Source organism: Aythya marila, assembly GCF_965140915.1.
Source record: "Aythya marila genome assembly, chromosome: 1".
NCBI classification, from domain to species: domain Eukaryota; kingdom Metazoa; phylum Chordata; class Aves; order Anseriformes; family Anatidae; genus Aythya; species Aythya marila.
Genome location: NC_139042.1, coordinates 193,000,081 through 193,103,628, shown reverse-complemented (window position 1 = coordinate 193,103,628; position 103,548 = coordinate 193,000,081). Strand labels below are relative to the sequence as shown.

The following is a 103,548-nucleotide window of genomic DNA, read 5'->3' as shown; positions in this document are numbered from 1 at the left end:
CAATCTCCAAATGCAAGCTTTCCACTAAGCAAGCAAGAGATAAAAATCATATGTTCCTATGTACACTTAGTAGAATTAAAGACTTGGGCTTCGTAAAATCACAGGGAAAGTTACAGCGTTTAGAAGAAATCCGAAGTTGTGTCCTGGCCTTTGGTTTGTATGGAGATCAATTCAACATTTCTGTAATTTTCAGGATCTAAATGCTGAGAGATAACAAAACGAAACAGCAGTTCCCACATGTGGCTGTCAGGAACATCACATGTAATCACCGCGTACAAATAAATAATGACATGCTTGCGTTTCAGCTCCGCTGTCGTATACTGAGAAAATACCATGAGGTCGCTGAAGCTGCATGTGCAGTCACAACAACAACAACAACAATTCGTGAACCTCTGTTTTAAATCATGTATACCTGACAACAAGTGCACCAGATGGCTTTAAACTGGCTGCAAAAGTATTACAAAAAACAGCTGGATAAGGTTTCAATATCATAACGAGATTATAAACATATGATGTTCTTGTGACAAAATCATTATGATTTAAGCAGCTTGGCAAGATTCATTAGTACTTTTCAGAATCCTGTTTTACAATGGATTTTCCACAATCGTGGTTTTATCTTATAGAACAGAAATTATTACAGAGCAGACAGTTTTATGAACCCAGGTATCCACTTTGGTGGGAATGAAACAGTAAATGAATCACAAGACTTTCTTAAAGACAGTCAGCGATGGAGTTTGCATAAGAAAAGCCCCAGCAAACTAGCTGGCTGTTTTAACCTGTTGGCCATCTATTTGTAGTTAGTCTCTCTTTCCACTGTGGATAAATGAAATTTCTTATTGCGAAATCTGCATCTCAGGGGAAACGATACCAGAGAGGCTGGGACTGAGAAAGTGTGAAACCCACAAATAGTCCTGCCTTTCTGTGGTGAAACTGATTTTGAAACTTTTTCTTTTCTACAGCGTAGCATCCCAGTCTGCTGTGTGATAATTGCAGATTAGTGAAGCGAAATGGATACCTAAAAAATCCTACATTGAGGTTTCTGCAAGCGTTGCATACAGGATTGCCATTAAAACAACTCAACACCTAGCAAGCCAAATGTAAAAACCACTTTGACCCACTCCCTACAGCCACGTTTCTGACGGAAGTTCACTCCCTGTACTGTTTCTGATCACTTTGTGATCTCAGAAGGCGTCTCAAACACTATGCAAATGCCATCATAAAAGCCTTTTGCTAGAAAACTGGATAAAATAGACACTTATAGCAGAGAAATCTATTTTAATGTCCCCTGAAATAGCACAAGAGAAAAAAAAAGTCTAAATTAAGCTTTTGGTTCCATCTTAGCCAAAGAAGCCAGCAAGCCAGCACTTAAAAAAAGAAACAGTCAGAGAAATGGAGAACTGAAAAAGAAATTCTAAGTGACAGTATAATTTTTCGTACATACCACTGCTCTTGTATCTCAACAAAACATATTTCTCAAACAAGCGTTTCAAATTGCTTCACCCCAAACAAAAAACAGTGCTTGAAACACTACAGCAGCACTAATCAGATGAAACAGAAAATCTAAAGAAAGGTATGTTGCACAGAACTATGCCCAGAAAACGCACAGTACATTATCTTATTAGGGTGAACTCTCAAAAGTTTAAAGAAAAATACTACCAAAAAATGGCCATGAGCTAGAGGTGGAAATCAACACTTAACTACGCATTTCAAACCCAAGAGAGTTACGCAAGCAGTGTGAAAAAATAAATCGCACATCCTTCTGTTCCAGTGTCTAAAAGCCTGTTCTAAACAGTTTTGCTCACATATTGGTTGTAGTCTTAAGTACATTAACACAGCACTGTACTGCAGCTAATTTCTCCTGCTCTTCAAGAGGATAATTTATCTTACCTACTGTATTAGCAGAGCTGGCGTGCCTCTGCTATCAAAGCTAGTAACACTAATTATCATTGTATTTCTAGAGAGGAGTTTTTTGTACAGTGCAGACATGCATCTTCACTGGACACAGGAACTTACCAATTGCTTGTAGGAAGCAAAGCAAAGTGTTTCATTTTTCTCTGTAAGGGTTTCAGGTTTCAGCCGGGAGCCTCGAAGTTCATTCAGACCCGTCTTCCTTACCAATACTTCAGCTCCCCCAAGACTGTTCCCCATGTCCAGGCCTCCACCAGACACGTGAACATCTGGTCTCAGTGATACGGTACAACCCGTATCAAACAGGGATCTCAAAGTCACTTCTTAAAACACACTACCCAGGGTCCCTCACCTAACACTCCATCAGACAAAATTATGACAAGAAACTTTGGGTTAGCCCAGATCCAGGGAGTGCACTGGTAGCAGAAGATTGAGTGCTAGATACTTAAGTGTGACTGTTTGGGAAGATGGGAGACACGAATGACAGGTCAAAGAGTACTTCACAGGCTGAAATTGAATTTCCCTGTATTGAGAGACACCCAGAAAAGATCACAGTTGGATTGTTTCAAAATAACAGTGCATGTTTCATAGTGCTTCTTAAAATTATTAAGCATATCTAGTATTGGTGCAGCAAAAATCGTTTGTATTTTACCTATTAAATATTTATCTGGTTTGTTTTATTCAGAACAGTTTCTTGGTAAGTAACGGCAATACAAATATTTTTATGGCCATTTCCAAAATAGGCTCTTAACCATCCAGTCAGGACAGAAAACATGAAGCTTGTAGGAGTTCCCTGCATTTTTGAAAAACATGACAAAGTTGTTTAGATTTTGCATGATACTTGGGGATGGAGAAAGTTACCTCGCCTCAGTATTGAGTCTGCATTCAGACAGCTCGGTCCTCTCCTCGACTTGGCTCCCTCAAAATGCTCGCGTGAATAACAAAAGCCACAAAATGCAGGTCCCCGAAGATTTTCACACATTTCCCATGGTGTAGGTGTAGAAATATACTTGCATTAAAAATTAAGCTCGCCCTGTTGAATAATGCATGTTATCCCTTTCCATTCACCCCCCACACTGCGCGTGCTACCTGAGCACTGCGTAGGCAGCACACACCACCACAGCAACTTGCTGCATCTCTCTCAATGGGTCATAATCAATTTTCTTTTGTTCCTTCTCAGCATAGAGGCCGTATTGCTCCTGTTTGTATCCCTCTTTCTCTCCGACTTACATTTGCTGAATTCTGTACCTTTTTCTCTGTCACTTTTAGCCAAAGCACTGCAGGGTGGGTTTTCATCTCCCACCAGGTCACTCTTGTGAAGCGCTGTCCTGGGGTTTGTTTCTTGCCCCCAGGCTCTCACTGATCGCCTCCCACATGGGCCCAGCTGCCTCGCCAAACACCACCACGTCTGTTAATACTTCCTGCCCTGCTTTTTATCCCTTCCTTGCAGTTCAGAGCCTGCCTTCCTCCTGCCTCCCTCACCAGAAGGCTGGTCTCTCCCGTATGTCTCTCCCAGCCATGATGACTCTCTCCACCTCCTGCCAGTAAGCTGCCTCTTTCTTCAGAAAACTGTTTGGAGTTTCTTCTATTGAAATGCTTCCTCACCTGTGGAGAAACCACCTTTTCTTCTTCCTTCCTTTCAGCAGGCAGCTCTGAAAGCCAGCTCTGCCTCTCCTTGGGAAGCTAGAAGCCCTCCACGGCCTTGTGCTGCCTCTGGCCAGAGGCCTCTGTCCCCTGGTGCAGGGGCCTTCTCCCCCATCTACTATTTTCCACAAATTCTGGGCTGTCCCACCCTCCAGCAGCTTGCTGATGTCCACTGCAAATGGGGGCTCATCCTCAGCCCTCCCAGGCAGAACGGAGCCCCAGCCACCCCAGGGCAGCGGCCAGCAGGGTGGGGAGGCCAACAGGGCCAGGCAGGGGGCTTAAGGTACAGGCACCCAAATTGTAGCCTGTGCAGGCTGTCCCTTGGCATTCAGAAGCCGTTTGAGTTTCCTTCAGCCCAGCTCTGAAAGTTTGAGGCCAGCCAGATGAGAGGTTTCAGTGGGGGCCAAGTGGTGAGGCCTTTGGTGGTGGTCACGTTTGGGCCCTAAATCAGTTGATAGCAGAGGAGGCCAAACCTGCTCACATTGGCTCCCTGGTCCCTTGCTCAAAGGGAGCCAGCTCAAATCAGACCTTGCTTGAGGTTCTGAAATGTTTTGGCAGTTGTTATGGTATGTCCTATTTCCAGCTTGTACAGGAAGCAGACGTTGAAATCACAGAAGAACGCAAGCCTGTTCTTCTTGTATTTCTGGCTGAGGCTGGAAGTGGAGTGCCAGAAATCAATTGTATCTGATCTATTGTACAGGAAAAGTCTCCCGTAGCTCCTTGCGTTGACACGCTGACTGTTCAAGGATCTTTGTCCTTACGAGATTCCAGCCATGAGCTAGCAGAGTCAAAGATAGCATCTTCACGTACAGCATCTGGAAATTCGTTACAGTCCAAATGGATCCCAAAGGCCGTAGCAGGAATTTGGGTACAGTGAGTGACATGCCTGGCAACTAAAGGCAACAGAAGTAAAAAATATATTTTATATTTAAAGAGCAGCTTACATGCATTTTTTTTTACACTTTTTTTTTTTTTTTTTTTTTTATAGTCTCATTCTTCAAAATGTCTCACAGGCCAGCCCGCACTTCTGTGAAGTTCTTCAGCAGACATTGTGCACAGACACTGAGGTTGCTGAGACCAGATTTGGATGGACCTCCGTTACGGTCTCACAGATCTAATGAATGTTGTAATTAAATCCTCCTCATAATGATAAAAATAGGTCATCCGTTGATGGTCTGTTTATTGGAAAACCATGGTCTGATGAGTAGCCACTATTTCCTTCAAGCAGACAAAGTGTAAGCAAACAGATCTAATGATACGTGGAGTTAAATACAACATAGGCAGTCAAGAAGGCAAAAGCAAATACATTAATAAAAATATTCAGCCTTGCCTCTGAAGGTTGCACAGTTCTGAAACACATAGGGGCCAAGATTGTTAGCCAAATTTCCAGGCTCAGATTAAGAAAATCGTTGTAGATCTATAGCTATCAAATATTTAACTAGCTAATAACCTCCAGTGGTGCAGTTCTGGGCATTGAATTATGTCTTGATTTCTAGGTACTTTAGCATGAGGCATCTCATACATACAAAAGTTACAAGACTAATAAAAAGTGAGCAATACTATTCTAGGGAAAAAAAAAAAGTTAATTAAAAATCATTATAAAATTCGTATTTGGATATTTTGTAGCTTAGATACCCATTTATTTGACGTGAGATTGTAGCTAGAACTGGCTTTTGTTTTCTGAACATTTTCATTGACAGATTAAAAAAAATGCTTTTCCTTTAAGGGACAGTGGACATCTGTAGATTCCCTCTGTACTTAATTCTGCTGAATTATTATTATATAAGATCAATTAAAAATATTCAAATTCAAAGCAGTTCTTAAACACAAACTCCTCTTCCTTATGGGGAATTGAAGTCTTATTCTGTATATACCAAATTTGAGCTCTTACATTTTTACTTGCATTCATATTTACATTCAAGGGCCCTGTAATAAGCTGATAATAGAATGCCAGTTTTTCCTGCTGCATTAAGAACATTATTTTTCTCTTGGCATCGGGGCAGCTAATGCATTTGAAATACTATTGGAATTGTAGCCTGTGATATAGGAAAGGCTACCAAAATTAGAAGGCTTGATGTATACTGGGCTGAAAACTCGTGCAGAATATTATCTGTCTAAGCATAAATGGACTGTCAGCCCTCTGTGGCAAGAGGTGTCTACTCTTCTGGTTAGGAGAACAATGGAGCCTTTCTTTCTGTGCCCTCACACATCATCAAAATTAGCACAATTGCTACAACTCTGTCAAATCTGTTAGTAGCATAAGCAGTGGAATTTTACTGAATTCTGTGTTCCTGTCATAGTATAGCTGGGCACTTTTAAATATTTCTTGAGCTGTTCTTAACCAGTGAAGCAAAACTTGTGTCATGCTGTTATAAACAAATACAAATAGGATGTTGGAGGTTGTATGTAAACAGAGTGAATTATGGTGGTGAACAGACCTCACAACAGTCCCTTGATTAACACAACATTTAATAGGAATACAATACGAATTCCTAGAAATGGATAAATAAGTTTGGAGGGGTTAGAAGTGGTCTTTTTGGAGGACTTAACAGATGTGCTGTGCCACGACTACATGTCCCCTGGATTTGCAGAGGGAAAACTTGAAAGGCATCTCTAGGTTGTGAAGGGGCTCATATGTGGATGAATTCCTCCATTTATTCGGGGTTTAGTAATTTTGCCTATGGAAATTTATACATCAGTTGACAAAAAAACCTCAGTCTGTCCTTGTCAATCTGAATCTTAACATAGCCAACTGTTCTGTGCAGTTCTTATGCTGCATTTGTGGTGTAAGAGCCTAAGAGCATGCTGTGTTGGCCACAGGATTATTGGTCCTAGATTTTGTAAAATTTCCCAAGCACACTTCTAAAACAACAGCAGAAGATTATGAGAGTTGGCAGATACCACAGACATAATTGTTTTCAGCAGTTAGAACAGATGTTTTAAAAACATTTCCTTATTCAAACCTTCAATTAGTTCAGGGCTGGTGAAATGCAGTCCCTCCTATTGTCTCCAGCCCTCGGTGTATCCATTAAAACTGGACCGCTTCTTGCAAGATGGTTGAACTCACCAGCATTTTATTTCAAAAGGGCACATGGGTAAGAAGTTCCATCAATATCAAACCCTCATGATGTCACTGTTGTTTTACTTTCCTTTTCTCTTGTCCTTTCAAACTTGAGCTGACCTGGGATTAAACATTGTCCTCATAACTTACTTCTCTTGCACTAATAGGCTGACCTCAGCGAACACAAGAAATGGTTGGAGTAGCAAGAGGTGAACAACAGTACACGTGATCTTGACTGATTCATTTGTACCCGTATCCTGCCTGCAGCACAATTGGCCACACGTCAATGAGAGAAGTTTTCCTTTCTTTTCTATCCATTCACTTCCCTGCTCTGTTTACCTAAGCAGCAGGAGTCATCTTAACAGTTGGTAGTGAGATAAGATACAGAATCGAATATATCTTCTTGTCCCTCAGAAAAGACCATTGGTAATTTCTGAATAAATGTCTCATTCTCTCCAGGATACTCTGAATGTAAAGAATTTCTCCAAATAATTACAGTTTAAATGCTGAATCTCAAATATATATATATATATAATTATTTTTTTTTTCTGGTGTACATTGAATACATGCTTTAAGAAATTTCCTTTTTCGTGGTTGCTATGGTAAAAAGCAGGCCCCAGTCCTTTTACTTCAAACCCATGAACTGCAATTAACTGTTTAATGTTGTAACATACAACAGCTCTAGTAACACCTTAACAGCTTTGAGCATGATACTCCATCATCTCAGCAGATGGTGATTTTTGGCATTCTGCGTTTTCAGTTTATTCTTCTCCTTTATAATCCTTGCCATTATATCTTTTGGAAAACGCTCCTGGACTAACTTAATTGCGATTTGATTATACCGAGCGATTTCTTGGATCTTTTCTATTTCCATTAAAGATGACCGATAAATGAGAAAAAATATGTTTGTACATGTATCCTTGGCAGCAATTATAAAAGCAGATTTTAAAGAACTTTAAGAATCTGTTTCTTCTTATCTGTAACCTTAAAAAATACAGTATTGAAATACCCCATGTATTCTATCAGAGCTCTACACATCAACAGACAAGGAGACGTAATTGATTCTTTTGTGAAGAAAGAGCCACCCTGAATGTTTGTCAAGTCTGAATTGAATGAGAGTTACCAAATTGAACTTGTTTTACTAAAGGGAATTGCCCTTTACTATTATTTCTATAGAGCTGAAGACTCAATTCCCCATGAATTTTGTTCATTGTTTTATAGATTTATGGCTCATATAAATCTGTGTCATGTGGAGATTTAGCCATATTTAGAAAAAAAGTTGACTTTGTCCAGACATTATTAGGAGCAAGATTGTCTGGTGAAATTGCTTTTCAATGGCTCTCCGTCTTTCTCCTATATAGTATATTTATATTTCACTTGTAATATTATTTTTTTTTTTTTCTGAAGTTAGAAACGTATTCTTTGGATAAAAACAGAAGCGTTCTTCATTTTGCTCCTTGAAGGGATTTTATGTATTATGCAGGCAAGACACTTCAGATGTAGATGTTGTCTTAAATTATGTAATACAGGACCAAATAAAGGCGTGTTTTTTTTTGGTATCATCATCATCATCATCATCATCATCATCATCATCATCATCGCTTCTTATTTAGAAAAAGAAAACAATGGAGAAAAAGGAAAAGAACAGTTTTCCCAGAATCATGAGAAGATAATTTTGCAGTTTCAGGTTTTAAAATATGAATGTCTCATTCACAGCTATTTCCTGGCTGACTCCAGGTTTCTCTGATTATTATTTATTCAGTGCTGATAGTGTGTTTGACATTGTGCAAATATAGAAAGAGATATTCCTGTGGACTATCTGCCAGGATTTCCTAGTTGTTAGTGGCAGTGTTAGCCTCTTTAAGCAAAAGCTTGAGGCTGTCTTTAAAATGGAGATGCTTATCCGTCCTGCCAACGTGCAGCTTCATACATAAGACTGTGGGAAACACTGCTCACATGCACCCAGCAAGGCTTTGGAAGGATGGCCCCAGCAGAATTTAATTTAATTAGGACAGCAGCAGCATGTGGTAGCTCTAACTGATCAAACCTTTAAGAAGAGACAGTCTTGATAGTTTCAAAAGCTGGACTTTTTTTTTTTTTTTTTTTTGGAAAGGTAACTGGGAAGAATCAGTCCTCCGTCCTGATTTGACACCTGAAGAATCAAAGAAAGACTATGTGCCTGAATGCATCATGCTTCATTTTCAAACCTGTGTCTTCTGTGAAGTCACACAGGAACTTTTTGGTAAGTTATCTATAAGGCCTGCTGACAGCAGGTATGGTTAGTTTACCTGGACAGTGATGTTGGTGTCCCTCAGGTTGTTGCTGATGTTGGCAGACAGTCAGTTGCCAGACTGATGTCTACTACTGGCTTTGCCAGAAACAGTGTCTTCTGAATGGTAGCAGTGGAAGATTTCTGTCAAGGATTAATATCTCAGGTTAGTGACATTTGACACAAACAGACAAAAAAACAAAACAAACAAACAAAAAAACTTGCTTGTCTGTTTATTAGAAAAGAGTTATCCTCTCCAAGGAACTATGGAGCTGTAACAAAATCATTCTCACAGACTGGATAATTAGTGACTCTTGCTTGACTTTATACATGAAAGGACAGGTTTGCTGTTTCACAAATGAAGCACATTTTCCTATTGATCACTTAAACAAAACAAACAACAACAACAAAAACAAATCAAGCAAAAACCAACTTGCAGCGAAGGAAAAGGCGGAATGCGAATGCTTATCCTTGTTTGCTCCCTCCCTAGAATGAGCATTTCACCATCTGATCCTTTCAGATATCCCAGCAGAATGAAAGGATGATGCCAATATGCTTATCTCTTTGTCTGAGGTGGTGACACCACCCATCGAAACTAACACTCAAAAGCCTTCAGTAGAGCAACACGTCATATACAGAAGTCAGTATTTAAAAGCCCTACTTCCAGAAATGAATATACTGCCATATATTGCACAGAAGCAACCAAAACAAAAAGACTCATTTAAAAAATGCACAAACCTCTGAGGGATTGGAAAGCTGAAGTCAAATGTGTTGAGCTCATTTCATAATTACAAAGAAACTTAGAGGGATATATCAAGTCTAATGAATAAATTGCAATTCTTGAATTAGTAATAGTCACTAGACCCTGATTTTTATTTGGAAGGGAAAAGTAAGCACTCAGATTTCTTTGCACCTCCACACACCCCAAAAAAGGCTTCTCTTTGCTTAAGAGAGAATTTTAAGCAAAGACTTCTCTTTGCTTAAAAGCAATTTTTTTTTTTTTACATGGAGTGAAAAACCTGATTTACACTCACAGGAAAAATTTAATTAATTCTTATTTTACAAATCTTCCACAATATTTATTCAAAAGATTGGCAAATTCCAGGAAGTTCACCCATCCCTGAAAGAGAAGTTTTGTAAACAAATCTGGCAACAAATTTGTTTTAACAGCAGCAACCCTGCTAATCTGTCAAGATGTAGTTCGTTTCTGACACTTGATTAAATTCTTTTTTGCTTAGGAATTGAAAGTAATTTGCTAAAAACAAGCCATTTAGCTGGGACATGGTGGCTGCCCCTCTGATACTTCACAGAGCATTTAATTCATTTCAACAGAAAACAAGTAAAACTATAATGTTTAGCACTTTTTTTTTTTTTTTTTTTTTTTTTTTTTTTTTTTAACAGAAGCAAGGCTAAATTTCTGTATTCACAAATCAGCAACAATGTTAGGGGTTTCAAGGTCTGGTGAAACCCATTTATAGTGTTATCCCACAAATTGGACCAGCATTAATTCGCATCCTCTGGACGCGAATGAAGAGTTTTAGGCTGTGATTCCACAGGCATTTTCTTGCCCAGGCACCCTATGTCCTGCCATTCATTCCTGGCCATGTCGTTCTCAGTTCTTTTCCAGAATTAAGTCATAAATCCAGCTCCCTGGACAATAGCTGAATGGATAAAAAAAGTCTACCATTAGTGACCTACCTAATACCAAGAGTATTAGGCCAACTGGACTGACTGGTATATGAACATTTTGGGGTATCAATTTCTTGATTCTAACAGAGATTTGGCATTTCATCTCGCTGCTACCCCTTTGGATGGGAAAATATGTTGTGATTTTATTTTCTGTCATAGATTTCATAAAGCTGTGCATATCCCAGGGCAAAGGCTCAGCTGGTGTAAATGTCAGTAAAGCCACGACAGCAGCAAGGAAGATGTCCAATCTTCCTGCCACTTTCCCAGCTCCTTCAAAGCTAAAAGGTTGATCCAGGTCCCAAAGAAGTCAGTGAGAACTTTCTCACTGTGCTGTAGCCAGCTCTGGGCATGTTCACAGCCACTTAAGTAGAGCAATTAAGATATTGGGCTAATATTAGTAGTCCTTCCCTGCCTACTTACAACACCCAAGTTGTTTGAGCTAGCTTTCATCTCACACAAAAGCCAAAGGAAATCAGCTGGTTTTGTGTTGCATCTGAAAGGTTGCTCTGTGTCCCCATGGACCAAGAGGTATGGGGGAATTCCAGAATCTGTGGCCAGCTTCTTGGTATTTATTTCTGGAAGCTGTTAGCTTAGATATTTTAGCTAATCTTGGTCATGGAGAAGTGAGATGATAAGAGTGAGGGTTTTTAGAACATCACATTTATATGTGTTTTAAAATATATTTATAAATCTGCCATTCTTGCTTTTTAAGTTCTTTTTTAGATGGAATTTTAACTCAACAGTTTTTATGGACACTCAGGGCAGGCCTGATATTCTACTTCTCTAATACCACATGTAAGGACTCTACTGAATGGCCTTCTCTCTAAAGCAAAGAAGATACTCCTAAAAATCCTGGCAGGGTTTGACATCAGTAACTCCATATGGTAGTATTATTGGGAGGCATTTTAGTACCTAAATAATACTTCATTTGGGGCAATCTGTGATACACATTTTTTTTCAGCATATAAAACATCAGAATGTAAGAGGAAAAAATCCCCCATAAGGATTTTTACTTTACAGTGGGAAATAATGAATTTATGAAATATAAGCAAATGAAGTTAGCAGCCTCTTCCTTAATTGTGATTTGTGCTACTTAAAAGAAAATGGAGTTGCGGCTGTCTCAAATTTCTAGCTCTTCTCAGGCTGAAAAGTATTATTCTTTTACACTATTGACTCTGATTACCTCTGTGATTTAATCCTTTTCTTTACATGCTTAGTGGGTAGACATAGTGGGAAAGTCACAGCTACAAGCAATAACATACCAATTAACTCCGAGGTACTGATGGGACATTTAAGTAATTTTAAGTCAACACACATAAACATTACATCGCTGGCTTGAAAATCTGGACATTGTTTGCAGCTGGAAGATTTGATTGCTTAATTGATTTTGATTTTCGAATTGCTTTTGAAAATCAACCACTGGTTTGAATCTGCTCCAGATGGGCAATGACTGGAAATTGTTATAATCTGGCATGTATTTGGTAGCATAGATAAGTGAGTTGACGGCCTCATTAAAAGTACCTCAGACATATGCACTGATTAAAAAACTCTCATCACTGGCTCAGCAGGAGCTTGGCTGAGGGGAGCTGCACTGCCCTTTCACCCCTCAGGGCTCTTTCTGGCATGACAATGGGAGGAAGTTTCTATTACTGCTGCCCACAGTGGTGTTTGCAAAATATACACTAGTCCAGCATGTCTGCCTGTCAGGGAATGCAATATGGGACAGGCCAGTGCTTGTTTTCACTGCAGTCAATGGGGAAATAGAGCACATCCCATCCTAAAGGAGAGAGCTAGAGATGGTCACATAGTTGTGCCCTGGTAGTGCCTCTGTTTCCAAAAGAAGCCTAGGGTGACTATATAGCATTAACATATACAAGCCTATGGTTTAGTTAGCTCAAGGTAGGTGAGGTAACGCCCATCCTAAATGGCATCTCACCATTCTGACTGCTAGTTTCTAAAACATTGTGTGAGAACTTTTGCAGTTTTTCACAACCTCTGAACTGCAGATCCTAGTCTCTCCTCCAAAGCATTATGAGTCAGTTCCCACAACACACTCATTTGTTTAAAGGAGGGAATGTACCATTTTCAATAAGAAGCTTGGCAAAGGCACTGACCAAGATGATGTCCCTGGAATGTTTTTAATATGCTTTGTAACCATTGCCCACACAAACTAAATGACTTTCTGTTTAGACAGCTGGATTTCTGTGTGGCACTAGATGGCAATATTCCCTCAGCTCCAGCAACGGTCAGGGTAGCAGTGCACAGCAAAGGGACATATTCTGACCTTGTTTCCTTGTTATCACCCACGTAGCTTATAAGAGCTCAGTTTTACATGACTGAGGACAGTCTGAGCTGCAGACATATTTTTCTCTCTCTACATTCACCCACCTACCTTTACAGCTTCACGGTTCTCTGTCAAAACATTTGTTGGACAAGTATGTTTACTGCATGCGGTCTTCTGTTTCATTAAGAAAGGTTTTGTGGTCTCAGGCTGTTCCATGATGTTTGTGCTCAAATCCACAGGCAAGAAGTGTCTACATCCAGAGTAGTGCACTGCTTTCCTGCTGCCTTTCGCCTATTGATGTGGTGGTAGACTGAGTCAAGTCATTACTCAGATGCAGCGTTGCCTCATGTCACTCACAGGTGGCTCATTTTTTTACTCACATTTACTGTCAGATAAAATAAGTGTAATCTACACTCATAACTGTAAAAAAGTGCTCCTGTATCTGTACCCAGATGAATTTGGATCTATCTCTGTGTGATATTTCTTAAGTTTTTTTTTCTGATCACTGAAACTACAGGTAGCAAGGAACAGAGCCAGTTAAGAATACTGCATCTATCTCCTTTGTGTCGTTAAGATTGTGTTTGCCTTCAGGGTATTTTATTCAGACCCAGATCTATTGAAATGGCTTTTCACGTCCCAACCACCATACAACCTTTTTCTCACCTCATAAACCCACTGTCATGCTGCCACAGCTGTTCTGCTACATACTTTTTAGAGCCAAGTTCCTCAAACCATGTTCACTGCCTCCCTTGTCCTCTTATGGCACATCCCCATGCCCTCAGATCAGGACACAGCTTCACACATCCAATCTTCTTCTTTCTTCCACTCCTCAACTTCCCCAGCAGAGACTGAATTTTCTCCACCATTTCCCTTCACCATCACGTCAGTGAGAAACCCAGCTTCAAACTCTGCCTCATAAGTTTCTGTCCTCATGTCACATAGCTGAGAAAATAATGGTGCTACTGTGTTGGTATTGCCGAGCAAGAGAATGGAGCAGAAACAAAAGTGTATACCAGATCCTCAGGTGGTATGATGCTGCTGCATGTCTTCTGACCATGGCAATGACTCTGCAGTGACTTTTGGCCAGCTGATGTGCAGTAGTCTGAGGGGGAGAGAAGCTGGCAGGAGCACCAGAAGCACAGAGCCCTGAATAAGTCACCCTGTAGTTGCTTCAAGGCCCCTCATAAAAGAGAACTATCCTCTTCCAGATACTTCTGCCCAAAAGCCAGTCTGCAGTCTGTCGAAACAGCCACTGAGAGTGGCAGGAAGTGAACAAAGATGGCCAGTTCCCTGTGGTACCTCAGGGCCCTGGCACAGGCCCATCCCCACCGCGGCCATGGCAGCCCAAGCGAAACCGGGATGTCTCCAGGGCTGCATGCCCTTCTCTCATCACACGTTCCTCCGCTGCTCCCCCGGAGAGCTGCAGAGCCCAGCTGAAGATCTCAAAGTTCCCGAAACAATAAACAAACAAAGTTTGTTATGAAGCAGTGAATTGTTCTCAGTCCTCCTGTTAAAGGGTTGGAGGAACTTAAGTGTAAAAACCTGTCCAACTCCGAGTGAAACTCCACCACCTGAGCCCCAGCCCTGTGCCAAGCCATATTTCTATTCATTCCCTACTCTTTTTTAAAATAGGGATCATAAAAATGTTTTATTTGTGCTAAAATGTAAAGTCACTTTTGCTAAATATCATCCAATCCCTTTTGTTGAATAAAATAGACAATATACAGCGTGTTTTGTGATGCAAAGGCCTGTTTAAGGAATTCTCGGTGGTATATTGAAGTATATGACTAAGCGAAGTGCATCACATTGTGTACATAGAAACCCCAGAGTTTCTGTACCCATATTTGCCCAGAGCATTCTTTCTTGTTGCATTTGCATTATTTGCTACTTCAAGTCCTTGCTCATTTATTTACTGATCAGCTTAGGTGGCCAGGCAATTACAGTAACAGACAAACTTGTAATGTGCAGTAAATACTGTATTATGAGGTACGAGGTATTGCCACATGGACTCAGGCCCTGATCCAATATCCAGTGCTCAGGAGACTTCATCGGCCTCAACACATTTTTCACCGATTCTTTACTTTCACTGGAATTTAAAGACAAATCACTCAATTAAAATTCAAGTGATGTACATGGCTGGCATGGACAAAAGACAGCAATTCTTGCAGGTATTGAATGCTCTACACCACCACACATTTTTGATCTTGAAGTTCATGACACAAAGTTGTTGCTGGTAACATCTACTTTTGCTCAGGTGAATGAATAATGTGTTTTACCAACTTTAATGTTACGTTGATGCAGAAATAATAGTATTTTTAAGCAGTGCAAGAACTTAAAGGGAAAAACATATGGCAATAATACACTATTTAAAGTCATGGTACTTTTCAATTGGCACCACTGAGCTTCAGTGGAAGAACTTCAGCTCTTTGGGTCTTCCTGTGTGGCCCTGCAGAAGTCACTTGACCTTTCTGTAAGGAAGACTCAAGTATGTCTAGGGCTTTCCTAAACTGTCCTTGTAATTGTCTGTCCACATTTGTCATTACAGCAACACAAAGGAAGACAGAGGCTGATCGGGCAAGATGGAGCAGAGGGAATGGGAAGGATCAGAACAATCTTAATGCCTTAGTGCCCCCGGTCCTCCTAAAGTGAGTGCTCAAATTCTCAAGTTACGAAATAAGTGGCAAAAGCCAGACTCCTGGGATTCATTTTTCTTTTGTGAATGCTCTCATCCGTAGGGTGTATACATGTAACTGCTGGAGCAATGGGAGAACTTGTTTTCACTCTTGAAAACAGCTACGTTTTCAGGTTTTGGTGTGTACTTGCCCAGATTTTAGGCTTTCTTTTACTTAAATCTGGATCCCCAAAAAGCTCTTGACATGATGGAAGTACTTGCAGACACTTCAAGTTAATTATGACTAGCAAGTTTATGTGTTGACAAGTAAATGCTAGAAAATAGATGGCCTGGATATCTGTCTGGGATGTTTTTACATAATTGTGTGGGGTTAGTTACTAAATTTACTAAGCTGGGATCGCTTTAGGTGAGATTAAGGTAGCCTGGATACTACTCATGGCTTTTAGTTTGCTCTTGTTACTCACAAATGGTACAGAGGAAGCTTTTAGCTGAGAAATCAAATGAAATGGTGCATAAGTTTTTGGTGTAGGATGCCGAGGTACTGTTTTAATATTTTAGGAAAGGTTACCAAGGCAGCAGATGGAGTAGCTGTACTGTTTAAAGAGAAAGGAGATGAAAATAAAACTGACAGTCTGGGCAATTTAATTGGGGAAATAACAATAAATACTCTTGAACTGAAGTTGGATCAGGTGTGGGAAAATTCTCGTCAGGCTGCTCCATTTTTGGTGGGTATTTATCACAGTAAGAGCAAAATGTCTCTTCCTGTGAGTTGGCTAAGCAAAAGAGAGCCACTACTCTGGCTGAAGTAGCCATTAATGAGAAAATTATGTCTTGAACCTCTGATGCATTTGAAAAGCGAGAGAACTTTTCCTTCCCGTTGACAGACTGGAAGTCAGTTGAGAATTAAATGTGCAGGAAAAACGATTAATGTCCTGAACCTGCACATGTTGTTATGCAAGTAGACTATGTCTCTGATGATGACCTCTGTTAAAATCCCCAGCTTTCCTAAGGACAAGCAATTGAAATTTTGCACATCTAATTCTGTTCTTTTCCCCTTGATATCCCTCACTTTCAATATGCTTTATTTCTACATCCCAGCCTAACACTGGAACAGTCTCTCACACTCCAGTCTGTTGGTCTTTCCCCTGGAATTTCTTGAAATTTCTTGAAATTTCTTGAATCTTTCCCCCTTAATTTCTTGAAAGGTGTAGCACCTTCCTCTTGCACTCTCTATCTTACCTGACCCCCTAGAAGACATTTTTTTCAGAAATTCATTTATTTTAACAACGTTCTAAATTGCCCAGGTTTCAAATCATCTTGAAAAACAAGGAATGATTAAAAACCCAGCTTGTTCCTTGACCTTTTCACATTCTCCAATTAATATTTTCCTCCCTCTGTTTTGCCTACAAACTCCCTGGTTATATTCTTGCTTGCACTGCCTTGACCTCTTTTTGTCTAACTGCTTTACATCCCCAGAAATCTCATTCCTGCCATTCCTGCAGTGGCAGAGGTGTTGCCAGCATCACCAGCGAACTCCTTCTACCTTGCTCACCTTTTCCTAACCAGCTCTGTATTTACCGATCTGAATATACTTATTACTACTTGATTTTCTCCCTTTTCAGGGCTCTCTTTTGACTTTGGTGTCTTTCTCACCTAATTCCTCAGAACCTGGCAGGACGGACCAGACAACCACAGAAATCTTCTCAGCAGAAGAGTATAAAAAAAGAGGGATCAAGGAAGGTACTGAGAGATATTGGCAGTGACTGCAAGACGAAAAAGCCAGACCCCTTTCTGCTCATAGGCGCTCCTCCTGTGTGAGCTGCCCTTTATCTGCTCTCTCCTCCCTCGCTGTGTGCTGCACTGGGCTGGGCTCTCCCCCCGTCTCCCTGGTCACCTTTACAGTCTATTCTCACAACATGCTTGAACCATGAGGCTTATCAGTGACTACTTGAAAGCCCTGGAGACATATTTAGAGAGAAAACAGATATTAACTGCTCCATAGGTCTTCACATAGCACCTGAAAACCATTGCACTTCCAGGGAAAGCTGGTGAAAGGCTGGCATTTTAAGCACATATGTTTTCCAAATGCCTTCACTATCCATGTCTCCCATATCCCTCTGTGGTGTCTTTAGCACAAGATGTACAGAGGAAAGTCTGATTTATGTATATGGACACTGAACTCCTGCTGAAAGTAGGTCTGTGTGGGTTCTCATATGAAGGAAGGACAAAACAAGGATGTATTTATAGGGGAAAAACAAACAAACAAACAAACAACACAATAAAATAAAATAAAATAAAATAAAATAAAATAAAATAAAATAAAATAAAATAAAATAAAATAAAATAAAATAAAATAAAATAAAATAAAATAAAATAAAATAAAAACAGCCTAAGAAATAAGAAAATAAAATAAAGGATAAAAAATGGTGACCTCTGAGTTCTGGGAAAAGCTTGGCTATTCAGAGCATCAGATGGGAACAGTCCATCAAGCTAGATATTAAACAAGTGTAAACATGTATCTGAAATACTTTAAAATTTAGCCCCGATATTTCTCTAGTTTCTTCAAGAGTACAAGAAACAGCAGTAGAATGGGATAGATTAGACACTGCGACTGAAAGGAGGTAAAAAAGCTACCAACAGGTTTACACTGTGCTGGTAATTATTAAAAGATCACGAGCTTATTGTCCAGGCCTGGTTCATGTCAGCGCACACAGGCCTCATCTTTGTGAGGTATCCGTTCAGATCATAAGCTTCTTTGTGGATCCAGAAAATGCATGTGAAGGGATGGGCAATGACCTGATATGTAAAGGGACAGGCTAGATTTTTTTCCAATATAAAGACATTTACATTAATATCATATCATCATAACTAAGTCATCTGAGGGTAAAGTTTTCCATATATTTTTTTCCTAACATAATACCTAGGCACACATTCCCTGGGGCAATGGAAGATTAGTTTCCTCAGTACTACAGACCAATGCAGTGTGTGCTCACAGGATGATACAGTGTGGCCACATTTACTTGTAGACCAAGGCTGCATCTGGACTTGGCAAGAACTAGAAGCAGTTTAAAACAGATGCAGATCAACCATCAAATGAACATTTCTTGTAATTCCCCAAAGCAGTATCAGATACGTGGGTATGGGTCAGCTCCGATCAGTAGTTTTACTGATGCATCTTTTCCAGGGTCATAGCAGCAGATTCCTCCCAGCTACAACCATCCTGTAGCTTAAGGTGTGCATGCAAGCACAGCCAATGCCCCTCGCAGTGTTATGCTAGCTGTTCGTGTTCAGCATGTCCAATTAATATTCTTATACTATACAAAACACAGGAACACAGGATAGAGCTACCTGATCTAGTGTCAGCTTTCACTGGGACAGCCACAGAGTGTCATGCAGAACCATCTAGAGATACTAGCTTAGCTCACAACTCAGTGTGGTTTCTCCAGAGTGGTGTTAAACATGAATCACTAAGTCCTGCCTCATGGCAGAGCTGATAAGTTTGTATGGAGGTGTTTAAGAATTAACTGGACAAATCCCTAAGTAACCTGATCTAATTAGGCCTCCTTTGAGCTGGGCATTTGACCAGGTGACCTCCAGAGGTCCCTTCCAACCTAAATTATTGGATGAGTTGATGCCAATGCACATATATTGCATCCAGTCCCAGTAATAGTGCCACCTCTATAATACACTCCTCCAAAAAGCGCTAGGACTGCCCTTAGATCAAAGAGAAAAAATTGCATGGGTGTATTGTGGGCTAGCTCTCTAAATCCAAGGGAGTCAGTGGTGGTTTATGCTGTTCCTGAAACAGCTACAGCAAAACTGACTTTGTCATGTACATATGCTACAATTTTTCCTACAGGTATGCAGTGTGCATGGTCTGAGTAATTCTCTGATACTCAGAGAAACGAGAAAAATTCAGGTTCTTGGTGTAAGTAAGAGAGCATGAGTATTTGATCCTGGTCTGTGAAAAGAGCACCTCATTTGCCAGAGATACAAAAGCAGCACAGTACTTCCACGTTTAGAACTTACTAGTTTCTTTACATAATGCTTCAATAAACAAGATGATTGCAGTGAAAGGATTATTCATGTCTGTTTTCTCAAGTGTGGCCCAGGTCTGTGGATGGAGTGTCAGCAAGGAGCAGTTCTACGACAAGCAAACATGCTGGCGGTGTTTAGAAACTCCCTTAGAGACACGGGTCCTTTGTTTAATTTCTCACTCCACAACATGACAAAGAGGAAGAATTTAGGTGGAGCTGATTATAAAGGAGGGAAAACATATCATAATCTTCCTTCAGTTGGCATCCTGGGGACATGAAGGACAGGGTCATAAAGACGATGAAGAGCACAGTACTTCTCTTCATTTTGCTGGGAGTAGTATCTGGTAAGAACATGATTTCATTACGCTGCTAAAATTAGAACACTGTTGGCTGTTGTACTTTCTCTTGGGAGCTTTATAATACATATTTAAGGATCAGACACGGATGGAAAAAATCAAGTAACAATTATTTTTCTACTGAAATAGATTGAGCTCTGTGGTTACAGCAGTATAATGAAGAGAATATGACCTCTCAGTAAGACACTTGGCTGGAAGAGGCACTTCAGTGTGTAATAGCCACTGCTCAGTAAGAAAGTGTTGGAACAGGAAAGGAGATCAGTTCTGCAAGAGACAGTATCTATTAACAATACTGCAGTATCCTCCTTTCAAATATTGATAACATTTCTATCTGATGAAGTAAAATAAGCAACCAAACAGAGAAAACACTGGTAGAGGTTATTAGGAGCGTGTCAGTATTTTTGCCCAGGATAAAAACATGGAAGTTTTGCCAATATGAATACGTACGTGTTAGCAACTTAAAGTAGATCTTCAAACATCAATCTGTGTGGCTGATGGAGTTGCTTGTAGCAAGCTATCTACCCAGGTAGGATCACTTTGCTTTCAAGGAAATGAATTCTTCCAGTCCTCAGAAACGTGTCAGTATTTGGTGTTTTACCTTTATGACCCCCAAACTGTAATCAGGACGCTGCATGTGAATCTCAATGTTTCTTGAAGAATGGTGTTTTTTTGATGTGCATGGTTGCAGAGAAAAAAAGCTTGATGACATGACTCAGGCTAACAAATCACACATAAATAAGACTTGAACATACATATACATCTCAAAGCCAACTTCATGATCGCTTTGTTTTGGGCTCAGAAATTGTTAACGTTTGGGGCTGGTAATTCAGATATATAATTTATTAAATTTCTTCAGGCATAGTTCATCCTCTGAAGTAAAGTGGTAACCAAGGACTTGTGAATACAAAAGGAAGGCTTTTGTAAAATCAATTGGAAGAAGAAGACGCCATTTAGACACAGGGTGGAAAATTTCAGTTAAAAAAAAAAAAAAAAAAAAGAACAAAAAGTGAGAGCTTATGATTTAGAAAGACAAATCCTGAATAAACTGCCAAGAAAATCTTCAGAGATAATATGAAAATAGCAACTCTTTTCTTTCTTCATTTCTAAATGTTGTAAATGATTTCATTGATTTTATAAATGGTTTCCATTAATGAACTCTGGCTTGCTGTCAGTAGCAAGTTCAATGTTCAGCTCCACTTGTGGAAATGTATCCCCAGAAGGCCCTCTCAGCTCAGTCTCATTTGCATGGTCGATTTCTGTTGATGATGTTTTCCAGAATCTTTAAGAACATTGATAAACGCTTAGTCCTTCTCTGGGACTTGTAAAGAAGGGGAAATAGGACTCCATGCTTTGTCTCAGGGACTCATCTACTGTTATTACTTTTGCTTCTTATTAAGCAAAGACACTAATATCCTGTCTTTGATCCCATGGGGAACATTATTTGAGTGTCCAGTAAGAGGAGCAATGGCTGACACACAAAACAGATCATATGTGATCTGTCCCTAAAATGCTCCAAAATGTTGCTAGCGAATCAAAGAAACAAGATTTGGGATGGTTTGGGGCAAAAATCACCAAGGCTTCTTCTAAAGTCATTGAAAGCACTGGAGCTGAACTCTCCCCTTCCAGATTAAAGATCCTGATGATCTTGGAGCAGTGGCAATTTTAATGCCTCTTTGGGAACTGGTGTGAACTATCCTTCCCTAGCCATAGGGGAAAGAGGGAAGTGGTTCCATCCTACCAGTTTAGGAGGCAAGTAGTGTAGTGCACAGGAGCCCATTTCCCTTTGGCGTCCTCGAGCTCCAAACTGAACCTGAGCATCCAAGTGTGGCTATGCTGCAGCCCTAATGGCCTCAGAATAGTTCCTCTGCAGCGCTTTACCTCGTAGCTGCCCAACAAAAATACAGGCTTTGTGAAGCTTTGCTACAGTAAATGCTGTGGTATGAACAGCCTGGCCCTCAAGTGAAGAGTATCTCCCGCTGTCTTGGCACAGGCTGTGTGGAAAGTTTTACCGAAGGCAGCTAGCTCCCTTGGCATGTGGTTTGGACAAGCCAGCAAAGCCCCCCAAGCAACATCCAGTCCAGCCGTGGTCTCCTGTTGAGGCCAGTTTAGGGATATGAGGGTACTAAGATGTTGTTTCAGGGCATGCCCTAAAAGCTGACCTCATTTATATTTCCTACACACTCTTCAGGAGATAAAGCACCACAGGCCCCTGTTAAAATAACACAAAAATACCCTTGATAAACATCAGAGCGAGCACAGATTTTGTCTCGGGGAGTGGGGAGGCCTGACGGAGTAGCAGGGAGTTCACACGAGGCCACGGGATGCCACAGCCTGGCTGCAGCCCGGAGGCTGTGAACCACGGGGTGCCTTTGTGGGCCCTGGGGAATGGACGGCTGCCCGTCCGTGCTCGGAGCAGAAGAGAAACCAGCACAGCCCCCAGAGATGCTGCTTACACAACTTGTCAGCCGGCCCTGCACACAGCATGCCAGAGAGATTAAGGAAAGGGAAAACGGAGGAAGTGGGCGCTGCAGGCAGCGTGGCTCATGGTGAAGATTGCTTCTTTAACATCCCGGCCTGTGTGGTTCAAGGTGGCAAACAACACAGCAACAATACTACTTAAACATCAGCACCCTAAGTGACAGTAGTATAGTGCTGAATTAGAGATTCCTTCTTCTGCCATTAGTGCTGGATTTACTACAGTGCAATGCCACCATTCATACGCAAAAAGAGAATCAGGCCGTTTTGTGCTCATTAATGGCATCTCCTGGCACCAGCTGTGCGCTCCTGCTAGCCTAAAACTCCCCGAAGTAATTTCTCATTCATTTTCATCTTGCAGGAAGAAGAATCCAGTTGCTTAGGGGCTTACCTGCAACAGGCACTGTTGAAGAAAATTCTCCAGCTGGTGTTTCCGTTCACACCTTTAATGTCACCCTTTCTCCACTGTCTTCTGAAGGTGTTGCAATACATCCTACCATACTAAATTCAAATCCACTTACAGAAGCATTTGATATTGAATCCACAGGAGATCTTGTATACAGGGTGAGTTTTACATTTAGCTTGAGCAATGCTCCGTCCTGGAGGCTGATGGTTCCTGGATTACTGAGAACTGACAGAGCACAGTGACTCATCTTTTAATCAGAGAAGAGTTGCAAATGCAGACCGCCGTACTATTTGGACATGCTGTAATAGATATGACAAATGAGTAGCAATAGTGATTATGATTTTAATTGCATCTAGGCAAAAACTGCTTATCACAATAATTCTGTTTATTCTGGGATAGAAAACATGATTTTCTAGAAAATCTGAGGTAAAGAAGGACATGTAGGAGCCGATTCTGTTTTGAGGTTTTATCCATAGTTTTTCAACTTAATTAATATGAAGTCACTGTGAATTTAAAGTGGATTATTTAAACCACATGCAGCTCTTACTTGGACACTCTCACCTCGAATTAAAATGAATTTGACTCACTTCCAAAACAAAGTAAGCTGAGTCAGATCAAAGCCAAGTTTAACTCGGAATGAGGGCTGTGACATATGAGGAAGTTACCTTGAGGTATAAAGTTATCACACTTCCACACATCTGTGATCTATTTCCATCTATTGCGTACTCTTGTCCTGTGGAAAATGCAAAGTAATTTTGGTTGTTTCAGGCTAGTTTTTCTTGCTGGATAAATTAGCAAGTATTACCTCACATTTGTCACTGGCAGTGAGTGTTCAGATGCATGATAACTTGTCATCCCGTTGCAACTCACTTGTATGCCTGCGCCTGAACGACACTCAAGAGCACCTTTGAATCCATTTTTCTGGAAGTTTCCAAGGAAATTCAGGTTTTCACAGAATTGATACAACGGCCCTTTTCTATTTCTCTTTGCTGATGTTTCTGGGAGAAAATGTAGGGGGAGTAAGACCATGAACCCGGGTGTCTGCAGCTCATGGATTGACGCAAGGCAGGGTAGCTCCTTCCAGGCTTTCTCCGCCCCAAACTGTCCCTTATACAAGAGGTCCTTGAGTTGCTCTGGGAGGCCACAACATTTTGGTCTTTCCATTTTCTTTTTACTCACATTTCAGCCAGTGGCAAGGGTTGTGACAGCAATCAGCATATAATCTAAAATACTCACTGCTTACTGATGGAAAATGTCCTGTTACTGGTATTCTCTCCTATAGATTATAAATTACATCTCTTTCATAATGTGCTAATCATATTTTTTTTTTCTCTTTTCAGGTTGTTACCAGTGGAAACCCTGTCCTAGATTATGAAACAATGCCAAAGCGCTTTGATTTACAGATTTTTGTTGAAGATACAACTGGGAGAACTGACCTTAGTACACTGACTGTCCAAGTAGTAGATAAAAATGAACCTCCTGTGTTTCGAGGAAATATGGCAATTCAAAGTAAGGTGGTAGAGGCATTTGAAAAGAACAATACTGAAAAAGCTGACATCACTTACAAAACAGAACTGCATACAGTGACAGTGGTTAAAGTGGTCTAAGAGTTTTCCTTTAGAAAAACGGGAGGAACAGGGTGATGTTTTTATCAAAGCTTTATTTTATACAAATATTTGGTATAGTTAATCTCTGGAGATGCCCTTCTGTTTTCTTAAAGTTTTGACTAAAAGTGATGGAACCACTTAAAAATGTTTGAAGAATATATATATATATATAAACATACATACACACACACATATATAAAAACAGACTTATTTATATCGGTAGATATATATACTATTTTTGATGTGAAGTGACATCAAGGTATATATTGGAAACATGAAGTTTGGTGGGGATGTAACCAGTATACTGTGGGCCCATGTTTCAGTAGTTTGTTGAAACTGGACTGATTTGGAGAAGCAAGATAAATTTAAATAAATGTATATTGTGTGTATGCAAGAGTTTCTTGGGGAGAAGAACAAAGACAGCAATCTGCCAGTGTTTGATACCTGTGTATCACATTTGCACCTGCATGTGAAAATTAAGTGGAAAATCATTCTGAAGAATGAGATCTCCTAGATTGTGATTTATGGTGGTGTAAATGGAAAAAGGCAAAGAAATGTCTCCTGCCTGTGGCAGATGGCAGTAAACCTGGCTACCTTTCAGGCTTACCTGAAACCAGGTTTTCTTTCAGACCACATGCAAGGTGCAACAGAGAAGTCTGCAATAGCATTAGCAACGAGGCTGGGGTGTCTGAACTCATAACAGCACCTAGGCAAGAACATTCAGTAATTCAACACCCAACATTTTTTTTTTCTTTCATCTGAGAATAGCAAGCTGTGGTCTGTTCGTGGTAGGTATTTGTAAGCGGCTGCTGAACCCTGTAGATCTGGAAAGCAGTGCTATTTTTTAGGCTGGTGGCTTGCAGCTCCTGGAATGGTCAGCAGAGCAGTGTGGCTGCAGCCTGGCCATCCAGTGCTGCAGAGGGCAGGGCTTGCTGTAGGGATGGATTTAGCGCAGCCGTGCTCAAATCAGCCCGCTCACTAATGCCTCCTGAGCACGTTGACGTTCCCACTTCCATACAATACTTAGTTTGTAAAGCAAATTAGCTTCCCTGAGGGAAAAGGCCACGTCATCTTCTCGGTGTCAAGGGTGTCTTGCATATCATGGGTGCTGCTGGAATCTAATAATAATTAAACGTGACACTTCAGGGATCGGCACAGCATGAAGCACACTCTACGTGGGAGCTTGTTACAAATCAGTGCATCAGCTTAACTCTCAGCTAGAGCTGCCATAAATTGGTGAGCACAGATGTCTGATCTGTCTAACTGCGTGGCTTTAGTTAACAGTACCAGCCACAATTAGACGCTAATTGCACATTCGTTGGTTATTAAAAAGCATCTCCCTCTCATTAAACTTTATATTCATATTGTTGTCCTCTGGGAACAACTCATTACACTGCTCTGGGATTCCCACTGCTCTGATGAGAAGCAGCAGTCAGCAGGGGTCACAGTGGAAATTAATAGTCCAGAAACGCCAGGTCCAGCAGACACAAAAGGGCAGAAAGCAAATAATGGGATCTAAAGATCTGTTGTTTTGCTAATCACTCTGGCCAAGGAGAGCTAAGCCTGTTGCCTGTGGCCCAGTATGGGATAGCCCAGTTGGGAGAGCTCCTGATACAGAAAGGAGCTATCACAACACTCCTTGCACAGAATTAACACCCATAATAAGGCAAAAGTTCAAGCGCAGACCATCCACGATTTATTTACCTCACAGATGTAAAAAAAAAAAAAGCATAAAAGATGAAGAAAAGCTCTGAGGTCTCCTGGCAGGGGACAAGGGTGGTTGTAGAGGGGATGGGAACCTAGCATGGAGCTATGTTCTCCCTATCTGCATGGTAAAGGCAGACACATGTGTACTCCATACCCCACTGAGCAGCTCAAGGGAGACCTGATGTATAGATCAGCCTCCCTAAGGCATAATTCAGATTGCATCTATCAGTGATGGTTTTCTGTTTACAGATAAGCACTTTTCCTTTTAATCTTTTGAGTGTTTCTTTCCTGTGATGATTTTGGAATTACACTGGTGAACTGAGAACACATATCAGTCAGTAATATGCCTGGACAGCTTTAATTTATCAGTATGTTTGCTGTTGTGTCCTTTATTCTTATCCAATTAACACTTAGTACACTTATATCTGTGCAGCTGTAACTATCTACATCTTGGAAGGTACACGGCCTGAACGCATTTACCAAGTTGATGCAGCTGATCCTGAAAATGGTGGACTCAAAGTAAGCTGAAAAAAAACAACCAGAGACGATATTATTGACTGTTTCTGAAATGCTTATTGCTAGCATCTTTCAACAATGCACTTCATCGTCAGGAACACAGGAAAAGGTTTTGTCAGGAAAAAAGAACCATTTTCAATAATAAATTGAGAAAACCCAGCCTCAAAACTTGGGCTCAAATTGTATTTTGATTTCTCAGCACTCCAAAATTAAGGGGTATTGAAGGCAGACTTTGATATAGTTAATCAGAGATACAGTAGAAATCATGTCTCTTTAAAAAAAAAAATAGCTTGCAAAACATTTTTAGTAGATGAGAGTGATTAAATGTAAGTAAAGTTTTTAATATTGTGTCACGGTGTAAATTCTTTCAAATGAGACGGTAAGGAAACTGCTTGCAAGGCAACTGAATCTCATTTTTGTGACAATCTTAGGGCAAACTGTGACCCCCAGTTAAGAAAATGGATTAGCAGATCTGAAAATACTCTTGATATCAGCAACATTCCTGGAAAGTGATAACTTTGTTTGCAGAAAGGAGAAAAGTAACTGCACTAACCTAAGAACCATTTTGTAGCTTTGCTTTGTTGACTTTTGTGTTATAACAGACAGCATGTACAAGAACAGAACCTGAAGATGTTAATTCCACGTGTAGCATTATTCAGGAGAGCAATTACCCTGACATCCGTCCTCAGGCTTTACCCAGCCAAACCACCAAGCCCCGGTGGGCTGGTGAGGAGGGAAGCAGAGGCGAGGGGATGTATCTCGTGCACTGGTACGGTTACGGTACCCATTTGTGTTGTGCAATGCACAAAGCATCTGCAGCTACGTGCAGGTGCTGACCACTGTGTGAACACTGAGCTTCCACTCCCTCAGGCACCTCATGAAAGTCCACTCATCCCACCCCAGCCTCTCTCTTTGCCTGGTCCTCCAGACTTCATTGCCTCCTGCACAGCTCTTCTTTAGTCTCCCAAATCCAGCCCCAGCCCTTCTTCTCTCTCCTCTTGCATGGAGGTACTCTGCTGCTACCCCAAAAATGATTTTGCCAGCTGTGTTGTGGCTCTGACCTCTATGTTAAATTCCCATTGCAGGTCTGGGATAGTAGGAGATACTGTACCTTGGCCCCTTCTACAAGGCAAGGCAAGAACAGAGAGATGCTTTAACAAAAGGATACAAAAACTAATGCATTGTGCTCTTCATTTCAGTATTCCTCGCTTCCTGCATCAGTGCCATTCCTGGTCTTGGAAAGTGGAAGCATTTTTTCCAAAAAAGTATTTGATTATGAGAAAGATCCACATTGGTGAGAATTTATTTAATTCATGTGCTCTTTTTATTAGCTTACAGTAGGCAATGTTTTCCTATGTAGCCATGGAGTGATTCTTGTTTTGTTTTCTTATTTAACAGGTACTTTTTAAATATAACAGTGACAGATCCAGAAGGACTCAACTCTACTAAAACAGTGAATATAAATATAATTAACATCGATGATGAAAGACCTTACTTTACCACGTGAGTGAAAAACTTCCATTGTAATGAAAATGTAGATGTTTTCCCAGCTTTACTGCCTTGGCACCAATGGGAGGGCGTAACACAGGGCAAGCTAATGTAACAACACAGTACTACTGAAAACTGTATTTTCATTTTGTCATGAATCCTGTTGTTTTTCTGAGAAGATTTGCTCTCGTTTCCCTTTTTTATTCTTATTTATATTTTTAACAGTTTTAAGTTTTCCAGGTTCTGCCCTCGTGCTAAAAGCAACCAAACAAGCTTGTTGTGCTTGTAAGCGTTTAGAGAGGTTAAAGCTACGCAAAGACCTGTGGACAAGTTCAGACAAAGACATGAGTTTTACTCTGTGTGAATACAATCATACAGAGTTTACCCTTCATGCAGATGTGCATTTCACCATAATGATGTTTATTCATGCAGAAATGTCTAGACATAAAAAGGTCTCACTTTTGATCTGTCTTTTCCTCTTCTTCCCAGACACTTACACTTGTAAATGATCCCAGTGCTGTTTGAAACGTTGCCATCTCTTACTGTGTCATAAGCAGGAAATTGTTGTGTCATAACACACAAGTCAGAAATAGCTTTTGAAAATTAATGGAGCTCTAGCTGGAAGCAGGAGTATTGTTGAAAATTTGCAAAACGGGAGAGAATATCCATATGCTACTAGAAGGCTATTGTGTGGTGGAAAGTGCAGTGGGTGGTTGTTTCTGAAGTTGGAGCCTGACAAATGCAGTTCTTAGAGGGTTAGTCTGATTACGTTCTTGATTTATCTTCGTCACTTTGCATGAGACACTGACTGGATTCTGGACACTCTCTTTACCTCTCTTGATACTGAGGCTTTACAAGGTCCCTGCCAAGAATATTTATGGTGGGTTCTCTCCTGATATCTATGCAAAGAGGGAGAAGACAGTGCAGCACCTGGGCACGCCAAGAGGTCTCCAGCCACTTGTTTGGAGCAGTCTTCTGGCTGCCTTGTGGGACCTGAGCAATGCACAGCTCCTGGGCTGAGGCCAAGGAGCTGGACAGTGCTGGGTAAAGGGGTGGAGAATCTGAAGAAGTGGAAGAATAAAATATTAGAAACAGATACGGATTTTTTATTGTTGTTGCTACTTATTTATAACTTGAATTTCATGCATGCAGTAAGCAGTAGGGTTAACAGCTCTCTCCATATTACTATACTGATATAAAAAGGAGGAATCCACCTCCCAGGCCCAAAGCCTGCATGGTCTGTTCTAGACTATTTTCTCCAAATGTTGCCCTTTCTGTTTATTTATCCTTATGTCTGGAATGCTGAAGGAGCTCTTTTAAATATTTATCTATTTGTTCAAGATAACAAAAGCTTCAGTGACTGGAGTATCCATAACACGTTATGTCTAAGGCTCGGATGTCGTATGGCACAAATAAAGCTTGGTATTTGTTTGAATCTTTTCCGCTTTAGATTGACACTAGAGACCAAAAATAGAAGCTCGGTTTGTAAAGAGCTTGAAATTAAATTGCACTTCATGAGCTGTCCTCACTGTGCACATGCATGCCCTCTCCCCTGCTAAAATGTGAGCTACATGCTGGGACTATATATTTTCTGACACTATAATAATTAGTGCTGGGATGGAAGCTGGGGAAACTTGACAAGTTAGAAAACCTTCTTTATTTTCTCCTGATCAAAGCTGTCAAGAACAGAGTTTCAAAGGGTCTTTTTAATTGTTCTCACAGTATATGTAGGCACATCTGTTTTTGGTGTTCACAACACTCCATCGGCATTTCAGCCTTTTGAAATTCTGGATGTTAAAATCAATGGAAAACTCATGGAGCGAGGAAAACAAAGGAGGAGACAAGAAAACAAACATATGCTTCCTTCACAATTATACTGCGGCGTCCAAAAGGTCTGCTTGAACCATACTGTAAAATACCACGGGCAGGCGGCAGGTAGGTCAACAGCAGGACACAGCCCAGATGTAGCTGTGTAGAGGAGGCCCCAGCTCCACAAGCACTCTGTGCAATGGGTCCATGCAGGGCTGGTAATTTTGGCTGTCTCACCAAAACCAGCGAGAGCTGTCCCTCCCGTATCTCCAGTGATCAGAGAGGAGTTTTCAGGAGGCATTTTTGGTAGCAGTGATGGAGATTTGTTGCTGTTTGTTTTCTTTCTGAGTAACTCCTGAGCAATGGGAGAACAAGGAAGCGATCCAACACCAAGAGTGGGACAGAGCCTTAGTAAGTACACAGACTCCATGGCCTTCACAAACACCTTTTTGTTTGTTGTTGGCTGAACGTTAGGTGTTTTTACTGAGAAAACTCTATGAGATTTGCCTGCTGTATGCTTTCCTCTTTTAACATCAGCTGACAGAACAGCTGAAGTACTGTGTCTTCTTAGCCATTCTTCAAATTGCAAGTGAAGACCTGGAGGCATCAGATCTTCTACTCTGCGTCTGCAATTCTCTGCTCCAGTTGCTAAATGCCCCATAATGCTGGGTTTCAGAGGAAAACAAAGGGCTCATGTTTTCCTATCGTAGGAACTATAGACTAGTCAATTAGCTATGTGGTGGCTTGGAAAGTTTAAAGTGCACAAAAATGGTTCGGTCTTGAAACATGCTCCTAATGCTTTTCTGAACTGTTGAACACTTTCAACTCCCTTTGACTTTTGTTAGCAGATGTTTTGTGTGTTTGTGTGTTTCAGTGGAATAAATCAGCCCTCATAAAGTCCTTGCAGAGTTTTTGCGTGCTTGCCTACGCCTGCTTTTACATGTGGTTCAAGTACCATAATTGCATACCTGAGTACCCATGTGAACATGCAACTGCAACCATTACAAGCAATCCTGCACGATTGCCTGCCAGACCGTACCTGGGCCGTAAAATTCACTAACTTCATGGGAAATCTGGGAGCACTGGCATATCAAACAGCAGCACTAAAGAACCGTTTTCTCCATGTAAAATGAATCAGACAGATGTTGCAGAGAATTTGGAGCAACATCATGAGGACATCTGGGGGACACCCACAGCAGGGCTCTCTCTTGCCTCTGCCTACTGCAGGGCCAGCTCAAGCTTTTCAGTAATACTGTTGTCTCCCAGATGCCTCCAGCATTCATTCCAAAATACAATTAATTGCATTAGTGCTTCTATTTTTGTTTTTGTCTTGCAGAATGACAGCATGAGAGCAAGTGGCTTTACAGGCTGGTGGCTTTACAGGGAGACAAACTGCATGACTTAACAGCCCCTTCCATTTTCAGCTTCCACAGTTCTGTGAAAGTCAAATTGCTTTTCCTGTGACAAGTTGCAGGGGAAGGGAAGGACACTTGGTTGTGTGGTTTTGTCATGCTTTATGCCCACATTCCAGTTCAGCTACTGCTACAGGTCCAGCTGGCAGAACCAGTGACTGGGATATTTACCCTGACATCTCCCAGCCCAGTGTGGCCATGGCTCTGCTGCTACAACTGGCTGCTTGGCTAAGTCTGTGATCAGCTGCTCCTGCAAACACAGACATGCCCTTTGCTGAATTTTGCTTTCTCTTGTAGAAAACAAAGAATCTACAAGATTCCAGAAGAACAAAGCCCAGGGACTGTGGTTGCCAATATAACAGCTAAAGATCCTGATGATGAAGACTCTCCTAGCAGACTTTTCTACAGCATCCAGTCTTCTGTCCCATATTTCTCCATAAATCCATGTAAGACAAAAAAAATCATATCTTCTAATACACCCCCCACCACACAGCAAAAAATGATTTTGCCTGAGTTTCTCGGTAGGTTTTTAGGGTCAAGTTCTTCCATCAGCTGAACAGGGTTAAATAAGATATCTTAAAGAAAGTAGACCAAAGGTGACTTATTGACAAATACTGACTGGAGTCAGTATGGCTGGAGGTTGATGATCCCTTGCATGGAAGTAAGATCAGCTGCCTTCTTTTTAATCTCTGAGGATTTTAATCTCTGCGGTCCTTCTGGGGCTCTTGCAACAGCTGCAAGTAGTTAGACCACAATTGGCTCTCTCCTACCTGAAATCTGCTCTAGCACTGAGATGCACAGCAAATCTACACCTCAGCTTCATGGCTCTATTTATGCCCTTCCCCAGGCAAGGCCATTAAAAAGAGTTACCTCTCTTGTGCTGTTTCTATGTTCTCTGGGGTGCACATGCCACTGACCTGAAGATTTTCCTTCTAGGGCTGGCATTCAGTGACTGCTCTGTCCCTCACCTGCTATTGTTTTAGAGCTGCTGATCACAGCTGTAAGAGATGCCATGCAGCACAGTGCTATGGGGGATCAAGATGATCTTTCTATGCTTTGGATTCCCTATGCCCTTTGGCCATATGTTGCTACTGCCCCCCTTAATTGCACCCCAAAAGGCAGAGGATATACAAACTGTTCTTCACCTCCTCAGTACTCTAGGAATAGTATTGTGCTCTGCCAGAACAATCTTCTCTTTTTTGGACAGAGGCTAACAGAAGTGAAAAAAAAAAACAACAATAAATTAATTGCATGGCTGACCAGAACACTTGGCAGAAGCTGAGAGCAGATCTGTTGATGTATGAGTAGATTTAGAGGTGCTGAAGGATGCTTGAATGACAGCACCAGAAAGTGAAGCCATTTTACTAGATAGAGAAAAAGGCATTAGCAGCTCACTGTCCTTGATGGTCTGCAAGTGCACTCAACTCTGACTTGCCCTACCTCTTTGAGAGTGTAAGGGAAATCTGAGGCCTCTGCTGAGGCCACCACTGGTATATTTTTGAGCAATGGTTATTTATCCATGAAAGTCTTACACAGAATTTTCAAGGCCATCGTGTATTGTTTTTAAAAATAACTAAACCAGCCATGACTTCCACAGAACAGAATAATTTTTTGTCCGCCACTTGTCTGCTGAGCTCTCCCATCCTTCCGCATGTACACCATGAGTTTTGCTGTCTCCCTGAGGGTGAGTATCTAACTTCTGGCTGCTTTCTGCCCAGCAACTGGAGTGCTGCAGGTGACCAGGAGACTCGACAGGGATGTCCCTCCCCTGAAGCTCCACCCTAACATCTCAGTGATAGTGCGGGTGGAGGACAGTCCCAGTGGTGGCCACGCCAGTGAAATGGAGATCATCATCACTATTGAAGATATCAATGACAACCCACCAGAATGCATCCCCTCTACCTTCAGGTATTGAGGCTCTTGTTGCCTGAGTGCCACCTTGTTGTCCCAGCCCAGTGACACATCTAGGGCACATCATTTAGGGTCCTCAGACCTACAGCTAGATGTTCAAGTGGATATTTAGCATTAGCCTTTGAAGGTTAGTGTTCACTCTAAGTACTTTAGGACAGAAAGTTCACTTTTCTGACTTGTGCAAACTGAAATTTGGGCTAAAAATATCTCTGTATGGTCAGATACGGTATTTATCTTTCTCTCAGATACCAAATTCATTAGGGTATCAGAGCCATATGATTTACAGAATTACTTTTCTGACCCATACAGATCCAGGCTCCTCCCTTTTTACTTTATGTTAAACTGTGGGGAATCACTCACCAGGGTAAGCTTGCCAGGCAGTTCTGGAGTTTTATTTTGAAATTTCTAAGCTTCTCTTCTGAATCTGTTTCTAGTGGCCTCCATGGTGTTTGTCTCATGAAATCTGTAAGGTCTTCAGAGTCCAGATCACCTCTTGTCCTGTATCCTCTGTACATGGTAATTTAGCCATGGACTTTTGCAGTGGCTCTGAACTCTCTGAGACCCTTGTGATGATCAGCTGGTTTACGTTTGTAGATGAGGATATGACATTATCTTCATTTTATAGAAATACTGAGGTCAAAACTGAGCAACAGAAATTGTCCATCTGAAGTGTCTGATGTGCCTGTGCTGCAATCTTTCAGGGTACACAGCGCTGCATAGTGCAGTTCTCAAAGAGTTCAACTGCACACGTGGTAGTCTGTTCTGCAGGTAAAAATCCAGTGCCTCAAGCCAAGACCCTCTGCAGTGAGGGATTCCTGGTTAGTGGGTATCTGTTTAAACTGCTTGTTCACTAACTAATATAAATGTCTTGCATTTAAATCACGTAGTTTTGTGGACTGGCAGGAAGAGAAATGAATTCTTTAGAGCACTGCTTAGTTACAACATCCATGACAATAACAGAACAGTCTCATTGTTATCCAGTGAGCTCAAACTTTGATCTAAATGAAGCAAAAGTTTTCTGGGGAGAAAATGAGATGAACTAAAGAACTACAGTTCTGCACAAGGAAAAAAAAAAAAAACATCAGGTCTTAATGACTTTACGACATTTAGTTAGTTCTTCTGTGTTTTTTTTGTTTTGTTTTGTTTTGTTTGTTTGTTTTTTGTACTTAATCCTCTTGATTAAAAAAAATGAAATCAACACCTTCTGTTCCCAATTCCATCATGTGCATCACGGGGACCCTCACTGCCAACAGCAGGGACAGAAACGCTAACTTCACAAAGTACCAAACAGTCCAGGTATTAGTTAAGGAGAAAAGAATGAGGTTCTCTTCAGAAAAACATAACACACTGAAGAAATGAGTGTTGTAAAGACATTTTAAAATACTAATTAGTAATTGAACTAATTACTCATTAGTAATCTTGAACGTTAAGATCTCGTGGCAGCTTCTGAAGTGAAGCGGAGTTCCAAGTTTTTGGTTTGGGTCTGGCTAAATGTTTGTGTCCTGCCCATCACACAGGGCTGTTATCCACCACAGCATATGGTTCAGATTCTAGGTTGCTTCATCAGCTGTTGTCTATTTAGATCTAGGATTTCACTTAGAAAATAAATGGAAGTCAATGTTTTGGCATGTAATATATGAAGAGTTCAAGGGGAGAAATATAAGGAGCTCTGATGGGAAACATGTTTCTTTTAAACAGGAAAGAGATAAATGAAAATACAACTGCTGGAACATTTCTTCTTGATCTCAGAAATTACTGTAAAGATATTGATGTTGATGTACCAAACAATCTATTTAATTTCACCGGATTATCTGGTTTTGGAAGCAATAACTTTGCTCTGGAGTCTACTGGGTCCGGAAGACTTGTGGTCAGTCATTTGTGGCTTTATGCTAGATTGTCTCATTAGGAAAGCAACTTATGAAATATCACTAAGTCATTTCTTACTTTGTTGTCTGAAAACGAAAACAGAATTACTGTAATTCATGTCACAGTGGAGTGAGATGGGGAGAATGGCTGTTTTGACTAGATGTGAGCTACGTACCATTTGGTAGGATGATTTCTATGGATTCTACAGAATTTGGTGAACAGAAAACTGTCTTCTCCCATTTTAAATCAAAGTGCTAGATATGACTGAAAAAAAAAAAAAAAAAAGATTTGGGGGTAGTGGTGGTATGAGACACCAGCTTTGAGATAAATAAGCAGAGAAATCTGATGTTGCTTCATACCCATTTATTCATGACAGACCATGGAAGATCCTTGGTCTTCAGCAAGAAGAAGCAAAATACTTGAGAAATCCCAAACATAGGAACTGCTTCCCAGCTTCCTTGGTCAGAATTGTAAAACCACTTTGTGTGATAAAAATTCACCAAAGTGTGGTGGGATTTGCACATGTGTGATTTTGCGTGTCAAAACATGGCTTCCTTATGCTAATAGCTGCTGCAATATTTGCATTTGCCAGAACCCCCACCAGCTGCTGGACAAGTGCAGTGGTGGTTGCTTTGTTAATTTAAAAAGAACCACAGACAAGTACAGGAAAAAGGAGGCATCACAAAAATTAGCGAATAGAAAGGCATTCTGCCTAAGGGACAAGGGTGCTACAGGAGCAGTAAAATAATTTTGTATGGTTTACTTTGATTTCTCATCTGAAGTATAAATGTTGATGACCATTGTCCTTATCTGCTTCATCTACCAACACAAAAAAAAAGAGAGTTTACTTTGCTGCACAGGACATGATTGTTGTCAGCCTTTCGATTACCATGTTTGTGTAACGTAACAGGTTATCTGAAGTGTCCCATCCCTCCAGGAGTTTCCCTACAGACAATAAACAGTGGATGCCTGTGCTTTAGTGCTTCTGCCCCAGAGTTTATGAGGCTCCTGCAGAGAGACAGAGCTCAGGAGATGAGGATTTAAATCTCTGTGTGAGCCACTGCTTGGTAGCTACTTGGTTCCTGGACAAACAGTTGTAGCCGAACCTGATACCTATAATACAGGTCTGCAGGCATGAGCTCAAGGAGTAACTATTGCTATTTAGCAATCACAGATTCTTACTGAGCCAACAAAGGGCACAGCAAATAGCCAGCTCATTAGATACACTTTGAACTAACTAGGTAAGAGGCCAAGACCTTATCCTTCAAACGATATAACTTCCTGCATTTAAGAGGAAGATATTTTGTTGGCAGAAGGAAAGAGTTTTGAATTGCCAAGAGACACCAAAGCGTGAACGTAAAGAAAAAGCTTGAAATTCAATCCTGTAATTGATTTATAGCCTATATTACTCCTGCAGGGCAATTCTACATAGTCAAGAGGGAGGCCACACTTACAGAATGCTGAAAAAACTAATTGCCATCATGTGTATTGTGACTTTATGTGTAAAGTGTAAATACAATTGTGTTTCTTTTTAATTTAGATGACTGGAAGTATTGATTTAGAAAACCCAGCTAATCTAGGAGTTGAAGTTTATTCTTTAACTGTCAGAGTGCAAGATATTGCCTCTCCTCACTACTCAAGCAAGTATCCCTTTTACACTTTTTTGATATTTTCCTGTGCTGTAACAGCATGGAGAGAGGAATACCATATGTATTTTGAATATATGCATGAGAAAATTTCACAGCCATACTTAACTATGATTTAATCTTCTGTTATATTTCCAGACATCATTTACATTTACATCAGGATAAAGCCAGTGAATGATTTTTTCCCAGTCTTCGATAGTTTATCATACGAATTTAATGTTCGAGAAACTACTAAAGGTACAGTAAGTAGCACCTACATGATAGAAATAGTGTTGTCATGCTGACAAATATATTTTTGCTCCAAATGTATTTTCATTTCTTTGAATAAGGAGAACGCCTCAAAGTTCCACTTTGACTGGGGTCTCACAGTATACCACCTAGTAACCCTAAATAGATAAAACTGGCAAGAACTCCAATTGTACAGATGGAAACTGAGACACAGACAAATTCAGCAATTGCACAAGAAATCTGTGACAGAGCCAGGAACTGAACTCAGATTTCTTGTTTTAGACCGTCTTTCTGCTCTTGCTAAATTAGCCTTTTGGAGGGATCATGATGGTATAAAAAAACAACAACACTGTAGACCATGGCACAGATGAGAGAGCTTTGTCCCAGAGATGGTGTGAGACTGTCACTCCACTGTCCCTTCAGACCTGGCTCACCTCAGGTGCAGCAGGCGTCCTGGAGGTGGGGTGGGATAGGGATGCTTAGATGAGGAGCACGTGCTCCACCAGCCAGTGCAGCTTCTCATACTGGAGACAAGGTCCTGTCCATTCCTACAACAACCCAGGACCAACTGCTGCAAACGTGGCCTTAAATCTGTTGCAACTGAATTTGAAAAGGTTCATGTGCTTGACTCCCACCTCAGTGCCATTCCTGTTCCTCGATGAGCCCTGCATTTTAAGTTTGTGGGGCAGCATCTTTCCTTCTTGGTAGTCCTCATATGCCAGATGTGACCACCAGCCTACTCTGTGCTGTAGTGCTTGGCATGTAGAGGGGTCGGCACAGGAATGGCATCTTCCCCAGCTTCATCTTCTCCCTCATATGACCTGATGCATTGGCTTCCTTCTGTAGGCTGAGAATAAAATCTGACATCTGTTGGATATAAGCTGGATAAATCTTGATCCTCATTCTGGACTTTCCACAGTAACAGAAAAACTGAAGTTGGAAAGGACCTCTGGAGGTCTCAAGTCCAACTCCTGCTCAAAGTGGGACCAGTTTCACAATTAGGCCGTGTTGCTCAGGGGATGAGGTTCCAGTCGAATTTTGAAAATTTCCACCAGTGGAGACATCACAGCCTCTCTAAGCCCTTGCTTCAGCTGACCAACTTTCATTCCAGATAATTTTTCTTTGTACACAGTTGGAATTTCCCATGTTACCACCTGTGTCCATTCCCTGTTCTTTCATGGTTCCCTCCTGAGAATGGTGAATCTCTATCTTCCCTGTGCCTGACTTTTAGGTAATGGGGTAAAGTAACTAAATTCCATTTTCACCGTTCCTCCTCTGGCCTGCACAACCCCAGTGCCACCAGCCTCTCCTCCTGCCTCCTGGGCTCTGCTCCATGCTGTCTTAATCCCCCCCTGGCTTTACTCCAGTTTGTTAGTGTCTCTTCTACCTGGGGCCCCAAACTGGTCTCAGGTCTCCAGCTGTGACTTTATGAGTGCTGAGGAGAAGGGAGTGGTCACTTTTCACCACATCTTGGTAACACACTCATTAATGCAGCCCAGCATGTGGTGGCTCATGAATAACTTGTCCACCAGGGCCTGGGGTCCTGCTCGGTCAGTCCCAGCCTGTGTTGGTGCACGGGTTTGTTTTGGTCCAGGGGTAGGATCTACATTTGTCTGTGCTGAGCTCCTTAAGGCCTGTTGACCTATTGCTCCAGCCTGCCAGGCCCTTCTGAACAGCAGCACGTCCACCACTGCCCCGGGCTGGTATTACTCAGAAACCTGTCCCAATGGCCAACCAACAAGGAAGGTGTGCAACTGCATCACACAGCAGGCAGATAACCTAGTACCTGCTTGAACACACCAAATGATTATGGCCAGCACAGGCTCAAAGCACGGGTGAAGGCGGCTGTGCCTGTGGTCAGCAGACCTGTGGGTCTCTGTGGTGCTTTAATGCCCTGGGGGGACAGGAAAAAAGCATATTTCAAACAGCCCTGCTGTCCTGTCCACAACCTCCTCTCCCTTGTCATGGGCCAAGGAGCAGGCCCAAATCTCCAGCCCTAGCCCTTAGCTCTGTTTTCTTCCTCCCCTGGTCAGGGGGATCCTGCTAAGGGTCTGCAGGCCTGCACAAATCACTCCTGCGTGCCCTCTGGAGAAGCCGTCGTTGGTCGCTGAAGAATGTGGTGGAAATGCATCTGTTGTGGGAATGTGCAGCCTGGGACAGAGCTGGGGACACCGGGGAGGCTGAGGGTGACCAGCTCCCAAGGGAGGTCTGCCTGGCAGAGGGACACTGACAGCACTGGCTCCTGTAAAACAGGAAAACAAGGAGGGCTACGGAAGGAGCAGGAGACACACAGTGGTCGCTCAGCAATTGGGCTGAGCTGGCAAGACCTGAGCCCAGGTGAATCAAGGCTGAATCAAGTCTGTAGAGACGGGTGTGCACAGTCCCAACGTAGTTCCCACAGTTTACAGCACTGTCATTTGTAGCTTGCTTCATAAATGCTCCATGCAGAGGTGATTCAAACCACCCTTTAAACACCCCAGAAGGAGGAGCAGCAATTATTTCTGAGGGAGGACAAAGAGTCTAGTGCTTGGGCTGCTGCAAGGCAGTAATTTTTGTGTCAGTGCATGGCTCTGGGGTGGCTCTTGCCACCAGAGCACTTTTGCTGTGTTTCTCTACAGACTCCTTGCATTCCGGTATTTATTGCTAGTAGGCAAGCCTATACGTGGGGGAGCCATAACACAACACGGTAAACTGGTATTTCTTACAATTATGCTTTACTTCTTTGGGGCGAAAAATACTCTAAAACAAATGTGTAGTTACGGTTTCATCAAGCTTTTGTAGGAACAAGCAATCTGTACTTCCTTTTCCTCTATGTTTAAAATGTTAGTGAAATATGGATTTTCTTCCTCTTAGTTGGATCCAGAATTGGAGAAGTGCATGCCAGTGATGCAGACTGGCCACCCAGTGTCATCACTTATTCCATTGTAGCTGGAGGAGGCACCAGAGATTACACAAATATATTCTGGATCAGCCCAACTAATGGAGATGTGAAGATTTTGGCTAGATTAGACTATGAAACAACTCAGAAACACCTTTTCACAGTGCAGGCCTCAGACCAGGAGAAGACTGCAACAGCATCTGTGAGTAAATCCAGTCTACTTCTCCCCCTTTATCTATGCTTTTCTCTCCTTGACAAGAGCAGTAAGACGTTGGGCAAACCACTTTTGGTCTGTAAAAGGCAAGTCCTGCACAGGACTGTAAATTGGTCAGGTGAAAGAGATGGTGCTTACTGTCTTGATTCGTTTCTTACAAAATGGATTAAAGTAATATTTTTATATTTTTAATTCTTTTTTTTCTTTCAGTCTTTCTTCCTTGTCTTCCAGATAAATAAAATTGTTTTCTGTGCCCTACCCAATTTAAGGTATTCCTTATGGCTACATATGTACCAGAAAACAGAAAAAGGAAAGAGTCTTGAGGCCAAGTAGCAGAGCCTAACTGTATCCATGCCTAGTACTGAGTCTGTTTTGGACTTCATGTAGTGCCCCTATGGTGCTCAGACATAATTATGATTTTATATGTGACCTTTTTTCACTGCAAAATGATCAGTGTAACATAAGAATTTTGTTTCAGTCCATCAGAGTTGTGTTTTTATGGGGTGAGTCAGAGAGGGTTTAGAAAGGCCATTACCAGCATTTCTCTCATACTGGCATGGTCAGTCTATAAGGAGTCTTCCTTCCTTTCATGGATCATATTCTGAATTATTATTAACTATGCTAAGAAGCCTAGCTAATGTCTGTGAAGCAATTTGAGACATTTGAAAGGAAGTTTAATGAATGTCTGGTACTATTATTAATTCTCATTCTTACTATGACACACTTCAGGTAATTCAAATGATCAGCCACATCAGATTGAAATCCCTGTGGTTTTGGAACATGCTTCAAGTTAAGAAAACTGTAACAAAAGATTGCCAATCACAAGAAGCGAAGGTCAAATGATCACAGACATTTTCTGGTAGAATCCAGTGTGGAAAGGAGGGTCATTGCTCTTCAACTGCGGTTGACCAGAAGAGCAAAAGGGGCAAAGTGAAATAGCTTCTGAAGTTAATAAAATTCTGCTTCAGCACAGTAGAGGAAATTCAGCTAGCTATTACTCTTTTCTTTCAGGTAACTGTGAATGTTTTAGATGTAAATGATGAAGAACCAGTTTGTTCACCCAATTTCTATGCATCTCAAATCCCAGTCAGTTTATCAGCTGGGACCAATGTAAATGGCTTCAGGATTCAATGTCAAGATCGCGATTCTGATCCCAGGTCTTTCCGTTACTTCATTAAAGAAGGTACTGTGTCATAGCATGTGAGCTGGGAGCAGCACACAAATTCTTAAACACATGGTTCAGTTTTATTTGTAAATAGAAGTCTAGCACAGTTTAAGTGCTACTTCTCACGGAGAGCTAATTGTGATCCCCAAGTTTCACGTCATTATTTTGCTGATTACCAAAAGAGATGTTTCTATAAGTTGGCTATGGATGCTGCCACCTAGAATGATGCCCTTGCAAGTTTGGATTGCCTACCACATTAATTAATTGGCAACGGACTGCATAATTGAGAAGGACTTTAGTAGAATAAGCTAGAAAGATCTTCATGGTCAAATTTAACTTCCAATTATAGTTGAGTGAATCTTGAGAAACTGTGGTGGCTTTTGTTACTCTGCATACCTCACCCTTAGGTGATGATAATCAGATGATGGTAAGTAACTGAGCAAACCTGCATGTCCTAATTCCATGCCCTATGCATTAAAACCACATTATAAAAATATATTAGGCTTGAACCTAATAATCAACTGCATCTGGAGAACTGTTACAGTGTGGACTGACATTTGGCTTCATAAAGAAGGAAACACTCTCTCTTGGGGAAATTTCATTTGTTGTTGTTGCTGAGGTTATTGACACACACTGCTGAAACTTTAAGTGTGGTTGCTGGCATGATTTTGGTCTGTGCCAAGCAGTACATTTACAGAGAGATCTGGGCATTGCTGAGGAACCTAAGACCTTGCCCAGTGCACTGTGTATGGGCCCTATGGAGTGAAGGTTCAAAGGTTTGGCTACACAGATGTGCTCTGTGCCTTGCAGTGGGCCTTTGAGACAGAGCCCATGGTCTATTGGATGTTGGATGGTGGACATGGCCTTCAATGTCACCTCAACTCTGGAGCTCTACAGGGCAACAAAAGCAAAACCAAAGTACATCTGGTGCTTTTACACCACACAGGTGTAAAATGATCCATAAAAACTCATCAACAGAAACTGCTCTTTTTGTTTGCTTCATGCATTTATTTTAATGTGGGATTGTTTTTCACTTTTCTTCCTTTTTTTTTTGTTGTTTTCATTTATTTATTTATTCACTGTTATCACTTGCAGGCAATGTGAACAATCATTTCACCTTTTCACCAAGTGCTGGCTCCAACACATCTCAGCTGATTCTTGCATCTAGGTTTGACTATGACAGCGGACTTGATAAAAGCCGGATTTACAGGCTGCGTGTCTATATAACAGATGACAATTTACTATCTGCCAGGGACAAAGCTACACACCTAGTTAAAACTGGTACAGTGTCCTTAAGCATCAGGGTTATCCCAAACCCAACAACTGCCATTACCACCACGGTAAGTTCACTCAAATTTATGCTCAATTCTGCAGTTCTTTTATGGGCTAATTGCCATGGGAATGAAGAAAAGAGGGTAGATGTATGCAAAAGGAAAGCAAAAAACAACAGGGGGTCCACATTTGGGAAGTGTTGAGCCTTGTGTTCTTACATTGAAGCCACTGGTTGTAGATATGCTCGGGGTCAGGAAAGATTCTTGGTAAAGATTTGTAACATCTGTTTTGTATTTTAGTTTCTAAAACAAAAAGGGTGAGTATCCAAGCACCAGGCACTCTGCCATTACCATGTAACTGGAAAGTTAAGGATTTTGGCAGCTTTATTAATAACGAAAGTGTAGGGGTTAACCTTTGCCTGGAACCTTAAAATTACCTCATGCATTTTGCTCAGCCTCCTTTTTCTTTCATTTATTTATTTATTTTTGCTTTTCACTACTCCGGTGTCCTTGCACTTCTGTTTGCTTCTTTAGCAGTGGGATGAATTACTCTGTGCCTACCAAAGTCAAAATAGGCAACAACGATGACAACAAGAAATCATTATCATTTGCAAGGGCCATTTTTCCATCCCTCGGTCACCCTCATGTAAAAGTTCAAGCTGCCTGTCAGGAACTGAAGCAGTTGTGCACATCCCAAGTTCTCAGCAGGTTTCAGACAGGCAAAGCCAGATGGATGGGATGGGTATTTCCAGAGCTCCCTGTCCGCATGGTGGTCCATAGCTGAGCGGGGGAAGCCTGCAAAGCTTTTGGCAGCCAGTCTGGGACCTGGCCTCTCACCCTGATCAGCCTGTGGAGCTGTGCACCTGCATCCCACTGACATAGCCAGCTCCTTGGCACATCCATCCCAGGCAAGCTCTGGCTCAATGGTTTTGCTCTGGAGCCAATTTCCTTCAGGGTGCTGCAGGACACAAGCAGAGCTTGCTTTCCTCCTCCCTGCTGGAGCAGCACAGCCTGGTGGGTGCAGAGCAGCCTGCCTCCATCCTTGTGCTGATCGCTGCCTTCATCCCTTGTCTCATCATATCTTCATCATCCAGAGTCCATGCATTTTCTTCCTGCCTGCAGATGGCATTAGCTTTTTTCCATTGCATGCAGGAAGGAAAATACTAGGATATTCAAGGGGTAAAATAGTTGTTTATTGTAAAACTGCGCAAATGTGCCAGGGTAGGCTAGTAACTGAGCCAGAGTCAGGGGATCTTCCAAACAGCACGTGCAAGTCCAGAAGCTTTGCTATGAAAGTGCTTAAATCCAGACTTGCAGACTGATTAATAACCCAATTATCATCTAATGCTCTGTTTGGAAGGAATAAATGGCTTTTTCGCAGCCTTCTCCTCCCCCCTGCTTGATGAAGGAATGAAAAGTTAAGCTGAATAACGAGACTTATTCCATGTTTCTTTTCCCATGCTTTACTACAACCACAGACAGTACAGACCACATACCTCAGTGTTCAATCGGCCTGCCCAGAGATATCAGCCTCCCATTTTCAGACTGTTTTCCAGAAGAGCACTTCCATTTCAGCACCTTCTCCCATCGCTGCTCATTACTTGGGTTCAGTGTAGCAACCTGACGACTGGGATGCTGTCATGCTGGTAGTGCACTGACAGGAAGCCCCATTCCAAAAAGCCACTCGTGACTTCAGTCCCAATGAGGATGGAGTGGTGGTGGTGATCTTAAGATTATTTTAGCCTTTGTGTAAGGATTTGATGTGCCCAGCACAACTGACTGGCAATGGACACTGACAGCTCTTCACTTTAAACGTCTCCTTTTAATAGTGACTGATATTACCCACTTCAGCTACCTGTCAATTTTTGCAAGGCTAAATAAGTTACTTCAAAGGTGTCCCTAGGTGGAAAACAAATAGATACCCTTACTGAACTTCATACACAATGTGATGATAAATGTCTTACAGAAAATTTAATAAGAACGTTGGTAGAAGATTGAAATTAATAGAACCACACCATGTATGGACCCAGGTAGAGCAATCAAGTAATTTCTAATTCATATAAAGACAGTTTCATGACGGGACCCTAATGAATGAGCTGCTAGTGACCTGCCAGCTCAGAGCTGTGTCTCATGGCACACAGAAGATGTGGGAGATCACGACTGCTCAGGAAGTGTGGTTTTCCCTTCTGGAGAAAATCACAGGGCAAAAAAATAAGTTTCATTTATTTTATACAATAACCTAATTCCTCAGGGTTCAACTGCTTTTATGAAGGGGGCCGAATGATCACTGCAGTGCAGATGACCTACTTCCAGTTTTGCCTTAGGTAACAAGAAGCCATTATCTTGGTAATGGCAGTATTCCCTGAACTTCCAAACCCTCCAACAGTGCACTCACAGCTTCTCAGGCAATCTGAGGCTTTTCAACCCCACCATGGTACGCCTATTTTAATATCAGACATTGAAACACCATCTGGAACCAGCTTTTGCATTGTGGGTGGGCTCCGTTTCACCTGCCTTTGGTTGCCCAGGATCTCGGTGGCCTATCTCAGCCATCTGAGCTGCTTCGGCAGCCAGCAGAGAGGTACGTGGGGTGAATCACTTCTCCAGCAGATGCTATCTTCCTCTGCCGATCATCTGCAGAGCCCTGGGGCAAGCTTGGGCCAGGTGCCTGGGTGCAGAAGTTCAGCCAGATGAACGGTGCTGTCGGTGTCGGTAACCTTACAAGAATGCAGCGTTGAGAAATGTTTCCTATCTTGTTTTAAAAGCCTGGCTTTACTCTGGTGACGAGGAAGGAAAATCTCTACTCCGACTCGGCGTGGTACGTGCCCTTCATCATCACCCTCGGCGGTCTGCTGCTCCTGGGACTGCTGGGGTACCTGGGGCTCCTGCTGGCCACCTGGCTCCGCACCCGCTGCCCTCCGGCGCACAAGGCAGACGGCGCTCCTCTGTGAGTCCTCCCGGGTGTCATGCCAGGGAGCCCCTGGCACGGGCAGGGAGAGCTCAGCCTTTTCAGCCGTAACAAAATCTGTGCTTTGAATGCTTTATGGCGGTATGCCCTCTGCTGTAGTAAATGCAATTTCTGGCTACAGCAATATTTGGTGTTAAGAAATGAAGGAAAAATGTCCATGGATTTTTTTTTTTTCACGGATTTGCTAATACTTCAGCATTAGCTAAAGGTCACAGTGGAATTAACAGTCATGACCTCTAACAGCAGCTAAGCTTGTAAGGCCCTGTTGGAATCCGTGCCTGACTGTGCTGAGCAAAAACACAAATGTCCCCGCTGCCCACTGCAAGGGCGCTGCCATCCAGGCAGGTACCACTTGCATATTCCTCCCTCTCAGCCTAGGAGCTCTGAGATCTTTCCAAACATTGGTGCTAATGCCAAATTCTGTGTTCTGGCAAAGATTCTGCAGATTCCCTGCAGTGTTACCCAGGCCTGCTGCAAGGCTCTGGCCCATAAAGCCTCATGGCACCTCTAAGTGCTCTTTTTTGGCAAAAGCCATGGAAGCACCTGGGAACAGCTCTGGTTCAGTGTGGGGAGAGATCGCTGCTGGGAGTCCGAGTGCCTATAAACTGGCATTGTCACAAAAGCAAAGATAAGCAGCTCTGTCAGCAGGCTGGGCTTTAAAAAGGATTTCTGTAAATATTCTCAGGATTTGAAGTTAAATTTAGAAATTGTAGAAAATGTAAAGAAGTAATATATGACTGTGATTATAATTCAAATGGTGTGTGCAAGGAGTTTAGCAATTCATGATAAAAATGACAAATGAATCTAGAAGCATATAGCTCGGCCATTGTTATTATTTATTAATAGGGCAAGTGATTCATTGGGAGCAGGCTCTTCCATTAAAAAGCAATTTTTATATTTTCAAATACCTTTACAATCTTTCAAATGTTTTAAAAAGTATTATCTGAGCACCGCAGATCAAAAAAATTGACCTTCCTCCAAGGATGGAACAAGATGAGAATGTCTGAAAATACATTTTTCCAGATTACATAAATCCATAATGCTATCATCAATAAGTCTGTATCTTTTTACTATCATCCCTTCCTGGAGATGTGCTAGCACAATGCTCAGGGCTGTTTTCCTGTTTGGGAGCAGTGTTAAATGATGCAGGCATTTAGTGAAAGGAAAGCATAAAACAAACAAATCAAGCAAATCTCAGAACTCAAGGAAACGCATCCTTCTTGCCAAGTGGAAGAGCATGAAGCATGATACTTTTATGTAGGCATAAGCATGACGTTTTCTAAGTGCATTTCTTAATCTTTTTTTTTTTTTTTTTTTCTTTTTTTTTCATTACAGGATAAATGATCCAGGTGCGTGCCTCTTTTCTATATTTTAATACCTCTCAACAACACTGTGTTTGCTGTTCTGTGTAAAATTTGTAAATCCATTTCTAGACAAATACATTTGGCCCAGTACAGACGTACTCTGATCAAACACCCTGGCTGATAATGGGATGCCAGCCCATGAGATGGTCCTTTTGGTCCTCAGATCTATTAACTACTAGGTAAACCCAAGTTTAGAGTAGCCTACTATTCTGGTGTGGATGCTAAAGAATTGCAGTATTTTTCACATGCATTTCATATGCTATCTGTTAAAAAAAATCTTATTGCTCCAAAGTACCTTCGAGAGTCCTCTCCACTGTAATTCCCTGTTCTCCGATCCCTTTCATTTGCTCCCCTGATTTCATCACACACTCCTGAAGATTTATATTCGAGTATTGGTGCTTGTAAAGGTGTTTGTATAACTTAGCAGAGGCGTAAGTTACATACACAAAACCAGGTGTTCTTTAAGCAGTCTTCCTTCTAATCCCATTAACATTCCCCTGACAAGCATGGCGTGCCTTTTCTCAATCAGTATTGCCCAGCTTGAAAAAAAAAAACACCACAACAACACGTGACTAACAAACCCCAACAAAACTAGCTGTTCTCTTGGTTGCCCAATCTGAGACTTTTCAGCATTGGCCGGCTTCCAAAAAATGGTTGCTTGGTGCTTTCTGAAAAACTGGTTCCCAAATGATGGGCAGGAAAGGTCAGACAGAATAGGTTCCCACTGATGCTCAGGTTCAGGCCCATCTGCAACATTTCAGAGCATTGCAGGTCTGGCCATAAAGCCCATTGGTGGCTTCCTCTGAAGGAAGGACATTAAACAAACCAGCAAGGAGTGCACAAGAAGAAATCATAGCAACTAGTTGGGTATCATCCACAAATCCATGCTGTCGAGATGCCTGTGGCACTGCCGCTGTGTTTGTTTGCATGTGGGATGAGTTAATAGTGTGGTAAATTCACACATAACCAAACTGTTCTTCAATCTGAATATGACTTGACTGGATCTGCAGCACTTCCCTGTTTTGTCTCCAAATGCATGTTTGAGTGCACAAGCTTAGTAAGTACAAACGTTCTTGGGAAAAATCTACATTTGTAATTCAAATATCCCCCAAAGTGAAACTTGTTTGCTAGTAGATAGCCAGTCCAAGGCCCCTACAACACCCAAGTCCTCAACATACACCTTGAAGAAGTGGTACGTGGTGCACAGACCTGTGCTGGCTGGGTGCCTGGGTGGGGGCATCTCACCCCTGAAGAAGACTCTGGTTGTGTCAGTGTGCAGTGCAGTGGCATGCATAAAAGGAATTATTCACTGAGCAAATGTGTGAATAAGTTTCAATAATGAACACACTTGAATTTCTACATCTGTTCATATCATTTATGAAGGATGTTTTAAGAAACCATTGTTATTTATTCATGACTGAAGGAATAAGACTTTTAAAGGCTCAACTTTTAATTTGTCATTGGCAACTGTGAATCGCCACTCCAAACCATTATGAAGATGTTTGCCTTTCAAATAGTGTTAGGGATCACCCTTTGAAAAGAATTAAGACTCACTTAAGATGTCTGAGAAGCTGAGAACTAAGAATCTCTATTTTTGGGGGGGAATCTTGACTTTAATATCTATAATCAATGTCCAAAAAAATCTGATTCTTTACAATGTGCATTTTCTTTCTTGTAGGAAAGAGGAAACCTAAGAAAGAAGTGGTTTTGGTGAGTACTGCCAGCCTCAGAGCAAAACAAAAGTTTAGTTTTGACCCCCATCATGTGGTATGATCATAGTTATTTCCATTGTAATAGATTATTATTATTATTATTATTATTACTATTATTATTATTATTATTATTATTATTGTAATTTTTCTCCCAGATACCACATCTAGGGGCTCCTTCCTTTTTCACAGCCGTAATGGCATAAAGGCTGCAGTGTGCTCTCTCCCTCCCCAAGTTCTTTGGAGAGGGGATTCCCAAGCCTCCTCTGGGTGGAGGCGAAGCTCTTGTGGTTTACACACGTGGGGGTATTTTGCATGTTAGACCTTATTAATTCTCCTTTGAACATCTAGCAGCAACACCCTACACCACAAATGGCCTTTGTTGCCAGTTTTGATTAAACTCAGCCTACAGGAATGCACTATACAGGTCATATATATGCCTCCATCCATGTAGGTCAGCATTTCCAAGTCACTGCTCCTCCTTCTTGCTTAACTAATTCACAGGATTTGTTCCACGTTTTGTCTCCCTTCACAGAAAATGACAAGGCTAAACACTGTCTTTGATGGAGAAGCCAGAGACCCAGGTAATAAAAAGCAATTAACAGTGAATATGAATATTTGGCCGGAAACAAACTGGATTAGTTGACTTAAATATGGCTTGACATTTGCTTTTCGTATTTCAGATTTGCTGTTTCCAAGGAGAGCAGGAGCTATATTTCACAGATAGTGAAAATCAAGACAGTGCCCTAGTAACATTTCTAATGGTAGAATACACTCACATCCACCGGTCAGATTATTCACTGCTGCTCTGCTAACCCTGAGTGTGAGGAGCTGGTATTAGGAGGTGAGAGACGAGGAGGAATTTGCTCCCAGCCTCCTGCCCTGCTGCTGTCACGGCTATGTGGTTTCACCTCCCCATGCATGGGAAATGGCCAGCGGGTTAATGTAGCCACAGGGGTGCTGAGTCTGTCTCCAAAACCTCTCCCTGGATGCAGGGTGGGTGGGTGAGCTACTGGCACCTGCACAAACCTCCTCCAGGCAGGAACAGCACATCGCTGCTATTTATCTGAGGCTTGAGCATCTCTTGCTGGGAAGGACAGAGAAGACCATTCTGCTTTCAGATACAGCTGTGGTGACTGAGGGCCCACATGGAGAGGAAGGGTTGGTAGAATGTGGAAAACACCCGGTCAAAATAGGTCTTCAACAAATATGTCTGAAAATAGGTCTGAAACAATAGATCTCAAATTATCCAGAAAAAAAAAAAAAAAAAAAAAAAAAGTTGGCCTTGTTTCGAGGCTTAGATTCATCTAGCCAAATTTCCACCCAAGTGTTTGTACCTCGTGTTTCTTATTAGCTGTCTCTGGGCTCTTAGAGGCTGTGAGCTAATAGGAAACACTAGGCGCAGGGACTTCAGTAGAATTTGGGTGAACAAACGGGCCCCTACTGTGCAATGAAGTTCATCCACAAGGCTGCCTGAGGATGGTTTGGGCCAAGTCCAAGCCCACCTGCTATTTATAAAGAGGTTCTGGAGGGACGTCCAGAAGTCCCTGCTTTTTGCCTGTGTAACGGGGTTTCTTAGATGTTAAATGTGGATATTCTCTAGGCCAGTGCAAGAGCTGGGCACCTGGCGGTTCCCTTCCTCAGCAGACCCAACCACACCAGGCTTATGGCCAGCTGAGCCCACCCAAACTGCCCCCCAGAGCCACAGCACCTGCGTTGTACATGCCACAGGCACTAAGATGTAACACGGCTTTGTGGGGTCAGGAGAGAATTGTGGGCTCCTCACTCCTCCCTCTCCCCTCCATGACTTGTCCCAAACCATAGAGGATTGAGTGCTGGCAGTTCAGAGATGAAATCTGATAATTCCCAGCATATCATCTGTTGAATACGGTCAGGAGGGCTGGTCAGGGACTGCTGCCCGATCTGGGCTGCTTTAACATGCCTGCCTGGTAAGCACTCAGAAAAAATACCACGTGAAGGGATCCAGTTTCATCTCTAATTGCTCAAATTGTGTTCATATGTCAGAAACCATTAATTCTGATACAAACTGTAACGTGTAGTAACACGTAACCACCGTTTCTTTCCAGGCCTCAATAGTCTTGTTTGTGTCATATTAATGGTGTTTAATTACAAGCAGTGCCACTGCAGATCCTGATTCTCTCTGTTTAGCAAGAGACAGTAATTCAGACCATGAGGCAATCACACCGGATGGATGGGCATTTTTCCACCTCTCTCTGGATAGTGAATGAACTGAGGGAGGAGAGATCTGCTTTTAGTGTCCAAGTAGAAATTACTCATAAAATCTGAAGAGGGCCAAAAATCTGAAGAGGGCCAATGTAGTAAGGAGAGGTAGCAACGTGTGCTAAACAAACCAAACTTAACAATATTTTGTATATCTGAGGGAGGCATACCCATGCACAAATAGAAAGTGCATTTCATTTCACTGTACTCACAGCAGGCCAGGAGGAAATCAGTTTGTTAAAACAGTGACACAATGCGTACAGCTCAAACCCATGGGGAATCCCAGATCTCTGAACCTCGTGTCACCCTAGATGACCTGATGTGGTCTGGAAGACATACACAGCGTATTGTGATCCTAGCAGGTTTTGCTATACCAAGTAAGCAACTCCTCTTGAAAAAATAGGCACACACATACACGGTGGCCTTTCCCAGCATAGCCACAGGCATAAATTTGGGGAGAGTAAGTCATAACAACTAAGGGCTATGTATGGGTTTGTTACACTGACCACAATAACCCACAGTAATTCGGATGGAGGGTTAGGATGATAACAAGGTCCTGTTTTGAATATTCCTATTCTCTGAAGCGCAGAGCCAGTTTTTGTATTAATGGAAAAGCATCCCCACTGAGCGGCCTCCACGACTTCCGGGGCACCACACTTGCAGAAATGCAGATTTCAGGGCTGCCTTCCCAAACTCGCTTGCTTTTCCAGGTGTTTCATGTTTTCCTTTTCAGCCTCATCATGAGGAGAGTTGTCATGTTGTAATCTGCTAAAGTAGTCATGATTTTAATTCCTTGTCTTTTCTCCCTTGCAAGTCACCGGCAAAATCTATGAATTCAATACATGGTCGGGGGCCCGGAGGTGGAAGAAGAGCAGTGAGCCCCTTCAGCCCACTCCGGCCATGCAGGTAACGTCAGGTGCCAAGCAGTGGTGGCCAAGCGACAGTGGTGGCCAAGACACAGGCAGAGCAGAGGCACCAAGCAAAAAAGAGACTTCAGAGAAGAGGAAAGAGCCAACCACAGAGACAAAGAAAGAACCAACCACAGCTGCCAAGCCTTCAGCAGGGCCATCACAAACACCAGGGCAGGATGGGGTGAAAGTACAAAAGCAGAAATAGGAATCTGCAGACAGGGGGTTACCCACACCAGCCCCCAAACGCAGATGCTGACCTCTTCTCCACAATGAATGCTGCATTTGTGTTACACCAGCCTGAAAGCTCTCTATCTCAGCTGCAAAACATCGGATGGCCACTGCTGTGGACTTAAAGGCAGGATGAGCTGGACTTATTTTGGCATGTGCTGGTAAGACTGGGAGAGATGGGAAGGTGCAGTGACAATCAGGGCAATGATCATGGTCTAGGAGCTAGGGTAAATGCAAACCTTGCTTCTCCAAGTGCAAAAGCAGACCCTGGTTGTTGCAGAGGAGTTGCTCACTTCTTGTGAAGGGGTGGACATGAAAGGGCAAGAAGAAAAAACGAAAGCACTGTCATGGACAGAAGCATCTGCTGCTCCCTGGGCTGTAGCTGCTGACAGCTCCCTCCTGGAAGAGCTCTCTGCCCCCAGGCCACCATGGCCAGGTGCTTCTCAGGGCAGGCAGCACACACACGGACCTGCTGAAGGGGGCCAGGAGCACAGCTGCATCGAGTGTGAGGCTGGATTGCTTCTCCTGTCCCTGCTGAGTCTGAACAGCAGAAGGGGTGAAAAGCAGATTAGAGTTGAAAAGTTTGCTGGTAAGAGCTAAAAATATTTTCTTTTCATTCAGTATTTTATTTCATCCCTTCCTCCCCATCCTGTCTTGCTGTAGGAAAGAACAGAGCTTGAAAGCAGTTTTGGAGTGGAGACAACCCACAACCTGTCATGGTATCTCAGGCTGTCATGTCAACATTTTTAGCTTATTTATCTTTTGTAACACTAGTGGCATTCAATATCTTCACCTTTGGTATTTCCTCTGGCATATTCAGAGTTTTACAGAATCAAGTGGAACACACTCAAAAGAATAATTACAGCAAACACATGTGGTGAAATAATCTTTTCCAAGTGTGATCATGTATAATATAAGTGCTGTCTAAAAACCTGATATAAAACAAGCAAACTCTGCAAGATTTCAGAAAATTATTTTAATTGTAAGAAAATTAATTATAAATGATGACTTAATACTCAGTGTCTTGGATTCTTTTCTTTTCTGATGAGAAAAAGGTGTTTTGGCAACAAGGGACTGATCTCAGCTAGGTGGTAAAAGAAAATTTTTGGTTTAAATTTAGCAGGGACAGTAAGTTAAGATTCTGTCACGCATATTGTTTTTTGTCATACAACAGAGGACCTGGGTGGGGAGGCCCAGGGTAATTTCACTGAGGATCCTACACTTCACAAAACCACCCTTCACAGTGCTGCAACCCTTGTCTGCACCCTGAAGGAGTGGTTTGGCTCGGGAACAGCTTTCCTTACAAGCACCAAACATCTTGAGTCAAATGACATTTCATTGCGCAATCAGAAACCCAGCGTGTCATGAGCACAATGATAGAGATAGGAAAGAGTGATTTATGGTCTCTGAACACGTTATCAGTTTGCTGTGGCTGTGGTGGTTGTTATAGCGCTGTTTGACCTTCCAGCACCAACAGGGCTTGTCACATTTTCAGAGCTCCAACCCACCATTGTTTGTGTTCATTTGCTGTAAGCCACAGAATCGCAGAATCGTGGAATGGCTGAGGTGGGAAGGGACCTCTGGAGATCATCTGGTCCAGCCTCCCCCGGAGCATATTACCCAGGGCTGTGTCCAGATGGCTTTTGAACAACTCTGGGGAAGGAGACTCCCCAACCTCTCTGGGAAACCTGTGCCAGTGCTCAGTCGCCCTCACAGTAAGGAAGTTTTTCCTCATGTTCAGACAGAACTTCCCGTGTTTGTGCTTGTTGCCTCTCATCCTATTTCTAGGCACCACTGAGAAGAGTCTGGCCCCATCCTTTTGACCCCCTCCCTTCACATACTTATACAGATTGGTCAGAATCCCCCTGAGCCTTCTCTTCTCGGGGCTGAAGAGGCCCAGCTCCCTCAGCCTTTCCTCATATGAGGGATGCTCCAGTCCATTCACCGCTTTGGTAGCCCTTCTCTGGACTCCCTCCAGGAGCTCCATGTCCCTCTTGTACTGGGGAGCCCAGAGCTGGACACAATGATCTAGGTGAGGCCTCACCAGGGCTGAGGAGAGGGGAAGGATCACCTTCCTAGACCTTCTGGCAGTGCTCTTCCTAATGCACCCCAGGACACCATTGGCATTCTTGGCCACAAGGGCACGTTATGGTTGCACCAGGCAATCTTGGAGGTCTTTCCCAACCTTACTGATTCTGTGATTCTGCATTTTCTGGCTCATGGTCAACTTGTTGTCCCCCAGGATCCCCAGGTCCTTCTTCACAGCTGTAGGCATTTCCTTGGCTGCATGCACTTGCTGGAGGAATTTCCATGAAGCATCTCAGGTCACTACAACTCTCCCCTTCCTCCATCTCGCCTGGTTTCAAGCTCTCCTCACCATGCTGGTAAGGACAAAAGTCTTTGTCCTCAGTTCTGCAGTAGCTGGTAGCTCTGCTGTAACTCTGATCTCTTTGTCACTGCGACATAAAGGTACCCACAGGCACAGCTGGCACCTAGATCTTCGTTACCTGAAGAAGTTAACTGCATTGTTTTCATAATTTTTTAAAAGTTTATTTTCCTGGCTTTTCTCTACGGAAGCTAGATGAAATCCCCCTCAATTTCTCTCATTCCACTTTTGTGATTAGGAGATAATTACCCCTTTTCAAAGAGGAGGCAGAAACAGGCTGTAGTTTCAGCCAGGAAACTTGGAAGGAGATGGACAAAAACTCATCTTTGTTTACTGCTGTTCCTGCTGCTGAACTACGCAAACTTCCTTCCTTCCTTCTCAGGAAAAAAAAAAAAAAAAAAGCCAACAACAGCGTAACATGGTGCCACAGCATGCTGTGAACATTCGTGTAAGCAAACTCATGGTCACGGCCAACACTGCTGGTGCCGCAGTCTCCCACAGCTGGCCAACATCTGGGTGAGAAGCAGATACCCTGGAAGGGGTGCTCGCATACTCTAGCTTCTGAGCAACAGCCAGCTCGATGAAGAGGCAGCGCTGATCTGTGAGCTGCCAGACCTAAGAGCTAGAACTGCCCAGGATGCCTCCATCCAGCAGAGGTGAGCCTAGCTGGTGCATTCAGCCTTTTGGGCAACAGGTTCCTTAAAAATACGTCCCCTTGCAAATTCCATGCAATTTGCTGCATGGGGCAACAATGTGCCAACCCTGTTACGTGCTTCCTGACTCACAATTAGTTCAATAGGTGCGGTGCTGACCTCCAGCTTTGTCTAATTCTTCATCCTGATCTTCACCTCATTTTGGCCATGCCAAAACTACTTCCAGGTACTCCTTGTTCAGAATCTACGAAATCAAAGAACATGGCTTTATTTGAGCATCAGCTTGATGGAAAAGCAGCACAATTTTCCCATCAGCTGCCCCTAGTGCTATTGACTTTTCTCCCACTGAAAGAATCAAGAACAGCCTCACGTCTCACCAAGCTGAAGCCCAGCAATTCATTTTAGTCTCTTTTGTAGAGCAAAAGCAGAGAAGATAGTACTGACTGGCCTAGATGTACACTTATTATTTGTATGAATATGTGAAAGATACTGAGCTCTGCAGTACAGCTTTAAATATTAGAAACCTCATCTTATTGTTAAACCAGCTTTTGTTCTTTTTTCATTCAGAAGTGTCTTTGAGAACACAGATTCAGTGTTGAAAACTGCCACTAGATGGACTGGGAGCAAGGATTACAGTAGGCTCTAAACAATAAAAGCATTTAATTATTGGAACAATTAGCTAAGATTGTGGGACTTTTCCATCATTTGAAGACTTCAGAAGTCAAAACCAGCTTCTGCGTGCTGGAGAAGGCCAGACTAGATGATGTGAACAATTTCTCTAGTCTTCAATAGCTCTACTAGTCTCTGTGCATATAGTTTACAAGGTGTGAATTTCGGTGCCATGTATTTTATAGTGATGGCACTGATGAGCTGAGACTCTTAAGAGAAAAGTGTCTGATGGTTCAAGCAGGGTGGCTGAGGGCACCAGTTCCTGACCTCCAGCTGCTTGTCACACATCACACATTAATTTTATCCAAAGTTTACACAAAGCAGCGTGAGTTCTGTGGCAGTGTTTGATTGTTGTGTCTCCACACGGTAGCTTTGTATTAAAGTTGCTACGGAAGTTTCAAGAGGGATTACGAAAGAGCACAGGTCACTCTTCCTCACTAGGCCTAGTTCCCCCCCGCAGTTTGTGTGAACATATTGCTGTGGTTTTGGTTCTTTTCTCCAAAGCAAATACACTTCTAATGAATGAATGCTCTGCTTTCATGTTGCTAGCAGTACCAATTAGCACCTGCAGTAAACATCATAAGTCTCAGCTTCTGGCCATGTAACTTCATTTTTATCAAGGAATGAAAAAGTGCTGATACTGTATTTGTTCAGGGACCTACACAGGAGAACAGTTTCAGCTGCAGAGATGGAGAATGTCTGCCCAGGCAGCTGCCACTTCGTGACTGCTCGCTAGGAGCAGATGGGGCTGGGACCCCCTCAGACAAGGTGGTGGTCAGGCAGGGGGGACAATCCTCCTCTTGAGCAAAGTATCTAGCTGCTGATGAGACCCAGATTGCAACACCATAATGGAAATACGCAAGCGACCACAACTGCACACTGCACGTGTCCCAGGTCTGCTGTGTTTATTGCTAGCCTGAGATCTGCAAGCAGAGCAGGCCCTTTGCAAGGCTCCAGCTGAGAGGTGCCAGCATCTGGGACGTGCTTGGTCTGAGCTAGCTGCTGCAAGCTCCCCGTGTAGTCACCGGGGAGACAAAGGCACTTCGGGGGTTATTTATCTCATTGCAAATCAGTCGTCTGTCTGGAATCGATCAGATGAGCTGCACCCTAAGAGCAGCTCTCTCTGGCTGCCTCGATCAGATACCAATGCCAGCAGATCAGCAGAGCCTCAGCCCAGGGTGCTCAGACGGGGCAGGTCTGTGCTGCTGCACCCGGGCCTGAGGAAGCTGCAGATCAGCAGCAAGCAGCGCGTGGAGGCCAGCTCAGCCCTGCTGCTGCTTGCTCAGATCCCAGGAGGAGAACAGGCACCTCTGTGGTCTGCAGGCTGCTTCCTGGGACCTGCCTTTGGGGTCATTCTGCGTCTGGAAGATGTGAGATGTGCAGCCAGGTGGAAGAGCACGGGCCTGGCCAGGAGATCAAAGATGACAAACATGAGCCTCAGTGAGTGTCTGGGTGTTATTCAAGGATGCCATCGTGTTGCAGCTCTCTGGTACCAAACTCAGCCCAGTCTTGCAGTCGTGTCTGATCTCCAGTTCCACCCCATGGTTACTGGTGGGGGATATTCCAACAGGACAGCAGGGCTGTGTTTGTGCAGGATCTGCCTGGCTCAGCCCTGCCTGGGCGTCCAGCACCCCAAAGCACCCCATGGCACCTCGCAGCACCCTGCGGCACCCCATGATATCCGATGGCCTTGCCAGAGGGACCGTGCGTACCCAGGTGAAAATGAGCTAACACACCAACACCCCAGCTTATGAAGGCTGCTCCAGGGAGCTGGGGAGGTCCCAGTACCCCCAGTACTCCCAGTGCCAGCCTGATTTTCGTGCTCCCACAGCATCGCTGTGACCGGTGTGGGACCAGGCCCCGAGCACCTACAAAACCCCGAAACACACCGCCGGAGAGCTGGCTCCATCCCTCCCCTTCCCCTTAGGCTTTCCCCAATATTTCTTCCTGCTGCAGCCTGGCACCACTCCTGATCCCCCAGGACCCTCCTCCCCGTGGCTTTTTGCCCAGGAGCTGCTGCCTGGAGCCCGGGCCCGACCCTGACCCAGGGCCGGGGAGCGCAGCTTGAGCGGAGCAACACTGACCCCAAGCGGCTCGGCAGCCTGCGGGGCTGGCAACAGGGCCACGACGCGGGGAATTGTCCCTTTAATGTATTTATCTGCGTATATATTTCCGAATATATCCACATAGAGATATATACACACATAGCAGGTGTGTGCGGTGCAGCGTCGATGCCAAAGGGCTGCCAGCCAAGAGAGAGGAGAAAGGAAAGAGGTTGCAGAAGAAAGGCAGAAAGCACAAGTAAATTTGAGAAAAATGAATATTAAAAACATTGGAAGGAGTGAGGAAAAGGGTTGTAGGACACCATAGCAATGTAGATTTATCAAGTAAGGAATGATCCCATTACAGGATCACGTTGTGGTGGAGCAGGCTGGATCATTTCTGGAACAATCCTGCTTCAGCCCGTACACAGGAGCTGCAAGGCTGCTGGTACCTTGTTCCTTCTCATCCCTCCTCCCCATCACTGCTGTGCTTCGTGTGAGGTATCATACATCTTAGAAGATCGATGACGAACTGAGGTGACAGATGTTTCATGCCAGTATTTTGGTGCTGCTCTGACAGGTAAGTCAGGACAAAGGTGGATGGTCCCAGGGATTTCCTCATGGAAATTCAGCTAGGGCCAAATCAGTGTCATGCTGTTAGGTGTTCCTGCAGAGATCCTGCCCCATCACTCACCTGGAAGCTTTATCACTGAGTGAAAGCAGCCTGAGCTTACCTCTTAGCAAAATAAAGCAGCAGAAAGCCCCAATCCTTCAAAGTCCTGCCCGTTTGGGGGCACCAGCACTGATGCATGGCAGATACAAGCTCTGTCACTCCAGGCTGAAGACCTGCTGCACTTGCTGTAGATCCATACGAATAACTGTGCTGCACCTGGAAGAACAGGTTCATGGTCTCTTGAAGATGAAAGCAGAAATTTGGGGGGTTTCCAGCAGCCCTCCTCTATTTCTAGCAGGGTTGTGCAGAGCACACGTTGGCCACATGTAAAAATAGTCAGTCAAGAAAGATCAAAATGAAATTATTATTTCCTTGATTAAGAGCTTTCAGGGCCTCAGGGCAAGATTAGAATATGTGCCCTTTGGCTTCCTTGATTTAGCAATGCATTTCTCAGATTTACATCCTGGTCTAGCTTCATCCTGGAGATGCTCTTCATGGAGGTGAGTGCAAGCCTCACAGGCGCCAGTGCCTGCCAGTCCTTCCTCATGACTTTTGATGCACAGTCTCTGTGGAAACTAAAGCTAAAAATAATCACCCTTATCTCCTCCACTGGCATGCATGATATTCTTCTCTAACCATAACTGCTTGATCTACCTGCACTTGTGATGTTCTGGCAAGAGACCCTACCAGTCCCATGCTTATTTCTGCAGCCGCTGAGTCTTCCCCAGCACCGGCACCTCCCATGCTGCTGGTGCTGTGCCTGGGGTCATTGCTAGTACTCTGTATTGAAGATGCCTTCTGGGCCACTGCTGGGAACCTCTGAAAGCCAGGAGTTCAGCCCTGAGCTTTTACAGCTCAATGGACTACACCACTTCCCCCCCCTCCACCCCCCTCCTTTTTTTTTTTTTCTTTCTCTTTTTCCTTTTCTGCTTTGGACCCATTATTAGCATATTACTTCCTTTTTCCTTCTTCTGTTTCCAACTTGGGATCTCTTCTTTGCTGGCCAGTTCACCAAGCATCAACGTGAAAAGCTCAGTTTAATTGCAGGCTGTTTCTGAGGTGTAAACATGGCTCGTTCATGCTACAAGCACACTGTGTCAGTGAGGAGCTTGGGGGCAGCGCTGGGTCCTTGAATGGGGGGCAGCTTCTGAGGTGCACTGTTCTGTGGTGTCTTGTTAAAGAGTAGCACAGTTTGGATCTGATGGCATTACAGACTCCTCGTGCTGTGCTCAGAATAGGGCATTGCACAACACCAGAAAAAAAAAAAAAGTGTTTCTCCAGCTAGCCAGTGTGTGCCCATCATGGTTTGCCCAGTCTTTTTTTCCTTTGCTGGACCATTAGGTCCTCCCCTGCAGGCAGAGACCTCAGCAGGCCACTAATGCCACCCAACTGATGCCAACTGATCCACCTGAAGATCAGAGTGATGTAAGAGAATACACAAACAATCAAACAAACAAAACCCCAAGACCTTCCAGGCCATGGGGACCCCTCTGTGGAAAAAGGTGTGTGCCATCTCAGCCCCTAGGACAAGGGGTGACACAGAGTAAGTGTTCTCCAGTTATTGTGGAAACCATGAAGTGAAACTTGAGAGCACAATTCCCATATTGCTGTGGCTGCTGTGGGAAGCAACTACAACATTTTGTGCTGAGAGAGCCAGTGTAAAAGCAGAAAATGACTGCTTTGATCTGAAAAATGTGTTTTAAAAGAAAATCCTAAGAAACCTGAAAACGAGTACCGTCTAGCGGCTCGAAAAGGTAATAGTGAAATATGGTATTTTCAGTGCTGAAAAGGGGAAAAATAAACCTGCAGAAGCAGAAAATGACAGATTCCAGCAGAAGGATTAACATGCGTAGTGCAGCGACTCGCCCTAGAGCAACGGAGAGCTCCAAGGGAACCTGATCATATTAAATGCGAAGCTAAAATTAGATGCTTGCAAAAGCAGATCAGGATGCAAAAATTAAAAATAGCTGCTGTATCTGCAGAAAGTGGCGGAGAATTAGATTTGAAGTCAGCAGAGGAAAATGATTTAGGGGATGATATGCATACATGGTAAATGAAAAAGGAGCTGGGAACAGCGGCATGTGTAACAACTGATTGCACACCATGCCGAGGCGGGGAGGTGCAGCAGGTAGAACTGTGGTTGCTTCACAATGCAAGAAATGACCCTGGGGCTTTGGGACAGACAGCTGAGGATTGTGAGCCGCAGGGAGAAAGCAAAGCCGAGGACTGGCGAGTGCTACTTCTAGATAAAACTACATCAAATTTTGAATCAAATTGAAATGAAATGTGTAAATTTGTTAGTGCTTGTGCTGCACCAGCTTTTACTTAGCCTGTGAATCAGGCCTGAAGGCATCAGTACAGAGCCTCCTTGATGAGTGCATTAAGTCAAATTGCCCAGCAGACAGGTAAGAAGAAAATGCAGCTGGCAGCACCAACATAAATTCATAAGCCAAGAAAAGATAAGAGTGCATTTTATGAATAAATGAGGAATCGCTCAGATTTTGGCAGGATGTAGCATCGAGTACAAACCACTCACTGCTGATGGGGCACAGGTAGCTGCAGTTCTCCTGGCAGCAGCAACACTGAGCTAGGTTCCTTCACCGGAGGATGAATTATGAGAAGTGGCAACCCAAACACACCTCCACTATTTGCAATGAACACCAATGTCACAGGAGGAGAGGGAACCCACCCTCAGACATCCCCAAATGCCGGCAGGATTCTGTTCTTGGCCAAGAAGTTCCCTCTGGTATCCCACATTGACCCCCCAGCTCCATTTTCCTGCACTGCCACCCTCCAGCCTTTCTTCCTGCCACAGGTTTCAGATCATGGTGCTTCACAGTCTCACCGTGTATCGCCCCTCAGTTCACCTGCCGGAGCTGCATAACCATAGCTTGCTACCAGAAGGATTTAGGCAGTCTGAGAGGATTTTTATGAGCTTGCTCCATTGATGGCTGCAAGAGAGATTGCTGCCAGCTGAGGACACCTTTCGAGATCTGGCAGATTTCCAGGCCCTTTGTTCCCTCGGTACAGAGGGATCAAGCACACTGCAGCTCCTGTTAGCAGCAGTGATTCTTGTGCAGCCGAGATAAAGCTGGTAAATCACTCAGCAGTCTTTTTTTTTTTTTTTTTCCTTCCCCGCTCTCATGAGTAAATAAGGCACCAAGCATCTCGGCGCTGCCAGCGTGAACGTGATGTCAATTCAAAGGCAAAGGCTTCTCAGCCCTTTGTGGGTGTCCGGTGTAAATGCGAGCAGCTGCTTGCTCCTGCTGCACGACGCTTTCCATCTCATCCCAGCGGCAGGACTCGAGCAGACATCAAAGCAGGCGGTGTTCTGCTCCAGTCCCCGCCCTGTGCAAAGGAAAACAAGCCTTATCCTAATGAACCAGAAGGGGACACGTGCCTGTTCTTTCTTTTGGAAATCTTGCTGGCTGAGGACTACACAGCACATCCACCTCAGCATTGCTAACGTTTATCTGTGCAGAGCACGCCACGCGTGCAGTCATCGGCTTGAATTTCTTCACAACACAGCGCTGAATCTGTTAGTGTGTATTTTACCAGTTGTAGTCCTGCCATATTTTATCTCTCTGCCTTCTAAAGGAAGCACTCCTGAGATGGGACCCACTTGTTTCATCTACAAAAAATGCAGCAGAAAGTTTGAGCCCTGCTGAGGACAGAAATGCCTCTTCATAAAACACCTTCGTAAAAGCAGACCGCATTAAATTTAAGTTTTGGTTGAAACAAAAGCATTCCAGCTCTGGTTTGGCTTCAGCTGCTGGCTTGACCCTAGCCAACAAGGCATACACCGATCTAATCCATCCCTGCTCTCATGTGCAGAAGTACACACAATTACCAGTTTATAACTAAGCTGCTCGAATGTCTCCAGCAGCGCTGTTTGGGACACAGTCAGCTTGTCACAGCACTGAAGCTGCAGGTGGTAGATAAATAGACGGGAACGTGCTTTTGTTAAAAATAATATTAAATGTTAAAAAACAGTTTTATACGTATCATGTGGAGAATTACATATGATGAATTATATACATTCAACAATTTATATTTGATATACTTGGTATTTTATATCAAAGAATTATGAGATTGAAAAGCTTGATTAGTCTATAAGTAGCCGTGTTTTTTTTCCTTGGACAATAAGAAAATTCATAGAAGTTTTAGACTTTAGGATGAAATTCATACTTTAAACAAGCATAATGCAAGCAGGGAGCCTCTGGTTAAAAATTTAAAAAACAAACACCACAAAACAAACAAACAAGGGACAAAGGCAAACAACAATGCATCAGATGTTAGAAAATAAAAGAACGTTACAAAGAGGAGACCTCTGGAAAAAAAACTTGGTTCAACCTTGGTCAAAGCAGTGCTAACTTTGATCAGGTGACAAACACTAATGGGCTCCAGATTTAGCTTTGGAATTAAAAATACAGCAATGGAATTACTAAAACTTCTAAATATTATCTATCTTCCTGATTGAGCCACTTGTATAAGGCTGTCTTAGTTCATCATGATGAAACAGCACATGGCTTTTGTATCTCAGGTGTCTACAATTCTGATAGGAAAACAACAGTTGATAAGGCTCAATTGGTTTGACTTAACCACAAAAAACAAACAAACAAACAAACAAAACCAAAAACAAAAAAAGAAAAAGAGAAAGAATAAACAAACAAAAAAATACAAATATATATATATATATATATAAAAGCCCTATGTACAGCAACAACAAAGTATTATTATTATTTTTTTACCAGCTCTTTTTTGTTTCTCTCCTCCCAGCTGTACATGGCGATATAAACATACTATTACGAAAGAAGCCATCAGTGACAACTGTCAGCTCAGGGCAGTGCTAGATGATAAACGACATCTCTTCAAGGAGGAATGAGGATTTGAGGCTTAAAGTTAGTACTTGGAACATAGAATTGATACAAGAGAAGAGGTCAGAAAGGACATCACAAGTCATTTTTTGTCAGGAGTTATTGAAAGGCAGGACAGCAGCTAATATAAGACCACTTCAAGACAGTGCTTCCTTGTATATATAAACAATTGTCTGGCTCAGTACTTTAAATCTTGATAAAAGCTTCATGTTCTGCATTAGTTAACACCTAAGCATTGTAATTACTGTATATGCAGCCTTTCCAGAAGATTCACACTATATTTATAGCTCACTGCAATTCTGCTGGGTATGACCTAGTAGCAGAGATTAAAGAGACGATCAGGCTCATCTTTTAATATCAATAATTCCAGCGAAGCTTCAAGACCCAATTAAAATTACTAAAATGACAGAACACTAACCCAGCCAGGAGTCATCTTCTGATCATTTAATGCAAAGGAAGTGCCAAGAACATAGGACTACAAGCAGAGCATACACATCCTGGCTAATTGCATCTGAAATAGGCCCAAGGAAGGCTGTGGAGATAGCTTGGTCAATCAGTGTGTTAACACCAATCACCAACTGCTCGAAGACCTTTGAGTGTGAAGTTAACACAAGCATCACTGCCAAAGAATGAGGCTTTGGTGGTTTCATCTGCCCTTTAGATGAAAGCGTCTGCAGAGCACAGTTTGTGCTGGATGGTTCCAAGGAATACCCACAGTAAGTAACAAAACGGGCAGCAGCAGGCAGCTCTAGTCTGCAGGACTAACAGATAGTCTACAAAACAACACACCCACCAAAAAAACAACTGAAGGCACCAGCATAAGAACTCCTCCACGTGATCAGCAACAGCTAAAGCCATGTCCCAAAAGATACTGCATTTGCATCTATCACAGCAGTAAGGATTGAAGGTACCTTTGTCATACTACTTTTACTATACTCTTCAGCGTGAAAGTGCATTATCAGAAATGCTGTAGCTCTAGCACACTGAACAATTAAGATTTGTGTTACACACACCGTAGCTTGCATATGTTTATTTGATGACACAGTTTAAAGGAATCAGAGAGATGGGACAGGAGTCTGTTTATTAATCAAAACAAACATTGTTTCTGTGCAATTCACAAAGTCAAGTATCTTCATATGTGTAGTTTACATGGCAAGGTTTTGGTAGCAGGGGGCCATAGGGGTGGCTTCTATGAGAAGAATCCAGAAGCTGCCCCATGTCAGATAAGGGCCCTGCTGCTGGCCAGAGCCAGGCCAATAAGTGATATTTTTTGCGCCTCTGTGAGAGCAGATTTAAAAAAGGAAAAAAAAAAAGACTGCTGTAGAACAGCAGCTGGGAGAGAGAGGAGTGAGAAGCAGCCCTGTGGACCCCAATGTGAGTGCAGCAGGAGGGCAGAAAGTGCTCCAGGCAGGCAGCAGCAGTTCCCCTGCAGCCTGTGGAGAGGCCCCTGGTGGAGCAGGCTGTCCCCCTGCAGCCCATGGGTCCCACATGGAGCAGATCTCCACACTGCAGCCCGTAGAGGAGCCCCCGGTGGAGCAGGTGGATGTGGCCTGGAGGAGGCTGCGGCCCATGGAGAGCCCCCGCAGGAGCAGGCCCCAGGCTGGAGCTGCAGCTCGTGGAGAGGAGCCCACACAGGAGCAGGGGTCTGGGGGGAGCTGCCGCCCGTGGGAGACCCATGCTGGAGCAGTTTGCTCCTGGGGGATGGACCCTCTGGTACAGAGCCATGTGGGAGCAGTTCTTGAAGAGCTGCTGCCTGTGGGTAGCCCCTGCAAGACTGGTTCAGGAAGGATGGCATCCCATGGGAGGGACTGAGAAGGAGCAGTGGAGATAGCAGCGGAGATGAAGTGCTATACACTGACCACAAACCCCATTCTTCTGTGCAGCACCAGGAGATGAAAGAGGGTGGATGGGGAGGGGAAGGTGGTTTTGGTTTCTTCCCTTTGTTTCTCATTTCTTTAGTAAAATTTATTGCCTATTACTACCAAGCAATCTCCCTAATTTGAGTCTAGTTTGCCCATCATGGTAATTGTTGGGCGATCATCCCATCCTCTTGCCCTCAAGAAGGATTGAGGGGTGAGTCCCCCAACCTTATCTCAACCCTTGAGCCCTTTGCATTTTCTCCCCCTTTCCTTCTGAAGAAGGGGGACAATAGAGAGCTGTGGTGGTGCTCAGCTGCCCACCCATGTAAAACCATCACACCATGGCTGTCTATAAGAAGATGACTCATAGTGCTCCAAATAAGTGGAAATAAACTCAACAATACTAAAGACTGGGATATTAAGGAGTGGGTCATATTCAGCTAATTGTATTCCTGTCCTTCCAGCTACGAGGACCGTCCACACAATGCAAAGGAAGTCATAGAAACCCTGACATTAGCTATTAGAATACATTAGCTTGAGTGTCCCAAAGTATTTGTGAAAGTGTTAAGCCATACTTTTTTTGTTTTAACATTTAAGTCAGCTATTGCACATAGATAATCATATCTTTGAGAAATGATCTTTTATTGAAACTCAGTCTTCTTGTCCCAAGGCATTTAGTAGTAACACATTAATCACAGAAATAACACCCTTCCAGTCAGACCTGTTAACAGATTTGATACAGTAATCTGGATCATCTGCAAGTCACTGGATGATGCCTACAACTATGTCAAAGCTTCAAGTTTTACTGATACAGCTTCTGCAAGTGAGTGATCATAGGAGGCAGATGAACTACATTTTCATTGGAATTTCACGCATCATAGTTGCATTTACATTTCATTTTTGTTAAAGGCTTATTAGAACTAAATAGGTTGCAGTAATAACCCCAATGCAGTTGCTCCTTACCCATACCTCCTATGAAGGTAACATAAGAACTCTCCCCACAGCATCAGCATTTATAACCTCAACATTTTGCTCTTTAAAGATTGTACAAAGTTGTGCAGGTTTTTGTTAAGGCATAATATATTTCAAGATAACATTTCAATTGAAATTTCAAAGACCTTATGTCAAGCTAATACTCTGTATAGACTTCCATTTTGTACTATCAGTTATTAGTAAAAGAAATCCTAATAGTTCCATGCTCTTGGCAATGTGATGTGAAAGCAGAAGCACTTCAAGTTATCATCTCATTTTCATATCCTTTGAGCTGGATATATTCCTACAACTTGAGAAATTTTGTTTGACTGGTTGTGCAAGTTGGTGTCCTTGTATACAAACCAAATATTTCCTCCCCACAAAACCATATTAAGCAAGCCAAATACCTGTAAGAGAAAAAAGTGAGTTTAGGCTTGAAAGAACTGACATCAAGAACACAGATTATGACTTCAAGGCAAGCCAGAAACACTAGCTATCTCTGGAACCTCTAATTGGGAGGAGAAACTGGCACATGCTTTCAAATATTACAGGGTATTTTAACTAGATTTTGAAAAAAATCAGATAGTCAACTTATTCCATACAAAGGACAGAGTTCTACAAGTTTTTTCAGTCCCTCAGTACCTCTGCATATGCAGAGTGCATGACTGATTATCGGGCCAAATTATAACAACCAGAGCTCTAAAAAGAGGAATTTACTAGGATGATCATACAATGAGACTCATTTGCCCTGCTGTGAGGAAGAGTTCTGTCTATAAATATGAGCACCCCATACTAATCTTTGTTTTATAAGGAACCTCTGATGTGCAGAAGTTCACAAAAGTTCATGCACTTAAAAACAGCTAGGCTCAGCACCAAATGGAGAGCAGGAAGCATAGTGTTTCCTCCATACTTACAGAAGTCAGCAAGCCATTTGGGTGGCTGAGCAACATATTAAGGTGCTCTAGACTAGAGATAGAAATAGTATGGCAACTTAAGTGTATGGAACTACCATATCAATAATTCTGAGACAGACCCTACAAGTCATTTCTGTTCATTTCCTTGAAGGAAGAAGTTTCCTTTTAAAGAAAGGAATGCTAATCAATGGTTACCACTGTATTAATAGGCCTGGACAACTGATATCCCATAAAGCAATCTTAAGTTGAAGCAACATGTGTGATCAGTAGAATGGGAATCTCAGGTACTACTGACTAATTCTGTAACACATTTATTGTACACCATGTGGTGCAAGAAATACATACCACAGACACATTCAGAGTTCCCATTCTGGTCACAGAAAGAAAGTGACAAGTTGTTCCTGGTGCTTTGCAAGAGTCAATTTGTGAAATAATATTGGCACCCGTGGATATTTTGATGTCAGCAAGTGCCTTTCCCCATGCAGAAGTACTGACTAGCCACAGAAAGGTTATTATGACAGTGAGAATTAAGTCCTACAGAAGAAAAGCATTCATTATAAGGTTTTCAAAAAATTGCATGGATGTACACAAGAAAATAAGGCAGAAACTACATCAGCTATATCAAAATAACCGTATCAGTACTAATAAGCACAAGCATATGTAGACATTAACAATATTGTAGTTACAACAGTTGATTATCTTTGATTATCAACTACAGAACTGTAGTTATGCTTGATAGATACAAAATGCATACAACCTGATCCTTTGGAAGAAATTAGGATCTAGATCAGATGCCTGACACTTGTTATAAAAATTTAAGTTTCACAAAGCTAGTGTACCAGCAGGGAGAAGAAAGCAGAGGATTTAAGACTACACTGCTGTTATGCTAAGACTTTGCTTGAAAGGTCACTAGATCCATTTTTTGGGTATGCTCTGGATTATCTCATTCTGAGGATCATGGATTTAGTACTTAAGGTGAATAGAATTCACAAGATAGCAATTTCCCCTCTGCTACTCACATCTGCACAGCAGGTGCTCTACAGAGGAGAGATTCCTAGTGACTAACAGAAGAGGCTCCCCCTACAGAACAAATCTATATTCAAATACATGATAAAGAAGGTGTGAAGACACTGTTCACATAAGAATGAACTTCACTCCAGTCTTTGACTCAGTAACAGGGTAGCATGCCATAGATATTAAAGGGCATAGATTTCTATTTTCTGCTGAAGTGCTGTAGACATTAATGCAAGACATTTGATACAAGCTCCACTTATCTTTTGGAGCTACTGAAGCTTCATAAATTCAGGTGTTGTGTTAGCAGTGTTTCCTATCTTTGTTTTTAAAAGGCAAGGCATTAAAAATCTTAGTATTACTTACAGTTAGTGGAAACTTGCTATTGTGTTGATACACATGCTTATATCCGACATATACAACAAGGGCAGCAATGCAGTAGATTAATACCAACACTGCAAGCGTAACAAAAAACTGTGCAGAAGAGGAGAAGTTGCCCACAAGATAGCTGTCAGTCCAAGTACCACCACAGCGTTCCGGATCTGGTTCACTAAATACAACAGTATTCAGCCTAGAAAAGATGATATACTTCATGTGGTTAGAGCTCGCTGTACAGCAGAAACATCACACAGTCATGCCTCCAGAGCAACTACAAACTGATGGAGAAATAGGCCGTTAAGATTGTACTGTTTTGCTGATTAAATCAATTTTGCAGCTTTTACACACTGCTAGGTAGTTTAAGGTAGAGCAATTCAAAGCAGTAACAGAATGAGTTGTCCCCTCTAACTACTTGTTTTTGTAGGGCACTTACAATCACAATGCTTTGAGCAGTTATAATATTCACTTTTTAAACTACCACAGAGAAAGTCAGGTGGTTTACTTTATGTAAAAGAATTAACAGCATAAGCAATCATGAAGAAAAAAATGAAAGCAAAGAAAATATAATCAGCATATAATGAGTAATAACTGAAGAGATAACACTCACCTGAATGGATATGCAAAAGCAGCTGTTACAGTTTTGTTCACCACACCCTTGCAGGAAACTAAAAGGGTAGTTTCACCGTAAAAGCCTCCACAGGTTGCAAAAGCAAAAATGGAAAAAATCTACAGAAGTTCACACATAGCCATATTAGTATACATCACTAGAGCTCAAAGGAAACAAATCTAAACTTCTGGCAAAAATAGCTAGTGAAAAAGTAAGCAAAGGATGAAGTTAGTGATGGGAAACTTATGTCAAGAGGGAATGGAAGTGTTGAGTTTCTATAACCAAGAAGAGAGCAACATAACTAGTAAGGCAATTTGAAAGTTTTGTTTGCATTTTTCTCAGCTTTATAGCGGAGGTACCTTTTTTAATTTGAACGCTTGCAGGAAGAGCCAGCACAGCAGCTCTCAGTTAATAAGCATTTTTAGGAGTCTCAGACACCCATAACTGTACATTAATGCAGTTAGTTGCTCCACACTCAGTATCTGTAGCTCTTACTTTCCCTTTGTTCACTAGGGAAACCTCAACCCCACAGTGCCCAGGACACAAGATACAAATACTGAGCAGCACAAGTAGCTATAACATTTGTAATTAATACATAATCCTATTAATCTACAGAACTGCTTTCTCCCCTCCCAGCCAAAGAGCTGGCTGAAGAGCAGCTTCGTTGATCAGCCACCAGCAGCAAGACAAAGCATGGAGCCAGCAGCCTGCTGGCATGCTCCTAATCAGGCCTGCCCTGATGAGGCATAGGAGCAAAGCAAGGCCCAGGCCAGGAGGAGAAACAGCCCAATGAAGGAAACACAGCCTCCCCCAGAGCCTTCCCAGCCCTACTCACCCACTGAAGGACCTTTATGAAGCCCAGGGGCTCCAGCAGCATGCCAATGTCCACCCGCAAGCCAAACATCCTGGAAGACACCAGAGCAGCCTGCAACAACCACAGACACCCACACCAGGACCACCTGCCCCAAGGCTCCCCCTTTTAGAGCCAGTGGCCCTGCTCCACCCCACCCCTCCCCACCAATTATGTCACGCTGGAGGCAGCCCCATCCAGTTACCTCATACTGGGATGGCCCTGCCCCTTGTTATGTCACACTGGGGTCCATCAGCCTCGAATTAGAGGGAAAGTTCAGCTGTGTGGGGTGGTTGCTGCTGCCATGGAGGCCTTTGTCTCCAGGTGGGGCATCCTGCTTGGGGAAGCAGTGCAGGAAGAGTCACAGGAAGGAACAGTTTCGGCCATTTTGTGAGATAGGACAGCAGTGATCCTGGCAGAGGGGGTGCTCAGCTGAAGTTTGGTGAAACCACAGTGAGGCCCTGAGTGCTGTGGTGTTGGGGCTGTGCGTCCTCGTGGCCAAGCCATGCATTAGGAACAATGGGTGGTGGCCAGAGGACAAGCATGGCTGTGTGCCATACCTGGATTTGGGACTTACTGATCTTATTAGACCTTATTAGAGTAGTCAGCCATGCTTAGGGCCGGGGACTGGGTGAGGTGATCTCCAGAGGTCCCTGCCAACCAGAGTGACTCTGATTCTCCAAGTCAGGCAGGCCTGACCTGCACTGTCCTCCATCACAGCTCACCCCATGCAAGAGAAGTCAAACACATAAAATACTGTCCATAGATAAAATACTGTCCACTGCAGATGCTGGGTGCTGGGAAGTTTTTTTTTTTTTTTTTTTTTTTTTTTTTTTTTTTTTTTCCCATTTCACTCAATTGTTCCCTGCATTTTCTATCCCTTTTGCGAGCACCAGGAGATGGCAGGCATTTTGAGTATCTTGACAAGAAATATTGAAAACATCAGCTTTTGTTGCGCAGGAAGTTTTCAGTTATGAATAATAATTGCAGCAAAATGCCACTGATTCCTTACAAATGCACAGAAGCCCAGACATCAGTGGTGAATCTTCTCATGGACTTTCCTGGTTTCTGTATTCCCTCCCCTTCTCACCTGTGCTGCTTTCTATCCTTGCAGTGCCACACATCCTTCTTCCCTCATGAAATAAAGTGTCAAACACTTACAGAAGTTGTTGATCCAATGAAGTAGAAAAGAAATGGCAGCAAAGCAAACCAGGAGCAGCAGGGAAATGCAGCTGGGGGTTGCTATACAGAATATGACATGGCTGTTACACTTCCCTGCCAGTGGCTGAGCAGGGCTGCAGAGGCACCTGGAGAGAGGTGCTACTGAACCAGCCCTGGCCTGCACATATGCAGGCTCAGATAGGTGTAGCTGTGTGCCAAGTGCCCTCCTGAATGGTCTTTCACATGCCCGAACAGGAACAGCTGTTGTTTCTTTTTAATTGTTTACCATAAAGAATAAAACCCTCTCTTTTCCTCACTGAGTCCTTAAAAAATATTCCTGTGTTAGTTGTACGGCTCTGCATTTGCATTACAGTCATTAATGTCTCAGAACAGACCATCACACACTGAGTCTTAGGCAATGTGGTTCGTTTCTCTTCCTACCCATTAAGAATATGCAGAGATGAGAGACTGAGCAGCCTGCTCACCATGAACTATGCATGCTGTCACCCTCCAGAAAATGTGAGGTGATCAGAGCTACCTCAACCTCCGGTGAAAGGAAGAGGAGCTCCCACATGTGTGCCCTGTGAGTCAGAACTGCTGCACTGCCAGTTCTCTGGGAAGAAGAGCAGGCAAAACTCCACCATGGGCTTGCCAGTCAAATTATTGTCAGGATCACACAAAAGTAGAGCGGTGCTGTGCAGGTACCATGCCCTGAGAAAGCTGGTCTCAGCTTGTGGGACAAGTGGGCACTGCAAATCCCAGTCAGAATTTTACCTGCAGTTCTGGTTAGCCTTCACAGCCTCCTCGCTACATGCCACAGACCTTTGGTGATCCCCAGTGCTGAGCAACTGTAATAATTAGACTTTCCTGAATTAAATCTGCGACAGATGTTACTACTGTGAATAAGTTGTGGGAAGCTGGCCAAGGGTGGTAATTCATAGGAAGCTGCCAGGCTGGGTAATACTTCTGAGAACGGTAGCAAAGAGTCAGGCTTTCAACTAGCCTGGGGTTGCTCTGCTGCGAGGCATTGGCAGCAGGGTATGACATTCTCACACAGTTTGCTTCTTCGTTCAAGGAGAATTTTCTACCCCAGTTTCCTGTATGGCAAGCAGGAGAGGTACTGAGATCAGCCTGCTGCTTTGGGCTCCTGGAGGCAGTCCAAATTTAAAGCTGTGAAAAGGATGGTTCCTTCTTTTCTTTCACTGCTGCATTACAAATACAGCTGCTGCCCAGCCTGGCAGCCTCCTCCCTGGCTGGTGGCTTCTGCTTTGTTCTCATTTGTGCTTGTGAGCATTAGATGAACTGCACAGATGAAATACAGTCAATCCCCAGCTGTCAAATTTTGATGTGCCCGTCCCTGAGGGTTATATAAACTCTTAAAATGAATAGAATAGGCTCCTTTATTACAGGAAAATGACGTTGTTGATGCCTCAAAATTCAATGAATTAGTGTCACTGATTCTATTTATACCACTATCTGTAAACTGCATTTAAATCTGATGTAGCTCTACGCTTGCCAGCCTTAATATTAACGTGGTTACTAATGTGTGACCTTGCTGTTAAGATCAACTTACAAATTAGTTACTAGTTACAAGTAATGACTAGTTGGCTTTTGTATTGGAAATCTCCAAGAATATGCATCTGTGGGTACAAAACACAAATGGTGTGGAGTGCACTGAAGGGTGAGAGCATGTGCATAGCAGATGCCACTTGCGGAGCTTTCCTTGGAGGAGTGAGGCTGTTCTGCAAGCACTCAGATGGGACAGGGTGCCAAACCTCTCAGCACTCCAGCAGCGTGCAAGCATCATCAAGCACATGCTAGAATTCATTTTTGAAATGTGGTATTGTCTTTTTCTGTCTGTGTGTATGCCTTGAAAGCACACAAGTGATCAGCTGCTCTGTGGAGCAGGCTACTAAAACACTCTGTACAATTAAAAATGACAGCGAGGTATCACAGGAGGGGGAGCACCCAGGACAGCAGGGACCAAAACTACCAGTCTGCAGAACTGCACCTTGCATTTCCAAATGAAGGTGACAAGGTGACAAGGAGATGGTCTGTACCACCTGTGTGTGCTCTGGCGTGGTTTTGAACACATGGAGCCTTGAGAAAGCTCCATCTCCTGCAAATATGTCGCTTAGCCCAGCATCAGACCTCTAGGAGCTCAGGGCCAGAGCTCTCTGCCTGGGCCTTCATCCCCCAGCTTTAGGGGTGGTTTAGATATGCTTAGAATCGCAGAATCATTAAGGTTAGAAAAGACATTCAGATCACCTGGTCCAACTACCTCCCCACCACCACTGTGTCACCCACTAAACCATGTCCCCAAGCACCATGTCCAGCCTCTCCTTGAACACCCCCAGGGATGGTGATTTCACCATCTCCTTGGGCAACCCGTTCCAATGACTGACTGCTCTTTCTGAGAATAAATGTCTCCTAATTTCTAACGTAAACTTCCCCTGGCTTAAGGCCATTCCCTCTAGTCCTATCACTAGTTATCTGTGAGAAGAGGCTGACCCCCAGCTCCCCACACCTTCCTTTCAGGTAGCTGTAGAGAGCAGTAAGGTCTGCCCTGAGCCTCCAATTCTCCAGACACAACAACCCCAGTTCCCTCAGCTGCTCCTCACAGGACTTGTGCTTCAGACCCTTCACCAGCTTTGTGGCCCTTCTCTGGACACACTCCAGGGCCTCGATGTCTTTCTTGCAGTGAGGGGCCCAAAGCTGAACACAGTACTTGAAGTGTGGCCTCACCAGAGCAGAGCACAGGGGGATGATCACCTCACTGCTCCTGCTGGCTACACTATTCCTGACACAACCCAGGATGTCGTTGGCTTTCTTGGCCACCTGGACACATGTTCAGGTGTGCATTGACCAACACCCCCAGATCCTTTTCCTCTGCACAGCTTCCCAGCCACTCTGCCCCAAGCCTGTAGCATTGCATGTGGTTGTTGTGACCAAAGTGCAGGACCTGGCACTTAGCCATGTTGAATCCCATCCCACTGGCCTCTGCCCATCAATCCAACCTGTCCAGGTCCCTCTTCAGGGCCTTCATCCCTTCCAGCAGATCAATACTTCCCCCCAGATTGGTGTCATCTGCAAACATACATACCCTCATCCAAACCACCAACAAAGATATAAAAGAGGATAGGCCGCAACACCAACCCCTGGGGAACACCACTCATGACCAGTGGCCAGCTGGATTTCACTCCATTCACCACTTCTCACTGGGCCCGGCCATCCAGCCAGTTTTTAACCCAGAAAAGGGTGTACCTATCCAAGCCATGGGCCAGGTTGAGCTCATGCTAGGCTTTAGCCTTCCTGATTTTTTTCTCTGCATATGCTGGCAAATTCCTTGTACTCTCCCTGAATTGCCTGTCTCTTCTTCCACCAGACATAAACTCTCTTTTACTCCTGGACACTCAGCAAAAGTTCCCTGTTCAGCCACGCTGGTCTTCTTCCCCACCAGCTCATTTACAGCACACAGGAGCAGGCTGCTCCTGTGCTTTTAAGACTTCCTTCTTGAGGAGCGTCTAGCCTTTCTGGACCCCTCTGCCCTTCAGGACTGACTCCCAAGGGACCCTTCCTACCAGTGTCCTGAGCAGCTCAGAGTCTGCCCTCTAGAAGTCCAGGGTAGCAGTTTAACTGACGCCCCTCCTGACTTCACCAAGAACAGAGAACTCGGCCATTTTCTGGTCACTGACCACGATGACTCCTGACCACCACATCTCCCACCAGTCCTTCTCTGGTAGGTTCACAAGCCAGCTGAGTCAGGAAGCTGTTTTCCACGTACTCCAGGATCATCTCTATTGAGCCTCATTTCATCCCCATCCCCCTTCACACCTAGTTTAAAGCCCTCTCAACGAGTCCTGCCAGCTCCTGGGCTAGGATCTGTTCCCCCCCTTGAAACAGGAGGGACCCATCTGCAGCCATCAGGCAAGGTGAAAGGCGTGAGCAGAATAGATCAAATACAACAGCAGCACAACCAAATTCAGCTCGGAATCTGCTCAGTTCCTTCAAGAGCAATGTAAGGAGCAAATGAAAGAGATGAAATGGAGAAGACTGTTTCTAAGATCTGTGGTAAGGATGAGCAAAATGATGCTGGGTGTACTCAGTATCTGCCTCCTCTGCCATGAAGGGGCCTCCTGTGATGTCAGCTGCCACCTGCTCAGATGCCACCTCAGTGTATGCTGGCACCCACCCCATAAAAAGGGCAGCCCTATAGCTGGCAATCTCTTGCCAAGTTTTTTGCACCTGGAATTCAAGGAGACTTGGAGTAGACAGGTTGCAGGGAAATCAGGTAGGGACTGCCAGCCTTTGGGTGGTGTGCTGCAAAGGCCAAAGGATGGATGTAATGATCCGTCTGGGACAGAAGAGGAAATCCACCCAAGAAATAGATGCCCTCAATGGTCAACCCCCCAGAAGGTGTCCATAGATGGATGATGGGGGAATGATGGTTGGGAACCCACTGAAAACATGTGAGCAGACCACTGGGGGCTTGGCTGAGGAGAACAACATCCAGGACTTGTGCAGATGCCCACCAACAAAGTTGGTGCAGACCACGCCACCCAAGAAATGGATGGATGGATTCTCCCTCTCCTTATTCACTGACCTTGGAGACTGCAGGGCAGTTTCCCACTCCTCACTCTCCCAGCTGCTGTTGCCCAGCAGGTTTTCTATTTTTTATTTTTATTTTTTTCTTTCTTAAATCTGCTCTCCCAGAGGTCCAGCCAGCATTGCTCATGCCTTGACTCTGGCCAGCAGTGGGTCTCTTTGGAGCCAGATGAAACTGGCCCTTATCTAACATGGGGCAGCTTCTGGACTCTTCTCACAGCCCCCCTAACTTCTACTTCGTTAGTTAGAATTTACAGTTAGAATTACAGAATTAATTAGAATTTACAGCTTGACTTCATAAGATATTTTATTGACTGATGTTGTAAAGGAATGACAGTAATTTGTGATTCTGGTGCTGAAATCAAATCCTGTTAAAGTCAATGGAGTTGAATGGTTCCAAAAAATTATGGAACAAGACCACAGCAGAGCTGTGCAGGTCTCCTAGGGTCTCTCTCACAGGGATATTGCAATGGCACAACTAAAATGCACTTTGATTTGGGCTGTGAAGGTCTTGTAGGATTGGACTCCAGCGGGCCAGTCTCTGTAGAGCTGGCACTATTTTTTTCTGTGTTTCACAGTAGTATTTTTAATGCAGCTGGTGTAATGCCCTCATATCCTGAAAGGATCTGTCACAGTTCAGTGCTGTTTTCCCTGAGTTAAATGAGTAGCGGCTCAACCAGGAAAGCATACCCTATGGGAGCCTGTCTATGATCCCTACTGTCTTTATAGTACATGAATCCCACCAAAACGTACCAACAAAAACCTCCCAACAAATCTAAAAAAGTACTGCTGAGGTTTCAGGCCACCCTAACTAGCCTTGCTGCCTTGAATAGCCAGTTCCTTTAAGTAGTTAAAGAAGCATATAAGAAGAGGGACAGGTGAAGATAAAAATGGAAGATCTATTTGGTCATTTTCTCCACTGCATCCTACATGTTCAAGAAAAACTGTTCCATATGTTAAGTGGCATTTAAAGCCTTGTTTCAGTCTAAATGAACCAAGCAATCCTCCCATCCACATCCAATGTTTCTCAGTATTTTAATTTCTGTGTCTGTCTTCTTTCCTCCCCATCTTCTACTTAATCCCTGTAAGCAATACATCTCCATAAAAATACATACAGGCATTTGTCTGATTCCTTTTCTGCTTGTCAGTTGGTTGAAAGTATTTCATTATTTAAAGCATTCTTCAAAAATGCTCTCACGTCCTAATAGATTTTTTTTCCCAAAGTATTTTCAGGTGTCACATACCAGGTATGGAAGTACTCTGAACTGTATACAGTGTTCTAGCTATGGGCTCATTAATTCAAAATTGTAAAAGGCTCTTAATTTTTCACTCCATATAACTTATCTCTCCACTGGGGTTAAAAGTATTTTGGAACATTTTTGCGAGTGGTTTGCATTCCAAAGTGGTATCAAACATATTAAATATAGATGGTGCTTCCATAAGGCTAATTTCATACGCTGAAACCAATTCTGAATCAAATCTCTGCAAGGATAAATTTAAGCAGGTAAACCGTAAAACTGTTTAAAAGCAATGAAAAAGTCTACTACAGAAAAAGAGGGTTATTTCGCTTAGAAAATCAGTTTGGCTTAGAGAGAAAGTGAAAGAAGTAGAGAAATTATACAGCAAATGGGAGAAGCTGGTAATAATGAATACAAATTAGAAGGTAGCCTATTGCAGAAAAGTGATAAGAAAGCAAATGGACCAAGGGACCAGTATATGGTCTGCAGACCTGCAGACAACAGCAATGCATTTTTAAAACATAGGAGGAAGAGAAGAGATTATACCAAACTGAATAGACAGAAATGATGGAAATCAAGTTAAGGGAGAAAAAAAAAAAAAAAAAAAAAAAGCAGGAAGGACCAATATTATGGCCTCTATTTGGGAAAAAGCAGGGAAGTATTAATATGCTAATAGTGCAATAAATCCTTTCCACTCCAGCAGGGCTCAGGAGAGTGTTGAGTCCCATCTGCTAAAGCTTTTTCATCAGTCGTCAATACCCAGCAAGCCCAGTTTGGACAGGACTGATAAAGGAGCTCTCGTAATATTAACACTGATTGCCAATCATCTTTGAAACACTGTAAAAGATCCAGATGTCTGATGTTATGGCAATGCTAGCCCTACACATTTGTCACCATTTCCAAGAAAAAAAAGATGGAGTGGCTGATGACCCTCTTAATAGAGAATTAAATTAGAAAAATGTAGTTAATGTCAAAATATATGGTCATTTGGGAGTTAGGTTTTGCTGATTAGCCTATGCTTAAGCCTGTGGTTAAGCAGTGATGATCAAAAGACTGGGCTGATGTAGTTAATAGTTGTCACTGTAATGTATTTCAAGGTCTGCAAGACATTTGACCTGGGACTGATGGATGCAGGAAGATATAAAAGTGATGTGAAACACTGATTTAATTAGAAACTAGCTAGCTGGAAGGTCTTAATCTGGAAATTAGTATTATTATTAAGAAAGCAAAAATAATTTCTCAGTATACTGAGTCTAATTCTTCAAAAAAGATAAAAGGAGGACAAAGCTTTGGGGCTTACATAGCAGCTCTCAGGATATCTCTGAGCCACCGGTGTGGTGAGGCTCTGGGACAGGCCAGCAGGACTCCTGGCTGCCCCTGGGGACATGTCTGCATCAGGGACAGCAAAGCACCACTGTGCAAGGAGCATCCTCTGGAGCACTGAGCTGCAGCCTCACTGACTGACGCTCATGGAAGATTAATTCAGAGTACCTGGGTGATTTACATGGAGAGCTCATTTTCTTGGACTGAAAGAAGTTGGATGGTTTAGCTTATCAAAGTGAAGGGTAGCTGAAGATACTACTGCTGTCTTGAAGTACACCAGAGAATAGGAACAGGGAAGACAGAGGTTTATACTAAAAGACAGTTTTACCACAGGGATTGCTGCATATAATCAAAGAATATAATTTATGCTAGACGTAAAGTGTAAGTGAGAGGTTCTGGAAGTGTCTTCCAGCAGCAGACACGCTCTAAAAGTTGTTTTAAGAGGGAGTCAGAGTATTTGTGTTATTGTTGCTTGTGACAGCAGCGGAAAAAAACATGATGATTCATGATGTTCTTTTCCCATGCTAATCTTCTACACAGCCCAAACAAGGATTAATTCAGGGAAGTCCGAGGCTTTGTGTTTTATAGATAAAGCAAGAGAGAATGATTAATTTAATACTGATCTGGCAGGGGAGACACCGTTACATGGGACTGCCCCGTCCACAATATTCTCTATTCAGCAGATTTGCTGTAACTTTAGAAACTTCAGGTGGGGAAAGTGCTTTTCTTCCTCCCATAATCAGTAAATCTCCCCTGCCAAATAGCTTTCTACGGGTAACTTCTCTTGATGCAACAGGCTGCATTTTTCTGTCCATTTTGTTAGATTTCTGTCTGTTTTCTAGTACCTTTGCATCATTTTATTTTCTTGTGCACTCTGATATTTTAAACCTTTCCTCTTTAGAACTGCTAGTATATTGATTATTCAATGTATTCCTCTTTTGGCTCTCTAATAACAGCACTTTGTTGCATGTTTCCTTTTTCCTGACTTCTGTGGTACCTCTTTTCCTTTTCTCCAAAACTCTGAAAATCACTGTTTGGTGTTGCACTTTGCTAAAATCCTTGAGACATTTTTACTGCATGTGATGTTCATCTACCAAATCCAAGCAGCTTTTATGTCCTGTAGTTAAAATAATTTAAATGTTCTGAGACACAGTATCAATTTCTTTAAAATAAAAATCTGGGCATTTTATGCTGCCTTTATTTCATTCTCTCATAGCAGCTCAGTTACTTCAGAATTGCTTTGTTGCTTCTTAGTGCCCTCTCTGTCTTGAATTTTCCTACTGCTGCATATGTAAAAATGATTGTTATTCTTCTTGATCCCTGTGGAAGCAGGCAGGCCGTCGTGTTTCCTACCACCTATGTTTCTGTGTACATTTCCAAAGGGCAAGGAAGGCCCAGAGAGGTGGTGGCTTCTCTGGAGGATGCTCCAGAGCAGAAGTTTCTCATAGCTGCTCTTGCCTCTCAGGCAGTGCAATTTCCACGTGGGATCACAATCTACAAGTGAATCCTGTAGCTTAATTTTCATAGCTCATCATTTTGTAGGTGTTAAGCAGGCAGCTGTGAGAGTCTGTGCTGTATGCTGCTAGGTGAAGCGTTCTGTGAATGCACCTCAGAAAGTCACCGCTGGCTCTGGAACACAGCGATTAACCGTAAAGGACAAAAATGATGATGAATGCACGTGTATTAAAATCTCTAAATTTCATTGCAGAGTTACCAGTCTTCATCCAGAAGAATGTCAGCTGCTGACAGGAAGATCCTGCCTGGGAGCTCTGGGTGGCTGCAGCCGTGCAGACGGAATCCTGTCGTACCATCTAGTGGCCTGCTGGGATAGCGCACGCTCTGGAAACTGCCTGTCCTCTGAATGGTGCAGTTATTGTTGATGTGTGATATATATTGCGTAGATATGTTTTTTAATTATTAATCTTGTTAAGCTTTTAATTGTTAGAATTAAACTTGTAAATTTTTTAATTGTTAAAATTAAACTTGTGAAACTTGTTATTATTAAAGTTACTTGTGAAACCCAATAGAAAGGAGTTTACCGTGAATTTCTTGGGTGAAGGGGCAATATTAAGAATGGCACAGGTGCTGATTTAAAGTGGAAATGTGGAAAAAAGGAGGTAGAACATATTCTCTGCTTCATGCAGACCATTGTGGTCAGCCAGATAAGCTTAGTGTGGGCATCAGAAGCTTTCCTTGATATACATTGCTCTCACTAAAGCCTAACACTCAATAGTGTAGTGGGTTTACATGGCAAGGTTTTGGTAGCAGGGGGCCGTAGGGGTGGCTTCTGTGAGAAGGATCTAGAAGCTGCCCCATGTTTGGTAAGGGCCCTGCTGCAGACCAGAGCCGAACCAGTAAGTGATGTTGTTTGTGCCTCTGTGAGAGCAGGTTTAAGAAAGGTGGAAAAAAAAAAATAAATGCTGTTACTCAGCAGCTGGGAGAGTGAGAGGAGTGAGCAACAGCCTTGCAAGCACCAAGGTCAGAGCAGAAGGAGGGGGAGAGGGGTTCCAGGTGCCAGAGCAGAAGTCCCCTGCGGCCTGTGGAGAGGCCCCTGGTGGAGCAGGCTGTCCCCCTGCAGCCCATGGGTCCCACATGGAGCAGATCTCCACGCTGCAGCCCGTGGAGGAGCCCCCGGTGGAGCAGGTGGATGTGGCCTGGAGGAGGCTGCGGCCCATGGAGAGCCCCCACAGGAGCAGGCCCCGGGCCGGAGCTGCAGCCCCTGGAGAGGAGCCCACGCAGGAGCAGGGGGTCTGGGGGGAGCTGCCACCCATGGGGGACCCGTGCTGGAGCAGTTTGCTCCTGGGGGATGGACCCCGTGGTACGGAGCCATACCTGGAGCAGATCTTGAAGAGCTGCTACCTGTGGGAAGCCCACACAGGATCAGTTCATCAAAGACTGCATCCCGTGGGAGGGACCCCATGGCACAGGGGACGAGAGTGACCAAGAAGGAGCGGCAGAGACGAAGTGCTGTAGACTGATTAAGGAGGTATTGGGGAGGCATTGGGGAGGCAAGGACAATCCCCAGACATGGACTGTCTATCTCGAAACAAGACACTGAAACTCATGATAAGGAAGCGGCAGACGGACAGAGAAACAAACGTAAGGACTATAAATCTCAAAACTGGACATTGGAATTCATTATAAAGATACAACAAATGGAAGAATTAGCAACAACCAGCTCTTGCAATTAAGAAACCTGCCAATTCAGCAGATTCCTGACCAAAGGTGAAAAGTACACTGTGAGGAAGACTCGGGGTCTTCCTCCCAAAGACCCCTGCCCACGTCCCAAAGACCCCTGCCCACAATTCTTGGAAGGCTCTACGCAGGCGCAAGGTGCCAAAAGGCTAATTAGCATGAGAAGCGAGGGAAGGCGGGGATAGGTAATGCATATGTATAGGTGCTTGTAGAATATTGATAGATTGATTGTATAAATTCAAGACTGCTTTCCGCTTTGGGTATGCACGATAGGTGGAGAGATCCCCCGTGCATCCAGCGCTGCAATAAAGAATATACCACTTAAAGGAATTTCAGCTTCGATCTTTGAATCAAGACTGACCATAACCCCCATTCCCCTGTTACCCTGCTCTGCTTGGGGGGAGGAGGTGGAAGAAGGTGGATGGGGGGAAGGTGTTTTTGGTTTCTTTCCTTTGTTTCTCACTTCTCTAGCATGCTAGCAATAAGAAATAAATCTCACTGTCTCCCTACTCTGAGCCTGTTTTGCCCATCATGATAACTGTTGAGCAATCTCCCTGTCCTTATCTCAACCCTTGAGCCCTTTGCATCGTGTTTTGTCCCCCTTTCCCGTTGAGGAGGGGGAGTGAGAGGGCGGCCGTGGTGGAACTCAGCTGCCCACCCAGGTAAGACTACCACAAATACATATGATCTGTATCTTATGGTAAAGCACACCTCTGTAGTGCTACTAATAACTTACTTTTTGATGAATCTGGAAATCAGAGAACCCCTTCCCTTTCCCCTCCTTCATTTTCTCACACCAGTCTCTGAGAACTAACCTTGTATGTTCACTTTTGTCAGTGCTGGTTTAAAAAAAACACATTCTCCACTCATGGCTGTCTGCAAAAGTTTGCACTGTCACACATTTCAACTGATCGGGACAAAAGATAAATCCATTATTGTATTGTATTGTATTGTATTGTATTGTATTGTATTTATTTATTTATTTTTGTGCCAAATAGATGCACAAAAGCATTGCTGGCACAAAGCAAGGGGCAGTTTTTGGGGAGGAACAAGCAGCTGGGGGCAGGAAATACCTTCTTCTTAGCTACCTTGTTTTGGGAATTTCTCCTTAGCCAAAGACTAAGTGAGAAAAAAACAACCTGCCTGCCACAGGAGAGATCAGGTGTCCCACTGCAACAACAAAACCAGAAGATATTGCCCTTTCAGAAGAGTATCATAGGATTGTTCAGAACACAGAGAGTAGGAGAATTGGGCTCCCAAATGTACTGCACTATCCCGAATGGGACTCAAGATCAGCTCAGATCTATAAACCAGTTTTAAGTTTCAAAGGACCTGTTGTAGAAAACCGAGTCTGGGAAGCTTTAGAAACAGTTTTAGGACTTCCCCATTTATCTGATGGATGAATAAAATGCATTATCCATTCTGCATCCTGAATGAGCGCTGCTATGCTGCTGTGCAGCTAATGCTGTTACAAAAATTGTTTGCATTTCTAACCAAATCTCATTAGAAGTTTTTGTATAATTAATTATACAAGCAAGCTGAACACATTACTTTGCTTTATTTTTTTTTAGGGTTCCAGATTTCCCAACTGTTGACAAAGGATGTGTTAATGTCATCATTATGAAGTTCTGTTGTTTACTGTTTTCTTCAGCAAGTAGTAATTTTATTGACTTTGGCAGAGACATCGGTGTTTTGCATGATTTCAATAGATTTTGTGACACAGAGGCATAATAGAAACCAAGATGTTCCAGAGTAAACAGAGCTATTACTACCAGATGGAAATAGTCCTGAAGCATTATTGAACTTGAAAAAAAAAAAACCAACAACATTTTAAGACAAACATTTTAGGACTCAGCTTAATCATCTTGAAACAATATCTAAGTATAAAATAATATTTTTTGAAAAAACAACAGAAGGTTATAAAGAGTATTAATTTCAGATCTTAGTATTTTATTGCCAGTACAGTATTTAGTGTATGCTACTCTTTAAAAGACATGCTGATGCACAAGTTAGTGAGATAACTATACAAAGTAATATGAATCTGGAATGAGATATTTCGGATTATAAAACAGAGAAAGTCAGATAAAGCTCAAAAGTCATTTTGTCAGCAAACTTAAATATATATGAACTTAAAGACAGTAGATGTTGACAGACCTTATTTTTAGAGCTGCTCAAATTATTAATTGTGAATTTCAGATTAATTCTAAATTTATCCTGGTAACAATAGCTTATGAAATCAGTGGATAATGAGCCCTGACACATGACAGGTTTATAACTCAAATCCGGGTCATGGATGTGAGGCCACAAAATAAAAATTAATCTATTCAACAGTGCAAATATTTCTCATTCTAAACTGTGAGAAAGGAAGTCTTGGGTGGAACAACTGTATACAAATACAGATGGCCAATCAGGTATTATTTGTCTGCCAAATGAGACACAATAGATACTCTTAAAAAGTCTGTTAAGAATTTGGAAGCAATGAAATGCACTGGGTAGATTGTGTGTTTTAGTTCACAAACTGCAAATATACATATGGGTTAAATAAAATGCAAGCAGCAGTGAGAAATAAAGGAAAAAATGAAATAGAGGACATAATGAAATTAAAGGGTTGCTATGTAGTTAATTCAGTTATCATTTGACTGGATTAAATTTTTTAGAAACCAAAACACAACACAAACAAGTCTCAAGCACCCTGTATAAATATAAAAGCCTCTCTCAATGTCATTAATGCAAGTGCTGCTTAGTGAGAATAGTTCATAAATCCTTAGTTCAAAAGTTCATAGCCCGCAAAATGCAAGGCTGAGCTCTCTTTTTCACGCAAGCCAAGAGTTTGGCAAAGTCCGGCTTCATGTAGAAAAGCAAACTGTACTCTTGGCACTGCAATTTGGGAGCTGCATTTTTAACATCTTCCCTCCAAGACTCCTTCAGCGCTTGACATTTCACAGAAACAAACTGAGTAGGCGCACAGTGACCCCTGCCCTTCTCTTGCTGCTTCCAGAGCCAGGGAATGCATTCAGACACTGCCAATACCTGCCCGCCTGCAGCAGAAGCACGATTTTGGCAGAAAGTGGAGCAAATGAGGATACCAGTCAAGAAACATGCTGCAATGTTGCCAAATTATCCTAGAACAGTATTGCAGAGAAATCTTAAGAAAAAGCCTATCTTCCTATAGGCTAGCTGAAGGGTCCAGACCTTCAAATACTTGAGCTGTGAAAAAACAAACAAACTGGCCCTCAGAGTAAGGTCATAAAAATCAGGTTTCAGATTTGCTTTGGCAATCTTTCCAGTGAAATTAAAAAAATATATATATATTAAAAAATCTTACCTTTTTGGAGCTTGATCAGTATCATGAGTGGCAGTACAAACGCAATATAAAATATGGAAGAAAGCTTTAGTATCCTGAGGTGCTTCAGCTATGGGAAATTAAACATGGCCAGGTGGCTGTGTGACCTGGTGGGAACTGTCCCTTGACCACCCTCAGTCCTGAAGTATGCCTGGAAAATATGTGGGAGCAAGTCCATGTACCCAAATTCCAGTGCTTCACTGGTTTGCTGGGATGCCCAACAGTGTTCCAGGGCAGGCAGCTCTCCTTGCCACTTTTGACTTTTTCCAAAGAGCATCATTTTTCTGGGAGGGCTGGGGCACCAGCATGCCACAGAGCAAGAAGTTGCCTGGTATTTCCTTCTTCTTCCCTGCTCCTTGGACTTGCATTGCTCTTGCACCTCTCCGGGCACTTAGGTACTTATGTGGGTCCTCATAGGACTGATTTCTCCCTTCAGCCATCACCTGCCTTTCTTTCTGCCTCTGTTTTTTTTTTTTTTTTTTTTTTTTTTTTCCTGTGATGTCTCTCATGCTAATCATTCCTGGGGGAATTTTCCAGGAGACAGAAGATGGAAGGCAGCAAGAGGCTGGCAAGAAGCCAGGTGGGCAGGGCAATAATAATGCTGCTGTGTCTGCTCCCAGCCCTGTGAGCATCCTGCTGTACAAGGCATTTTAGTTAGCCATTCATCATATTCACAAATGAGCCCTTTGCTCTGAGAATATTTTGTAGAATAGAAAGCCTGGAAGGGAAGTCCAGGTTGCCTAATTACATGGTAGCTCTGGGGTGTCCTGGTGCCACCGTCTCTGCAATATGTCTTTCAGCAAATATCTGCATGTCAGTAGAGCACAGACCATAACATGTGCCTTACCTGTGTACAGCACTTTAAACGTTTGGCTCTGATGTGCCGCAGCCAATGCCTGGTGTGCTGTCACCTCACCATCATGGTCTGCTGTACAAGCATGTATGTGTGTACATAAAATTTAAACAATCAAACCCAGGAGTCCTGTTTCAGTGCTGGGAAGTGCTATGTTTTGACTAGCTTGCTGGGGAGTTTTTCAGTAGCTGGTTTAATCAGTCTTGCTGCTGGCCTGTTGGCCCCAGGCAGCATTTCAGCAGCGCGTATTACTCCAACATAAAGCTGGAGCAACCTCAGAGGGTCACAGACAGCACACTGTGAGGCTGTCCCAGCTTGGCTGCTGCTGCAAAGGCATAAATCCACTGTTATTTCCTCTCTTCATCCCTTCTGCACTGAGCACACACCGAATCCTGGGCTATACATAGTACCTAATAATTTTACCTTCTCTACACTTTCCTGTTAGCATCCAAGAGAGAGGTTTTTTTTGGAGCTCCCTCAAACAGGTATATATAGGCTTGGCACATAACATATTTAGACATAATTTACATTATGCTGTAAATTTCAAGTACCTGATTAAAATGCATATTGTTAAGGGAAGACAGAATTTAGGACCTAAGTGCTTTGACAGAACCTTCTGTGAAATGGAGCTTCATTTGTTTTTTCATTAAGCTCCTATAAATCAAGAATAACTGCCTGGAAGTCATATCCTAAAAAAAAATGAGTGCGGTTGAGCATCTTCCATGGAAATATAGAGTTTTAGTTAAAGAATTTGGCTTCAGTGCAAAAGCATGAGTGTAGAATCAACCTAACAAGTGGATGTACACAGAGGAGTGTGTGCCTGTGGGAATGTCCTGCACTTCTCTGTGTGTGTTACACAAGAGTCTCTCCTATCCTATACTCCCCAAAATTATGATCTTCTGCAATTACATGGATTCTGCCTTTCCTGCCAGCTTTTCTCTGGATCATACCCCTCGTGACAATGGTGGATTCACCTGGATGTACAAAAGAGCTTTTTTTTTTTTTTTTTTTTTTTTTTTTTTTTTTTGCCAGTTTACTGGCTGTACCCCTAGCAAATGGAGTTCCTCACCAAATCCACAGAATCATAGAATATCCCGAGTTGGAAAGGACCCACAGGGATCACTGAGTCCAGCTCCTGGCTCCACACAGGACCACCCAAAATCAGACCATGTGTCTGAGAGCGCTGTCCAAACACTTCTTGAACTCCAGCAGCTCGGTGCCATGCCCACTGCCCTGGGGAGCCTGTCCCAGTGCCCGACCAGCCTCTGGGTGCAGAACCTTTCCCTAACCCCCAGCCTGACCATCCCCTGTCCCAGCTCCATGCCGTTCCCTCGGGTCCTGTCGCTGTCCCCAGAGAGCAGAGCTCAGCGCCTGCCCCTCCGCTCCCCTCGTGAGGGAGCTGCAGGCCACCATGAGGCCTCCCCTCAGCCTGCTCTGCTCTGGGCTGAGCAAACCCAGGGACCTCAGCTGCTCCACACATTCTTGCCCTCTAGGCCCTTCACCATCTTTGCAGTCCTCCTTTGGTCACTGTCTATAGTTTTATGTCTTTATATTGAGCTGCCCAAAACCGCACACAGCATCCCATGTGTCTCAACTCATTTGAGGCTGGAAGAAGCCCTTCCACAGCCTTAGGGGCTTTCCCCCTAGTTTTCGGCAGTACCAGAGGACAAACTGTGGGTTCAGACAGGCCCCAGAAATGATCCAGTATGGATAGTGTTCGGATGTGTCTGATTGATTTCTGCCCATGTCTTACATGGGAAGTGTAAATGTAAATTTCCCACACTTCTCTTCACGTGCTCACAGTAGACTAATTCCTCAGCATTTTTCTTTTAACCTTTTTTTTTTTTTTTTTTTTTGACAAATGCCCATTGCCGAGTGAGAGGGTTTTAATGGCTTGGCACGGGATTCAAGGCATGTTACAGGTGCACCCACTGAACTGTGACTGAATGTCAGCACGCCATTAGCTGCCATTTTGTTAGTCCCAGGCTGACCACTTCGCTTCTACATAGAGCCCTCCATTAACAACTGAGTGTGCTCATCTGACAGCAAGCGGGCCGTCATCACACCACGCTCGCTTCAAGGGCTGGCAGCAGGGATCTGCAGGCAGTGCCTGGCTCAGCCCCAGCCCTGCTGGCTGGAAATGCAGCTGTGGGCTGTCATGTGCCCGCGGCCAGCTCAGGCACGGCAGCGTCCTTTCACTCACAAGACCCTGACATGCCTCCGTCCAAAGAGCTCTGCATAGTTGGCAGCCAGCCTGCTTGTGATTTTCCAGTGGCACGTGTTCAGCGACGGCTGCCGTTAGCTTTGGCAGATGCAAGGAAAACATTTTGTAACCCTGGAAAATCCCCAGCACTCACACACCGACTGACTGCTAAGAGCATCCTCCTGCAGTGGTATCTCCAGGCTGAGAAGCATCAAGGAGAGTCAGCAACAGGCTGGAGCCATAGAAAAGAAGGAAGAAGGGCAGGGAGAGAAGGAGGAGAAAGCAAGAAGCAATTTTTTGTCTCTTCAATAATTTCATAATAATATTTCTTATTCAAAGTCTTGAACAGTTAGTAGTTAGCCCTCAAAACCATGCAGCTTTCAAGCCATGCACTTGACTTAAAAAACAGGCTCTTAATACAGCTGAGATTCCTTTCCATTTGTCTTCTGATCCTTTACCTTTAGGAGGTGACATTCTCCAGCATTTCTCTGCAGTCTCAATAGCTAGAAACTTACATTTAATTGTGAAAGCTGAGATCCTCACTTAATCATATGACTACAGAAGCTGGGGACTTAAGAAGTACATTGTGTACCATGGGACCAGCAATCAGCATGTTGGCAACACTGCAGCATTTCCCTGGAGAGCTCATCCTGCCGTGATTAATGTCCCAAAGATAATGTACAAGGTGGCAGATGAGCCAAAGGAGGGATCTAAAGGTCACATTCAGCCCTGTGCGATGAACCATCACAAGCCTATAGATCACGTACCTCTCAAGTAGGACCTCTACACCTTGGCTAGGCTGATTTTCATGGTGACCCCAACACTGGATTGAATTTCACACTAAGGTGCACTTAGAAGAGCCAACAGTTCTGCTGGTGGTTGCAAAACTGAGCAGATGCAAAATCTCAGAACTAGAAAAAGGCTTGGGATTTGGGCCTTATGTCTTATTACCCCCAAACCTCTCTTGTGTTGACCAAAAAGTTGCTTCTAATTCAGAAAGTAACTTTTGGACAAAAGTAATGGCACAATATATACAAGAGAGGGAGTGAGATATGAAAAGTTTTGATTAGTGTGTTACATGTGTCTTACATACATGTATAGAAATAAAAAGATTTAATTTTTACACATTTTCAATTAAAATGTTGTTATTTTTCATTTTGAAGGCAGGCTTTTTTCTGAAACTTTCCTATTTTGATAACAAGAATAGAATAACAGCTAAACAGACACAAAGCATAATATTTTGGATCCAGCAGAATATTTCAACTGTGTGTAAATAAAATGTTCTTTATTTTGACTGCTCTATTAAGAAAATCAATCCTCAGCCTGGGACTCATCTCCGACACGCTGACAAATGCAGAAGATTGCCCAGGTGCCTCCAGGGAGCCAGGGCTGGAGGCAGCAGAGCCCCCAGAGCTGCCCCATGCTGCAGCAAAGCCAATAATGACTTGGTTGCTGTGAGAGCTGCGTTGGGCAGAGGCGGTCACATTGCACCCAGCTGCTGCTTCCTGCTTCAGCTGGTGCAAGGGCACATTGCTCGGGGCCAGAGCTCGTTCAAAAGCTTGTGAGGGAGCAGGTGACGACTGTGAGCTTTGCAGTCAGCCAGCAGTATGTTTTCTGTATTTCTGTGTTATGGTAAGACCCCTGAACGCCCTTGCCAATGCCATGGACATCAGCAGCACCATACCCAAGCAGATCCTACCTCTCTTGGGATATGTTAGATCTTTTGTCTTGTTGTTGTTGTTGTTATTACTAAGGAAAGAAAAAGTAAGAAGAAGGATTGCTGGTGTTTTGTTTTGTCTTGTTTTTCTCCATGGTTTGCACAGCCAGATAGAGGGCTTCATTATCTTCTGGATTCTGGAGCAATTTCTGGGTGAAGATCGTACCAAAGGTTGGATTTCTTGGCTCCATTTTCATGGACCACTCCAAAATGAAGGGGCATATGTTGCAAGATGGGCCCTCAGCTACTGCAAGTCCTCAGAAGATTTTGCTGTGGCAGTGCATTTCTGGGGAAGGCATTTGGAGCAAGTACAGAGTGAGCATTTGGGGGCATATTTTGCCTCTGTGATGTTTTCCCCATGCCAGGGAATGGGGTGAAGTGTCCCAGGGCAGGGTGGAGTGATATGCATGGCTGTGGTTTAGCACTAAAATAAAACGCAGAGTGGAGGAACACGCTCAGACAGGAAATCACTTATTTCCTTGTGCTGCTGCTATGACAGCAATGTTGATATTGGATCTTCCCTACTTAAAAGAAAAAAGCAAGTTAACCAAAATAGGGCCTGATTCCTGTAAGGACAAGCCGTCACCTTCCCTGAAAGGTGATTTTCTACAGCCCCTGTGCACAGAGCATCAACCACGCAGGCTGCCAGAGGTGGACAGTTACACATTTGTCTTCCTTTATCTACAAGATGCACAGCTCTGAGTGGGGAAAAAATAGTGATTTAATTCTGTTTGGTTGAACACAGTAAGAAATGAGGAGGGATTTTCCAATAATACTTGAGGCAGTTTCATTCCCATTGCCCTTGAGACAGAGATTTATTGTCCTGTCACTCAGTGGCAGCTGCTTGCACTCTTAACTCCTGCGCTGCCTTGGGGAAGAGGATAACAGTCTTCAGTGACCAGAAGACCTTCTCAGGTCACTTCAGGAGGGAGAACTTAGGATTTCCTGGCTCTGCTGTGGTTTTCTGCCTCTGTGCTTCCTCTGAGACGATGCTATGCTCTCTGCTCAGCCTTTCAGCAAAAAGGACCAACCTCCTCTTGTTTCTTTTTTTCCTTGCAATTTGTTCTCTCTGTGTTGCCAAGAAAAGACAAGTCAAAAAGAGCTATAGTTTCATCAACCCTTTCCCAGCACCACAGGCAAATTTGAACTTTTGAACAAAGTTGGAGCAGGGAGTATTTGTGAGTTGTGTGGCAGCAATTGACTGCAGAGGAAAATCGATGCTCCCCATCAAAACAGCTCAATAGCCTCGTGTGCACCCGCAGCAGTTTCCTTTCCAAGATGCTATGTTTTGCCCTAGTAACTCTTCCAGTTGTCATCATTAACCTGAGTCTCTGTTTCACCTGCAAACATTTCAGCTTGGCTGGCATATGAGCAGGCTCAGGTCAGTTCACCTTCTTTAAAATGTGCAGGAACGGAGACCTGCACCAAGGAACTGGGGATTTTGTGAAATGACGTACAGGAGGCTGCAGCAACGTGCATTTAATGACTCGAAGGGACCTGTATCTGATGCATGGGGATCTATAGGAGACTGGAGTCGAGCACAGCCACCCTGGGGGTTTTAAGGCCCAAGAGGACAACGCACTGGGCACCTTGCCTTCATCTCCACGGACCCTGGTTGGAATAGGAGCTCAGCTTCAGCCTTCTGGCCCCAACCATTTGGTGATTTGATGATCTCGTATGCAGGGCTCCCCACTGAGAAGCTGTACCAACTCAAAGCTGTACCATCTCAAATCATGAGTAATTTAAAATCAATGTGGATTAAGCAAAACATATTATTATTATTATTATTATTATTATTATTATTATTATTATTATTATTATTATTATTATTATTATTATTATTATTATTTATGGGCTGGTGTGCCTGGTATCCACCTCATGCCCTGGGGCCAGGACGGTGCAGTTCTCTCCCTGTCTAGTTCTTGGAAGCAAAGCATGAAGCATCAGCAGCGTCCTCACCTTCTCTAGGGTTTCCTATTCTTGCTTAAGAAGTAGTTCTTTCCTTGAAAAGAAACCTATTTGTGCCTGTCTACCTGCATGGCATCTCCTTCTTCCTTCCTTGGTTCCCTCCCAGCCTCACCTGCTGTTTGTCCTACTCCATAGAGAATGTCCTCATTGATCTTGTGGGCAGTGGCCATCATTTTTTTTTGTTTGTTTGTTTCTGGGAGCATGCCATGACCTTCAGACCTGTCCTGCTGTGTCCCTACCCAACTCTGACTAACTGCTGTCAAATTCAGTTCAGCTGCAGCTGTCTGGAGTTGCCCAGCTAGACCAAGCCAGATGTCAGCCTTCCCCTGCCTGGAGTCACCTCACCAGGGTTTTAAAGTCCATCTACTTTCATTAAAAAGAAACCAGATTGGTGAGAGCGGTGATGCTGCAGCAGCGGGGATGAATGATGTGGTGACTTGTGCAATGCAGAGGCTGCACTGTCCACTTGCTGTGCAGGCATTTCTGTGTCCACACACGTGGAAACCCCACGGTGAGGTGGTGGAGGCCGTGTCCCCACCAGCTGGCTGTCAGCTGGGGATGGGGTACCCAGTGCTGGGAACACAGAAGTGCATGATCCCATCCCACAGTGCTGTCAGACAAGTGACCTAGCTCCAACATGCTGCTCAACCCGGTCGTGAAGGCATTTGGTTGTCACCTACGTGTCGAAAGACATATATGTGCTGTCGTGTGCATGGGATTACTCCAGCAGATGCCAGCCTCTGAGAGTCCACACCAGCCTGAACAAACCCATCACTGACATGGGGTCTGCTGCAGAAGGCAGCACTGGGTGGCACAAATCTTTGTCCTGTGGTGTCCTCTGAGAAGGACAAACCCAGTCTTTTGCTCCAGGAGATATCAAACCTTTCTCAGGGCAAAAAGCATCTCTAGATCCTAACTGCGGGGTTCCTATGTAGCTTTCTATCTAATTGCTGATTCTGATGTGAAATCAGGCAAGGTTCATTATAATTTTCATAGCTATATGTGGGCCAAATATTTGTGCCCAAATGTACTTGTTTTCACAAAGCATTTGTTTGAAAGATTTGGGGCCAAAGGCAATAAAAAGAGAGAGGAAGGGGAGGAGAAAGGCTCTGTCTATTCTAATACATGCAGCAGCCTGAAACGCCGGCCTGTGGTGCCTGTGGCAGTGGCTGTTGCGTTGCAGCCTCCACCACACACAAGTCCCTGAACAGGGCCAGAGCCAGCGCCTCGGGGTGAGGCAGCCATCCCTGGCCTCTTTTATTTAGCAATATGGGCATGAGCAGCAAGCCCACAACAGTTTGCTATAAAGCAGGAGGTATTTCATATGGGAAATGCATTCCTCAGAATGAAATGATTTCAAAACAGCCCAGACCTATTGCATGTACCAGAAACACTCTGCTTTGCTTTGCCACTAGGTCCTTCAAAGGTCCTCGTGCCGTGATATCAGCGTTTTCTTTTGTCCCATCTGGATCAGACCAGCATCCTGATTTCTGAAGAGCTGCTCTGCCATTCCCACCCTCCAAGGACTCTCCTCTCACCTGAGCTCTTGCCGTTCTTGTGGCAAACCTCAGTCAGCCCGGCAGCAGGGGCTCTTTGGACCACTTCACCTTGAAGAAAGTACATAGAAATATAGAATGGGTTGGGTTGGAAGGGACCTTAAAGCCCACCCAGTGCCACCCCCTGCCATGGGCAGGGACACCTCCCACCAGCCCAGGTTGCCCAAAGCCCCATCCAGCCTGGCCTTGAACACCTCCAGGGATGGGGCAGCCACAGCTTCTCTGGGCAGCCTGTGCCAGGGCCTCACCACCCTCAGAGTAAAGAATTTCTTCTTTGTATCTAATCTAAATCTCCCCTCTTTTAGGTTAAAGCCATTCCCCCTTGTCCTATCACTACACCCCTGACAAAGAGTCCCTCCCCAGCTTTCCTGCAGGGCCCCTTTAGGCACTGGCAGGCTGCTGTAAGGTCTCCCTGCAGCCTTCTCTTCTCCAGGCTGAACAACCCCAACTCATTCAGCCTCTCTTCACAGGAGAGGTGCTCCAGCCCTCTGATCATCCTCTGGACTTTTTCCAATCCATCCATGTCCTTTTGTGCTGGGGGCCCCAGAGCTGAACACAGGGCTCCAGATGGGGTCTCATGGGGGCAGAGCAGAGGGACACAATCCCCTCCCTCACCCTGCTGGCCACACTTCTGGTGATGCAGCCCAGGACACGGTTGGCTTTCCGGGCTGCAAGTGCACATTGCTGGCTCATGTTGAGCTTCTCATCAACCAGCACCCCCAGGGCCTTCTCTTCAGGGCTTCTCTCAATCCATTCTCCACTCAGCCTGGGTTTGTGCTTGGGATTGCCCTGACCCAGCTGCGGGACCTTGCCCTTGGCCTTGTTGAACCTCAGGAGGTTGGCACAGGCCCACCTCTCAGGCCTGTCCAGGTCCCTCTGGGTGGCATCCCTTCCCTCCTGCATGTCAGCATTAAACAGTGCTGGTCCCAATACTGATCCCTGAGGAATGCCACCTGTCACCGGTCTCCACCTCAACATCAAGCCTTTGACCACAACCCTTTGAGTGTGACCATCCAGCCAATTCCTTACCCACCGACTGGTCCTCATCTTCACCATATCATCTGGAGAATGGATGACTTTTATGGGTTACAAAACAACAGAAAGCTCACAAAACAAAACAACAACAAAAACAAGCAGTAAAGGATCATAACTAATGCTCAGGAGGCTTTCCAATGGAAAGGCAAAGCCAGGTGTGAGACACGGTACCTGTCAGAGCTCAGCAACTCCAAGCTGAGAAAACTAAAGTAGATCAGTCCCAAAGCTGCTGGGTTAGGTCTGGAGCTGTGGAGGTGTTTTTATAGCAGTTTGGCTGCCTTGGGAGTTTTGTGGCTCCTGCAGGATGAGGTCAAGCCTCCAGGGTTCAGACTGGATTTACTGCAAAAACTCTGGGGACTTTCTTTATGGCTGGGATTTTTTATGACACTTGAATTACCTGTTTCAGATGCAGAAAAGTCTCTGTATATTATACTTTATTATATTTATTAGATAAGTTTAAGCATGATAGCTCAATTCTTGGGTATTTTCAGACTCAGTGCTGTGAACTTTAGAGACAACCACTATGCCATTTTATTCCTGGCTATTCTGGAAAGTGTCTGGCTAAGCTGCAAGCGGGCAAAAAATAAATGATGGGTGATTTTTTGAAGACATTAATTCCAGATGAAGGTTCCTCATGTACAGCTGTCAGGGAGAGCAGTTTGGAAATGATCATCTCAGCAAGGGAATGGTTTTGTCCTTCTTGGTTTCAAATAAATACATCTCTTGCTCCAGCTGGGGACCTAAGCAAAGGCAGGCTGGCACTGATTATACACTGACTGGTATTAAAATGTCATTTCAGCCCCTGGAGGATAAAAATCAACGGCAGCAGCTCTCAGGAAGAACTGCAGCAGGATGTGTTATCAAGCAACAAGGGGGAAAGATAGGGCACTTAGTGTCTTCTCGAACAACCACAGACCTGCACGTTCATTTGTTAGGAATTTGAATAAGATGGGCACAGCTGCACACAACCTGCTCTGCTGCAACCCCGGTGGGTTATGAAACACACTGTGCAAATATAAGTCATTAGCATCGACTTTTTGGCCCTAAGCCGCAATAAAAGGTACCCGTGAGGAGCCTTTGTTTCATGCCTTTGGTGTGCCATGGGGCGTAAGGCCAAAGGCAGCGTCACTTCACCCAGCTGGGAAGTGCATTTAGCACCTTGCCAGTGTGGGATCTGGAGGGTCATTCCAGGATGAAGACTTTTTTTTTGTCTTTTTTTTATTTTTTTTTCTTTTTCTTTTTTGGCCATTAAAAAACACCACTTTTTTTTTTTTTTTTTTTTTTCCCCATAATTAGGGTGAATGTAATTGGCTTTGTGTGCTTCCTCAAATCTTTCTCTGGTGTGGGAAGTAGGGGAAAAAAAAACAACAAACAAAAAATGGAAAGGCAGTTTACTTACCTATCTTTAATTATTTCCTTTGGTTTCCCTTAGCCACCTTATTTCCTGGAAAAGAATATCTTTAGCAGAGAACAGGGTTTTGAGTGGACCTTTATCTTGCTCTAAAGATGCATCACATTAGTTCCAGTCAAGAATACATCCTTTCTGGGATAAAAATCTGCAGCAAAACAGTACCAAGTCTTCTAGATATTTTAGAGAAGCAAGATGTGCCTTTAGTGTAAAGTTTATTTCTTTTTTTTTCATTAGCCTCCTTTGGTAAAAAGGGAGAGAGCCAGAAATGCTTCCTCTGTTGCTTTGAAGCTGCGCTATTTGGAAGAAAGAAATAAAAACAAAACATCAAATAGCAGGAGATCAGTGACAGAGGGACAAACAAGGACAAGCCAACATCTCACCTGTCCTCCCTGTGCCACATATAGGTTCGGGCAAACCTTCCAGTGGTTGCGTCCCACCTTCTGGCTGCAGGGGCAGGGGAAATGAGGCAGAAGGGGCTGCCCTATTTCTTTTATTTTTTGCATCAGTGTACCGGAAAGTAATGCTGGAACTTTTGGCAGCTTCTTGCAGACCACAGGTGTGCAGCCGCAGCCCCACAGGCTCCACTTTCCTCCTGGGGCTGGTTACAAAGCTCTTCCTTGGGGGGGTGGACTTTCCTGCTCCCCAAAAATCAAAATTACAAAACTGTTATGAAGCGATGATCACATCTTCTTGCTTAGGTCAGCTTAAACATCTTTGTTTCAAATAATGCAAAAACAAACAAACAAACAAACAAACAAACCCACTTCATTTTTATTTCAGGTCTATTTAATTCTTTGATTCATTCTATTATTGAACTCAAACTTGTAGGTAAACTTAATATTTGAAAGGTTTTGCTGACAAACTCAGCAGTTCAGCAGTTGTCTCCAAACTTTGCTAACTGTGCATCCAATGGGCAGATTTATTGAAACCAAGCCTTTCTGCCAACGGTTCTGGTTTTAACAAACTGGCATTTTTAAAGGAAAAATATGCTTCACAGGAGAAATTCCAGCTCTCTTTGCTGAAGTTATTGTATAAAGGCTTTCATAACAGTCAAAAGGTCAGTTTGTTTTCTTGGAGAAAGAAAGTTCTTATTTTCTTCTACTCTCCTCTAACTGAATAGGAAATAAAAACAGATAAACATTCACAGGAGTAAAATGCATTTTGGACTTCTATAGGCACTTTATATGTTTGAAATACTGTAGAAAAAAAGTAATTAAGTAGCTTAAAACTTTGGTAGCTGAGCTGGGGATCCTGAAGCTTTGAAAATACTGAATTGCTGAGGCTGGGATGTCTGGCACTTGCTGGTGCCTGTAGCCCAGGTGGAGGGCTCTGCATTTCAGAAGCCACCAGAGCAAGCAAGGCTTTGCCTAAAGCAGCAGGCAGGAGTGTGTGGTGCTGCATCGAGCACTTTGTTAACACTCGGATTCATGTAAAATGTATAGCACATGGGACACTTCACACTGAAACCCGTGCATCAAATGACAGCATATGTGGGAACTGCATTCTTTGCTTTAAGCAAAAAGCTGCTTGCTTGTGAACAGGGCACAGGAGATGGCATCCAGATGGACAAACAGACTCTGCCTGTATGAGGGAGAGATCTGTTCAGTTTAATGAAGACTGTCTGGACTTTCCCTGGGTCTGTGCTTATTATCCTGTGTCTTGGAGAAGCAACCTTGAGGGCATTTCCAAAACTATTGTTCATGTTCTGGCTTGCTGATGCTGTGGAGATGTAAACAGCTCAGGAAATGAGTCCAGTTTTTTGGGTACTGTTCGGACCCTCACTGGCAGCTCAGGGTATGCTCTCCTCCCCACTCAGCATGTTCCTAGCAGAAAAGTCCCAAGTCACAAACAACTCAAAATAGCAAAATGATCTCATAGATCAGTAGCTAAAAATACAGGGAAGACTCTAGTTACAAACACTGTGGTCTGCTGGTTTATTATTCAAGTGGCAGAGGAAGGCATCACAGAATCCTGGATTCTTCCACTTCTGAAATAATTATTCCTTTCTGCTGTTGTCTACTGTCCTGTCCTGACCAGCACTGAGCTAGCACTGAGCCTGTTGAAGAGGACCTTATGCAGAAGAAGTGTCAGTGTACAAGGCTCATCTCACATGGGCCACCAGCTTTTCCAACACCTACCCGTCAGCGGGGGATACTCTGTCCCAGGCCTGCACCAACAGGTCAGAGAAACCCACACCCTGTTCTGGGATGGCAGGCAGCTCCCTGAAGGAAATAATCCCCATAAAGACACCCGGCAGGTGCAATAGTGTTGGCCAGCAGCTTGATGCTTCCTGAAGACGATGCACTTCTGCCATCGCTGGAGGTGGGAGCAGAGTCGCTCCAGGGGCTGCTCCTTGCTCGTGCTGGTCACCAGCTTGGGAGCTGAAAGGTCACTGGTAAAAAAAGCCCTGGCCTGTGCAGGACTCCTGTGGCAGCGCCCATTCCTTCGGCTATTTTAGATGCAGGCAGAGGGATCCAGCATCCACACAGCTGCCTGCAGAGTGCCGTGGTCTGGACTGTGCTGTCCCCCAGCTTATAGCCTGGCTGTCTTTAGAGTTCAGTTTTGAAACACAAACACATCCCACTGGGATGGCTCAGCATGGAGGGATGCTGTGTGTGCATGCCAGAAGATGACTTCCCTTCCCTGCTCACACCTGATGAGCGGGAGGGATATGAAAGAGGAAAATGCCTCGCATAACAAATCCTTTTTGTCATTCTGTGGTATGCTGGGCATTTGGGGGGAGTGTCCTCTTCATCCTCGCTCAGTTCATTGGCCTCCCCACACTCTTCTCGATGTTGTGCTTCTCTGATCCAGGCCTGGTTTGGATGTAACTCACCACCCTGAATTTTACACAGGCATCAGCCATAGTTTGCTCTGGCAATACCAACGCCACAGTGGCCTCTTAGGCCCCAGAGCTGCAGACTGCTGTCTAGAGGCCACAGGAGCTGGGAGGTTGGCAGGGCAGCATGGTGGCTCCACCAGAGGGTAGAGGAGGGGCTGCTCCACATCAGGGCCCGTCCTGGACAGCTGGAAACCACACCAAGCAAAGCCCTCTGCTAGCCCACAAGGAATTTCACAGCCTCCAAGGAGCTGCGCTTTGGGGCTGTGGTGGGGGTGTGAGCATTTCTGCAGAAGAGGAAAACTCCTGGTGAGTGAGCAGGACTGCAGGAACCCAGGGAAGCCACCAGAGCTGGCTCTGAAAGACGTATTCCAGTACATTATCTCTGTCACACTTAGATAATCCCAAAATACAGCACATATCTGTGTCTGAGCTGCTCTAAAAACGCAGAGACCTCCCAGAGAGGTCTGTGGTGCCACCGCGGGTGGTCAGGCCCTGGCTGACAGTCCAGTCACTGAGCTCCTCCTTGGCAGATCTGCTCTCTGTGCAGCTGCCTGGCACCTGTGAGCACGGGGAAGGCCAGGACTTTCTTCTCCAGACACATGTGGAGACCTTTTCTGTGGAAAAGTCCATCAGCGGTCACACACTGTGCCTGTGGTGTGCTCCTGCTGCTGCCTGTGCTCATCCCATCCATGCCCACAGTTTCAGAGCCCCTCAGAGCTCTGCCTCCCCTTTCAACAAAACTCCTGTGCTTAAATGATGGCATTCCTGGCTTTCCTTGAAAGGCAAGCAAGCCCCAGACTCATTCTGTGCATTATCTTCTTTCTGCTGACAGAAAATCACCTGGGCTGGCTTATGTGTTTGACTATTTGCCGCTGGTGTAACAGGGGCTGGGGGCTGGCTGCCCTTCCCTGCCGGGCAGCGGGTATCACTGGCTCATGCTGAACCTTGTGTATCTCCAGAACCTGCCCTCCCTTTACAAGTTTTGTTCCTCGACTATCTTCTTCTACCTCATCAGCATTGCTCACTGTTTTGTGCTGACTTTTGGCACATAAACATTGCTGAACTCCACATTTATGCTCATTTCAGGAGCCTGTAAATGTTGCTGAAGCAGCGTGTTGGGGACGTAGCATCAACTGGATTGAGGCCCACCACAGCTGTCTTCCACCTTCCGTATCCTCCAAGTACGTGGGTTTAATTTCACAGAAATAGAGCTGCAAGCTGCATGATGGCCTGCTGATTCTGCTCTGGTGCCAAGAGCCTCTGGCTGCCCTGTGCAGCCTCAGGTGGGACCTGTCCACCCTGCCCATGGCCCAGGAGCCCCATTTCAGCCTAGCTGGGCTCTGGTCCTGTGGCTCAAAAAGGTTGATCTCACACAGACCTGTGCCCAGGGAGGGAAGAGCTGTCAGGTGAGAGGTGTGCCAGGCAGGCCAGCCCCCAGGGTGATGGTCTCCTCTTCTTGTGTGACTTTACCAAGCCAACACACGGCTCCTGCCTCTCCCCTGAGAGCAGTGTTTTCTCCAGCCAAATATTCTTAGCACATTCCTTCCCTAAAGGTATTTCCTTTCGTAATTAGGAATTGCAGCAGAAAGGAGGATTTGGCCAGCAGCACTTCCTGCTCAAAGCTAAATGGAGAAGGAGGGCCTTAATGGAGAAGGAGATATCTATACCCTTCCAGTTCAGAGCACTTTAGTGGCCAGTAGTGGCAAAGGCAATTACTAGAGCATGGGTCTGAATGCTGTTGTCCTTTTAATGATGGGATTGCAGATCTGTTGGATTACAAAAAACATTGTGGTGACATGTTCATTCCTCCAGGGCATTAGTACACCATTGTATTTGGTTTTAAAAACTTGTGCAATATGGAGTTACTAAGGAATTAACTATATAGATTAAAAACTGGTTCTTTCACTGATCTCTGATCAATGACTCATATTGGTCAGTAGGAGCCACCAAGTGTAACCACTTTTAGCAGGAATGCCAAAGGGTTGGGGTCATTTTTCTACAGTTCAGTTTGTTTATCAGTGAACTAGACAATGGCATAAAACTTCTGCTGGAAAAGTCTGTGGAAAATGCAAATTGGAAGGTAGTGAAGAGGGAGAAAGATGGGTTACTGTTATGCAAACCTGCCTTGCCTGGTCACAGTCCCGTGACACCCACTGGCAGGTAGCTAAATACCAACTTATACAACACCAGAGACAGACATGCAGACTGTCTTGGCAAGCAATAATTCATAGACAGATTTAGGAGTAATCATAGATGAACACTTCAGCATAAGCTACCAGTCAGTTGGCAGCTGAAAAGGCTGATTACACAACCCTTCCATCTACAAAATGAAGCTACCAGGAAGAAACAGGGCAAGGACCCCTGTATGCCTTTGTGAAAAATCATAGCACATGAAAGATCACAGCCCATGAAAGAACACTGTTAGAATGTCTTTAGTCTTTATGGACTTTTCCTTCTATATATAGAATATACATGCATATGCATTCATCTGTCTATTCATATATAGAGATTTGTGTCTGTAATATATATATATATATATGTATATATACTTAGATGTATGTGATCCCTGTACAGCCAGCATGTATAAAAGAACAATTATCTTGTCCCAAGGGACTCTGCTGATCTAGGTGACTATTATCAGATGAATAAAACTGCAGAATTGCACCATTTGCCACTGAGAATTTCCTTCCAGTATGGCAAAGACAGCAGAAGAGCAAGGATCAGTTTCACAAATGCCATGAATTTTCTGGAGTTTGATTTTCTAAATCTTCAAAGGATTCTTGATCTTGCTGAGAAATGCATAGAAAGACCAAGTGACTGAGGTTGAAGTTGGACAAACTCAACTCCAAAATTGTGGTGGTAGGAATGAGCTTAAACAGCTGGGAAAGAAATGTCCCCAGATGACATCTCAAGAGAAAGTCACGTTTCACAGACCAGAGTTCCTTGAAGGAAACAACAGGTGTGTGGGTAAGGGAGATCCTTTTAATATAACCTACTTTTATTCCAGAAAGGCATAGAATGAGGTTTGCTTATCAGACATCTCCAAGGAAGCTAAGAAATTTTGTGATATGAGGGGAGGTACTTACATATATAAAACATTGATCAAAAGATAGGAAACAGTAGGAAAAATACTCAGCTTTCACAGAAAGGAGTGGAGTTTCTTAGTGATCTGTGCAGGAACTCATGCTGCTCAACATATTATGAAACAGTCTAGAGAAGGATGAGTAACAAGGGGACAGTTTGCTGGAGATGCTGTTATTCAAGGTAGTAAAGACATGTATTGATTGCAAAGAATTGCTAAAGGATCTTATAAAACACCATGACAGCAAATTAAGATTGGAGATGAAATCCAGTGTACATAAGCATAAACTGATGTACATAGCACATAATTCTACCTCACACATGAAATGATGCATTATGAATAATCTACTACCACTTAAACACAAAATCCCAGAGTTATAAACAATAGATTAATAAAAATGCCAGTACAAAGCTCAGTAGCAATAAAACCAAGCAAACTAAGCAGTTCAAGTGTTAGGAAAGAACAGAGGGTGTAACACAGAGCTTTATGCCATCGTATAAGCCCTGGTTCTCTTGCATCCATCACATCTTTCCATTGATATTGTCCCATTACAGAAAAGGATGAACTTGAATTAGAAAAGGTTTAGAGAGATGAAAATGAAGATCCAGAGCATGGAAGAGCTTCTGTACAAGAAATAAGTACATAGGTTGGGACAGTTCAGCCAGGAGTAGGACGACCATACAGATCTATATACACATGAATGGCTTAGAAAAGGTGAAATATGTTCTTTCCTTTTCTGAAGGGAAGACTTAGAGCGAGAAAGTAGCTGTTGGCAGGATGAGAACAAACAAAAGTACTAGCTCTTAACACCGTGTGTAGTTAAGCTGTGCTATTACAATAGGTTGTTTCAGATGCTGAAAGTTCACATGGTGTTTAAGGAGAGACTGGACAAATTTAAGAAAGAAAAGACTATTGATAAGTTGGTAAATACAATGTGTTTCCTGTGGCTTGGGAAATCTATGATCTACAGGCTGGGGGTGGTGGATAAAGAAAGTCAGCTGAAAAAGAACTAGAGGCAGCCTTAGCCAACACACCTCTCTCGTGTTTCCTACAATACAACAATCACCGGAGTGACAGTGTTTGTGTCTAATTGGTTGACTTGGGAAGGAGTTCCTACTTATGATCATATCACAACCTGCAAAGTCACTTTCATGCTCTTCTCATGCTGGTTTACAGCACACCACATATTCAATAACCACATGGGTTCTCGTCTCACAGTGCCTTTGAGCAGGACTGTTGTTGTAGCATGGAAGAAACTGATAAAACTCTTTACGTGTCTTTCCCAGTTTCATACAGGCTGTAAAAAAAAAACAATCAGGGATGGAACATGCACACACTTTCGTATGACAAAATAGCCACTGGAATAGCATCCACAGGTAGAAGCAGAGCTGGAGCTGAATTAGTCTAACGAAACCCAGCAAAAATGCATTTTTCCCCCCTCAGGTGATCAGGACTGCAGCAGGATGTGTATTTCAGAGTGTTTGGAATTTCACAGTGGTTAGGAGACACAGCATTGCACTCTGTATATTTGAGCACTTCGTCTTGCTGCTCTGTGTGCAGCGTTGCCTCCTTGTCTGATGGGATTAACTGTGTGTGCACAGCCTCTGGAATCTGGCTGAGACTGGTGAGTCAAGAAGCAGCTGCAGAAACCAAGCTAAAATGTTTGAGTATTCAGCTATGTTTTAGCAATTAGAAAGACTAACTGTGTGTTTCAGTATATGGCATCACAGCATGTATAATTTTTAAGAGAACAAATGCTTTTGGTTTTGCCAGGCTCATGTGTATTAACGTTTTCATGGTCACAAGTCAGGACACGAAAGGCTGCACCAGGACAGCTTTCTTTTTTGGTTTTACTGTACTAATCTATTTGCTTTTGTCTGAAGGTGTAAAGATTGCAAAACCTTGTACAGAGGTGAAATCTTCCCTTTACCTTGTGCAGATTTATAGCTGCAATAAAAGCAAATAATGGTCTTCAGGCAAGAGTGCTGGAGGTGAGGCTGCAAAAACCACAGGGTGTGGGAAGAATGGTAGCTTTAATGAAGTTTGTCATTGGCATTTGGCTTAACAAGTAGCTATAAGCCTTGAAAAATGGATTAAGGTTAGACTGGGGCACATTAGCACACCACTGCTTTGTTATCACATGGACACGGCCACCCTCTGTTTTGGCTGAACAGCCTCAATGCTTCTTGCAACAGATTACAGGATAGACTCGAACCTCCTCAGCT

At 43.5% G+C, this 103,548-nt stretch overlaps 2 protein-coding genes across 2 annotated transcripts; one reads left to right on the top strand and one right to left on the bottom strand.

Annotated features, from left to right (window-relative positions):
* Positions 1-19,798: 19,798 nt before the first annotated feature.
* Positions 19,799-52,122, top strand: CDHR3 (cadherin related family member 3; the record flags this gene model as incomplete). Its single annotated transcript, XM_082764754.1, has 19 exons — positions 19,799-19,868; positions 22,717-22,919; positions 24,102-24,270; positions 26,509-26,594; positions 27,791-27,885; positions 27,990-28,094; positions 31,598-31,746; positions 33,019-33,208; positions 34,910-35,078; positions 36,618-36,753; positions 36,862-36,960; positions 39,805-40,031; positions 41,055-41,226; positions 42,304-42,548; positions 45,245-45,426; positions 46,783-46,796; positions 48,490-48,521; positions 49,056-49,104; positions 51,576-52,122. 19 exons carry the CDS (start codon positions 19,799-19,801, stop codon positions 51,875-51,877), a joined length of 2,694 nt encoding a protein of 897 aa, XP_082620880.1. The 3' UTR covers positions 51,878-52,122.
* Positions 52,123-65,696: 13,574 nt separating this feature from the next.
* SYPL1 (synaptophysin like 1) lies at positions 65,697-84,645 on the bottom strand. Its single transcript, XM_082757653.1, has 6 exons — positions 84,639-84,645; positions 69,777-69,846; positions 68,942-69,060; positions 68,323-68,527; positions 67,291-67,479; positions 65,697-66,438 (listed from the first exon to the last, which is right to left on the bottom strand). Exons 2-6 carry the CDS (start codon positions 69,843-69,845, stop codon positions 66,310-66,312), a joined length of 711 nt encoding a protein of 236 aa, XP_082613779.1. The 5' UTR covers position 69,846; positions 84,639-84,645; the 3' UTR covers positions 65,697-66,309.
* Between the last annotated feature and the right edge of the window lie 18,903 nt (positions 84,646-103,548).

Bases quoted from the DNA above. Each gene is read 5' to 3' on its own strand.
- SYPL1 (XM_082757653.1), bottom strand. From the start codon at position 69,845: ATGTTTGGCTTGCGGGTGGACATTGGCATGCTGCTGGAGCCCCTGGGC. The intron at 68,528-68,941 runs GTGAGTGTTATC...CATCTTTTCTAG, and splicing joins GCTTTTGCATATCCATTCAG to GCTGAATACTGTTGTATTTA. The intron at 67,480-68,322 runs GTAAGTAATACT...TTTCTTCTGTAG, and splicing joins ATAGCAAGTTTCCACTAACT to GACTTAATTCTCACTGTCAT.